Source organism: Lepus europaeus, chromosome 10 (genome assembly GCF_033115175.1).
Source record: "Lepus europaeus isolate LE1 chromosome 10, mLepTim1.pri, whole genome shotgun sequence".
Classification (NCBI taxonomy): Eukaryota; Metazoa; Chordata; class Mammalia; order Lagomorpha; family Leporidae; genus Lepus; species Lepus europaeus.
Genome location: NC_084836.1, coordinates 99,735,144 through 99,837,305, shown reverse-complemented (window position 1 = coordinate 99,837,305; position 102,162 = coordinate 99,735,144). Strand labels below are relative to the sequence as shown.

General features: G+C 56.9%; 4 protein-coding genes across 5 annotated transcripts; all 4 read right to left on the bottom strand.

The window, feature by feature from the left end:
• Positions 1-4,718: 4,718 nt before the first annotated feature.
• On the bottom strand, positions 4,719-11,997 carry LOC133767886 (cytochrome c oxidase subunit 4 isoform 2, mitochondrial). Its single transcript, XM_062202325.1, has 5 exons — positions 11,980-11,997; positions 11,007-11,088; positions 9,660-9,824; positions 7,269-7,400; positions 4,719-4,891 (listed from the first exon to the last, which is right to left on the bottom strand). The coding sequence occupies exons 2-5, from the start codon at positions 11,086-11,088 to the stop codon at positions 4,755-4,757; spliced, it is 516 nt and encodes a 171-aa protein (XP_062058309.1). The 5' UTR covers positions 11,980-11,997; the 3' UTR covers positions 4,719-4,754.
• Positions 11,998-25,459: 13,462 nt separating this feature from the next.
• ID1 (inhibitor of DNA binding 1) lies at positions 25,460-26,649 on the bottom strand. The gene is made up of 2 exons (XM_062202324.1): positions 26,100-26,649; positions 25,460-25,898 (listed from the first exon to the last, which is right to left on the bottom strand). The coding sequence occupies exons 1-2, from the start codon at positions 26,520-26,522 to the stop codon at positions 25,857-25,859; spliced, it is 465 nt and encodes a 154-aa protein (XP_062058308.1). The 5' UTR covers positions 26,523-26,649; the 3' UTR covers positions 25,460-25,856.
• Positions 26,650-50,458: 23,809 nt separating this feature from the next.
• HM13 (histocompatibility minor 13) lies at positions 50,459-92,699 on the bottom strand. 2 transcript variants are annotated; one of them, XM_062203989.1, is made up of 13 exons: positions 92,410-92,699; positions 81,749-81,847; positions 73,751-73,833; positions 68,223-68,311; positions 65,552-65,637; positions 65,339-65,464; positions 64,657-64,714; positions 61,809-61,892; positions 59,012-59,048; positions 57,419-57,521; positions 53,361-53,446; positions 51,657-51,803; positions 50,459-50,905 (listed from the first exon to the last, which is right to left on the bottom strand). In XM_062203989.1, exons 1-13 carry the CDS (start codon positions 92,590-92,592, stop codon positions 50,806-50,808), a joined length of 1,281 nt encoding a protein of 426 aa, XP_062059973.1. In that variant the 5' UTR covers positions 92,593-92,699; the 3' UTR covers positions 50,459-50,805. The 2 variants fall into 2 exon arrangements, with proteins under 2 accessions (XP_062059973.1, XP_062059972.1); XM_062203988.1 differs by lacking the exon at positions 51,657-51,803 and having other exon boundaries at positions 92,410-92,695.
• On the bottom strand, positions 65,644-67,200 carry MCTS2 (MCTS family member 2). Its single transcript, XM_062203990.1, has one exon. The coding sequence runs from the start codon at positions 67,067-67,069 to the stop codon at positions 66,524-66,526; it is 546 nt and encodes a 181-aa protein (XP_062059974.1). The 5' UTR covers positions 67,070-67,200; the 3' UTR covers positions 65,644-66,523.
• Positions 92,700-102,162: the final 9,463 nt, after the last annotated feature.

The following is a 102,162-nucleotide window of genomic DNA, read 5'->3' as shown; positions in this document are numbered from 1 at the left end:
ACCAGCAGATGGAAGACCTCTCTCTCTCTGCCTCTGCCTCTCTATAACTGCCTTCATATAAATAAATAAGTCTTTAAAAAAAAAAAAAAAAGGCGTAAAATGATTTAAAAAAAATCTTTTAGCAAGCCAAGAGTTAAATGTTAGCTTTCACTTGTTTAGTCTTCTGAATCCTGTAGAAGTTTAAGATAACGATTGTGTGCATTGCTTATGATTTTTTTTAAAATGAATAAGTCATGCAGAAAAAGCAGCAACTTCTGTCATGATCCGATGCATTACATAACATCCAGCTCTCCATTTTACTATCTCCATCATCGCAGGGTCTGCCCTGAAGCAAAAATAGCAGGAATTTTTTCTTCATTAATAGCAACAAACATGCATGACCTATATAAGTGTGTGTCTCCTTTGAGTTTCAGTAAATATCCGATGCACTACTGCTAGAATCCCAGACTTAGGGAGGATTAATTCCCTCCTACATGATTTAGGCCATCTCATTTCAGTAGGTTCACACATGAATAATTAACTTGAATAATTTCATTATAAAGAGACTTGGGAATTCTTGTAGAATGTTTGCATTGCCAGGGGTTCACGAGTCAATCTTAACATTTGAAGTCTTTTTTTAAAAAAAAAAAAAGTTTGTTATTTTTATTTATTTGAAAGGCAGAGTGACAGAGAGAGGGAGAGAGACTGAGAGAGCTTCCACCCACCAGTTCCCTCCCCAAATGGCCACCTGGAGCCAGGAGCTTCTTCTGAGTCTCTCAGGGGTGCAGGGGCCTGAGCACTTGGGCTGCATTCCCAGGTGCATCATCAGGGAGCTGGATCCGAAGCGGAGCAGCCGGGACTCAAACTGCTCATCGGGGATGCTGGTGTCGCCGGCGGTGGCTTAACCCTCTGCACCACAACACTGGCCCTGAGGAAGTCATTCTTAAGCTACTGAGGTGCCAGGAACATGGGCATAAAGTGAGAACAGGGGCTTCTAAAAGTAAGATAGAAAAAAGATCAGCCTAACCCTGTGGCCTCACCAGTGACGAGTTTGTAACTACGCTGCTGGCCAGAAGGGGATGAGCCCCCAGGCCAGGAAGTCCCCAGTCAGACTCCAATTGCACAGTGTGAAAACAGACAAACCTGGGGCTGCCCCAGTGATGCAAAGGGGTAGGCTGGCCCTTGCCATCCCATGCCGGAGTTCTGATAGAGTCCTGGCTGCTCAGCTTCTGATTCGGCGCCCCGCTAATGTGCCTGGGAAGGCAGCAGGAGGGTGGTCCAAGTACTTGGGCCTCTGCAGCTATGTGGGAGACCCAGATGGAGTTCCTGGATCCTGGCTTTGGCCTAGGCCAGCCCTGGCTGTTGTATCCATCTGGGGAGCGAACCAGCAGACAGAAAATCTCTCTGCTTCCCTCTCGCTCTCGCTCTCGCTCTTGCTCTCTGTCATTCTGCTTTTCAAATAAATAAATCTTACCGGTGCCGCGGCTCACTAGGCTAATCCTCCGCCTTGCGGCGCCAGCGCACCGGGTTCTAGTCCCAGTCAGGGCGCCGGATTCTGTCCTGGTTGCTCCTCTTCCAGGCCAGCTCTCTGCTATGGCCTGGGAGTGCAGTGGAGGATGGCCCAGGTGCTTGGGCCCTGCACCCCATGGGAGACCAGGAGAAGCACCTGGCTCCTGCCTTCAGATCAGCGCGGTGCACCAGCCACAGCGCCCATTGGAGGGTGAACCAACGGTAAAGGAGGACCTTTCTCTCTGTCTCTACCTCTCTCATTGTCTACTTTGCCTGTCAAAAAAAAAAAAAAAAAACAATCAAATAAATAAATCTTTTTAAAATTAAAAAAGTCTCGGCCAGCGCCGTGGCTTAACAGGCTAATCCTCCGCCTTGCGGCGCCAGCACACTGGGTTCTAGTCCCGGTTGGGGCGCCGGATTCTATCCCGGTTGCCCCTCTTCCAGGCCAGCTTTCTGCTGTGGCCCGGGAAGGCAGTGGAGGATGGCCCAAGTCCTTGGGCCCTGCACCCATGGGAGACCAGGAGAAGCACCTGGCTCCTGGCTTCGGATCAGCGCGATGAGCTGGCCGCAGCGGCCATTAGAGGGTGAACCAACGGCAAAAAGGAAGACCTTTCTCTCTGTCTCTCTCTCTCACTATCCACTCTGCCTGTCAAAAAAAAATTTTTTTTTTAAAAAGTCTCGGGGCTGGTGCTGTGGTATAATAGGTAAAGCCGCTGCCTGCAGTGCCGGCATCCTATATGGGTGCCAGTTCAAGACCTGGCTATTCCTCTTCTGATCCAGCTCTCTGCTATGGCCTGGGAAAACAGTGGGAGATGGTCCAAGTCCTTGGGCCCCTGCACCCATGTGGGCAACTGGGAAGAAGCTCCTGGCTCCTGGCTTTGGGTCTGCGCAGCTCCAGGCATTGTGGCCATTTGGAGAGTGAATCAGCGGATGGAAGACCTCGCTCACTCTCTCTCTGCCTCTCCGCTCTCTGTGTAACTCTGACTTTCAAATAAAAAATAAAATGAAATAAAATTAGGAGTCAGGTGCAAGTGCTTATGCAAAGCGGGGAGGGAGAGGGAGCCAACCCAGGCTGCAGCGACGAGTGAGCTGCCACTTTGGGCCTCAGGGCTTCTCCCCAGGGGATCCTTTGCAAGACCCACAGAGGGGCTGAGGGCCCCTCTGCAGGTGTGTCCTCTGCATCTTGTGCATCTGCCCACCCCAGGCTTCAATAAAACATCGACCTGTGGGCCGGCGCCGTGGCTTAACAGGCTAATCCTCCGCCTTGCGGCACCGGCTCACTGGGTTCTAGTCCTGGTCGGGGCGCCGGATTCTGTCCCGGTTGCCCCTCTTCCAGGCCAGCTCTCTGCTATGGCCCGGGAAGGCAGTGGAGGATGGCCCAAGTCCTTGGGCCCTGCACCCGCATGGGAGACCAGGAGAAGCACCTGGCTCCTGGCTTCGGATCAGCGAGATGCGCCGGCCGCAGCGGCCATTGGAGGGTGAACCAATGGCAAAAAGGAAGACCTTTCTCTCTGTCTCTCTCTCTCTCTCTCACTATCCACTCTGCCTGTCAAAAAAAAAAAAAAAAAAATCAACCTGTGGTGAAACAGACACAGACGCTGTGCCTGTGTAGGAGGACCGGCCACCAAGGCTGCACGGGACTCTGGAGGCATGCACGTGGCTGGGCTTCCCGCACGTCTGCCACTGCCCTGCCAGTCCGTGGCGACTAGGGGACACTGCATTCGGCAGTTCTCACCTTGGGCTCATCTGAACGGCCCACGGCAGACAACCTCGGGCCCCACAGGTGAGCTCCTCCAGGGGGCGTCGGGGCCCGAGGTGTGCGCCCTGTCCTCTGGTGGCTGCAGGGCTGGCTCCTGTCTCACGTCTGTTCTTGGTCCATCTGGGAGATGAAAGAATAGAACTTGAAATTCTCTTTCTTAAAACTCTAATTGAGGTTGGCATCTCGTCATGTATTTGAAAGCCATCTGTACTCCTAATAAGTTCATGAATCCACACAGCGACCAATGAACGCTGCAAACGACACGCAAAGAAAAGCAGGCGTCGGGTGCCTGCTGGCCGAACCATGTTCAGCATCCTCGTGAACAAGCAGGGGTCTGACCAATCCGTCAATGTGACCCCATTCATAGAACGTGCAGGGGGCGGGGATATGCAAGTCCCACACAGGAGTGCTCCCGCGAATGAATTGCAAGGGACCCAGGAGTAAGATGAAGCCCGGACTTCCACATCCAGGAAGACAAAGCGAAGACAAAGCAGACATACGGTTCCCTGTTTCTCCTGAACTAAAACGCTTTGACAATGGATATAAAACACACAGACGAAAACTGCAGGCTGGCGCTGTGGGATCGTGGGTAAAGCTGCCGCCTGTGAAGCCAGCATCCCCTGTGGGCGCTGGCTGCTCCACTTCCAATCCAGCTCCCTGCTCTGGCCTGGAAAAGCAGCAGAAAATGGCCCAAGTCCTTGGGCCCCTGCACCCATGTGGGAGACCTGATGAAACTCCTGGCTCCTGGCTTCAGGTTGGCCCAGCCCTGGCTGTTGCAGGCATCTGGGGAGTGAACCAGCGGATAGAAATGGAAGATCTCTCTGTCTCTGTCTCTCCGACTTTCAAATAAATGAACAAATCTAAAAAAAAAAAAAAAAATCCTCTGGGGCACTATGAAATCTGTGCTCCACGCTAAGTCCCGTGTCCCCGCTACACACAGCTGCCCCGTGGCCTTGGCGTTCCACAAACACCCCCGCGAGGTCCCCAGCCGGATCTCTGCACTTCCTGCTGTCTTTGATGCAAGCCTTGCTCCCTTCCGTCACCCAGGCCTTCCCGAAGCAAAGTGCCACCTCTTGCGCCCTCAGCCCGCCTTGGGTTCTTGATCTCACTGTTTCTTCTCTCCAGGGCCCTTACCAGCACATAACCCGCCATTTGTCACACTGACAACTCACTTCCCACTCTGCCCCGTGGACGCGTGTCCCCTCCTTGAGGCCGTCCTGTCTGGCACACAGTAGGTGCTTTATGAGCTAACTGAGGAAAGGCCCTTGCCTTGGCCCCCTGGGAGGAGTCCCTTCCCCTCCCAGCTGAGGCTCCGCCCCAGCCCCGCCCCTCCCAGCCGAGGCTCCGCCCCAGCCCCGCCCCTCCCAGCCGAGGCTCCGCCCCAGCCCCGCCCCTCCCAGCCGGGCCCTGAGAACACCCGGAGGTTGAAAGCAGACAGGACATCGAGCTTTATTGGGGTGGGGGCCTGGGGAAGCGGGGCCGGGGGAGCCGCTGACGGGGCTCGAGGTCACTTCTTCCACTGCTTCTTCTCGTAGTCCCAGCGGGCGGCCAGGCCCTGCACAGGGTTGCCCTTCATGTCCAGGACGCGCTGCAGCTGCCGAGCCTTCCACTCGTCGGTCAGCGTGATGGGCTTCTCCGGGAACACTGCAGGGGCGCAGGACGGGGCACCTGCCAGGCCCTCCCCGCGCCCGCCACCCTGGCCAGCCCCGCCAGACTCTCCTGACGTAGCGCCCGGGGACTTCGGGGCTCTGGCTGTTTTCTTTTAAAGATTTATTGAGGGGCTGGCGCTGTGGCTTAGCGGGTGAGGCTGCCAGCTGTGGCGCCAGTATCCCATATGGGCGCCAGTTCGAGTCCCGGCTGCTCCACTTCCCATCCAGCTCCCTGCTATGTCCTGGGAAAGCAGTAGAAGATGGCCCAAATGCTTGGACCCTCATGGGGGACCTGGAGGAAGCTTCTGGCTCCTGGCTTCAGATCTGCCCAGCTCCAGCCATTGTGGCCATTTTGGGAGTGAACTGGGGGTGGGAGATCTCTTTGTCTCTCCCTCCCTCTGTGACTCTGCCTTTCAAATGGCTAAATCTTTAGGGGGAAAAAATTATTGATTTATTTATTTGAAAGGTAGAGTGACAGAGGGGGAGAGAGAGAGATCTTTCATCTGCTGGCTCACTCCCCAAATGGCCACAAGACTGCAGCTGGGCCAGGCTGAAGCCAAATGACAGAAACTCCAACCGGGTCTCCTACATGGGTGTAGGGGCCCAAGCACCTGGGTCATCCTCCGCTGCTTTCCCAGGTGCATTAGCAGAGAGCTGGATCGGAGGTGGAGCAGCCGGGACTCCCATATGGATGCTGCTGTCCCAAGAGGCGACTTTACCTGTTGCACCATGGCACCGACCCCTGACCTCTGGGTTCTGCTCCCAGCATTACCCAGGACTCACGGCGGGAACTGGGCTTCCCCGCTCTGGGCCTCAGCCCCGTCACCTGCTTCTGCGGCCAGTTGTAACAGAAGCACTGGCTTGAAGCCAGGCTGGATCTCAATCCCATCTCCACTCCTCCCTGGCTGTGTGACCTCCCTCCTCTGAGCCTCCGTTAGGGTTGTGGGACCCGAGCAGACCAGCACTGTGACACTGCTAAGAGACACAAGGTGCCCACCGCGACCACAGGGATGGATTTGCCCTCGCTGGGAAGAGCCTAGGTGAGGGGTCCCTTTAGTCTCCTAGGGCATGGAGGAAAGGGGGTAGGCAGGGGGTGTGCACTTCACACTCGGGCCTGCATCATGGAACAGGGGACAGGCCGCTGCTTGCATGCCACGTCAACCACCCACACTGGAGCACAGGTTCGAGTCCTGGCCGCTCTGCTGGCCTCTGACCCAGCTCCCTGCTCGTGCACCTGGGAAGGCAGTGGCAGTGCAGGACGGCCCAAGTGCTTGGGCCCCTGCACCCATGTGGGAGACCCGGATGGAACTCCTGGTGCCTGGCTTCAGCCTGGCCCAGTCCTGGCTGTTTCAGGCATCTGGAAAATGAAGCAGCAGATGGATGCTCGCTCTCTCTCTCTCTCTTGCTCTCTCTGCCTTTCAAGTAAGTGAAAATAAATAACAAATACATTTTTAATCTGGGGAGGGCAATGCTTAGCCCAAAGGCCGATGTGCTGGTGGGGGCATTTTAAGTACCTTGATGTGAGCATCAGGAAAGGCCCTGGGCGCTCCCAGCACCACCTGGGACTTGCTCCCTGGCCACCTGCCACGGCCGTCTGTCTGCCTGGCCTCCGTTCCTGTGCTCTGCGTGGGCAGGAAGGGAAGGATCTTCACTGGCACCCGACCCTGCGCTCCCCAGGGAAGGGAGGGAGGCGTTTCCCCTCACTCTTTTGCGGAAACCACAGGAGGGCAGCAGAGTGACGTCGGCTGCACCAGATACAGCCGGCTCTTTCCCCACAAGCCCCAGAGCAGCGGAGGGCTGCCCCCAGGGTCTGTCCCAGGAACCCGGCAGCGTGGGGCCGAGAATCTGCGTCCCGGTGGCACTTTTCATCCCTGATGGCACTGGAGAAGCACTCTGGGTCAATAAAAGTTCGGTGGGGAGGCGGCAGGTCTTGGGGTCTTGGGACCGCACCACTCTGCATGGGAGTGCCTGCTTCCGGTCCTGGCTGCTCTGTGTCCCCCTCAGCTCCTTGCTAACGTGCCTGGGGAGGCAGCGGAGGACGGCCCAAGTGCCTGTGCCTCTGTCACCCATGTGGGAGACCTGCACGGAGCTCCTGGTTCCTGGCTTTGGCCTGGCTCAGCCCTGTCCAGCGGTGGTTACTGGGGAGAGAACCAGTAGATGAGACTCTGCGCTCAGCACCCCCATTTGTGACTGTGTACCAAGCACCGGCTCGCTCTCATTAAATGCTCACATGTTACTATTCCCATTCCACGGATCAGGAAACTGAGGCCCAGAGAGCTGGACTCCCTCCATGGGAGCCAAGCAGCCGCGCTCTGCCCTCGGTCCTACGCTCCTTGGGGAGGTCTGCAGCCAGGGGCGGTGTCGCCACTCACCGTAGACTCGCTGCCACCAAATCAGCAGGGCCGTGAATCCGAAGAAGAAGAAGACAGAGCCCATCACGGTCTTCCACTCGTTGGAGCGCCGGTTCATCTCGGCGAAGCTCTCCCGGTACTGCAGCCTGTACACTGGGGGCGGGGCGGGGGCGGGGCCTCAGGCGTGGCCCCGCCCCGGGCCGGCCTGCGCATGCGCAGGTTCAGCAGGTTCGGACTGAGCAGCCAGAGCCCAGCGAAAATTCCTGACCCGGTGGAGTTTTTTGTTTGCTTGCTTTTTGTTTTGTTTTTAATTAATTGATTTAAAAGGGAGAGAGACCTTCCATCTACTGGCCATAACAACTGGGGCTGGGAAAGGAGCCAGGAGCCAGAAACTCCCCCTGGGTCTCCCACCTGCACGGCAGGGGCTCCAGTATTTGAGGCGACCTCTGCTGCTTCCCAGGCGCATTAGAGGCGGGCTGGGTGGGAAGCGGAGCAGCCGGGACTTGAACTGGCGCTCCTATAGGGGAAGCGGGCATCCCAAGCAGCGGCTTAACCCGATGCAGCACAGCATCCACCCCTCTTGCAGAGCTGAGAGGAGGGGACAGACCGGCCAATGCCTCACACCGGCTGTGGGCAGGGCTACTTCAGTTAGGGTGGCCAGAGGAGCTGACGGAACTGAGGCTTGGAAAGTCAAAGGGAGAAAGTCGGGTGAAACTGGAAGGCAGTGCAAAGGCCCTGGGGCAGGAAGTGGGGGGGGTGACAGGAAGGCCGGGGTGACAGGAAGGCCAGGGTGGCAGGAGTGGAATGAGCAAAACAGAAAGTGTAGCCATGGGGGAGTCTGCAGGAGCCTGATCCACAGGCTGCCCCTGCCTCGGGGGGAGCACTGGGTTTCCTTCTAACTGAATTGCAGAGGCTGGATTTTAGGCCAGGAAGCAATAGGACTGTGCTTCTCTTTCATTCGAAGTTTCATCAGTTTCCTGCCTGGTCTCTGCTTCCCTCACACTAAGTAAATATTTTTATTCATCCATTTTTTAAAAATATTAATTTTTTTTCCTTGCAAAGCAGAGTGACAGAGGGAGACAGAGAGAAATTGCCCATCCACTGGTTCACTCCCTACTTGCCTGCAGCAGCCAGGGCTGGGCCAGGCTGAAGCCAGGAGCCAGGAGCCCCATCCAGGTCGCCCAGGGACGTGGCAGGCGCCCAAGCACGTGGGCCATGCTCCGCTGCCTCCCAGGATGCGTTAGCGGGATCAGAACAGAGGCGCTGAGACTCCAGCAGGTCCCCGTGCAGAATGTGGGTGTCGCAAGCAGCGCAGGGCAATCCCCCACTGAGCCACGAGGCCTGTCCCCTCTCAGCTGGTTTTTAAATGAACTGCTTATCTTTCTTACTCCAGGCATCGAAGCCTGGCACTCTGATAGGGTTGTGAGCATCTTAACTACTAGGCTCAATGCTCACCCGCGTGGTTTGAAACATGTTACCTGGAGCAGGTGTTTGGCCCATGGTTAAGATGCCCGTGTCCCGCATCCGGCTCCTGACCCCAGCTTCCGGCTAACGCACACCCTGGGGTTCAGGTCATCGGCTCCCTGCCACCCACGTGGGAGACCTGGGTTGAGCTCCTGGCTCCTGGCTCCTGGCTCCTGGCTCCAGCTCAGCCCAGCCCAGCCCTGGCCTCTGTGGGCATCTGAGGAGTGAAGCAACAGATGGGAGTCGTCTCTCTGCCTCTCAAACAAGAGCTTCACAGTGGAGGGCCTGGGTTTCAGCTCTGGCTCCTGGCTCCAGCTTCCTGCCGACGCAGACCCTGGGAGGTGGCAGAGAGAGGCTCCCGCCGCTCACGCTCACGGGGAAGAGCAGGGCGGCACTCCCAGCCCTCACTCTGGCTCCCAGCCCTGCGTGTGGAGGGCGTCTGGGGAGCGAACCAGCATCTGGGAGAAACCCCTCATGTTTAAGTAAATACTTCGGTGGTGAGGGATCCCCCACACTCGCTCTGACAGTCCTCCCCGCTCTGCTCCCAGGACCTGGGTGCGTCCTCTATGCCAGCTGGAAGGTGCCCTCCTCTGGGAGGCCCACCAGGATTCCACCTTCCCTTTGGGCCTTCATAGTCCCTTGAGCACAGCTCACCCTAGCCACATAGGCTGCATCACAGTTTTTGCTGGGGTCTGTGTGTGTTTCCCTTGCTGGACTGGGAACACACAAAGGGCAGGCACCTCCGGGGGTCCCCTTGGTATCCCTGGGCAACGCGTAGCATCAGGCTGTGCACACTGGGTTGGGTGGGTGAAAGAATGAATGAACACGGAAAGACGGTCCCCTGCCAGGGGTGCGTTCAGATGTCCGGGGGCTGCTGGCTCTCTCGGGGGCCTCCCTTGCCAGGTCTCCCCGGGCTATGCCCCCCAGTCAGCCCCGCCCCAGACCTACAGGCCACCTTCTCGGCAGGGCTCAGCTGGGTCCAGCTGCCCTTCTCCTTCTCCTTCAGGGCCCGCTGCTCGGCGGTGAGCTCCGTGCAGAACGGCTCGTCCGGCATGGGGTAGGAGCGCTGGGCATAGCAGTTGGTGTACGGCGGCATCCTCCCCTCGCTGCGGGCTGCGGGCACAAGGCGGGGAGCTGGACCACGCTGCCTGTAGGGTGTCCTGCGTCTGCCGTGGGTCAGTAAGAGGGCCGCCTCTGTGGAGTGCCCACTGTGTACCAGGGGCCAGGCCGAGGCCTGCAGCTCAGGCAGCTCCGTGGCTCGGAGCCAGGGGATGCTGCTACCTGCATGGTACAGACGAAGACCCGCGGTGGCCCCGCGATTTGCTGAAGTCATGGAGCAGGAGGGGCCTGGGCTGCCCTTCAGCCCCACATTCCCTGGGAAGGTGTGAGGTCAGCAGTTTGGCAGGCAGACAGCAGCTGGGCCATGGGGCAGCCCCCGAGAGGCCAGATGTGAAACGGCCCGAGAGCTGCCACACCCTCTGCGCGTGTCCTTGCCAGGGCTCCAGGGCCCGGCTCTGCAGTCGGCGGGGCCTAAACCCCGTTCTACCCCACCCACTTCCAACAAGCCCCTTTACCTTGCTGTGCCTCAGCGTTCCCATCTGGAAAGTGGGCATAACCAGAGCACCCACCTCGTACGCTAGTGGGGAGCTTGGCACGGACGTCTGGCACAGAGGGTTCCCGGTGTGTGTCCAGGGGGCTGAGAATCAAGCTGGGCGCCAAGGAGGGTCTCAACGAAGCTCCCCCACTCAGACACCAGAGCAGCCGATTAAGAGGGCTCCCTAGCACCTCGCGAAGACAGTGTTGCAACTGCCTTGGGCAAGGAGCCCCGCCTCTTCTGATAGCTAGACCCCTTCCCCAGGCCTCAGTTTGCCCACCTGAGAAGTGGAGCTAACACAGCAGCCACTTCACATGGTCGTTGTGAAGTCTAAATGTGTTCATGTAGGCGAAACGTTTATCACCGTGTGTGGGACACAGGGAATAGAATGTGTTCTCCTGGGGGCCAGGGAGGCCCTTCTGCTGTTTGGCCGAAGTCTCTTCTGCGTTTAGGCCTCTTCCTTCTGACTGCCCATGATAGCAGGTGCAAAAGGGAGAGGCAGGGTCCAGTTCTGCAGCCGTCTCCACCCCAGGGCACAAAGGTCTTAGGGACCTGAGGTTTGGGGGCTGGGGACGGCTCGCCCCGTGGGCTCGGTTTGGAGGGACTTGGCTCAAGGCCGAGGAGTGGGATCACAAGAGGCCCAGGGCAGCCTGGGAGGGCCAGCTCCGAGCTCGGGTGGGAAGGGAGGGTTCAGGTCTCACCTGCGTCTCCTGGGCTGTGTGTGCCTCGGGCTCCGAGCCCTCCTGTTCGCAGCACGAAGCTCCAGGCAGCTCTGGAGAGCATCTGGGGTGGAGGCGGGGAGTGGGGAGGGGTCAGTCTGCCGGCTCAGGCAGCTGGGGGCTGAGAAGCCCTCTTCTGCTGGAGCGAGGGCCGGGCATCGGGGGTGGGGGTCCCAGGGCTCCAACTCACTCTAGTGCCCCGGCCCCTCCCACTCAGTCTGACATCCCCAAGGGGGCACAGGGAGGCCCTAGACATTTGGAGCCCCCTCCTGGGACCTCAGTTCACCATCCAAGAAGTGGGAAGAGGCCCAACTCTTAGGGCAGGGTCAGAGCAGTTTGGGGCTGGGGGCCTTGGCTCTGGTCTCTCCCTGGTTCAGCCTGGCTAGGAGACTGGGTGGAGGGAGCAGGTCCGAGGCTGCCTTCCCCACAGGGCCATCTGTGCAGATGGTGGCCTCCCACCCCTTCCCCCCTAATTGGCTGCCTACGTGCAGGCAGAGCGGTTCTGTTTTCCTGGGGAGGGAGGTGGGCTGGGCCCAGCCCCCAGCCCCTCCGGGGAGACTCAGGACCCCCATTCCAAGCTGGTAGAGAATGGCTTTAGAAGATCAGGACCAAACTGGGTAACCGGGGCAGGGTGGGGAGTGGGGGTGGGGGGGACAGCATATCTGGGGAGAGAGAGATCCTCCCACCGGGGGACTGCAGAGTAGGAGGGGACACCCCATCTGTGACAAGTGGGAGGGACGCCCCTACATGTGGGAAGGAGGGGGTCATCGTCCCTGCTGAGGATGGAGAACCCCACAAGTGGGGAGAGGGAGGAGAGGTGATGGAGATTTTGGGGAAAGAGATGCCACCCCCGAAGCAGACATAGGAGCCCTCAGCTCCCATCTCTCAGCAACCCCCACCCCTCCTCCGCGGTGGGGGCCAGGGCGGGGGTCCAAGCCACCCGCCACCTACTCACCTCGGTGGCTGGTGGCAGCAGGAGCGTGACCCGGCTCTGCCCAGCGAGGATCACTGAGAAGCACCGGGAGCGCGGGCGCCCGCCTCCAGGCCCGCCCCCAGCCCTCCCCAAGGCCAAGGCCGCGTGGGAACGTCCTGCTCAGCCCAGCGTGGGAGCGCGCGTCCTGCGTCCCTGGGGGACTCCCTGGCGCGTCCGCCTCCATCTGCCCACCACCGGGTCCCTGCCCTTAGAGCTTGCTCACCCTCTGTGCGGGGAGTTCTCTGGGCTCCACACCTGTGCTCAGTGCGGTCCGTGGGACTGGAATGCGCACGGGGCCTTTGTAGATAGAAGCCTCCTCCTCCTGGAAGGCTTCAGCGTCCAGCACCTAGGAGCTGGCCTGTGCAGGACCCCTTGTCCACAGCACTGCACCCAGGGGAGGCGGTGACAAGGCTGCCTCTGGGTTTGCGTCCTGGCTGTGTGACTTTCAACAAATGCTCTCCCTCTCTGAGCTCCTGCTCCCTATGAAACTGAGCTGATGGTAGGTCCTACCTCCCGTGATGAAAACAGAAGAGCCTCAGGCAAACGGATGCGGGGAGGGGGTGGGTGCCGGCGGTGCACAGACATCCCCCGTGAGCACAGATTGGAGTCCTGGCTGCTCGGCTTCCCACCCAGCTCCCGCTAATGTGCTGCGAAGGCAGCGGAGGACGGCCCAAGTGCTTGCCCCACTGCTGCCCACACGGGAGGCCTGGAGGGAGTTCCTGGTACTGGGTTTCGGCCTGGCCCAGCCCTGGCTGTTTCGGCCATTTGGGGAGTGACCCAGCAAATGGAAGCTCCCTCTCTCTCTCTCTCTCCTTCTCAAATAAATAATAATAAATCTTTAAAACAAAAAGAATGATTTAAGACCTATTCCCACTGCCGTTACTGTGTGTCTTGTGTACCAGATTCAGTGCCGGAGGACGTGCGGCCAAACATGCCCAGATATGGCCCCTGCTCTGGCAGGGGGCTGAGTCCAGCTTCCGGCAGAGGGAAAGGCCTGTGCAAAGGCCCAGAGGTAGGGAAACCCAGGCTGAGGCCAAAGAACAGAAGGCAGACCATCTTGGCCAGAGCAGTGGGCAAGAGGGGGCCAAATGAGGGGGAGTAGGCTGGAGCCCCAAGCAGGACTTCACAAGCCCTAGCAAGGGTCTTGGATTTATCTGAACATGGGAGGCCACCAAGGTGAGAAGGGGGCAGCATGGTGACACGGAGCAGAGCACGAGCCCAGCAAACGTGGCCCGGGATTGTTCAGGTACTACTGATGGTGAGGACTGTGGGCTCCTCTGTGGCCTGACAACCACAGCTTTCCAGATCTCCCAGTTCTAGGCCCATGAGGTCTGCCCAGCCCCCAGCCACCAAGGTTCCCAATGAGGCCATAGAGAGCTGCTCTGGCCAGTTTCTGAAGAGAAGTGGCTTAGTCCTGGGGGGCAGACGAGCCTAGAGAGGCAGGCACTAGCTAGGGGGAGTTTTCAGTGGGCAGGGGGATCACCTCCATTCTAATCAAGACCCCCCAGACTCCAGGGCCTGCCATGCAGGGGCCAGCGCCCTCTGGTGGTCACTCCTGGGAGCCAACCCACCCCCTTCCCCAAACCAAGGCACAGGAATTCCAGAGTAAAGAGATCCAGAGGGGCCAGTGGAGCTACCACCTGCGACAACAGCATCTCATGTGTGCACCGGTTTAAATCCCAGCTGCTCCATTTCCGATCCAGCTTCCTGGTGATGTGCTGGGAAAGCAGCGGAAGATGGCCCAAGTCCTTGGGCCCCTGCACCCATGTGGGAGACCTGGAGGAAGCTCCTGGCTCCTGGCTTTGGTCTGGCCCAGCCCCAGCTGTTGCGGCCATTTGGGGAGTGAATCAGCAGATAGAAGACCTCTCTCTCTCTCTCTCTCTCTCTCTCGTTCACCTTCCCTCTCTCTTTCTCTATGGCTCTTTCAAATAAATAAATATTTTTTAAAAGAAAGAGACCCCAATGATGCTGTGGCCCTGGAGGCCTCTTGGATGCGGAGTGGGGTGTCGTGTAGCACAACCCTGTGGACAGGGCCAGAGGAAGACCCTCCTTCAGACATTCCAGAGAAGAGCCCACCCAGGATGGACAGATGGTGGCTGCACCTGCGAGCTGGCTCCATGGTGGCCGTGAGGCGGCTGAGCGGCACCATTTCTGGGCCTCGGTTTCCCCTTCTTTCGTGGACCTCCCAAGTGAAGGCATTCAGGGAACGCGGCCCTCTTCCCACCCTGCCCTTTCCTTCCCCCGTCCCTGCTCCCACCCCCGTGGGAACTCCAGGCTCCAGATGTGAGTGACGCTGTGATGAGGACCATCTGTGGGGACGCCTGCTCCAGGGCTGAGGGTGATGGCAGGCAGGCCCTGGGGCAGCTCGAGGTCCATATATGGCAGCACTGTCGCCTGCGGGGTGACCGTCCAGAGGCCCTGCACCTGAAAACAGGTGGCCTCTCCCATAAAGCAGGTGACTCAGGGACCCAGGAAGTGGGGAAGAGTCTTCCCCCAGAATCCTGGAGGGCACGAGAGCAGAGGGGACCCTGGCAAGGCCCCTACAGACCCAGCCCCCCAGGGAAGCCCCACAGAAACGGGTGGCTTGCACTCACTGCTTCAGCTCCAGGAAGCCCCAGAGTCAGCCCCCAAAAAAAGGCCTGAGCCACCGCCTGTCAACATGACCCCCGCCCAGGCTGGTGGTCCCCAGGGGATACTGAGGCCAGGGTGGTGAGAATAGGAAAAGGCATCACATATCGGGGTCAGCAGTCCTCAAAATGCTGCTTGGGTGCCCCTCCCTCGTGAGAGTCCCTGGGTTTGAATCCCTGCCCTGCTTCAAGCCAGCTGCCTTTTAATGAGCCCCCTGGGAGGCAGCAGGGGGTGGCTCAGAGCAGGGCTCCTGCCACCTACCTCGGAGACCTAGCCTGGGTTCTGGGTTCTTGCAGGCATTTGGGGAGTGCACCAGCCGAAGAACGATCGTCTGTCTTTATCTCTCTCTTGCAAACAAAATGAAAATAAATAATTTTTTTTTAATATGAAGAAAAAATAAACCATGTCGTGAACACAGGCCCCTGGTGCCTCGGGAGTCTTGGCAGGCCCTTGAGTTTAGGGAGGAGCTGGAGTTTAGAGGACAGAATCCAGGAACACAGGGAAGGCCAGGGCGAGGCTGAAGCCGGCAGAGGCGACCCCGAGGGGCGGGGACTGAACCGCAGGGGTGGGGCCGGGGGACCGCAGGGAGTGCCAGGGGGGCGGGGCCGACGGTCCGGAGCGGGCCGGGACTTGTCCCTCAGCAACTGGAACAGCTTTGGGATTCTGCAACGCTGAAACCTGCAGGTGCATGGCGCGGGACCAGGCGGGCCGGGTCAGCACCGACCCCAACCAGGACTGCTGCGGGCCAGCCAACGGGGAGAGGCCGGCGTCCTGGCCCAGGGCGGGTCCTCAGGGCGCCCAGGCACAGGTGGACACCCTGGGCCGGATTGCGCAGGCCGTGGGAAGGGCGGGGACGAGTGACCGCTTTCGGGCCAGTCTGAACTCTCGGTTCCTGGTTTCGAGTTGAATTCCGTTGTGATCCAAGAACATATCTTTTAACTTTAAACTTGTTATTGTTATTAAATTTAAAGAAAAATTATTTCAGAGAGAGAAGAGATAGAGCTCCCCTTCGCTGGTTCATTTCTCAAATGCCCTCAATGGCTGGGGGCTGGGAACTCAGCCTCCCACGTGGGTATCAGGAACCCAACTAACGGCTTAAACCATGTCACTAGCAGGACGCTGGAGTCAAGAGTGGAGGTGGGAATGGAACCCAGGCGCTCCCTTTGGAATGTGAGGGTCTCAACTGCTGGGCCAACCGGTGGCCCCACACATTTTTAAACATCTGTTACGTGTCAAAGGTCTAAAGTCAGCCTAGTGAATGTTCCCTGTGCACTGGTAGGCGGGGCTCTGTGTAAGCATCCACTGGGCAAGGTGGTTGCTCATGTTGTCCAGGTGTTTCTGATCCTTGCTGGTTTTCTGTTGTTTTAAGATTTTTAAAAAGATTTATTTATCTATTTATTTGAAAATCAGAATTACACACAGAGGGGAGAGGCAGAGAGAGAGAGAGAGAGAGAGGTCTTCCATCCGATGGTTCACTCCCCAGATGGCCGCAATGGCTGGAGCTGCGCCGATCCGAAGCCAGGAGCCAGGAGCTTCCTCCTGGTCTCCCATGTGGGTGCAGGGCCCAAGCACTTGGGCCATCCTCCACTGCTTTCCCAGGCCATCAGCAAGGAGCCAGATTAGAAGTGGAGCAGCTGGACAGGAACTGGTGGCCACATGGGGTGCGGCTTAACCTGCTGCGCCACCACGCTGGCCCTGGCTGTGGTTTTAACACCAGTTTCATTTTCACACCTCTGTTGTGCTGTGTGGATCTGCCTGGTCCCACTCGCACACCTTGCTGTTGAGCCAGGACTGGAGTTGACTCACACACAGAGTTGGGGCAGGCCCTGCACCCACTCTCTCCACTCTAGAATTGTCTCTCTGCTCTCTGGCCTCCGGGGTCCCCTGTTTCTGGTCTTCTTGCCTGAAATAGGGAGTTCTCCCCAGCACCGTTCACAGCTCCCATCAGTTGGACCTCTCTTCCACGTGCATTGCTCCGGGTGAAAGGGACCCGGGCCGCAGAGCACTCTGGGGCTGGGGTGCTGCTCGGGGGCTGCTCTCCCACGCCAGCCCCCTCCCCTGGTTCCCTCCCCCGGAGCTTCCCACTGTTCCCATGGTGAGACTGCAGCCGAGCTCAGCGGAGCCCACATCCTCCCTTCTCTCCTGCTTTTCATATTCCTTTTCCTTTGAGCTAATTTTAGTCACACAACAATTATAAAAATAGTACAGAGAATTCCTGTCCGCCTTCACTCAGCCTCCGCTTTGTTAACCTCTTACATAATGAGGGATCACTCAGAAATACCAAGCCAACCTTGGTATTTTTTTTTTTTTTGAAAGATTTATTTATTTATCTGAAAGCCAGAGTTACAGAGAGGGTGAGAGAGAGAGAGAGCGAGAGAGAGAGAGCGCTTCCATCTGCTGGTTCACTCCCCAGATGTCTGTAAGGTTTCCTTCCAATCAAATGCAGGTGGTGCCTAATCGGGGAAGTATCCCCTGAGCAGTGAGCTGCCGGGGCACCTGGGTCCATCGGCACCACGAGTGACGGTGACCTCCGTTACTCGTCCAAGGCAGGATTTGCTGGACTTCACTGGTCTACTCTTTGTGTTAAATATGCTAAGGGAGATGCTTTGTCTTTTTTTTAAGGGAGATACTTTGAAACTATGAAAATATCCTGCTACCCATTGAATTGAGCAGTTGTTAACAATGAATCGTTATCCTTATAATCACTTTTTTTTTTTTTTGACAGGCAGAGTGGACAGTGAGAGAGAGAGACAGAGAGAAAGGTCTTCCTTTTTTCCGTTGGTTCTTAGTAAGTCATAGTTATGGATTCAGTCACCACCTGGGATGCCGGCATCCCATATTAGAGCTTTGGTTCAAGTCCCGGCTGCTCCACTTCTGATCCAGCTCCCTGCTGATGCACCTGGGAAGGCAACAGAAGATGGTCCAAGTGCTTGGGTCCCTGTCACCCAGGTGGGAGACCTTGATGGAGTTCCTGGCTCCTGACTTCAGCCTGGCCCAGCCCCACCCATTGTGGCCATTTGGGGAATGAACCAGTGGATGGATGAGCTCCCTTGCGCTCTCTCTGCCTCTCTCCCTCTCCCTCTCCCTGTCACTGTGCATTTCAATTGAAAATAAAATAAATATTTGAAAAGCTGTAGTGCTGATAATGAACAATAGTGACTTGGATCCAGAACCCCAAGCCCAGAGCTAGTTCTCCTTGGAGCCTCAGGCCTCTCAGGGATAATTATAGACCTGACCACATTGAGTAGAGGTGTTGAAAGGAGATACTGGGAAGCAGGCACTCCGCCCAGCCCAGCCATTACGGCACCCACATCCCACAGCAGGGTGCCTGGGTTCCAGCTGCCTGCAGTGCAAACCCTGGGAGGCCATGATGGTGGCTCTAGTAATTGGGAGACCTGGACTGAGTATCCTGACCCAACTCTGGCTGTGGGGAGCATTCAGGAAGTGAACTGGCAGCAGCGAATGAACACACACACACACACACAGAGCCTCTCAAATAAATAAAAATAGCTTTAAAATATAAAAGGAAGTGAGATACTGGCAAGAAAACTGGCAGCACAGGCCTGACACAGCAGGTGTCCTGGGAGGGGCTGGCACTGCCAGGAGCCTGTGTGCAGGCTAGGAGGGGACCGGGGTAAGGCGTTGCTCTCTGGGCACTGGGTAGAAGCACCCTTAAAGGAATCCCTGCAGTTGTCTGTAATTAAGAAGCTGGAGGAGGGGCGGGCCTTGTGGCACAGTGGCCTTGTGCCACCCTTGGGACACCTGCCTTGTCGTATCAGAGTGCCTGGTTCACAGCCTGGCTGCTCCACACTTCGGATCCAACTTCTTGCTAATGTGCCTGGGAGGCAGCAGATGATGGCCCATTGGTTCATTCCCCCAAATGGCTACAACTGCTGGGGCTGAGCCAGGCCAAAGCCAGGTGCCTGGCACTCCATCCAGATCTCCCACATGGGTGGCAGGGGCCCAAGCACTTGGACCACTTCTGCTGCTTTCCCAGGTGCATCAGCAGGAAGCTGGGTCAGCAGCAGAGTAGCTGGGACTTGAACTTGTACTCTGATATGCGTGCTGGCATTGCAGGAGGTGGCTTAACCCACTGTGCCACAGTGCCACCGCCCCGTCCACACTCTGATTTATTCCAGGAGAAGTTACTGGGCACCCACTAGGTGCCAGGCTCTGTGCTAGACAGTGCACAAGGGAATAAGAGAACAAAGCAGGCTGTGGAGCACCCACCTGGAGACAGAAGCTGTGCCGCACCAGGAAACATGCCAGCAGGATTGTTCTGGCTGTATTTTGCACCATAACAAACTACCCCAAAACGTGGTGGCCTTAGCAACAATCTTTTTTTTTTTTTTTTGACAGGCAGAATGGACAGTGAGAGAGAGAGAGACAGAGAGAAAGGTGTTCCTTTTGCCGTTGGTTCACCCTCCAATGGCCGCGGCAGTTGGCGCGCTGCGGCCGGCGCACCGCGCTGATCTGATGGCGGGAGCCAGGTGCTTCTCCTGGTCTCCCATGGGGTGCAGGGCCCAAGCACTTGGGCCATCCTCCACTGCACTCCCTGGCCACAGCAGAGAGCTGGCCTGGAAGAGGGGCAACCGGGACAGAATCCGGCGCCCCGACCGGGACTAGAACCCGGTGTGCTGGCGCCGCAAGGCGGAGGATTAGCTTAGTGAGCCGCGGCGCCGGCGCAGCAATCATTTTATTACATCTCATGGATTCAGTGGGGCAAGCACTCAGGCAGGGCTTCACTGACTGCTTTTCTTGCTCCCTGTGGCTTCATCTGGGACTCAGCTGACGAAAGGGCCAGTCAGGAAGAGCCAGGGCAGCCTCCCTCAGACACGAGCGCCTGGAAGGCTGCAGGGACCATGTGGGTGGCTGCAGGGGGTCCTGCACACCAGGCAGCTGCTTCCGCCTGAGCCGAGCCTCACAGAAGCCAGGCGGAAGGCGTCTTTCACGCTGCGGCCTTGGAAGGCAGTGGCATCATTTTTGCTGAAACCTATTGGCTGCAGCAAGAGAAGGCCACCCGGGTTCATGGGAGGGGGACATCTGGTTTCCTGCTGCTTTAATTTATGTATCTAGGATGGGGAGGGAGTTCCCATTGGCTGGTTCACTCTTTAAATGCCTGCAGTGGCTCTGGGCTGGGCCAGGCCAAAGCCAGGAGCTGGGGACTCAACCCAAGTCTCCCATATGAATGGCAGGAACCTAATGACTTGAGCCATCAGCACTGCGTCCCAGAGCCTGCACTAGTAGGAGGCTGGAGTCAGAAACCGGGAATGACCGATCCAGCTCTTGGCTGTAGCCTGGGACAGCAGTGGGAGATGGCCCAAGTCCTTGAGTCCCTGCACCTGTGTGGGACACCTGGAAGAAGCTCCTGGCTCCTGGCTTTGGGTCGGCTCAGCTCCAGGCGTTGTGGCCATTTGGAGTGGCCATTTGGAGAGTGAACCAGTGGATGGAAGACCTTTCTCTCTCTCTGCCTCTCCTCTCTCTCTATGTAACTCTGAATTTCAAATAAATAAATCTTTCAAAAAAAAAAAAAAGAAATCTTAACTATCTCACAGTAAAAAAAAAAATCTTGATTTAAAAAAAAAAAAAGAAAAGAAAGAAACTGGGACTGGAACCCAAGTATTCCTGTGTGGGACACAGGTATCTTCACCTGCGTCTTAACCCCCAGGCTAAACACCTGCCGCTGACTGTATTTGTATAAAAGGCAAAACCAGGTAAAACTAAGCAGTAGACTGTTTAAGGCCACATGCTGGATGTATGTGATTAACACACAGCTGTGGACGGAGGCAGCAGCTCACAAGGGAGGGGCTCTGTCCCGAGGGGGCCGGGGAACTTTGGTCCTGAGGCAGAGCCACTGGTGTGTGTAACTATCGCCTTTGAACTGTGTGGAAGCTACTCTTCAGCAGGTGTAACGCGTTTCACAATTTAAAATGACTTTTTCACCTGTTTAGTCCAAGATCTCCTTTTATGGGTGGGGAACCGAGACTCAGAGGGGGTGGTGGCAAAGCAAGGAGGATGAAAGAGAATGGGTGAAAGGCCAGCTAATGGAGGCCCGAGAGAGCTGGGGCTGAGGTCTCTGGGGTCCCCGTCTGCTCCGAACCTGGACAAAGACGCACACGCAGACTCCAGACACAGACACACACGCACCCCTTGACGTCAGTTCCCGGCAAGTCCACTAGAGGCCGCCCAGGCACCAGCCTTCGCCTCCCGCAGGACCCGGGCCGCATTAGTTGCCCGCGCTGGTGCCACTTCGGCTCTGCCCGGGAGGCGGCGCCGGTAGCCCGAGGAAGGCCGGAGTGGGCCCAGTGCCTGCGTGTACCCGTGCCGGAGAGCGCCCAGCTGCTTTGCCCGCTCATTGACCCAGACAGCGCTCCCGGCCTGAAATCCCGGGGTCTCAGGCCCAAGAAATGGGCAACAGCCGCACACGACCTGCAGCCGGGCCCGCAAGCTTGGCCCCTGCTCCAAGCCCTCTATAGACAGGGGAGAGTCCAGCTTTTGTGGACCTCTAACTAGATAAATACATAGTTTGCAAATTTTACAAAAACACAAGAATCATACCAACACGTATGGCTAGGGCTCGTTCTGGGTAAGGAACCTTGGTGCTTAAGCTTCAATAAAGTCAGGAGAACTGCACCTCCTGGAGCAATGCATAGTCATTTACTGTCTGTCCACTAAGAACGCAGGCCCAAGAGGGCAGGTCCTGTTCCCAGCACTTCTGGTTGTTTTATAACCATCTGTTGAATGAGCCAGTTGGGGCTGGCCTGGGGCTTGGGGTGTGCATAGGTTTGGGGTGACATCATTGAAGCCTCAGAACAGTGCGTGTGACACCCATTTTAAAGCTGGGGCTGCTGAGGTTCTGGGAGGTGAAGCAAGCGCCCAATCAGAAGTGGCACCGGCTCTGCTTTCCCTCGCCCCTTCCTGGCCTGCAGCCCCCATCCTCCCCTCCACTGCCCCTTGCACAAGGCTCTGATGCAACCCGGCACCGGCCGGCCCGGGGCACCTCTCTTGGGGGCAGCGCCGGGAAGGAGGTTTTGCAAGAGCTGGGGCAGGCAGGAAGTGTGGCCAGCCAGGGCGGGGCAGGAGATAAGGGCGCCCTGCCCCCTCCCTGCAGTTCCTCCCAGCCCTCTGCCTTCCTCTTCCCGGCCCTTTCCCGGAAGGCAGCGCCCAGATCCTGGCCCCAGCCTCACCCGGCTCCTGGCCTGCCCCTGTGAGTCACCTCCTTTCCCTCTGGCACCCAGGCGGAGATGGATCGGAGGCCCCCCTGTGGCTGGGGAGCCCTGCTGTGCCACGCTGGGCAGTGGGGAGCAGGCTCTGGCTGGCCGTTCCCGGGCTTGCTGAGAACGGATGAAGAAAAGTGCTAGGCGGCAGCCCCCCTGCGGCCAACGCGGGGTCCACATGCGTCACCGGGCAGGTGGAAGGCTGCCATTCCTGTGGGAGCCATCCTTGGGCCCTGGGGGCAGGGCATGGGATGTGTCCAGATGTCAGGGCGGGCAGCGCCAGCGCAAGGCAGTCCTTTCCACGGCTTGGTTGGTGTCCACCTGGTGTCACACCTGTGCCAGGCTGCCTGCCTCCCAAGGACCCGGCCCAGGACCTCTGAGAGGTGAGCAGAGCCTGGGCCGGCTGCTTCCATCTTTTAAAATGGAGACGACCTTGGAGGCGGTGGCAGACCTTGAGCTTTGTAGGTGTGCCTTGCATTAGTCCAGGTCAGGGCTTTCAAACAAAACCGCGGAAAGACCAGATACCCTGGCTTTTGAGTGGAACCCAGATGGAACGGACATCCTGCACGGGAAGCCTGGCTGCTGGAACGGCCTCCAAGTCGGTGACCCCGCGTGGCCCACGGCGGGTCACCCCACCTTTCTGGTGTCTCCCTTTTCTCATCTAGGGCATGGGGGAGGAGGACATGGTGGGGCTGTTGAGATACTCCCTTGAGTAAGGCCCCAAAACATTTTATGTTCCCATGTACTGGGGCCGGTGCCGTGGCTCACTTGGTTAATCCTCTGCCTGCAGCGCCGGCATCCCATATGGGCGCCAGGTTCTAGTTCCGGTTGCTCCTCTTCCAGTCCAGCTCTCTGCTGTGGCCCGGGAGGGCAGTGGAGGATGGCCCAAGTGTTTGGGCCCATGCACCCGCATGAGAGACCAGGAGGAAGCACCTGGCTCCTGGCTTCAGATCGGCGCAGCACGGCCGTAGCAGCCATTTGGGGGGTGAACCAATGGAAGGCTTTTCTCTCTGCCTCTCTCACTATGACTCTACCTGTCAAAAAAATATATATATGTGTGTGTGTATATATATATATATATATATACTAAGTGTCTGCTCTGAGCCAGTCCTGGAGTTGAGAAAACTTTTATGTGCATTGGGGTCAGGGGACCCTGCAGGCCCGAGTGCTGAACCCATTTTCCAGATGAGAAAAGAGAGGCTCAGAGAGATGAGGTGATGAGCCTCAGGGCTCCTTCAGAGACTCTGTCCTACCTGCCTCCCTGCTAAAACGTGAGCCTTTTATGAGAACTTTTTAGGATGAACTTTTTAGGATGAACGTGTGGTCCCAATGGCCCCCCTCAAGGTTATGAAGATTAGAGGAACTGATTTTTGCAAGAGCTGAGTTTGGCGCCTGGCAGGTAACAAGCGCTCTCTAAGCTTGTTAACTAAAGAGACAAGGACTTCGGGAAAAGCAGAGTCCAGGGCCCAAGAAACTTGTCCCATGCAGGAGGGGTTAAGTCGTTAATGATTTCCCAAGGAGCAAGGTTTTGTGCGCTGCTCGCCCGCGCGCGCGCGCGCGCACACACACAGGCGCCGGCACACACAGCGGCGGCCTCGGCCCCCTCCCTCGCTCCCTCGCTCCCTCGCTCCCTCCCTCGGCGAGGCCCGGAGCCTCTTATGCAAGCCGCCGGCGCCCTCCGTTCCCAGGCCCGGCTGCAGCTGCGGGCGGAGGGGCAGGGCGGGGGCGGCGCGCTGTTTGTCTAGCGCGGCCGTGCCAAAGACCGCGGGCCCCAGACAGCCAGGCGCCTCCGTACACCTGGGGATGCTCAGGTTAAATAGCTCCGCATTCCTCGGGCCCAGCTGATGGAAACGCTCCCAGGCCGCCGCCGAGCCGGCCTCCAGATGGGCTGGGCCCGGGCCAAAGGGGAAAAGAGGGAAACGTGGAATCCAGAGTGCGACTGAGTGGCGGGGGAGGCGGCCCGGGCCCGCCGCAGCCCCTTCCTCGCCGGGAAGGCGGCCGTGCCCCGGAGGAGTGCGCGCGGGGAGCCCGGCCGCGGCCCCGTGGGTGGGCTTGCGGGCGGGGGGGGGGGGCCCACGTGGGAGGGAGTGGGTGCGCACGTGTGCCTCCGAGGACGCTCCAAGGACACGCAGGCTGCAATTAATAATGAGAATGTATAACTGTGTCACACTACGTGCCAGGCACTGCGCGGGGTGCGGCCCTGAATTTTTATTTCGTTGACCATTTTGTGAGGTTAGCCCTAGCAAGCAGCCGCCCGGCGCGGGGGGGGGGAGGGGAGGAGGCCGAGGGCATAATTTACCTACCTGTCTCGTGTTTGGTGCAATCTAGAACATGCTTGAGAGGGCTGGTGCCTGGCTTCGTGTTGATGGGGGCACTGACCATTAATCGTGACCATTAATTTGAGAGGGGGGAGTTCGTCTCTGAGCTCCTCTCCTGTTACAGAACCTGGGACCAGAATCCCCCTGTGGCCAAATCCTCGGGCTGCCGGCCCGGGGGCTGCTGCTTGTCTCCCCTTTGCCTCATTGAGCAGACACTTTCATAGCCCACTCCCCAGCCAGGGGACTCGGTTTCTCCACGTGTAATTCGTGGGCTTGGCGGGAAGGTGTGCCCAGGGCCTCCTTGCTGCTCCGGCAATTGCTCCTCCTCCCACCAGAGATCTGCAGAGGACCCCCGAGGGGGGCATTCACCTCCAGAAAAGTCACAGAACCCCCCACCCCCACCCCGCCACACAGATGCCCGCACTGCACTTAGGGCAGCACAAGCCCGAGCAGCTGGGAGGCACTTATCTGCAGGACACATGTGCCTGCTCACATTCACTCTCCCGCCTACAGCCCCCAGCCTGGACAGGAGCAGAAGACCCAGCCCGGTGGATGGGGAAGTGTCCAGTTCACTCCTGCCCCACATACAGGCCCCAGGAGCACAAGCACACGCGCAGGGCCAGGGCACCTTTCTCCTGCTCAGAAGCCAGGGCAGGACTCGCCCACTCCTCTTGGGGCCCACACAGGCGCCCCAGGGCAGAGGCGGTTCAGTGAGCTGCTGGCAGAGCCCGGCCAGGGTGAGGCGGCTGGGTGCAGACCCAAAGCAGGTGGCCCGGCAGCTGTGCCCAGCCGGGCCCTGCCAACTTGCTCACCCACTTGGACAAGCTGGGAGCCGCAGGGCAGCCTGCTGCGAGAGGAACCTTTCTGGGGAACTGGGGACAGAGAGGGCCCTGGGCCCCACCTGGTGGGGGGAGGCGGGAGGCCCCAACCTGGTTCTCCCACTTCAACAGCTTCACTGCTCCCCCACCCCAGAGGGGGCCCACAGCAGGTTCATCTGCATTTTAACAGCCTCCCCAGGTGATCCAGATGGCCCGGGACCACTCTGAGAGCAAGCCCAGCGTGTAGAGGATTTAATTTTATGACACTAGGGAGCAGGGAAATGGCCAAGGATGGGGGGAAAGAAAAGACTTTAAAGACACCGGAAACACTCATTCAGGTCGCCAAGAGCCACAGTCCAGATGTGGCCCTGCAGGCCCCCTCCCCCCAGCACCAGCTGCAGCAAGGGTCAGAGTTCAACCCCCGGCTCTGGCCCCTCCCCTCCCCGCCCCGCAAGGAGAAGTCACTGCAACTTCACCACCATCTAAAGTATTTGTTTAATAACAAAAAAGAAAACACCCCCCACAGAACTATTGTAAAACAATATTCTCAGCCGGTGATCATTGTAATATACAATACAAAGCAATTTCCTCAGAAATCTGAGAAGCACCAAACGTGACCATTTTTTAAAATGTCCGCTTTTCAAAAAATAGAAACACACGGGGGAATGCCCCCCAAAGTCTCTGGTGGCTGGTAGGCGTGGAGAGAGGGTCGGCCCCTCCACCGCGGGCCCCCAGCCCCGGGCCGGACTCGGCAGGGGCCCGAGGGCCGTAGATCTGTCTGGTTTCTCCCGGGTCTTGCGACACTGGGGGTACCCGGGAGCGCTGACTCGTGCTGCCCCCCGGAGCGCCGGGGTCCGCCAGCGCCTGGGGGTGGTGTTTCAGCGACACAAGATGCGATCATCCGCGGGAACACACGCCGCCTGTGAAAACGAGCCAGAGGTGAGACGGAGGGCTACACAGGGGGCAGGTGCAGCAGGCGCAGCCCACCCGCCGCCTCCCCAGGAGACACTTTCCCGGTGTCCTTGGGCATCCCTGCCCCGCCAGGTGCCCCAAAGCATGGAGCGGACGCGGTGCCAGCCCCCGCCCCCGCCCCGACGGTAGCCCAGGGCTCCGGTGCTCACCTCGGCCGTCAGGGCGCTGATCTCGCCGTTGAGGGTGCTTAGCGGAGCCCGCACGGGCAGCCCCCGGCCCCCTGGGGTTCCGACCTCAGCCTCGGAGTTCAGCTCCAACTGCAGGTCCCTGATGTAGTCGATCACGTGCTGCAGGATCTCCACCTTGCTCACCTTGCGGTTCTGGGGCAGGGTGGGCACGAGCTCCTTGAGGCGCGAGTAGCAGCCGTTCATGTCGTAGAGCAACACGTTCACCTGCTGCTCGTCCAGCAGGGCGGGCAGGCGCGTCCCGCCGCCGCCCGCGCAGCGCGAGATGGCCACGCTCTGCTCGGAGAGGCAGCGCACCACCTCGCCCGCGCCGCCCGCCGCCTTGCCGGCCTTCAGCGCGCAGCTGGGGCCCGCGGCGGCCGCGGCGCTGCCACTGGCGACCTTCATGGTTCTGGCGACCGGCTGGGAGAGAGTGCCGAAGGCGAAGAGGAGGCGAGCGCTGGGCTTGCGAGCGAGCCCGGAGCGCGCAGGAGACGGTTGTAGAATGCGAGAACGCCGCGCCACCCTCCCGCTTTTATAGAGACGCCGCGGGCCCCCCCGAGGGGCGGGGTCAGAACGTTCAAAAGCAGCCAATGGGGGTCCGGGGGCGTGGCCTCGGCCTCCTGGGTCCCTCCTCCTGCTCCCGGGGGCGCACCCGCCAGTGGGTGGAACGGCCGCCCAGGTCTCGGGAACAGCGAGGGCACCGGCCAGGGAGGCGTGTGGCGGTGGGCACTGCCTGCGGCTCCTCAGGAAGGAGGCGAGAGCGGTACTGCCGATGACTGAAACGCCTCAGGAGCCATTTTCCTATGTTCACGCTCTCACCTCTCGGTTCCATTCTACAGATGAGGTAAACTGAGGCCAGGACGGAGCCGCAGTGGCCTCTGGGTCTCCCAGAGAGCCCAGGGCTGGCCCCCGCGTTTCCGGCCTCTCTCGGACCTCCAGGAACCAGGGCCGAAACTGAAGGCGAGCTGACCTTTACACCCTGCTCCCGGGGCTGGTCGCCGGGGAACGCAGTTGTGGTTGCTCCTAGGACCCGGAGGGCCCACCCAGATCCCTGCAGGGTTAGGGGCTGGGTCTCTGCGCCCCGAACTACGCGGAAGGCGCACAGAAGACTCTACCCCGCGTGTGCAGCCCTGCCTGCAGGCATCTGCAGCAGCTAGTGACTTTTAGTTTTTCTCCCTTTTTTGGCTGGGTTCTTGCTCCCCTCGAAGACCTCGAGCGGGGTCTCCCTCCCACGGCGCGGCAGCTGCGGCGCTCCAGCCGCCCCCCTCTCTCCGGGGCTGGGCTGTGTCAGCGTCTGAACAAGCGGCTCAGACCGTTAGACGCCAGGCTCGTGACGTCACCCATTCATAAAACCGGGACGGGCTGTCAGGCTGGCGCCGCGCGGGCGGTAGCCATGGAGACGGCAAACCGGGCGGGAGCGTCCGCGCGCTCCCCCCGCCGTCACCTGCAGACCCCGGGCGGGAGGCCTGGGAATGCGGCGCTCGCGGGCGCGGGTGCCGGGCAGGGGTCGCCGTACCTCGCGGCCCCACACCTGCGAGGCCCCCTGCCCAGCCCCGCAGCTTGGGATGCCCCCCCCCCCCGCGCCCGCCCCAATCTCTTTAGGGGAAAGAGGCCCGAGTTCCACTTGCAGCTCTGTGAGTCGTGCCTGCTCCGAGAGCCCCGGGTGCTTCACGTCCTGGTATTTCGAGAGCGGGCAGCACCCCTGTTCTCGCCGCCCGACAGGCACGGTGGGAAGCCTTTGCCCTCGGTTTTCGGCGGTTCTCTCCGCACGTCCGGCGAGCGGAGCCGTGCGGAACCCAGGCTTAGAAAGTCTGCAGGAGTCGCAGCTGATGCGCGGGCTGCACCGAGACCACAAGGCTCGTTAGGGCAATGCAGGCCCTTCCTTCTGAGAGCCCCGGGCGTGCCAGCAGCGGGGACGCTGAGGCCTGAGCAGGGACACAGTGCTGCCTGCATAGGAGACTGGCATGATGGCTCCTCCGCTGCCTATGGCCAGGCTCTCTTGTTCCCGGAAGTTAGGGAGCGGGAACCCTAAGTGTGTCCACTACCTCCCCAAAAGGAAACCAGGCCCCGGGTGGGGGGGGAGGGGCCCGGCCTCGAAGTGCCGGCATCGCCCACGGGCCTGGGTTTCAGTCCCAGCTGCTCCACTTCCGATCCAGCTCTCTGCTGATGTTCCTGGGAAAGCAGGGGCAAAATGGCTGTGGTACTGGGGTCCCCTGCCACCCACGCAGGACACCCCGATGGGGTTCTAGGCTCCTGAATTCGCTGGGCTGTTGAGGCCATTTGTGGAATGAACCAACAGATGGAAGATCTCTATTTATATCTCTCCCTCTGTTTCCCTAACTCTGCCTTTCAAATAAACAAAAATAAAATAAATCTTAAAAAAGGAGAGCAGCCGCAAAGGACTGATAGACACATCAGTAATTAATTACCCATCCCCTTACCACACCCCCCCACCTCCATGTGCCCCAGACTCCCTGGGCCCTGTGTGCCAATCCTCCCATGATGGGAAAAGAAAAGAACTGTTGGAGAATGGATGGGACACGGTCAGTGGAGGACACGCGGGTATTAGTTCATTACTGAGTGTTTATGAGTGGACCCAGCAATTCTGCTCATGGCAAGTCAGCCCCAGAGATACCTACAGAGACAGGCGCGCGATGCCCATTGAGTGCTGGTTGTAAGAGTGGAAGCTGAGTCGGATCAGCGTGGTGCACTGGCCGCGGCAGCCATTGGAGGGTGAACCAACGGCAAAGGAAGACCTTTCTCTCTGTCTCTCTCTCTCTCACTGTCCACTCTGCCTGTCAAAAAAAAAGAAAAAAAAAAAAAGAGTGGAAGCTGACATGACCTAAATGTCTATCAAGAGTAGTGTTATATGAACCAGGACTGGCAATCAGTGCTGCGGACTGGCTCTGAGATATGGACATGTCATTCGGAGGGAAAGCAAGGGACAGACTGAGGGGGTCCTAGACCCAGTGTAGGTAAAGCAGCAGAGGCACTGCTCCTAAGGATGAGGGTCTGGAAACGGAATGAGAAGTAAGAGCGCAGAACTCAAACAGTCCGGTGTGGTTTCTCTGACACACAGCCCGAGAACAGGCACAGCTGATCTGCAGTGGAAGTTATCAGGATGGTGGTGGTCTCTGGGAATGGGGTGGGGAGAGGTGCCAGGGGCGGGGTGCAAGGGGACTTTCTGGAAGGAGGGAAATGTTCCCTGTCATGATGCAGTGTGTCTGCAGGTGGATGAGCTGGTCAGAACCTGGTCAGCGTGCCCTTCATTGTGTTTTTAAATTGCACCTCAAAGAAACACTGGCAAGCCGCGATGGGGAAGTGGGGAGAGAAAACATAAACGCCAACTTATTAATAGGGTTGCCGCTGTAGAGAGTGATGGAGGGCAGCAGGGAAAGCCACCGTGTATGAGAGCCGGTCCTAACCTCAGCTGCTCCACTTCCAATTCTGCTTCCTGCTAATGCACCCAGGGAGACAGCAGATGATTGAAGTGCTTGAGCCCCTGCCACCCACATGGGAGACCTCATGGAGTTCTGGGCCTCTGGCACATGGGGAGTGAACCAGCAGGTCAAAGATCTGTCAATTTCTGTGCTCTTGTTCTCTTTCTAGTGCTCTGCCTCTCAAGTAGGTGAAATGAATTAAAAAAAAAAAAAAAAGTGGGCAGGGGAAAGGAGCGATGTAAGGATGTAAGTAGGAATTCCACTTTTATCTTCACACAGGTATTTCATTCTTTAAGATTTATTTTTAGGGGCCAGCGCTGTGGTGCAGTGGGTTAAGGCCCTGGCCTGAAGCCCAGGCATCCCATATGGGCGCCGGTTCTAGTCCCAGCTGCTCTACTTCCTATCCAGCTCTCTGCTGTGGCCTGGGAAAGCAGTAGAGGATGGCCCAAGTCCTTGGGCCCTTGCACCTGTGTGGGTGACCCAGAAGAAGCTCCCTGGCTTCTGGCTTCAGATCAGCGCAGCTCCAGCCGTTGTGGCCATCTGGGGAGTGAACCAGCAGATGGAAGACTTCCCTCTCTGTCTCTACTCCTCTCTGTAACTCTTTCAAATAAATAAAATAAATCTTTAAAAAAAAGATTATTTATTTGAAATGCAAAGCAACAAAGAGAAAGAGGGAGGAGGGAGACTGAGAAAGATGGGTCAGTCCCTACATGCCTGCCCCAGGTGGGGTTGAGCAGAAGCCAGGAGCCCAGCATCCCACCCAGGTCTCACATGGTGACCATCACCTGCTGCTTCTTGGGCTAGACATCAGCAGGAAGTTGACCTGAAGCAGAGCTGGGGCTGCAACTGAGGCAGGAAATGGGAAGCAGGTACCCCAAGCAGGATCTTAACCCCTGCGCCAGATGCCTGCCCCTTAACAATTTTATTGACATGTAGGTGACAAGCAAAAACTACACAACTCTAAGATAAAAAACTTTAAAAAGATTTATTTGGGCCGGCGCTATGGCTCAACAGGCTAATCCTCCGCCTAGCGGCGCCGGCACACCGGGTTCTAGTCCCGGTCGGGGCGCCGGATTCTGTCCTGGTTGCCCCTCTTCCAGGCCAGCTCTCTGCTGTGGCCCGGGAAGGCAGTGGAGGATGGCCCAAGTGCTTGGGCCCTGCACCCCATGGGAGACCAGAATAAGCAACTGGCTCCTGCCTTCAGAACAGCGCGGTGCGCCGGCCGCGGCAGCCATTGGAGGGTGAACCAACGGCAAAAGGAAGACCTTTCTCTCTGTCTCTCTCTCTCTCACTGTCCACTCTGCCTGTAAAAAAGTAAAAAAAAAAAAAAAAAAGATTTATTTGGAAGGCAGAGAAAGCAAGCGAGACAGATGGAGGGAGAGAAAGAGAGCTTCTATCTGCTTCTCTCTCCATATAATCACAACAGGCAGAGCTGGGCCAGGCTGAAGCCAGAAGCCAGCAACTTCATTTTGGTCTCCCACACGGGTGGCAGGGGCCTAAGCACTTGGGTTGTCACCTGTTGCTTTCCCCAGCACATCAGCAGGAAGCTGGATCAAAAACAGAGCAGCTGGGACGTGAACCAGTGCTGTGATACGGCATACTGGAGATACGTGTGGTGGCCTAACCTGCTACATACCACCTGCCCCAGTAGGTACTGAACTTTTTTTTTTTTATGGCTATTTGAGTCAGCATCATTATTTCCAGATTCATTCTTGCTTATTCATTTTTATTGGTAAGTAGTATTCCATTGTGTGGCTATTCCACACATTGCTTCTCCATTCACCTATTGAGGCACATTTGGAGCCTTCGCAGCTTTAGGTTAGAACAAACGAAGCTGTCCAAGCATCCAGTGTGCAGGTGCTTCTGTGAGCCTGGGCTTGCATTGCTCTCAGATATTTATTAGTGGAGTAACCAGTCACATGGTAGGTATTTTTTTTTAAAAAAGACTTATTTGAAAGGCAGAGAGAGACTGATCTTTACCCACTGGTCCACTCTACAAATGGCCACAGCAGCAAGGTGTGGGCCAGGCTGAAGCCAGGAACCTGGAACTCTGTCTCAATCTCCCACGCAGGTGCAGGGGCCCAAACACTTGGGCCATCTTCCACTGCTTTCCCAGGCCATAGCAGAGAGCTGGACTGGAAGAGGAGCAGCTGGACTTCAAGCTGGCTTTGCTGCAAACAATGGCTTAGCCCACCGCACCCCAATGCTGGCCCTGGCCATTGTGGCCATTTGGGGTGTAAACCAGCAAATGGAAGATCGCCAGTCTGTCTGTGTCTCGTACTTTCAAATAAATCTAAAAGAAGCATAGAAGGAGAAGAAGTAATACAGAGGGCCAGCGCTGTGGTGCAGTGAGTTATGCTGTCCCTTGTCACGCCAGCATCCCACATCAGAGTGGGCTGCGCGGCTCCCTATCCAGCTTCCTGCTGATGTGCCTGGGGAGACAGCAAGTGATGGCCAAAGTGCTTCTGTCCCTGCCACTCATGCGGGAGATGGAGTTCCACGCTCCTGGCTCTAACCTGACCCAGGCCTGGTTGTTAGGGCCGTCTGGGGGCATGGACCAGCAGATGGAAGAGCTGTCTCTCCCTCTCTGTCACTTTGCCTTTCAAAAAAAGAATTAAAAAATCTCTTTTTAAAAAACGCAGATACTTCTGCCTGCCAAGGTTACCGTGAGGGGTCCCAGAGCTCAGCCTGGCATAGTAGGTGCTAGTAAACTGTGGGGGGGGGGGTCGCCTCTTCAGCACCAGGCGGGACCCCTGGCACCCCGTGGGCTGCAGCTGTGCCTCCAGGGGTTCACAGTGAGCCTGTGAGCCAGGCTTACAGACCCCATGAAAGGCCCCCTTCACTGAGCTCCCCTCAAACTCCAGGTCCTGCCCCGATCCATCCCTGGCCTGCGGGGAGACGCTGGCACTCCTTCAGTCCCACACATTGAATCCACGGCACTCCTGGCCCTGGCTTTTCTCTCTTGCATGTTGAAGGCCTGACAAGGAGTTTAAATAAAGACTTTCTGTTTATCTCCCTGCCACACAGATGGTTTTCCCCGCCCTCTCGCTGGTAGGGGGAGTCCAGCGTGCACTGTCCCCGGAGTCCTGCCTACCGAGGTCACCTGGGGAAAACAGGCCCCCTTCTGCTGGTGCCGCCAGGCCTGGGTTCCCGCTCAGGGTCTCCTAGAAGACCAGGGCCCAGAGGGGAAGAGGGCCCAGCCGTTGGCATTTCAAATCCTGGCCGTACCCACGGCAGGCTGCGCCTCAGTTTCCTTGCGTGTGAGCCAGAGCTCAGGTTGCGGGACTGTGAGCAGGAAATCACGGGTGTGGGAGCTGAGTGCAGCACCTGGTGAGGGGGCGGGGACGCCTTGTCACTGCGATTCCTGGTCGCCACTCCTCCCTTTCGGCTTTCCACGGCGTCTCCGGTCACTCAGCGCTCACTCAGCGGCAGACGCTGTGCCTAATGTCCGCTAAGCTCCGAGCGCAGGGATCACAGGAACCGGGTTCGGTGCCGGGATCCAGAGCCCGTCGCCCTGCCTGGCACCCGGGGTGGGGGGGGCCGCTCCGTGAGTATTCGCCTCATGACAAGCGGGCAGCCCGCGGACCACGCGCTGCCCTTTACAGCCGAGGCGAGCCCGAATGACTTGCTTCCCATCGCGCTGTGCGGAGGGTGGCACTGGACCCTGAACCCGGGCGGCCAGGACACCGAGGCGCTGCGCGAGGCGGGCGAGAGCTCGTGCGCATGCGTGTCCACACGGCCCAGCGCGTCCTTGGTGACGCGCGTCCACGGCCAGCGCGCTTCCCACTGGCCCTCAGGGGACTCTTGGCCTTCCAGCTGGGGGGCGGGCCTGCCCGGCGCCACGTGACCCGCGCTGGCCCTGGCCCGGCAGCTGCTCCCCAGATGTGCCCGCAGAGCAGTCTCCGCCGCCAGGCCGGCGCCTCTGGGCTGGGGCGGCCCGAGCTGCGGGGGAGAGACCTTTGGCTCCGGCCGTCCCCGCCCCCACCCCGAGACTGGAGACCGCAGGCCTCCCCGCTTCCAGAACCCTGAGTCCAGCCTGCTCTGGGGCTTTGCCCGTCACGCTGCGGGTACGCTCGGACGCGGCCCCCGGCCCGCCGCGCCGGCCCCTCCCGGGCCCGGCTCAGCCCTGCCTCAGGGCCCTTGCTCTTACTGGTCCCGCTGCGTAGACCCTCGCCCGCCGACCACACTTCCCACTCTCCAAGCCTCAGGTCAAGCGCTCCCGCCCAGAGGCCTTCTCAGCCCCCTGGCCTCTGTGCGTTCACCTTGCCCTGGTCTTGAGTATGCACCGGATGTGTTCCCGATGCAGGGCTCCCCCTCTGCCCCTCTTCACTCCGGGGCCCTGAGCTCTCAGGAGGGCAGAACCTCCTGAGAGGCTCCGTTGTTTGGTGCACTGGCGCCGGAGCCAGAGAAAGCAAGCAAGTTGCTCGAGGTCACACAGCATGGCCTTGGAATCGCGGAGTATTTAGAGATCTGGCCTCGTGGTCCTCGAAATGGGTGCAAAATTTGAAGTACTCTGTCCCCCACCCTCACCCTGCCCTGCCGCGAGTTCTGACTGTGCCTAGGACACAGACAGCACTGGGAACTGGGCACGGCGGAGTGGACGGCTCCGCGCCCCTGCAGGTTCTGTAGCTGGGCGCAGAAGGGGTGTCAGGGCTCCAGACTCTCTGCCAAGTCCCCTTCCCCCAGTCTGGGTCTCGCTTTCCCCGTCTGCAAAATGGGGCCTGTCGCTGGCCCTTCACCCCCGAGAATTCTGCGCTGGGCTCCAGGGTCATTATTTCAGGGAGTGGCAGAGTCCAGGCCTCCATCCACCTTTCGCCTCCCATCCTGTTTTGCAAAGAGGCCCAGAACAATGGACGGGAGGCTGGAGCCTGGCAGTCTGGGCCCCTCCCCGGGTCCCCTGCAGATGGAGGGGGTGGGGCCTTCCTGCGGACAAAGGGCCACTGCGGCCAGAGGGAGGGGCAGAGCCCAGCCCAGGGAGCCCCCATCTTCGGGCACTCGGCACGGGGCCAGACCTGCAGGGCTGCACATGCGCAGTGCTGCACTCTCCCACAGAGCCACCGTGGAGCGCACAGAACTGCACAGCAACATATCACACGCATGTACAGGCGCCACACCAGTCAACACACACAGCCAGCAGAGCAGCCTACCCAACTGCCCACCACAAAATCTACCCTCCTCTACACTGCAAACAGCAACTTCAACACACAAACCCAACGCTCAGCTGCACCACCGACACAGGTCCCCTTCCACAAAAACAGGCTGACGGGGCCACGCATCAGGACACCCGGCTGCCACACCTGAGAGAACTCCACTCAGCCCCCAACAACGGCTATGCATAGTTGCACACACCCTACACCGCAACACCACACACCCGTGCGCTCCCCCGACCGCAGCAGCCACACCAAGATGCTGCCGCCGCGTGCGCCCCCAGCCTTAGAAAAAGAACCCAAGGCCAAAGCATATAGCAGCTTCCTCCTGGCACCCACCCATCTGGCCTCCCACCACCCCTGAGGTCTTACTAGATGTAGACAAACCCCTTACCCTCAACACACAGACACACACACACACACACACACACGATTCAGAATCCTGCGTCAGCTCCACAGACACACAACCATGCCTACCCAGACCCCAGGTGTCTCACGCCCACGAATGCAGGCCTGGGCCCTGCCCAGGGTGGAGGTGTGAGAGCCGCTCTGACCCTGGCAGCCACAGAGGTTGGTGCTACCAGCCAGGCCTGCCCCAGGCTTGCCGGCCCCACCCCAGGCAAAGCCCAGTAGAGGCCACTGCCCCCAGTTGTAAGGCAAGAGCCAGATGACTGGGGGGGGGATGGGGGAGTGGGGGCCTCAGTGCTCCCCCTCCGGCGTTCGGCCTGGCCTTTCCTTGACTCACCTGCTCCCTGACACCTGGCTCTTCCTCATCCACGCCCCACGCTCCAGGGCCCAGAACGCAGGCGCCAGGTGAGACTGAATCTCCCAGGACCCCACCCAGCTCCCTGCCCACCCCGGGGAGCCTGGGGCAGTCCCCGCCCAGCCCGCCCTGCTCAGCCCCACCCCAGCACCAGAACCCCAGGGCTGGCACCTCCAGCTGCTCCCTGACTCAGGCCACCAGCAGAGCTAGCCTCCTCACCTACGGTGACTCAGGACAAGGTCTTCCTGAGTCGTCCTTTAAAAAAATATGACTAGGATGATTTTGCTGGGGGCAGAAAGCAATGATGCTGGCCGACAGGAAGTGAAGTGTGCATGGGAACCGAGCAGTGAGGGCTGTGGGAGACCAGAGCCCCGCTCCCCGCCCCTCCCCAGCCCTGACAGTGGGGGAGGGGAAGGAGCACCCATCCCTGCGTCGCTGTGGACCTTCAAGGCTGTCACTCAGAGCTTGGAGCAGGGCTGAGGGGGTCAGCACTCTAGATGCTGGTTACTGTTCAACACCGAGCGCTCTGCCTCTCCGGAGGTAACCCCGGTTCGGTGCTTGAGTCTCGGCCCCAAGTGATGGAGCTTTACCATCCTCAGGTGGCAGCCATGCCAAAGGCACTTGCTCTTGGCCAGAGTCACTATACGCGGAAATAAACGCCACCTGCTAGGAGGCTGGCTCCTGGCTGCTGTAGCCACACGCTGGGGACACAGAGGTGTTGTCCATAGGCGCTGCAGCCACCTCAAGGGGCCCTTACTCCAAGGACTATGTTCACAAGAGCATGCTTTGTAGCGTCTCTCTGCTCCTGACAGCCCATTGAGTGGCGCTGCACCTGTGGACCCTGTGAGGCGGCACTGGCCGGCCAATTTTTGAGTGCTCTGATGGGGAAGCTGTGGGAGGCATGTCCCAGGAGAGACTGCCTGTCAGCTAGGGGAGGTCAAGGAGGCCTTCCTGCAGGAGGAGGTCACTTCCCAGCAGAGACGGGAAACCGTGAGGAAGGGTGAGGCAGATACAGCTGAGGCCCAGTATTTGCACACCTGGGAGATCTGCAGGTGACAACCAACACATCACCTTGTAAACGACTAAAGTCTGATAATATAAAATGTCGGTGAGAATGTGGGAAAATACAAACCGGCACGCACCGCGGGTGGGTGTGCAAACTGGTCTGATCACCTGGGAACTCCATGTGGCAATGCCAACGCCGAGTACAAGCGAACATCTGAACACCCTGTGACCCAGCCGCTCCGCCCACGCACGCACGCAGCCGGCAGCCGGCGCTGGCAAGAATGCGCATGCGCAGCACCTGCTGCCCCCGGCACCCAATGCAAAGCCACCGCCGCGGAGATCAGAGGACCAGGGCCTAGTATGCAGCACTGAACAGGTAGGAGGCAGACCTGTGTGCCTTGTGCTGGCTACACCCACAGATGGGAGCATGCTCAGGGAAAATGCTAAGTGTCAAGAACACACCAGCAAGGCTGATCCATTTATGGACCTAAAAGTGTAGAGACCTGGCCGGGAAAAAAACCTGCCGGTCATGATGTTGATCAGGGAGGGGTGGGCAGATGGTCTTGGAGGGCAGGGAGGGGGTCTGGCTGGGACAGGAGCACTTCTGCACAGCGTCATTCTTAAAGGCGTAGGAGGGGAGCGAGCAGAGCGCACTGCACAGTGCGCAGCTGCGGCTGGAGGGAACAGGGTGCTAGTAACAGCAATACGGTGCTAGCAGTGCGATGATTTTTGCATCTTCCAGAAATAAGAGGGAGGCAAGCAGGGAGGCCCAGGGCATTCCAGGAAGAGGCGCGCGGGGGTCTGCGTTCGAGCTGAAGGGGGCACGCAGGGGAGCCCCCAGTGTTCAGCGTGGGAGGGAGCGGAGGGGTACGGGCGACTTGCAGGCTGGCACCCGGGACCTGCGGAGCCGAGGTGGGAAGGAGCGCCGGGCTTTGCCCGGACTTTGTTCCGGGCGCGCACCCGCCCGAAAGGCGTTCCTGGGCACGGAGGCCCGCCCCTGGGGACCGCCTGGCCGCAGCACCCGCCCGCCGCGCCGGACAACCGCCCGCGGCAGATGGGCGCGCTCGGCCCGTGGGAACGGGCTGGGCGGGCGCGGGCGGGGGCGCCGGGAACCGCCCCGGGGGAGCGGCGCGCAGATGGGGCGGGGGCCGGGGGCGGCGGCAGATGGGTGCGAGGCCGGCCCGGGGCCGCGCGACAAAGGAGGAAGGCAGATGTTCGCGGCCAGATGTTCGCTTTCCCGCCGCCCTCCTCCGCGGCTGCGCTGGGCGGGCCGCCCGGCGCCACTGGGAAGCCGGAAGCCGGGAGCCGCGGTCAGGTCCGAGGGCTTCTCAGGTGCGGGCGTTTTACCTCCAGCCGCCCCCACCGCACCAACCTTTCCCACCCTGTTGCTGGAAAGTACTAGAACACCTCTCAGGAATCCGGGCAGAGCGCTCCCTGGGACTGCCTGCCACACCCCCCGAGTGGCAGCTCCGTGTCTGCCGGTGGAGGGGCCTGGTCACACCCTGTGTGCAGCAGCAGTGCCGGCTGCCGCTGGTTAAGCACTTAGCCAAGGCTCTCAACCATTACCCGGCTCAGCTCTCACTGCCGCCCTGTGTACAGGTGCAGCTAAGGGACTGTGACCACAGAGCTCCTGAATGATACTTGTCCAAGGTCACAGCAAGTGCCAGCTGCTGGGGGTGCGGCATCTCAAAGCCGGCACCTCACTTCCTTTAGCTTCCCGTGTGCTCAGTGCTTTACAAACCTATTCTTTTTTTTTTTTTTTTTTGTTTTGTTTTCTGGAAAAAAAGTTATTTTGGGGCTGTTGCGGTGCAGCAAGTCCAGAAGCTGCCTTGATACAGGCATTCCATTTGAGCGCCTGTTAGAGTCCTGGCTGCCCCATGTCTGACCCAGCTCCCTGCTAATGTGCCTGGGAAAGCAGTGGAAGATGGCCCAAGTACTTCGGCCCCTGCCACCCTGGTGGTGACCAGGATTGAGTTCCTGGCTTCTGGCTTCAGCCTGGCCCAGCCCTGGTCGTTGGAGCTGTTTGGGGAGTGAAACAGCAGATGGGAGATCTCTTTCTCTCTCTCTTTCTAATTCCCTTTCAAATAAATAAGAGAGAAAAAGACACAGAGAATACTGTGGGTGTAGTCCCCAAATGGCTGTAACAGCCAGGGCTAGGCCAGGTCCAGGCCAGGAGCTGAGAACTCAGTCTGGGTCTCCCCTGTGAGTGGCAGGAACCTGACAACTTGCCAGGATGCTCATCAACAGGAAGCTGGAAATTGGACTTGAACTTGGGTGCTCCTCCTGATGTGTGATGGAGGCATCTCAACTGTTACGTCAAATGCTTACCCCTTTCCTTTTTTTATTTTTATTTTTTTATTTTTTATTTATTATTATTATTTTTTTATTTTTTTTATTTTTGACAGGCAGAGTGGACAGTGAGAGACAGAGACAGAGAGAAAGGTCTTCCTTTTTGCCGTTGGTTCACCCTCCAATGGCCGCCGCGGTAGCGTGCTGCGGCCAGCGCACCGCGCTGATCCGATGGCAGGAGCCAGGTGCTTATCCTGGTCTCCCATGGGGTGCAGGGCCCAAGCACTTGGGCCATCCTCCACTGCACTCCCGGGCCACAGCAGAGAGCTGGCCTGGAAGAGGGGCAACCGGGACAGGATCGGTGCCCCGACCGGGACTAGAACCCGGTGTGCCGGCGCCGCTAGGCGGAGGATTAGCCTATTGAGCCGCGGCGCCGGCCCCCTTTCCTTTTTTTAATTCACAAACATCTTGGAGCACCCACTGGGGTCTTATACTGAACAGACTGGACAGAAGTCTCGGTCCTGTGGAGTTTGTACTGGGTGGGGTGCGACAGGGTAAGTGTAATGTGTGTTATATCATCTGGGGACAAGTACGACAGAGAGAAATAAGTGGCGCAAGTCGGGGGATACTGGAGGCTGGGGTAATCTTACATGGGGGGGCGACCAGCAAAGGGCTCCCCGAGAAGGAATCTCAGTAAAGAACTTAGTCCAGGGCCACTGTTGTGGCGTACTGGGTTAAGTCGCAACCTGCAACATCAGCATTTCTTATGGGCGTCAGTTTGAGTCCCAGCTGCTCCACTTCCAATTCAGCTCCCTGCTAATGCACCTGGGAAAGCAGCAGAAGATGGTCCAGGTGCTTGGGCCCCTGCACCCACGTGGGAGACCCAGATAAAGCTTCTGGCCTAGCCCCAGCCCCACCCACGGGGGGTCATTTGAGGGGTGAACCAGAGGATGGAAGATCTCTCTATCTCTGCCTTTCAAATGAACACATCTTAAAACAAAATCAGAAACAAAAAAGAACTTAGTCCCTTGCTACCCTTGACTATTTAGGGGAAAACAAAGCAAAACAAAACACTGCAGGTGCAAGTCCCAGCCCGTGCCAAGACCAGAGGCAGAGGTGTGCCCAGCGTGGTGTGGTGACAAGGCCATTGTGACTAGCCGAGTGAGATGTGGGGGTAGGCAGGGGTGGCTCCTGTCCTGCAACCCCAGGTAGGTCCTGGGGAGGACTCTGGGGAAGACGTGAGCCCCCCCGGGGTGGGTGGAGTTGAGGACCGTGGCCGCTTGCATGGTGCAGAATCACCACAACCCTGTGCAGTGCGTGCGTGTGGCTGCTGCCCCTCGGGGCCTGGTGTTTCTCCATTTCAGGATGCCAGCAGTTGGTGCAGATCAGGGTTTCTAAAGGCTCCCGGGTGGGCCTCAGCACTGTGTGAATCTGATGTGCATTTCTGGGAAGGAGATGCAGTGCTTCTGACATTGCCAGAGGGGTCAGGAGGGCCGTCCCCAGGGCTCCCGCAGCTGTGCTCCTCGGAGCAACCGATTGGAAAGGACCTAACTGCCCGTTGGAAGGAGAATGGCTGAATAAACTGTGAAATACCATGTGGCCCTGGGAAATCATGAGACAGCACTTCCTCTTGCAGGAATTTATCCTAAGGATATTCTCAAATGTGTGAAATGATGTAGGTACAGGAAGAGCGGCCAGCTGGAAAAATCCCGCGCGTCCATCACCAGGGGACTGGCTGCACAAAGGGAGCAGGAGGCTCCTGCCATCCTTTTTGTCTTTTTCTTTTTTAACCAATTAATGACTTTGAAAGGCAAAGTGACAGAGAGGGACACACACACACACACATACGGGGAGAGGGAGGGAGGGAAGGTGGGAGGGAGGGAGAGGAGGGAGAGAGAGGGAGATTGTTTTATCCATTGGTTCGCTCCGCAAGCAGCCAGCAGTAGTCAGGGCTAGCCCAGGCTGATGCCAGGAACCTGGAACTTCATCAGGGTCTCCTGTGTGGGTGGCAGGGACCCAAGCGCTGAAGCCATCACCTGCTGCCTCCCAGGTGCATCAGCAGGAAGCCGGGCTGGAAGTGGAGTGGCTGGGCCTGGAACTCGCACTCCGCTTGGAGCTGCGAGCTGCAGCTGTGCTACAGAGCCCAAGCCTCCCTGTTACCGTGATCTGCCAAGATCTGCAAGGTGCGCTGTTAAAAAAGAAACCAATCGCAGAGTAGTCTGTCCAGACTGCCCTGACCATTCGTCATTTTAAAAGAAGCAAAGGGGGCAGATTTTGGCCTAGCAGTTCAGCCGCTACTTAAGATGCCCACACTCCACACCAGAGGCCTGGGTTCCAGGCTGTGGCTCCTGACTCAGTTTCCTGCTGCTACTCTGCAGGGCGGCAGTGATGGCTCAAGTGTTGGGGCTCCTGCTCCCACGTGGGAGATCTGCAGTGAGTTCTTAGCTCCTGGCTTTGGTCTAGGCCCGGCTCCAGCCACTGTCGGCATTTGGGGAGTGAACTAGTAGGTAGAACTTCTGTCTCTGCTGGTCTGTCTCTCCCTATCTGCTTCTTAAATACATACAGAAAACAAAGAGAAGAAACTGGAAAGAGTGCATGTGTATTTGCTTGTCTTGCTAGGAAACAGCCTCCAAGGAGGACAAAGGGACCTGCTCTGATGCTTCGTGACTGTTGTGCTGTGAGCAGGTCCTGCCTCTTCAAAATGGAATTAAATGCAAATGGAAGGAGGGGTGGTATGGACCCTACAGACTTCTCCCACTCTGAGACTGTGTGGTGTGAAAGCCATCTGTGAACAAGCGGGCGACACTCGGCTGGTGCGTGAGCCCCGCCTGGCGGGCAGGATCCACCTGGAGGTGGCTGGGGCCGGGGTGCACAGGGAGCGCCTGCCACTCAGGGACAGAAGTGTTTCTAGAACTGCCGCTCCCTGAGCTCGCGACTTGCCTGTTGGAAGTGGACCCCTCAGGATTTTTAGTTCAGAGTTGTTTTAGTTCAGAGTTGTGACTCTAGCCTCCACGCCACGGCAGGACGCTGTGGCCCCCACGCCCCTGTACCTATAGAAGTTAACTTGTAGTGCTGGCGCTGTGGCGTAGTGGGTTAAAACCCTGACCTGCATCTCATATGGGCACGGGTTCGAGTCCCAGCTGCTCTACTTCTGATCCAGCTCCCTGCTAATGTGCCTGGGAAAGCAGTAGAAGATGGCCCAAGTGTTTGGGCCCCTGCACCCGCATGGGAGACCTAAAGGAAGCTCCTGGCTCCTGGTTTCGGATAGGTGCAGCTCCAGCCATTGTGGCCATCTGGGGAGTGAACCAACAGATGGAAGACCTCTTTCTCTGTCTCTACTTCTCCCTGTAACTCTGTCTTTCAAATAAATAAAAATATATCTTAAAAAAAGTTAACTCATTTACCCACCCCACCCCCATTTCCTTTTTGTCTCTATGGATGTGCCCATTCTGGGTATTTCCTTTGGGCCTTTTGTGATTGGCGCATTCACAGAGCTTGAGGTTTTGAGTCCTTCCAGAATGTTCTTCTTACACAGAACCCAGACAGGTAGTGGTATTCTCTGGAGTTGAGCTCTGGGATCACCTGAGATACTCAGATTTAAGGTGGACAGTCCCCTTTTTGTTGGATGGATTTTTGTATCCTTGTCTTTTCTTTATTTTTAAAAATGTTTTCATCTATCCGAAAAGCAGAACGACACACAGATTTTCCATGTTCCCACCGACTGGTTCACTCCCCAGATGCCACACTTAAGCCGAGAGCCGAGAGCCAGGAGCTCCATCCGCATTCCCACACGGGTGCCGGGGCCCAAGCACTTGGGCCATCACCCACTGCCTTGCAGGTGTGCGGAGCTGGGTGGCAGGCGTGGTGGCTGGGACTTGAACGTTTGACTGGAGAAACCCCCCCCCCCCCCCCCCCCCGCACAAGGCTGACACGGCCTGGGAGCTGAGGACCTGTGCCGCCGCTACCGCCCCGCGGGCCCGAGCTGTGGCGGAGGGGTTGGGGACTGGGAGGAGGGGGCCCTTCTCCACCCCTTCCTCCCTTCCCTGGGAAAATCCAACAGGTGGTGAGGCTGAGCGCCCGGGCTTTTGTGCCGGACCGGCGGGCCGGAGGGCGCAGTGTGTGTCTGGGGAAGATGGATGCCTTCATTACCATGTGAATCCTGGGAACGGCCGCGGCCCGGAGGTGGGTGGGCGTGGGCTGTGGGGCCGGGGCTGGACGTTCTCAGGCCCAGACCACACAGCGCCTGGGAAGGGGGTCCCGTGGAATCCTGAGAGACCCATTGAAAAAAAAAAAAACAAAAAACCACGACACAACAGATCCTGGGATTTCCCCTCTTGTTCGATTTCTCTTAGGCCATTTCCATCCTGTGGGGCTTCCAGAGACACAGACGGACAACAAAACAAAAAATGCTAAGGAAGAAAAACTCTTTTTTTCCCCCTTCCTCACTGCGGCTTGCTTTCCCACCGACAGTGCGGCGCGGCGCGCTGGGGCATGAACACAGCGGCTGCGGCCCGCCTGCGGCCCTGGCTGGCTCCCCCGTGCCCGTGGGCTGTGTCCTTGGCAAACCCAGAGCCATCAGCGGGTATTGCTGAGCAAACTGGGAGCAGGGTTGAGTCCTAAAGAAATGAGAAGTGGCGTTCACTTGGCCAGAGGAGAAAGGCCTGGCTGGCGTTTGGGAAGGAGGCAGGTAGGGGACAGAGAAGGCTCTCTCCCAGTTAGTGTGCCCCCATTTCACAGATGAGGAAACTGGGCAGTCAGAATGGCAAACCTTGGGGCAGAGGACACCAGTATCCCGTATTGGAGTGCCTGCTTCTGATCCAGCTTCCTGCTAATGTGCCTGGGGGGCAGCTCAAGTACACGGGTTCCTGTTACCCACTTGAGAGACCAGGATGGAGTTCCTGGCTCCTGGCTTTGGCCTGGCCAAAGTGAACCAGCAGATGGAAGCGCTCTCTCTCTCTCTCTCTCTAATTCTGCTTTTCAAATAAATAAATAATTAGATTTTAGATTTTCAAAGCTGGTCTTAGTCTTACTGCACAGTCTGCGAGCTTCTCTGGAGTTTCTGCATGTGGACACAGGGAGGCTGGTGGGGACAGGCACAGGCTGGGTGGGGAGTGATCTGGGCAGAGGGTAGCATGGATCAGAAATACAAGATACACACACACACACACACACACGGGCAGGAAGGTGCAATGGCGCCCATTCACTAACTTGCATATGCAGAATCTTTGCAAAAACCCTTTTGTTAACCCACACATGCCTAGTCACACAGGATCTCTCATCTGTTTTTAAAAAGACATATTTATTGGGGCCAGCACTGTGGTGCAGTGGGTTAAAGCCCTGGCCTGAAGTGCCAGCATCTCATATGGGCGCCGGTTCTAGTCTTGGCTGCTCCTTCTCCAATCCAGCTCTCTGCTATGGCCTGGGAAAGCAGTAGAAGGTGGCCCAAGTCCTTGGGCCCCTGCACCCATATGGGAGCCCCGGCTTTGGATGGGTGCAGCTCGGGCTTTTGTGGCCATCTGGGAAGTGAACCAGCGGATGGAAGACCTCTCCGTCTCTACCTCTCTGTGTAATTCTGACTTTCAAATAAATAAAATAAAGCTTTTTTTTAAAGATGTATTTATTTGAAAGGCAGAGTGGGTATGCAGTGGGGGAGGTAGGAGACCCAGAGGGAGGTATTCCCTACTCTGGTTCCTTCCCCAAATGGATACAACAACCTGGGGCTGGGCCAGCTCGAAGTCAGGAGTCTGGAACTCCATCCTGGTCTCCTATGTGAGTGCAGGGGCCCAAGCACTTGCGTCATCTTCAGCTGTTTCCCAGGTGCTTTAGCAGGGAGCTGGATTGAAAGCAGAGCAGCTGAGACATGAATTGGTGCCCATATGGGATATCGCAGTTGCACACGGTGGTTTAACCCACTGCACCGCAACACCAGCTCTAGGATCTCTCTCATGCATGCGTGCGTGCACACACACACACCCCAATGTAGTTACTGCTTCACATGTTCTCACACACGCTTCTCAACACACCAGGGTAGACACCAATGTGTACGTTTGCATTCTGTTCAGTGAAAGTCCTAGCAAGCCCTTGGCTGGGCCTGAGCTCCTGCTGTGGCCAACAGACCAAACCCAAAAGGCGTTCTCCACGGCACCTCCACAGAGCTGTGCACCTGCCTTCCCAGGGAGTCCCGGGAGAGGGGAAAGTAGCCAGCCCACCAGAGGCTGGTGCAGGCAGCAGGAGCAAGTGCCTGCGGGCAGTCAGTCAGTGCGGCCATTTGTCTCTCGGCTGAGCTCCTCGCAGCGCTGCCTGTACTGCCTGGCGCTGGGCTCGCAGACAGAGCCAGCTGAGATCTGTAAATTTGTCGTTTGCAGCCAGCGTTGTGGCACACCTGCACGCTGGTTCTGTCCTGGCTGCTCCACTTCCTGTCTTGCTCCCTGCTAATGCAGCTGGGAAGAGCAGGATGGGGTCCCTGGCTCCTGGCTTCAGCCTGGCCCAGCCCTGGCTGTTGCAGCCACTTGGGGAATGAACGCATGGTGGAAGATCTTTCTCTCTCTGTCACTTGGCCTTTCAAATAAATAAATAAATCATTTTTAAAAATGTGCTGTAATTTTGTCTTTTGACAATTCACAGACCCAACCATGTAGAAACACGCGTGTCCCGCGCATAAGGTTTCAACTCCTGCACCCTTACAGGCCTGAACAGGCCAGATGTGCACGGATTCTCCCAAGAACACACACTCTGCCACACAGACACGGACACACGCGCTCACAGCTGCGTGGGAACCTGTCACGAAGAAAGGGGCTCAGCCCCGTCCCTGATTCCCCACCTCGGCGGCGGCTGTCCAGTCTCAGCCCTGGGTTTTTCTACTGCCCAGCCCCTCCCCCACCTTGACACCTATGCTTCCTGGGCCTCTACCTCCCTCCCGCTCCAGCTGGCCCTGGGACAGCCAGAGAGGGGCAGGCACCCAGCTCCTGGTGCCGGAGATGGCCCGCTCCTGGAGGCCTTGAATGCAGGACCAGGGTGCTGAGCCTCAGCGGGTCCTTCCCCTCCCCCGAGGGCTGATCCCAGGGCCACAGGGCCAGCCCACTGGGCAGCTTTGGGGATGGCAGGAGGTCCTAATACAGACACCCCCCACCCCGGCCTCATCTCCTGGGCAGGGGTCTGCCCTACATGCAGGTAACTGCTCTGTTTCCCTTGTCTGGCGTCAAAGCGACAGAGGCTGAGTATTAGATAGGAGGAGGTCAGAAACGGGTGTCAAAATAATATGCGCTGTCAATCAATTTGGGTTAAAAATACTTACTAAGCTGGGCCAGCGCTGTGGCGCAGTGGGTTGGGTTCAGCCACTGCTGACGATGCCAGCAGCCCCTATCCAAGCGCCGGTTTGAGTCCCGAATGCTCCACTTCCAATTGAGCTCCCTGCTCACGTGCCTGGGAAGGCACCGGGTGATGGCTCAAGTCCTTGGGCCCCTGCCACCCACATGGGAAACACAACAGCCAAGGCTGGCCATGCTGAAGCCAGGAACCTGGAACTCAACTCCATCTGGGTCTCCCATGTGGGCGGCAGGGACCCAAGTCCTTGAGCCATCACCTGCTGCCTCCCAGGGGGTGCCTCGGCAGGAAGCTGGATCAGCAGCTGCCAAGCCTGCCCAGAACCCAGGTGCTCCCGTGTGGGATGCGGGTGTCCTAACTGCTACCTGCTGTGCCAAACACTTGCTCTGGGAATGCTGCGTTTTTTTTTTTTTTTTAATTTATTTATCTGAAAGGCAGAGTCTCTCTCTCTGTGTGTCTCTCCCTCACACAGAGACATCTTTCATCCACTGGTTCAGTCCCCAAATGGGTGCAATGACCTGGAACTCTGGGTCTCCTGTATGGATATCAGGGGCCCAAGCACCTGGACCATCTTCCTGCGTTCCCAGGTGCATTAGCAGGGAACTGGATCGGAAGTGGAGCAGCCAGGACTGGAACTGGCGCCCCTGTGGGATGCTGGCGCTGCAGGCGGCGGCTTTACCTAGGCGGCACTGGTTTCATCTCAGTTCTCTGTCGCCAGCATTGGGCTCTCCTGATTCCCTTCAGCTCTGAGCTGCTGGGAATATAGACCTCTCTGGGACCTGAGCAGAGCCAGGGACATTTTTAAGGACAGGAGTGGAGTGAGTTCAACAGTCCCCAAGGAGAGGGAATCGGAGTGGAGTCAGGAGCCCGGCGTCGGTGGCCCCGCCAGGCTTCGGAGGGGCACAGGGGTGATGGCCCTGAGTCCTGTCTCTCAGCTCCCCACTTGGTCATCGCCGGCTCCCAGGCCTCCTCCACTGCCAAGCACCCTTGCTCTGAGCCCTTCTTTGGCTCTCTGGCCTCATGGGCTCTGCCCAGCTGCCCACATCCCCTCTGCCCCCCCCCCCCCGGAAGAGCAGGTGAGGGCAGTGAGCTGCTTCCTCACGTCTCACCTTTGCCGCTCTGTCCGGCCCTCTGGGACCTTGGTCAGGTTTCAGATCCTCCTTGGATTTTAAATGCTGCCGGCACCAGATGTAGCTAAGAGTTCATTTCTTTTTTTTTTTCCTCCTAAGGCTAGATTTCTTTTTGTGTTTTATTGATTTATTTTTATTTATTTGAAAGTCAGAGTCAGAGAGAGAGAATCTTTCTTCCACTGGTTCACTCCCCACAGGGTCCCAATGGCTAGGGCTGGGCCAGGGTGAAGCCAGGAGCCAGGAGCCATCCAGGGCTTCCGCGTGGGTGGGAGGGGCTCTACTTGAGCCATTTTCTGCTGCCTTCCAGCCGCATTAGCAGGCAGCTGGATCAGAATCGGAGCAGCCAGGATTCGAACCAACACCCCCCACTGTACTGGTTTTTGAAAAGTCATGTTCACTTGACCCAAACTTTTAAAAATACAAAAGATGGCAAAGTTTTCATATTCAGCAAAAATTTCTTCCCAAGCAACCCAGCGGCCGGCCTTCAGATGTACCCGGATCTCTCTTCTCACATCTCGGAGGCCCTTCCAGAAATGTCACCTACTGGGACGCACATCACGTGCGCCCTCCGTGTGCACTGTCCCACTTCCCACACGACCCGTGTGCCAGGTGAGCAGCATGGAGCTTGAGGAAGAGCTCTTGTTCGTGGGCATAGACTCCGGGCCCCGGCAAGGTCCTCAGGAGGAAAACCAAGGCTCGGCCTCCGCGGGCTTACGACCCGGGGCCACCCGCGCAGGGGGACGTGCACGCCGAGGAACCGAAGGGAAGGAGACGCCGAGTTCACGCAGCCCCGCGTCGGAGGCCGCGGACCTGAGAGGCCGGGAAGCCAGGCGGCCGCCCCCGCGGGGAGACCCCTGCCCGCGACGCAGCCGCAGCGCCGGGACGCGAGGCGCCCACGCTCGCCGGCGGCGGCCCCTCCCCGGGGGCGTGGCCGCGGCCCCGCCCCCGCGCGCACATTCCTGGCAGCCGCGGCCGGCCGTTTCCTGCCTGCGTCGCTGGGCGGGCGGCCGGCCCATCTGGCGGCCCCCACGGGGCGGCGCGGGGAGGCGGCCCAGACTCGCTGGAGCCAGGCGCCGGCCGGGTTCCCCGCTGCCCGCCTGGAGAGCCCAGGTGTGGCCGCGGCGGGGGTGGGGGTGGCGCTTCCCTTCCCGCCCGCTTGGCCTTTCCTGACGCACCCGGGCAGGATGCAGCTTCCGCCCCCTGCGACCCGGCCTGCGCCCACCGGGGGAATCTGAGCAGGGGGGTGCGGCCGCCCCGGCCCCGGGCCGGCTGAACTCTGACCTCCTGGGCCGCAAGGCTCTTGCCTCGCCCCTCAGGAACCCCCGGCAGGACGGTGCCTTCTCTCGGTCTTGACCTGTGTTCCCTGCGGTGCCCCAGGTACTGAGGCCGGACAAACGTGCTCCCCCCAAAGTTAAAGCAGCGCCCTGGGAGGGAGGCGCTAGCGACGGGGCAGTCAGGTGGGGAGGTGGGAGCCGGCCGGGCTTTCACACAGAGACCGCCCACCCCCTATCCTCAGCCAGGTCGACGTCACAGTGGCCACCTCCTCACCCTGTGCACTTGCTAAAGGCCTCTCTGCCTCAGTTTCCCCGCCCGTTAAATGACTGCATAGCCCCAGTCCCGTGTGAAACTGACACGTTAAACACAAGGGGTATGCATTAGGGCTCTCAGTGGGGCTGGTTTTCCCTTGGAGTCTCCTCTCACCTACTGTAGTCAGGGGAGACTGAGGCAGAGAGACACCAACAACTCAGCACTGGGGCACTGTTTTCCGACTCCACACCCACCCGAGGGGGAGGCCGGCCCCAGGCCCAGCACCCAGCCCTGACTCCAGCGCGCAGGCCCCGTCCGTGGCCGGCCTGGTGCCATTTTTCCATGGGACTCCGGCGGTGGCAGTTCACATCTGGAGTCTAGACTCCAAGGCTCTGCCGGCCGGGCCTACCGCCCGGGCTGGGCCACCGCTGCCCGCTGTTTGCTCAGCTGAAGCTGGTTAATTGGAATTGGAGTGGCCTCTGCGGTGCCGGCTGGCCGGGCGGGCCCTGCTCGGCGCTGCCGAGGTCTGTGGAACATCTGGCCCGGCCAGGACGGTCATTAGGTGGCAGGCGCCCGGCGCCACTGCCACCTCAGCCTCCGCCGGGGGCCGGCGGTGACTCAATGAGGCCTTTGTGGGCCCCGGGCCGCAGAGCCAACCGCGCTGTGTGCCTGGGCCGCTTGCCCCATCTGCCGCCCTCACAGGGGCTTTGTTCCAGGACCACACGGCCTCCCCCTGGAGGCGGCTGGAGTTGGCGGAGATCCGAGAAGCCCCTGAAAGGGACCCTCCTGGCTGGGAGAAGCCTTCGATTCCTCCTCTTTCTTTCCATAGAACCCTGGGCCCAGGGAAGCTGGGTGCTGGCTCAGAGGGGCCCAGCCCACCAGCCACGTGACCGAGTCCCAGGGCTCCGGAGAGGGCCTGTACAGTCCTCAGGAGCTTGGAATCCACTTCTGATCGCTTGAGGTCCACCTGATGTCCACTGCAAGCGCCTCTGTGCTCTCAGCTGTAAGGGGCTAACAGCAGCTCCCAGAACCCAAGGCTGTGAGAACTGAAACTGGCACACGTCCGTCCCAGCAAGGTTTTCACAGGCACTGAGTCTCTGGTCACGCTTGTCCTTTGAATGTGAAGTCGAACGAGGGAGAGTCCTGGCTAGATCTCAGGCCAACGGCCACCCCATCCTGTCTCAATGTCCCCACACCAGGCTGGTGGGTGAGGGCTGTGCCCACTCCTCCCCATCCACGGGGGCCTCTCCCACAGGCAGGGCTGAGGGAACCCTGGCTCAGGGGTCTGTGGCTCTCGGGCACAGGCGGCCTGTCCAGGGTTCCCGGCCCTGGCCCTGCAGCAGTCACTCTGGGAAGAGTCCTGGGAATGGGCACAATGGAAGAGATGGGACCTTTGTCTCCTAGGCAACCCAGAGTCCAGGCCCTCTGCAGCTGAAGCCAGCGGCCATGGGGACCGTGGGGACCAGGGAGGCGCGCCAGCATCAGCTTTGGCACCCCCCTCACAGCTTGCCCGGGCCGGGGAGGGGGGCAAGCCCAGCACTCGCCTGACCCTCACTGTTGGGGGGAAAATGATGGCTGGGAGGAGGGCTCATGGGCCCCCTCTGCTGGCCGGCCCGCTGGCAGCGCACCGGGGGTAGGGAGGCTCTCAGGAAGCTTTTGGGTGGGCAGTGAGACGCCTAACGCCAGTGTAGGACGCCAGCAGCACCGCAGGGAGCCCTTCCAGGAGCACAGTGGCCCGCCCCAGCCATGGGATGAGTTTTTAATGTGAGGCAAAGTCAGTCCACAATACAAAAATCTAAAAATCACACCCTTTTTCCCACTTGGCTTCTGGGAAGGGAGGAAGCTGGGGGATTCCTTTGCCTGCAGGGGAGAGGGAGGAGCCGAGGGAGGCCAGAGGAGGAGGAGAGGGAAGCTGAGGCCACAGGGGCGTGGCTGGAGGGATCTGCTGCCCTCTCCCTGGTCCTGGAGCTGCCCTCAGCCTCCTGCGTCCTCTGCCCGTGCACGCCTGTGTGGGTCCTTCCCCCGCCAGTCAGGTCTGGCCCCAGAGGGTCAGCCCCAGGGGAGTCACTTCTCCTTCTTCTCCAGCCCCTTCGATGCAGATGCCTCTGTTGCCTCTTTGGATTCTGTCACTGCTGTTGGATCCTTGGGACTCGACTCCTCATAACTGAGCAAAAACCAAACGGAGATAGGTCAGAGCGGGCAGAGCGTGGGACCTTCGGCGCCCCCTCTCCCTCCGATCCAAGAAAGCCCCCCAGGCATTTGTGGGCGTCAGGCCTGCAGCCCCTGCCCAGCATCCTCCAGTCCTCGGGCTGCTCAGCATGCTCTGTGCCCAGTGGGGCCAAGAGGCAGCAGGGGCAAGTGGGGCAGAGGTTGTGCCTGGGCTTGTGTGGACCAACTGGCTTCTTGAATCTTCTGCAGGCGAATGAACAAAGGGGTAGCCAGGAAGAGACTAGGGGGCCCGGCTGCCTCCCAGGGCACAGGACAGGAGCCAAAGAGCTCGGCCCCAGGGGTGCAGAGCAGGGCTGGCTCGACTGGCGAGGGGCAAGGTGCCGCCTCTGCAGACACCCTGGCTCAGTTCTCTCACTGTGGGCTTCCCTTATTGAGTAACTGAGTTCATGCCAAGGCCAAACACATATTTGCTCGCCAGATCAACCCAGTGAGGCAGGGACGAGACAGAGATGAAGAAAGGCTCTGAAGGAGAAAGTGACTTCTCCTGGGTTCCACCTACACAGTGAGCAGCAACCAGTCTCTCATCCACTCAGGGGGCCCCCACCCCTGGTGGGGATACTGGGTTTTGGGCACCCCTGCCTCCTAGCCCCTGGCTCGCCTTGTACACTGAAGCTGGGGTATCTGCCCTACCTTGGGCCCCGGGGTAGTGGGGGGAAGCGGGCAGGTGGGCACCCGCTAGGCATTACATGGCGCTGGGATTCTGCGGGCGCCGGCGGCGAGGGCCAGCTAGCTTCTGCTGCATGGAGTCGGCCAGGCTGGCTGGGGAGCCCGAGACCGTGGGGAAGTGGGTGAGCCTCGGGGTATGAGGCAGGATTTCCGCTGAGGACTCGTAGCTGTGTGAGAGACAGAGACAGAGACAGGAAAAAGAGATGGAGAGGGAAAGACTGACGGAGGACAGAGACTCCCTTCTGAAGGGGCGAGGGCAGCATGGTCTCCTCTCTCTCTGCCTCCGGAGACTTTGCAGGCGCACCACGCGGCTGTGTGAGGCAAGGGTGCTCTAGATGCATTGACTGCTGTGCCCATCTCGGAGACCCTGGGGCGCCACATGGTGGGGCTGGGGCACGAGGGGCCTGCAATCTGCAGTCGTGCCAACGTGTTCCCTATTCAAAACAAAGCAGTGAATGAAAGCCGAGTGCCAGGGGAAGAAAGGAAACCAAAGGGTGGAAGCAGGGGAGACAGGGACAGAGCCGGGACCCCCTGCTTTTCCAACTAAGAAACTTCTGGGCAGGGGGGAGAGGACGACAGGTGGGCATCGTGCCGAGGGCAGAACACCTACGGAAACCCGGTGCCAGGCAAATGAAGTGGGGGCACCCTCTGCCCTGGCCGGGGCGTTCAGAGCTCAGCGATGAGGATGAAACAGGACCGGACAGGACGAGGGAGGCAGGGGGCAGGTGGGCCTGAGGCTGGGCGACAGCCGGGGAGGGGGAGGGGAAAGTGCTGAGCTCAGGGATCAGGGCCATTCCTGCTCCAAAATCTCCAAATCTGTCCCCAAGTTCACCCCCCGCCCCTCCCTCTCTCATCTCAGCCACCGCAGGCCTCTGCCAGGCCACAAGATACGGGCAGGCAGCTGGGAGCTGGGAGCTGGGATTCCAGGCAGGACAGGGAGGGCAGAGGCAGGTAGGGGGGGGAAGGGTGAGTCACTGGCTGCCTGCAGGGCAGCCAGGTGCACAGGAGGCCCTGGCAGGCGCTCGAGGGACAACTCGGAGGCCAGGCAGGTGGAGCTGGGTGGAAGGCCCCCGAGTGGGCAGCTTTAATCACAGCTGGCAGCTATTTCTAGGTGCCCGGCAGGCGGGGCTGGAGGCACAGGGGAGCAGACACCTGCCAGAGTCACGCAGGCCTTGGGGTGTGGGTGGGGCTGTGCACAAGGTGTGGCAGGTGTGGACGTGGCCATGGGGAGGGGTATGTGTGTGAGGAGACACAAATTACAAACTGAGGTGGAGAGAAAGCAATGAGCTGGGGTTATAGCCACAGAGGCGGCTCCCCAGGAACTGACACATAACCTTGAACTTGGGGCACTTCCCACCACACAGCCCTGTTCGTTCTATTACTCACAGGTGAAAACTGAGGCCAAGGGAGGGGAAAGACATGCCTGAGGCCAGCCCCAGGCGGAGCCAGGGTGGGAGTCCAGGGCCCCTGAGAGTGGAGCAGCCTGGAGAGAAGTCGTTGCCAGCGGCGTTCGCTGTGAGGGCTGCCTGGAGAGCCTCGGGAAAGGTTCCCACCGGTGCCCACAGCCCGGCTCCCACGTGCTGGTGGTGAGGGCGAGGGGCGGGGCAGGCGGGAAGGACGTCCCCCTAGAGATGTGTACAGACGCCCCCAGCAGGCTCCACGGGAGGCCTGCAGCTGCACCTGTGCCCGTGAGCGCGCCCGCACCTGCCCCTGCCCCGTCTCACCTGAACATCTCTGTCACTTCTCCCTTGGCCAGCGCCACCAGGACGGGAAAGCCGATGCAGGCAGGGACCAGGTACAGGAGCGCAGGCTGTGAGGGGACACAGGCAGTGAGGCAGTGTTGGGCAGGGTACCCACTCAAGGCCACGCCCAGCACCCCAACTCTCCTGGATGTGACCAGGGACCAATGACTGGTCCAGGTTCACAGAGCAAGTCAGCAGCTGGGCCCAAACCCGGGGCCCCAGGAAGGAACTCAAGAAACACAAAGCGAGTCCAGCAGGCTCCCGGGAGTCCGGCTGCAGCATCCCAATCACGTGGGCATCAGGGCCAAACGCAACCGCCCAGGTGAGCGCTACTCGCAGAGACCCTGCTTCCCTAGGCCTGGGACATGCTGCTATGACGACAATGACCCAGGTGACCCAGCTGGACATGGGCTCCCCTGGGATCACGCTAGGACATCTGGCCCCAGGCCTGTGTGGGGACTTCCGGCACAGCTGTGTCGGGAGACGAGGAGATGGGATAAGCTTTCGTGCACAGCCGTGTCCACGCAGGCAGGCTCCGAGTGTGGCTGCCCTGGCGGCCCTGCCACTGCTGCTTGTGCAGGAGGAGGTGAATGGAAGACTGGAGCCCAGGCCGCGGACTCCAAAGCCCTTCCGCCCCCTGAGCATCTGCATGTTGGACTCCACTCGACTGCTTGGCCTCCCAAGTCCCCAGTGCTCCCGTGGCCCGGAGGCTCCGGGAGGTGGGGTCCCTGCTTCCCTCTCCCGCCTCGCCTGACCCCCCACTCTAGCCATGGGGCCTTTGCACGTGCAGCTTCTGCTGCCTGGGCTGCTTCTTGGGGAGAAGCCGGTACTCGCTGGAGCCAGGGCCTCTGGCCTCTTGCTCTCCGACCCTGGTGGGGTACCCCCCACAGCACACCTCCGTGGGGTGCAGTGCAGCGTGCCTCAGCTGGTGCAGACTGAGCCCCCGCCCATCCGCCTGCCCGCCAGTCTTGCAGGCGGTGAGGCCAATGCCCACAGCCACCTCGCCTAGTGCTCTACGCCCTGCGCGGCACTCGGAAGAAGGCCTGGTGGATACTAAGTGAGTGGCTCCCTCTTGGGCGCTCACAAAGTTAAAAGCGTGTCTCAGAGATGAGTGGGGTGAGGGTAAGAGACATCATTCTTCACATAGAGCCAGCCCTTGGCCAGAAAACAAAGGAAGCCTATCCCCGTGTCCCCGAGCCCGACCTTCAGACAATTCCTTGGCACTTTCCATGGGTGGGCTGTGAACCGTATCACTTTTTATAACCTGTAGTGAATTTATTAGAGAACAGGAAAGTCTTGAAATAAAAAACTCAAGTTTCCAAACCAAGAAGTTAGAAAGAGGGGCAGGTGCTGTGGTGCAGCAGGTTAAGCTGCCAGAGACAAGGACATCTCACATCAGAGCATCAGTTTGAGTCCCGGCTGCTGTTCCGATCTGGTTCCTGCTCACACACCTGGGAAGGCGGCAGGTGGCCCAAGTGCCTGAATTACTGCCACCCATGTGGGAGACCCAGATGGAGTTCTTGGCTCCTGGCTTTGTCTGGCCCAGCCCTGGCTGTTGTGGCCATTTGGGGAGTGAACCAACAGATGGAAGATCTATCACTCTGCCTTTCAAATAATAAATGTTAAAAAAAAAAAAAAAAATCACAGAGTGGGTAGGATTCACACCCAGGTTCCTCTGCCTCTAAGCCCAAAGCAAAGTCTTCAGCAAAGCCTGAGAGAGAAAAGTGGGGCATCCGGGGAAGTGGGGGCACCTCACCTGACAGCTGCAGCCACTGTCATCAGAGGAATGCAGTCTTGGATTATCCTTTTTCCCCTAAAGCACCAGGGAACTTGTCCAAAGAGCTCAGCGTGGAGAAGGTGGGACACACAGCTCAGAGCTGGGAGCTGGGGGTCAGGACTCCTGGTTTTCCACTGTGACCAGGCCTGAAAACTATTTCCCACTTGCTCTGCACAACGAGGACACTGAAGCCCATCACCTCTGAGGGCTTCCCGGAGGCAGCCACTGGCTCCTTGGCTTGGGGTGGGCTTCTGAACGAGCTGCCCTCCCCAAGGCGAGGCTGGCACCAGGGGTGCATCTAGGAGAGGGTGGGGGACCCCCATGAAACAGGGTCCCTTGATGTCCAGATCCCCTTCCCAAGAAGGAATTTTAGGAAGATGCTAAGTTGGATGACTTTGGAAAAGGGCTGGGCTGTTACCACCGGGCAGTGGCCCTGGCCTGGGATCAGGGGTCAGGAGTCCAGGGCTCCAGTCAGGGCCCAGATTGACATCTGGGAGTCTCCTTTTCTTTCAGAGCTGCAGCAACCCCATAAAGGAGAGAGGACCACACCCTGAAGGTAACTGAATGGGAGTCCCCAGTCCAACCAGGCAGAGGGCAAGCCTGCCACCTGGTGGTTGCTGGGGGCACAGCTCTCAGATTTTATTTTATTTTATTTTTTAAATTTTTACTGACAGGGACATGGAAGTGAGGGAGAAAGAGAGATCTCCCATCTGTTGGTTCAGCTCTCCGAGCAGCTGCAACAGCCAGGGCTGGGCCAGGCCAAAGTCAGGAGATTGGAATTCCATCTAGGTTTTCCAGGTGGTGTGGCAGGGCCCTAAGCACCTGGGCCATTATCTGCTGCCTTCCCAGGTGCATTAGCTGGAAGCTGGATCAGAAGCGGAAGTCAAGGCCTTGAACCAGTGCTCAGATATGGTAAGTTAGTGGTGGCTTAATCGGCAGTGCCACAAAGCCGGCTGCTGGGCTTAGAATCTTGACCTGAAACTGGTGGAGAGCCAGAGCAGAGACCTCCAAACTAAACCAGTCCCCAGTCCAGACTCAGTCTGGGAAGCCCTCGCCAGCTCTACACCCCTCCCAGCTAGCACTGCCCTGGAGGCTGTTCCAGGCAGACTGAGCAGGCTTCCCTCAGGGCTCTGGGCTAGGGGCCCTGGGGCCGTCTGTGCATACCTGTAGCCCCTCCCTCGGGCCCACGGTGAGGTCTACGTGCATTAACGAACAAACAGCATGCAGGAACCAACAAACAGCTCTTGTGATTCATTCCGAGGCAGCTCCTCTGAGGATAGGCCATGGGCAGTGGGGGCAAGGAGGAGAGCCCCTTATCTGTGGAGGCTGCAGGTGTGTGGGACAGGTGGGCCACGTTCCTCATCCTACTGCTTGGGACAGCACCCACCTGACTACTCGTGAACTGCTTCTTTCCAGAACTTTCCACCTCACATTTATGTGCCACAGGTCACTGAGACCATGGAAGGTGAAACCTCGTGTGGGAGGAGACCACTGTTAGTGACAGCTACTGCTAACTGGACCAGAAATGGCTCTGCGCAGTTATGTTAATTCATTCCATCCTCAAATGACTCCAAGGTGGCTGCTCTTTATCTCCATTTTCGGTAAAGCAAGCAGAGGCAGCACCCCGCCCGGCGGCCCACGCAGCAGCTAGCCTCCAAATTCCCAGGGGGGCTGGGGCTTCTCAGCCTGGGCCTGGCGTTCATGCTGACCCAGGCATGGCTCCCAGCTCTAGCACTGCCTGTGTGGCCCCTGTTCACAGGGACCCTCAGGGGCAGAGTCCGGCCCATGGGAGGTCCTGTCCGCTCCCCTTCCCTCCAGGTTCTCACCCTGCACCAGGTCACCTGAGCTCTGTACCCACCCTGGTGGCAGAAGGCAAAGCCCTGGTCCACCCAGGGACCTCAACACCCTATCGCTCACCTGGGGAGTGAGTGCGTCACTGTGACACACCCAACACCCATCCCAATCCTGTTCTCTGTTCGCCCCTACAGAGGCGCCAAGTTCTTTCCTGGAGTCTCGTGAGGCCAGGGAGGCCACGTGGCACCGAGCTGGCTCATGAAACACAGATGAACACCTGCTAAGAGGCTTCTGGGCAAGTTCCTCCTTCCTGACGAAGGCGGCAGGCAGGCCTAATGGGTGTGTGCTGGAGCAGCGGCAGCCTCCCTGCAACCCCAGGAGCAAGGCCACGTGAAGCGGCCAGCCCTGCTGCGGCAGCAGTGGGCCCCAGGAGCCCCGTGGCTGTGCTGGAGGGGGCGGGCCCGCTCACCTGGGCGTGCTTGAAGACGTGCATGATGCAGATGGTGAGGCCCAGGCCAAAGATGTAGGCCGCAAAGCTGGTGTAGAAGTAGGTGTGCGTGTTCTTCTTTAGGCTGTGGGGAAAGCGCAGGGGTCAGCCGAGGGCACTGCCGCAGCAACAAAGCTTCAGAGGACGGAGCTGGGGGGAGCCGGGAGCCCTGGGCTGGACGTGTATCCGTCACTGCCCTCAGCTATGTCCCTTGTGACGAGTCACCTTCTTTTTCTCAGCCTCAGTTTACTCATCTGCAGAATGGGAAAACCACAAGCCCATCCCCCTGGGGTTTGTGAATACGAATGCTGTATCTAGAGCCTAGAACGTTGGCGCTAAGACGCCAGCCAGCGTGACAATCTGGAAAGCTTAGAAACAAACAAAAAATACAGGTTCTAGGTCCAGGTCCAGACCCGATCTAGCAGGTCTGGGGTGAGGCCCAGGAAATCACTATCTGAAAAACGGAGGGAATCTGATACGGGGCCGCACTTTGAGCAACCGCAGGCAGTCATCACCCGCAAGTGCAGCGGGTGCAGCTTGGTGGCGCACTGTGTCGACTGCGCGGGTCCGACATGGGCGGCGCCATGACTGCCGTGTGCCCCCGGTGATGCCACACAAGCTGGCCCTGGCTGCTTCGGGGGCTCCAGCTGCGAGCGCCCTGGGAGCTGTGCACTCCCCCTGGGAAGGCTGCAGGTGCTGCCATCAGCCTGGAAGGCCTGGGAGCCTATGCTAGGAACGAGATTTGGCCTCTGCGGGTGCCGGCAGTGGCACCTCCAGCCAAGGGCCAGGGGACTCCTGTGCGTCCCTTCTGTGTTGGCTCTGCTTAGCCAGGAGCACACGTGGCTGGCCCTCATGCGCCTCTCCTTACAGGCCAGCCAGCTCCTCCTCCCAAGGCCTGTTGTCTGTAAGCCCCATGTCCCTGCATTCCAAATGGGCACTGTACAAACAACCCAGATGTCTGTGAGTCGGAGAGGTTGTCTGGGTGAAAACTGGAGCTCAGCGACCCAGCACTGAGTCTCACCCCTGCCCCCACTGCTGCAGCTTTAGCAATGATCAGCCAAGCCCTGGCTGGCGCCACCTGCTGGTGGCAGGGCCAGTGGTTCAGGCACTAACTCAGATAGGACCTGGAGTGTGCAAGGGCGGCCTCCCCTCCCTTGCGCCCTTTCCTCTAACAGGCAGCCTAGGAGTCTAAGCAAGGAGCCAGTAGGGAACAGCCGTACCGTGCTGACCGAGCCCAGGATGCTACCAGCGAAGCCATTGGCTGCGGCTCGATCCCCCCGGGTGCCCCCAGCCTTTCCTGGTGACCCCGCAGCAGGAATCGTCTCCGTGGACCTAAGGATGAGGGGCTGGGGCTTGGAAAGGCTGGGCAGGCAGCATCAAGAGACCTTCTGTGCTGAAGTCTCCTGGCCTGAGGTTCTCAACTTTGATCACAGGTTTTTCAAATACTTCGAATTTCAAAACAGACACAATGAGACGTGCTCTGGGTGGTGTGGCGTGGAGATCTGGTCCCCTGGGGCCCTCCCCCGGGCTCCTGAAAGCGGCTGGGGAGTGACTGGAAGACCCTCACTTGCTTACCTGATGTCAAAACGCAGCAGCAAGGCAATGAAGATGCCTGCAGGGAGAAAGCCAGGGTTAGAAGGCGGCAGGAAACCGACAGCTGCCTGGGTTCTGGCCCCAGTCATGGGGCAGTCGCCAGCTCTGAAGATGTGGTCCACAGGGCAGGTGCTGGCGGAAACCCTGTTTCTCCCCCCAGGAGAGGGTCCCAGGATTTGGTGTTGGCCAGACTACAGCACCCTCACAGTGCCATACTGTGTCACACCGGGCGCCTGCTAGCACCGGGCACCACAGGAAATGCCAGGTAGACAAAGTCACTGCTCTAGAGAGCTGGGCCAGGAGTTCCTGCTGCACGGGCAGTCTGCCTGCTCGGGGGAGGGAGGGGAATGAAGGAGAGGGCCTTTGAAGCGACACTGCCAGGGAAGGGGGTGCAAAGGTTCCAAGGCAAAGGGGCCGGGGGGTGTGGTCGGCACGGAGGGTCAGTGAGACTGCGGCCAGTACAAGAGACACATGGGGAAGGGGACACACTGCAAGAGCTGGAAGCAGGAGAACCTCCTCAAGAGGTGTTGGAAAAGCCGCCGGTGGTTGCCGCACGGCTGCAGGGAGATTGTCAGAGGGCTCTGCAGCCGCTCCGGAGGCGCCGGCGAGCTGCCCACCCACTGCCCGCCCAGCCCTTTACCCCAGCCGTGCAAACGCGCCTGGGATCCAGCCAGCCGCCGTGTGCTGTACACAGCACGTCCGGCTGACTTCTGCCTTCCTCACTGGTCTTTGGGCAGAGGCCAAGCCACATTTAGTCGAGGGCAGGATCTCAAGAACTGAAATATGCAGGCCAGTGTTGTGGCGCAGCAAGGTAAGCCACCACCTGCAGCGCCAGCATCCCATGTGAGCGCAAGTTCAAGTCTCAGCTGCTCCACTCCCGTTTCAGCTCTCAGCGAATGGGCCTGGGAAAGCAGTACAAAATGGCCCAAGTGCTTGGGCCCCCGCACCAGCGTGGGAGATCCAGATGGAGTTCCAGGCTTCTGGCTTCAGCCTAGCCCAATCCCAGCATTTGTGAGCATTTGGGGAGCAAATCAGCTGATGGAAGATCTTTGTCTCTCTTAAAAAAAATCTGAAATATTTGGTGCTGCTGAAGCAGCAGCTGGCAACATATGAGGGTAACGAGCTGGTTTTCAGTGAAGGTTCCGGGAGTAGGGAGAGCACACTAGCGCTGCCCCAGAAACAAAGCTGAACACTCAGCTCCCCCTGGTGGCCAAATTCTCCAACTACCCTACGGGTCAGGGCTTGGCCAGCATTCAGTCCTGGTTCACCTGCACCTCAAGACCACGCTCCACCCTGGCTCCTGGAGGGTGCAACCAACTTAAGCTTCCTGTGATTCTGCAAAGGTCTGGGGGCACATACAAGGAGGTTTCAAAAAGCTCATGGATTCCAAACTTTTTCTGGTGCCAAAATAAACTTCAAATTCCAGTTTCCGTGACTGTTTTGAGAACACAGAGGTGAGCTCAGCCGTGCAGGGATGTCCTGTGCATGCCCCATGCCCAGACCGCGAGGAGGTGCATGTGGTGCCCGTGGCGCAGCAGCCTCGTCTACAGCGAGCCAAGGGCTGCCCGGGACCTGATCTCTTCTGTCGGATGGAGCCGCCTTCTCCGGGGGAAGCAAGGGTCCCTGCCGCACGGCACAAGTGACGGAAGCGCTGGGGCGCAAGCCCCTGCCTCCAGGCCCTTGTGGGCTCGGGCAGGTAGAGCCATCTCTGAGGCCCACACCTTTTACATCAGCAACAGTGTATGCCATGCACGGAGCGCTGCCAAGTGACCGCTGTGCTGAGGGATGGTCTGAGCAGCAGCCATTCCTGGCTCGAGTCTGGGCCCGAGTGCTCACTGGGGGAATTTTATCACTTTAGTTTCCAGCTTGATGTCCATTTGTGTCACAAGATCAAAATCGCACAAATCAAAGTGCCAGTGTCACCCTGGATTATTAGAATTGCCAGTAGTCCCTGCACTGGACAGCAAGCTGGCTTTTCCCTTGCTCCAAACTTCCCTCTCCCACACATGTCCAGCCTCTGCCTCTGCGCCCCTGGGCCTAGGGGAACACAGGTGCCTTCTGGCCCACTGCTGGGCCCAGGTCTGCAGCCCGGCATCCAAGCCTCGGGCGCTGCAGCTGCTGTGCGTGTGGCAGTAGCGCTCTGCCCTGAGGCTCCTGCCTGGGAATCTGGCTGCTGGTGTCAAGGCGAGGCCAAGTCCTGGCTACGTGAGATGGATGCCCGCCCTTGGGACTGGGGACTGTGCCCACATACACAGCACTGACTGGCAGGCACATGCAGATGCAGGGTCTCAAAGGCCAGCTTGGGAAGCTAAGTAGGTGTGTGTACTATGTTCCTCTGCCAAGAACACGGACGCGGGACACGCGTGTTCTCCCGGGACCAGCTTGGCACACGCAGGGCAGCCAGGGCACAGTGGCACACTCGGCAACATGGGGCTGTGAGAGGTGCCAGCTCCTTCTAGGCTGCCACCCGACGTGCTTCCCAGGGTGTAACCTGGTCTGGCATGACACATTCACTTCCGGGCTGGAGCGTGGGCACCCTGGCACCCAGACTAGACGCTCTGTGACGACAGCTCCCTGCGGGCTGTCTGGGCCCAGCTCACACATGTGCAGAGCTGGGGTCCTTCAGTCAAGGCGGCCTGGCCCACAGTCAGTGTAGGAACGGCCCAGGCTAACCGCGTCTCTTCCCCTGCCCCACAGCTAAGGCTGGCCGCTCTGGGTCCCGCCTCTTGCTCCAGAAACACCTCCCCCCAGCGCCCCGGGGCCCGGCCCCAGCAGTCACCTGGAATGACGATGTCTCCTAGGCCCAGCATGGCAAAGTTGTCCGCTTCGAGGCCCTTCTCCAGCAGATCTTGGGGAAACACCACTGCAGGGGAGGCAGGAGTGCGAGCAGTCAGCCCAGCGCGCAGCAAACACACACACTTGCTTCTGGCTGCGGGGGTGGGGGTGGGGAGGCGAGAGGACACCGACAGGCCAAGGACCATGGCTCTACCTGGAATTACGGCTGGTCAGGGTGGTGAGTGGGGGGTGGGGGGCTGGGGTGGTCCAGGCTGAGGGCTTAATGCCTCTGCAGTGACAACTCAAACAACACACAATTTCAAAGCCTGCACAGCTACGGGACCCTTTTGGCAAATGAGACTGACCCTACAGCCTGATCTGTAAGAGAGAAGAGACACCGAGCACTGACATTGAGAAGGTTCTCTGCGTGGCGGCATGGCAGCATGGTGGCCTGCCCACAGGCCCTTCTGTTTGTGGAGGGAGAAGAGGCCACACACCAGCAAATGCCTCGCTTTCAGGTCCTCCCTTGGCAAGCCACTAGAAATATAGCCTAAGGAGAAAGGTGCCTCCCCCGGGGCCTGGTCACAGCAGGAGGCACCTGGGGCTGGCGTTCACCCACAGGGCCTTGTGAGGACAAAGCAGTTACAAGTGGGCATTGGGTCTGACTCCTGGCTCTGCTGTGTGCTTGGCAAAGGTGACCCCTCAGCCTCAGCTTCTTCAACTGTGAAATGGACACAGCAATAGAAATGACCCCAGAGGGCTGCAGTGAGGACTAGATGGGCACACATTGTTGGCTGCTACCCTATGCTGCCTGCTGTATGAATCCAGTGTCAGTTCTGAATGGGACAGCCCTCCCAGGTGATTGGTCAAGTGTGATGTGAGGCTACGCCAACCAGCACAATCCCGCTCCCTGAATTCCCAGCTCCCCTTGCAGCTAGGAGTGGCCATATGACTCAGCTCTGGCCAACACTATGTACACAGGGGCGCCACGGGGCTTCTGGGTAAGTTGTGCCTCTCCTATTAACGTGTCGATGCCCTCACCCTGCTTGCTTCTTCCTGGCTTGAACGTGCAGTGCACAATGTATAGATTTTCTTATCTGACCCTCTCAGTCCTGGTACCATTCGCTTCTGAACAGCAGACTACTGCGTCCACTCTAGATACGAAAAGCAGGGCTCAGAGAGTTTAGGTTTCCTCCCTAAGGCCACACAGTAAAAGGCGGGGCTGGGATCCGAGCCGCAGCCTCCGGGAACTTGGCTGTTCTGGTTTCCTGCCTCTGAGATCCAGGCCTAGCACCAGGCACCAAATATGACCGCTGGTACCACTTTCTGCTCAGAGCCTCCCGAGGGCCCGTCCTCGCCGTCTGGGCAGTGCCCAAGCTCCCTGGCATGGCATCCTTGGGCTTCCTCCAATCTGGCCTCTGCACACCTCTTCCCAGCCTCATCCCTGCTACTCCCTGGAACTCAGCCACACTCCTGCCCTGGTGTTGGGCTCCCAGGGCGCTCTGTCCTTTGCCAACGCTGTCTGCTCTTTCAAACACCCATCCTGTCCCCGTGGGCTTGATGACGTGTGATCCCCACCACTTAGCTGGGTCCTCCAGGCTCCTCCATCAAAGCCCACGGGAGGTAAGGGCTCTGCTCCGGCTGTGCCTGTTCTACTCTGGAGAACACCCCTCCCCTGCACGCTCGCTTCCGGGAGCCGCCAGCAGCGGACGGGGCGGTGAGAGACCTAGGCCTGTCCACCGTGCTCCTCTGTCTCCCCAATGAGACGAGCCAGGCCGGGCCCTGGAGGTGTACTGAGGCTAGAGCTAGGAGAAGCTTGTTTCCCTTTGGGGTCCCTGGGCGGGAAGCACAACATTTAGGAGCATGGTGTGGCCCGGAACTGCCCTGCAGCTCCTAGAGAAAGGCTGCCCGCGATGGCTGAGAAAGAGGCTGTTTCTGGCTTCCTGGACTTTGCCACGGGCAAAGCCGCCCCGGCACTCACTGCTGACCGCCCTCCCAACAGCACCCTCTTCTTCCTTCCTGATGTGGCGTTTCAGTCTGTCCCCTCTGAGCCGTGTGACCCGTGAGGGGGTTCCTGGTTAGTCTGAGGCTTAGATTCGCAGCAAACCACACCTTTCCCAGCCCCCTGGCTGATGCATGGTTTGCACTTTAACCCTCGGGCCCAGTTTTGGCCAATGAAACATGAGAGAGGCTGCAGCAGGGACTTGGGGAGCAATATCCCTCTCTGATGAGAAACAATGGCTTCTCCTTGCAGTCTCTGCACCTGGCGGTGTGAGGACTGAGTCAGTGCCAGGGACCGGGCAGCCACCTTGGGACCAAGAAGGAACGAGCTGACAGGCAGGTGGATGTGCTGAGAAGGGTGGTGACTCCATTGAGTCATTAACCCAACCCTGAGCCATTCCACCCCTGGGCTTGCTGTAGCGTAAGATAACAGAATTTCTCCCTCATTCAAAGATGGCTACAGAAGCGGTGGAGACCGTGAATAACAAAGTCTAGGGCCAGCCAGCACGTGATCTTCAGGTGCCGCGGGGATACCAGCGAGTGATCTGTAAGGTCTCGGCCTGGAGGTCCCTTCTGGAAAAGCCCTGCTCCCCCCACCATGGGCTGGTGTTGGATACCTGCTCTCTGTACTTGTACTCATTCCAGCTCATCTCACACCACACTGCAACCTGCCAAGAGCTGGGGTCAGGCTGGGGCACAAGAGTGGCTCATGGACACGGCCAGATGAGCTAGGCAGAGAAGGCAACCAGGCTGGGGAGGCAGAGCTTGGAGGCACTGACCAGCAAGGGGACCATGAGGGCAGGGGGCAGCTGGGTGGGGAGCGGTGCCCTGTGGTAGGGGTGGTCACTTACGTTTTATTGGTGCTTCAAAGGACTTGGCCACTGTCACCATCACGTTGGTGCCAAACACCTAGAAGAAGAGAGGAGCCTGGAGCACAGTGGGGAAGAATGGCAGTCCCTGGGCTTCTAGATGTGCTGCTGACATCTGGGGCAGGGGACAGGAGCCACCAGGGGCTCTAGACCAATCTGCGCTTGAGGTGACGTTGCCACTGGCACTGGGCGCTGGGAACAAAGGCCAGGCAGCCCCGCCAGCACCGCCCACTCAAGGGGAGAAGAGGCTGCCTGGGGCCAAAGGATGCGTGCCTGCCAGGCTGACCTCGCTCCCTCAGGGGGCCTTGTGGACACGCGTGACAGGTCCCTCAGCCCAGGGCTGGTGTGCAGCCAGGGCTCGGCCAGCCCCTTTCCAGCTGTGGGCCCCTTCGTCAGCACTTTTACCATCGTCTGAACTTCTCTGACTCCTAGCCCACTAAGGAGATGTGTGACGACGGCACAGGCCTGCTTGGGCCACCGTGAGGAGGATGTGGGAGTGGCTGGGACGCGCCTGGTGCTGAGTGGGTTCTGAGACGCGATCCGTGGCACAGACCGGCCTAGGGAGGAGCTGCTCTGGGGGCCCACTTCCAGCGGGAGGCGGCGGCGGGGGAGTGGGGGGGGGGCAGCAGGAAGATGAGGGCCCCGGGCGTCTCTGCCGACTCACCCAGAAGACGTCGTAGATGAAGAGTCCGCCCAGCAGGATGCAGCCAGTGCTCACGTTGTTCAGGTGCAGCAGCTCCACTCCGTTAAGGGAGAAGGCCAGGCCAAACAGGTTGTTGGCGATCCAGTGCTGGGGAAGCGAAGGGAGTGAGGCAAGCTTGCCACGGCCACCCTGAGCTGTCCCCTGCTTTCCACCGCGCCCAGGCCCACTACTTACCTTCCTCAGCAAGTACCAGACGCCAACAATGCTGCTCAGGCCCAGGCACACCAGGTCCTTAGTGTCAAACTCATAATTGATGATTTCTGGGCAGAGAGACCAGGTAAGTCCACTCCCCGGGCTGGGGCTACCCTCCCACCTGTCAGCCCCTGGATGGAGCATGGGGGCCCTGTCAGAAGCCCATGAGCTAAGGGGATCAGCATTGGCTGCCCCAGGCTGGTGCAAGTTCCAGGACAGGGGGAGCTCACTGGAGACATCGCCAACCCCTCCAATTTCCCAGAGGAGGGAACAGAGGCCTAGAGAGAATTCAGGCCTGGTACGGGGTCAAAGGGAGGTGGCCCTTGGGGTTGGGGGCATCGGCTCTGCCACCAGCAGCTGGGTGACCCTGGGGGAGGCATCTCCCTCTCTGGCATGTTTCCTCATCTGAACACTGGGTAACAGCACCTCCCTCATAGGCCTGCTGTGGGGAACAACGCATTCAGCGGTGCCTGGCAGCTGGCAGGTGTTCAATCCATGCCAGCGGACACCGGGCTTGGGCCTCCAGCAAGGTCCTGGTTCCTCTGGAGTCTTCCTACTTTGCCCCCAAAGGAATCAAGCAGGTTGCTGGCAGCCCCGGGTCACCAGCAGAGGAGGAGGAAGGTGAGGGATGGAGGTAGGAGGAGGGGTTCCCGTGCTGCCTTCTGGGGAGTGCTCTGGTAGACGTGGCCTCTCAAAGCCATACCCGACTGCTTCCAGGGTTCCCAGAGAGGGAGCCCAGGGGCCCGCGGGGGCCCGCGGGGGCTCCCAGAGCACAGCCGACTGCTGCTTGTCCCTCAATCTCTGTTCTTTCCTCTATGACAACAGAACCCTGATTTACAAAAAAAAAGAGCATCGGCTGAATTTATTTGGCACCACCAGGAGCAGTGTCTTCATGCTGTCGCACAGACACACACAGCACAGCGCCACGCTGAGCCCAGGCGGTCCTTCTGAGGCTCACTTGTACGTCTTCATGTGCCACAGCCCGTCATTCAGGTAGTGGATGTTTTCGATGCCGATCCCTTTGTTGACTTTGCCGACGTCCTCCGCAGACATCTGCATGACCCCGACGCACAGAGCGTGCTGCTTCCCTTCCGCCATGACCGCGACGATGGTGTCCGCGGCCGCAGGGCAGAGCCTGGCTCCAGGCGAAGTGAGTCCCGGACACATAATGTTTGCTCCGCTGAGCACGAACTTGATGGCTCCTTTATCAACCTGCTGGTGTGGCAGGATGAAAGGATATTTGTGAAGTAATCTCAAGGTTGGATAAAAAGGCCCCTTTCTTTGTCGGAAGAACAGCAGCTCTCCGTTCACAGAAAGGATTTCCGTGTGTTCGTGGCACCGGACCATTCTAACAGGATCTTTCCTGGGCACGATCTGATGAAGCCACGGCTCAATACCTGGAAACTGCTCTATCAGCTGGTTCTTAATCCCCTTAATGACCGACGTTTTCAACTGGATACAGTTGGACACATTCTCCTTCTCATCAAATTTCTTGAACATGTTCCAAGGTGGACGTGGCGGCGGCAGCGAAGGGCCGGGAACGGGAAGGAAATCGTATGGGCAAGGGGCCGGCAGATGCCCTTACCCGCAGGCGGACGGCACCAGCGGCCGGTCGCAGCCGTTGTCGCTAACCGGAAGGCGACACAGACAGCCGCGCTTTACGGCTCCGCGAAACGTGACCACTTCCGCTCCTCCTACCGAGTCGGCGCGTTGCGTGTTCCTCGGATCACCGACTCCGCCTCAGTGGCGGTGGCGGAAAGGGCGGGACTTGCGCAGGAAGAAGTGATCGCGCGGTCCTTTCCAGCTGGAGAACGCGGGGCGGACCCGGAGGATTTCTGACTGGACACAGGCCGACTGGCTTCCGGACACATTTTTCACTTCCCTTGTAGCTACACAGGCCCTTGATGCGGATGCTTTTTTCCCCATCTGGCTGGTCTGAAGGGTGACGGTCGGCATCCCGGACTGGGGACCAGCCCTAAATATGGCGGAACACGAGACAGACGGGGCCCGGGAACCTTCAGACTCTAATCGTGCAATTTAACCTTTTTAAAAGACCGGGCACAGATGCACTTAGGGATGCAAAAAGGAGTCGCATCAAGCTGCTGCTCTCTAGGGACAAGGCGGAAGGTACGAGACCCGAGTAGAGACTGGCACATTTCATGAGCTTAGACTGTGACACGACCAAGCGTCTTCTGATTATCTTGCTACTGCAGTCGAACCCGTACCCTAAGTAACCTGCAAACCCCAGGATCCTCTCAGTTCCCTACAACTTTCACTAACAAAGCTGTGGCACCCTTTTCTTCCAATCTTCGGTGGGACAGTAATGGTACTAAAAGGAGACCCGACAGACTGGAGCGCGAGCACCGTTCGCTGTGATCAGACACGCAGTGTGCTGACGGCTCTCCTTTTATCTTCTGCCCACAGTCCCAACAACGTGCCTGTGAAGGAGGTACTGGATCACCAATTTCATTTCACAGATGAAAAAAACCCCAAACCCAGTGCTCAGAGAGGCAGGCGCCATCCACCCAGAGTCCCGTGTCGAGGTAATACCTCTTCCATCACTAGCTCTCCAGGAGAAGCCAACACCAAAGGACCAAAGGGGAACTGCGGTGGAGACACCCAGGCAGACCACAGGGAAGTGGGCGGCACTGACCTTCCTTGTTCTCCCCAGAGCCCTGTGTGAAGAGCAGCTGGTACTGTCGATTTGGAAAGTTGGCTGGAAAAAACTTATTCATGAAGGGGCTGGAAGGAAAGACAAAGCAGGTCGGCAAACAGAGCCCCCACGGCCGGTCCCAGCCCTCGCCCTCCTCTCCCACTGGCAGCTGTTCCTGCCTGGCACCCTCACAGCTGCCCTGATGGGACAGTGCTGCGCTCCCACTCTACAGAGGCCTCCGAGATGAGCCGACTCGCCCAGGGCCACTCAGGGAGCCGGCATCCCAGCTCAGGGTCCAAGTCTCTGGACTCCTAGTGATTGATGTGGTGCCACCAAAGAAATGCAAAGCAGTGGCAGACAGCCTTTCACATAAGGCAGTTTTAGGGAGAGTGACAGATTGGGAACACGGGCTGCTTGTACTCCTGTCCCTTGTCAAGAAGCAGAGTCCTGGACCGTCCCCTCCATGCCACATCACTTTGTTCTCAAGTGACAGGCCCGAGATTTTATGAATCACAGCCCCCAGGGCAGGGACACCCTCTTTCACTCCTTCCACCAGGCCGCTGCTCAGGACTGGCTTGCCCCTGCTTCTAGAAGCAGTCTCTCTGAGCCCCTCCAGGCCCCACTTCCTGGCCAGGCAGGGAATGGAGATTTTTTTCTTTCCTGGAGTATCTTCAAAGCAACACTAGCAAATCAAGGCCCCTCAGCCTAGTCTGGTCCTAGGGGGTGGCAGTAGGCTCCTTGTGGCCCAGCCCTGCTCTGCCACACACCAGCCATGTGGCTTTGGGAGAGAACACTTCAGTGACTCAGTGTCTTCACCCGTTTATTAGGATAATAATACCACCCATCTCAAAGCATTGCTTCGAAGACAGGAGGCAGGGCAGGTGAGATGGCTAGCTCAGCCCAGGGCCTGCAGCAGGGAGGCAGGAGCTGTGAGCTCCCGTCATCATGGTGTACTCCTCGAGTCTCAGTCCAAAAGCATTCGACATCAGAGCAGACTGGTGCTGACTGAAGAGACAGGCAAATCCAAGGACAGCCATTTCAACAAACAGGAAACGGAGGCAGGCCAGAAGGTCCCCAGGCCCCAGTGGTACAGGAAGGGAGAGGCTTGGAGAAAGACGTGGATTCAGCAATCATCTCTGGGTCTGTTGGGAAGCAGCCGATTCCTCCCAGGTGGCAAGGCCGTGCTGTGCATGACGCGAGGCCTTCTGAAGAGAGATGGTGGCACAAGGCGGACTCAGGAGAGGGCTTCCACAGCAGGGCTCCAGGGAGGCAGGAGGCAGCTACACGGCTAGAAGATGCTGGAAGCTACTTTGAGCTCTGTTTTCTGAATGATTTCTGGGGGAGTCTGAAGCCAGCGAATGTGTGCAGGTATGGGAAGAGGCCCAGAGGTGGCTGGGGAACTGAGAAAACCCTCACTAGCAAGGTTTGATGGGTAACAATGTGCACTCTGGAGCCAGATTTCCTGGCTCTGCCACTTAGTAGAGGTGTGACCTTGGGAAAGTTAGTTAACTGCTCTGTGCTATGCTTTCTTTTTTTTTTTTTTCCCTTTGGACAGGCAGAGTGGATAGTGAGACAGACAGAGAGAAAGGTCTTCCTTTTTGCCGTTGGTTCACCCTCCAATGGCCGCTGCGGCCAGCGCATCTCGCTGATCCGAAGCCAGGAGCCAGGTGCTTCTCCTGGTCTCCCATGTGGGTGCAGGGCCCAAGCACTTGGGCCATCCTCCACTGCCTTCCCAGGCCATAGCAGAGAGCTGGCCTGGAAGAGGGGTAACCGGGACAGAATCCGGCGCCCTAACCGGGACTAGAACCCGGGGTGCCGGCGCCGCAAGGTGGAGGATTAGCCTGTTAAGCCAGGGCGCTGGCTGCTATGCTTTCTTCATTAGGAACACGACAACAGAGCTTTTTCTAGAGGGTTATCAAGAGGGTAGGTGGGTGACTGGCTCCCTGTGAGCTTAACTGTGGCTTCAACTTCAAATAGGAAGTTTCTGGACCAATGTCTTTGTTCCTCTGAGAAGAAGAGCTGTATGACACAGGGGAAGATTCCAGTGAGCTGGCCTCTATCTGTGAGCTTGAGGGTGGTGGCCCTGTGTCACCATCTTTATCCAACCCACAGGCCTGGTGCCTGGGAGGTAACACCGCTGGAGGCACTTGCATAGCAGGTAGAATCTTCCTGGTTCCTGGGACTCACAGCAAACCTAAGGGTCATGGTGTCCCGTTGAGAACCACATCCTGGTGCCCTGCTCCCCTGGGAAGGAAGGTCGGGTCAGTGGAACTGGTGATGCGGCTTCCTCCTCCTGTGGTGGCAGATTTGGGCCTTCTGGTCCTCTAAGTCAGCTGGGTGGGTCCCCATGGCAGGGACGTCTGGGATTTGGACTGCACGCGGTGAGGGCAGACTGCAGCTCTTGCCCTTCCTAACACCCCATGCTGTGGTTTGTTCCTGAAGAGGCTTGAGGTGGGCTGGGGATGGCTGGGGAGTTCACAGGGATCCCAAGAGAACCTCAGCCTGGGCTGAGCTGGCTCGGGGCACAGCTTGTCATGGCTTTTTGGCAGGCCTCTCCTCTGCCAATTTTTGGGAGCCGGCAGCCAGCCTTGCACTCCCTGAGCTCTTCTTTTCCATTCATTTAGGGCCAAACTGGAAAGAATACAGGCTTTGGGCTCAAAATCTGATTCCACCTCTAGCAGCTGTATTAGGTATTAGGCCTTTGGACTTTGTTGTTTGGATACAGAGGATGGTGTGGATGCAAACAGTTTATCGAAATTTGAGCAACACTGTAGACTTACTTTGAGAAAAGTATTGGAGAAAACTCAATTTAAATGAATAAAAGTCAATTTAATTCTTGGACCAACACTCCAAAAAAAAAAAAAAAAAGAAAGATTAAATTATACCCACCCCGTTTACTGAAATTATTTTCAATGGATTCAGTTGTTTTCCATGTAAACTATACATGAACAACTTCACTCATCTGACAGTCTTCTGTTCTGATCAAATTTTCGGGTCAACCTCTCTGACCTCGTATGCTGAGTGTCCCTTCTGCCCATGGCCATCCATTATTTTTATAATGTCCAGTTTTTCCAGGTCAAATTTTGTTGCTCTAAATTTTATTAAGAAAGTGATTCTTCTATCAGTTTCAAGTCATTAATAGATTGTACCATATACAATTTTAGCTGCTGTTGGTTTTATTTTCTGTTGATAATATCTATAATGAAAAACCTGAATTGGTTAAGACAGGAAGACGACTGTTTCTTGGCTAATCTGTAATAAATCTGGGACGGTGTCTCTCAGTTCTTATTTTAAATGGAAAGGACAATGTCTTTGGCATCAAAATGACAGAGGTTCAAAGCCCACTGCCTGTGCAGCTGGATAGGGAGATGTCTGCCGCAGTGCTGCTCAGGTGAAGTGAAATGACCAGGCCCCCAGCCCACAGCCTACAGTGGTTTCTGTCACTACGAGGTGGAGGCTGGGCTGTGGGGGGAAGAGGAGGTCCCAATCCTCTCAGAGATGCTGGGGTAGGGAGGGCTAGCGTTGGCGGGAGGGGACCCTATGGCTAGAAGCGACTATCCCTCTGCTCCTGGGTCAGTCATAAAAGAAGTCCATCTTGCCAGCAAGGACGCCTGGGCCAGCACCACATGAATGGTTCAAGTCACTTGAGGTTTGCTGGCTCTTTTTACCAAATTTTCAATTAACATGTAATGCATGTACGTTTCTACGAGGTACAGTGCCTACTTCATATCAGCATTTCCATCTGCTTATCCCTCCTTCACGCCTGGCTGCCCGGCACCTATCACACACTTGTACCCTGCAGCGGGCCCACTGTGCTGGGAACTCCGCAACGGCTTCCTTCTCTCTCTGTCTTGGAACTGTTACCCAACCTCCCCTTCTCCTCCCTCCACTCTCCCAGGTCTTCATTTTTCAGGATGGGGGACTACAGCCATAATTCTCTGAAAGTGGCCAGAAGATCCTACGGGTAAGGGGTCAGTTCAGGTCAAGATGACACTAGGCTTGGCTGAAACACCAGAGTTGAAGTCCCCACAGTGTAACCGCGGGCCAGCCACTCAGCTGGCTGCACTCTGGCCCTGTGCTCCAGGTGCACTGTGGACAGCGGCTCAGTCGATGCTGCCTCTACCCTGTAGCCTCTCCATTTCAGACACGGCCAAACTGGTGCTCCGAGAGCCTGGTAACTTATACTTAACTTGGTCCCAGGCTGTCTGTGTCTCGAGCTCATGGTCTGACTATGTCTGGCTGTGCCACAGTGCCTAGAGATGAAGCCACACCAACCTTGGCCTTTCCTGAGTAGATCCTGTGCTTTCTCTTTAGTTTTTTCTTTGAATGCTCGGGGAAGATCCTGACTGTACCTCAGTGCTCACACACCTTCCAGCTCCTGGCCTGGCCTGGCCTGTCCCTCTTCCAGGCTTCCTACTCTTCAAAGCCCTGTTCCAGCCATTTCTTTACTCCGGGTAGCTGCTCTGCTCTTGGTCTATCAGCGGCTCTGAGCCTGAGGCTCTACTACCTCAACAGGCAGACAGAAACATGCTGGGCACCTCTGTGCGACGCCATGAACTCGAAGGGCTTGGGGCTACACTGCAGGTGACGAGGCCAGGCCACCAGATGTCTGTAGTGCATGGGGCAGTCCTGCACAGTGCAGAGCCAGCTTGTCCAAACTGCCAAAGACAGCCCCGCAGCACTATGGCCTGGGTCACCCCTATCCTTTGAATGAGCACCCTGCAGTCTGAGCAGGTTGCAGTGGGAGGAGACAGGCTCCGGGGCTACAGACTTCGGTGTGAACCCTGGCCCTATTACTCACCAGCTGGGTGATCCCAGCCAATTTCTCAGCCTCTCTGAGCTTCAATTTTCCTGAGTGTAACAATGGACCAAATGCAAAGGTTGACCACCTAAGGCTGTCCGGCAAGTTAACAAAGATAAACAGTTAATAATTATTGACCATATTAAGTGCCATATTAAGTGCTAGAAGTTTTCCAATGACCCCATGAGGAAGGGACTATTACTTCCCCCATTCATGAGGAAACTGAGGCCAGAGAGATGAAGTAACTTGCCCAAGGTCACAGGATAATTAAGTGGCAGAGTCTGGACTCATAGCTGGTAGTCAGATTCCAGAGTTCTTTACTCCTCACGAGCCTGCCTCTCCCTCATCAGGACACAAGACACAGTGTGAGGGCCTCGCCTAGTGCTTGGTGCACAGCAGGCTGCAGCACCTGGCAGGTGGCCCTAGTACTGCTCATCTCAGTACCGTGACAACAGGACACCACAGCTCACAGATAACTGTCCTGACCACCATGGTGGTGGGCGACATCCACTGGACACTCTCCCCTGTCCCTGCAAAGAAACTGAGGCCTCAAGAGGTTACAGTTCTTGTCCTAGGTCACCTCAGTGCGACACAGGTAAAGATTCCCTTGGGTTTTACAGCCAGGGTTCAAACCTGGCTTTCAGTGACACCAGGGTCATGCTGTCATCCAAGACCCTGTCTTGACTCCCGAGAAAGTGGCTTCAAATGGTGCAGAGATCCTTCTGACCTGATGGTGTGGGACAGGGCCAGGATTCCCAGCACGAAGAAATACATGGACAGCAAGAGGTTGATGTACTCCTGGGAAAATATCTGAGGCGGAAATACAAAGAAAAACAGGAAGTCAGGCTTGCCAGTGGCTGGGAGGTAACCAGAGTCCTACTTTTCCTTGGTGTGGCCTCAGCCCTCTGGATGCAGGGGACTGTGAGGGACAATCTCAGACACACCAGGGCACTCTCGTTCCTGCAGCTCTGCAGATAAAAGGGGGGGAGGGGCAGAGGAGTCTCTAGGTTTACGCTGCGGCACCACTGTTGGAGTCAGGCAGCTGTTAGGCTCGAGCCCACCGCCGGCACGGGGTCTGAAGTCCAGGCCCCAAGGCAGCTGTCTCGGATTTCCTCCTCCCTGCTCACAACTCCAGGAAGCCCCCATGGATGACTACCGGGGCCTCAGCATGCTTGTCACCAGACACCTGTGTGGCCCCGTGCCCTCCTGAGGGCAGTCGGGAACTGGGCCAGCAGCCCTGACAGCCGCTTCTCGGTCTTACTGTGCGGCACTGAGAAGCACTCGGTCACAGCACTCCAAAGCCAGCTGTCACGTGTTGTTCACTTTGGACTTTGCCAAGGCAATGCCCGTCCCCCCAGCTGCACTGGCTGCTGGCTACCTGGGAGGGAGTGAAGAGCTGCGTGTCGGACAGAGGGCTGCTGTGGGGGTGTCTCAGCATCTGCCTGACCCTGATGCTCCCCTGCCTAAAGTCTCACCACAGTTCCCTCTGCCTTCCACGACGAGGGCTCACATCCCCCGCCGGCCCCCGTTCCCACCCACAGGCAGCCTCGGTCTTCTCTCTTCCTCACTCAGTCCTGGACGCTGACTTGGTCCCCGGTCCAGACACGCTCGCAGGGCATCTCCTTGACCCGCCTCCCCCCCCCCCCCCCCTCAGCACATACACAGAGCAAGGAATACGGCCAAGGTCCCGTCTTCACAGAGCTCAGGTGCCGGAGAGGGAGGACTGCTTTATACACACACTTACACACACACTTACACACACAGTCCCACCGTGATGGGCGTAAAGAAACATGGAGCAGAGCAAAGAGAGAGACTGAAGGAGCAGAGCCACTACCTTGGAGCAGTGGCTGGGGAAGGCCAGGATGACGGGATTGAAAACGAAGGAAAGTAAGGGAGTGGGGATATATGGGGGATGTGCGTGGGAGGCCAAGGAAGAGCAGATGCCGAGGTCTGCAGGTGGGTCATGTGTAAGTGTGCAGGAAGCAGGGAGGGCCTGTGGGCCTAGAGCTGAGGGAGCAAAACGAGTGCCCAGGGATGAGGGTAGGAGGTGAGAGGGACCCAGACCCTACAGCGCCAGGAAAGACTTCAGATCCGTGTGGGTGAATCCGGTCGGAACTGGAGCACCGAGGGCTCGCCGGGACAGAATGGGATGGCCTGGGAGCATCCTTCCGTCACCGTGCGGAAGATGCCGCAGCCCGAGGGCGGAGCAGGCAGCCCGTGAGGAGGGCCCTGTGTCATCCAGCAGAGGGCGCGGGAGCCCTGGCCTGGGGCACGCGGGAGCGCCAGGCAGCAGAAAGGCTGCAGTGTGTGGAGGGGCTGCCACGGAGCGGGGTGGACCCAAGGGCCAGGGTCTGAGCCCGTGCCTCATGTGGGTGCAGCGCGTCACCCTGGGCTGGTTCTGGCCTGCTTGCCAGCCCTGCGGGCACAGCCTCCACTGCCCTTCTCAGAGCTGAAGCGTCACACTCATGCATGGCACGGATGGCAGCTGCTTCTCTCACGGCAGCGTCCTGAGCACGCAGCGCTCAGAAATGCAGAAGGACTGCACGGAGCAAATCTATGGCCTCCAATGAGCACGCGGCAGGACAAGACCTAGGAACGCACTTCGCGGGCGTATGGATGGTGTTTGATTCGGGAGGACGAGGAGTGCCTCACCCGTCAGTGTGGGCCCCTCGGGATGAACCTCTCTGGGGCCGCGTGGACTGTGTGAATCGAGCACCACATCTTACTTTCCTTTGTGCTCTGGGTGCAAACCAGTCAGAGCCACACCTATGGCCCCCTTCCTGCAGGCGTCCACGGTGCAGGGTTTCAGAGCACAGCTTCTGGATAAGGCCCTAACCAAAGCTTACTGTAGGTGATTTCATTTAATTTTTCTCCTTCACCTCAGTTTCTTGTTTTTCATATACCTTTCAATTTAATTTTTATAAGCTGCCTCAAAGCAACCTTTTATTTTTTTAAGTTTTTATTTATTTATCTGAGAAGTAGAGTTACAGATAGTGAGAGGGAGAGAAAGAGAGAAAGGTCCTCCCTCCACTGGTTCACCCTCCAAACAGCCACAATGGCCAGAGCCACGCTGATCTGAAGCCAGGAGCCAGGTGCCTCCTCCAGGTCTCCCACATGGATGCAGGGGCCCAAGGATTTGGGCCATTTTCCATTGCCCTCCCAGGCTACAGCAGAGAGTTGGATCAGAAGAGGAGCAGCCAGGACTCGAACTGGCGCCCATAGGGGATGCTGGCACCACAGGCAAAGGATTAACCTACTGTGCCATGGCACCGGCCCCAAGCAATCTGTTTTAAACAGAGTAAGATAAAGGCAAGGCTAGGCTGATGAGAAATGTTACCGTACTGTAAATTTTAAAAACTTCTTATTTTCCTCTGCCTCCACGTCTCCACAAACAAGTCATGTGCACCCTACCAGCTGAGCAGATGCATCAGAAGGCAGTCCCTGCCAGAGCTCCCCTTCTCGCCTGCCCCAGCTGTGACCCAGTGGCATCCAGACACACTACGAGCTCTCCCTATGTTTGCTTACTCCACCTGAAGCCCAGGTGAAGCCCAGCAAGGGCACTCGCCCTGCCCTGCCACCTGCTTGGCTGAGCTCACACCCTAGGAGCTCCCCCGTGTGGCCCCCATGTGGCATGCCATGACTCCCTCTCCAGGGCCTGTGGGTAGAGTAAGTGCCCTGATTTCATATGCTTCTCTGACTGTGTGGGAGTGATCCTTACAGACCCCATCAAGGGGACTTCCTCTCCCATTTACCAGCGCAGCTGGCGATGCGGCTGGGATCACCATAAGCTCAGACGGGAAGTCTGTCAGAGATGCACGTGAAATGAAATGATGTATTCCACTCTCAGGTCCCCCAGAAGGAGCCGTGCAGCCAGATGCCTTCACTGGGCCCAGGACAGAACACACGAACTAATGACAGGACAGCGTTTCACTGATGTGTTTGAATGCCACTGGTTCATAGTCACGGCACAGCAAGAAGGGAAACTTAAGGTGGGATCAGCTTATTGCAGTGCTGCCCCTGGCCCTCGGACAGGGTGTTACAGCCTATCTGTGGGACTGCTGAAGCCTCAGGAAAACATACAGCTATAAAAATGTAAAATGCAGGGGCTGGTGTTACAACACAGTGGGTTAAGCCGCTGCCTGCAATGCTGGCATGCCACATGGGCACCAGTTAGAGTCCTGGCTGTTCCACTTCCCATCCAGCTCTCTGTTGATGGCCTAGGAAAGCAGTGGAAGATGGCCCAAGTGCTTGGGCCCCTGCACCCATGTGGGAGTCCCAGAAGAAGCTCTTGGCTTTGGGCTGGTACAGCCCCAGGTGTTGTAGCCATTTGGGGAATGAACCAGCAGATGGAATCTCTATTTCTTCCTCTCCCTCTAACTTTGCCTTTCAAATAAATAAAATAAAACCTTAAAAAATGTAAAATGCAGTTACAAACTTAGTTCCCTAAGCAGGAGGAGGGGAGAGAGAGGTTGAGCGAGACCTGCTGTGGTGGCCCTTTTCCTGTGAACACAGCCAAGAAGGTGTTGGGCTGGAGTTCAGGTGCAGCCTGGAGGCTGCAACGTCCATGCAGCCGCAGAACCGTAGAGGCCTGGGGAAGAGGTATGCTCTTGCTCCTGGCACCGGGCAGGTGGGCTCACCTGCCTGGAGGGGAGGACTGGCTCGGCAACATGGAGCCAGAGACTTGGAAAGCAAGTTCACACTCTGTGCGGCCAGAACTCCTTTTGGGCATCTGCCCTAAAGAAAGAGTCCTACCTAGTTCGGCACTGCGGCTCACAAGGCTAATCCTCCGCCTGCGGCACCAGCACCCCAAGTTCTAGTCCTGGTTAGGGTGCCGGATTCTGTCCCAGTTGCTCCTCTTCCAGTCCAGCTCTCTGCTGTGGCCCGGGAGTGCAGTAGAGGATGGCCCAAGTCCTTGGGCCCCGCACCCGCATGGGAGACCAGGAGGAAGCACCTGGCTCCTGGCTTTGGATTTGCGCAGTGCGCTGCCATAGCAGCCATTTGGGGAGGTGAACCAATGGAAGGAAGACCTTTCTCTCTGTCTCTCTCTCTCACTAACTCTGCCTGTCCAAGAAAAAAAACAAAAAGAAAGAGTCCTATATATTTAACATGTTAGAGGGTCTGGAAGCAAGGGCCTGGGTGTGTGTTCCTGCCCTCAGCACAGCAGTGACTTGAGAAACACCTGCCAAAAGCAAAGTCAGAAGCAGTGGGCTGAGGCACGCAGAGCTACAGAGACCCACCAAGTACAGGGGGAGGAAAAGGCAAGGGAGGACGCACAGAACCAATTACGGAAACACGAGTCTCCCCCACATGCCGACACACCACACTGTACCCCATATAAGGACAGAAACCAAACAGGCAGCAGGTACCTCTGGCAGAAAGGGACATGGAGGCGGGAAATGAGGTGGGAACCAGGGGTGAAGGGAATGGAAAACAGTAAGGGGAACCTGGCATGGACTGAGGATGGTATGCTATGAATCAAGGCATTCGATCAAAATTGAGTTCTTCACCGAGGGCCAGGAAAAAAAAGGAAAAAAAAAATGGGTGAGTGAATATTGTTTGATGCATCCTTATTTTTAAAAGAAAAAAAAAATCAGAATATTTTCTCTTTAAAGTGAAGGCGCTGCTCTGGTCATCTGTGATGTATCTGCTTGTGGGGTTATTCTGACACCACGACATACAGTATTTCTGATCTGACAATGAGGGACTCATGAACAGGAAACAGGTACTGAAAATTGTGCTCCTGAGCACAGACTGGTGAAAGCTAGAAATTTTGGTGCTAGGAAATGCACATGAGAATGAGGAGGCCAGAACTCCGGAGAGGAGGAATGTAAGATCCTCTTTCTGGAAGGCTGCTTGGCACTCTGTCCAATTACAAAAGGAGACACTGTGTGACCTGGTCATCCTGCTGCAGGGACACCTGAAGAAAGGACGGGCAGGAAGGTGTTCCTGGCAGAGCTGCTGTGATATCCCCACCGTGGGCACCCTGCAGAGCAGAGCCAGGAGCAGCGGTCAGCAGAACGAGGCAGATCTGACGGTGTCAATACAAAAACACCTCCACACTAAGAGCTGTATGTGTGATGCACATACTGAAAACTTTGAACATTAACATAGACCTATATCTAATAGAATCTTAAGACATAGGGGCTAGCGCCGTGGCTCACTTGGTTAATCCTTCACCTGCAGCGCCAGCATCCCATATGGGCGCCGGGTTCTAGTCCTGGTTGCTCTTCTTCCAGTCCAGCTCTCTGCTGTGGCCTGGGAGGGCAGTGGAGGATGGCCCATGCACCCGCATGGGAGACCAGGAGGAAGCACCTGGCTCCTGGCTTTGGATCGACATAGCCATAGCAGCCATTTGGGGGGTGAACCAATGGAAGGAAGACCTTTCTCTCTGTTTCTCTCTCAAACTCTGTCAAAAAAAAAAAAAAAAAAAGAAAGAAAGAAAAAAGAAAAGACATAGTTGGGAGAGGCTGATAGCTCATGTACAATGTACCTTTTGGTAGACTGAAAAAATTTAAATAATGTACATGTTTTTAAGAATAATTTCTATTTATTTATTTATTTATTTTTTTGACAGGCAGAGTGGACAGTGAGAGAGAGAGACAGAGAGAAAGGTCTTCCTTTGCCGTTGGTTCACCCTCCAATGGCCGCCGCGGTAGGCGCGCTGCGGCCGGCGCACTGCGCTGATCCGATGGCAGGAGCCAGGTGCTTCTCCTGGTCTCCCATGGGGTGCAGGGCCCAAGGACCTGGGCCATCCTCCACTGCACTCCCGGGCCACAGCAGAGAGCTGGCCTGGAAGAGGGGCAACTGGGATAGAATCCGGAGCCCCGACCGGGACTAGAACCTGGTGTGCCAGCGCCGCAAGTCGGAGGATTAGCCTGTTGAGCCAGGGCGCCGGCTATTTTATTTATTTTAAAGGCTGATAGAAAAAGAGAGGTGCCTTCCATCTGCTGGCTCATCCCACAAATGCCTGCAATAGCAGGGGCAGTGCAGGCTGAAGCCAGGAGGTGAAATTCAATCTGCACCTCCCAGTGGGTGGCAGGGACCCCGTACTTGCAGCATTATCTGCTGCCTTCCAGGGTGAGCAACAGCAGGAAGCTGGACTGGAAGTGGAGCAGGGACTTGTGCCGAGGCACTCTGACATGGGATGTGGGTGTTCCCAGTGGTGTCTTAACCACTATGCCACGGGCTCGCCCTGTATCATGGACACATACTTTTGAAATGTGAATTAAAAGGTTATCATTGAGGAATTAACAATGATCAGGGAAAAAGTGCCTCTGATGTACTATTAAAAAAAAAAATGGGTGAGTGTTGTGGTGTAGTAGGTCAAGCTGCCACTTTGGACACTGGCATCCCATGTCAGAATGCTTCGGAACAAGACCTGCCTTCATTTTGGATCCAGGTTCCTGCTACTGCACCTTAGAGGCAGCAGGTAATGGCCCAAGCACTTGGGTTCCTGTCACGTACACAGCAGACCCAGATGGAGTTCCTGGCTAATGACTTTGGCCTGATTTAGCCCCAGCTTTTGTGGGTATTTAGGGAGTGAACCATTGGATGGGAGATTGTCTCTCCTTCTCTGTCAATCTGCCTTCAAAATAAATACACAGATAGATAAATCTTAAAAAGACAAAAACCAAAAATGCTCCCCAAACTCCAGAAAACAAGAAGAGGGAGGGCATTTGGCCTTGTGGTTGGCATCTGTGTCCCACACTGGCAGTTCGATTCCCAGTGCCAGCTCCCGACTCCAGCTTTCTGCCAATGTGGACCCTGGGAGGCAGCAGGTGATGGCTCAAGCAACTGAGTTCATTGTGGTTCCAGTCTTAGCCCACCCTGGCTGTTGCGGGTACCTGCGAAATGAATCAGCAAAAGGAAGTGTGCTCCACCTCCAAAATCAAAAACAAAAACAAAAACCAAAAAGAATCCTAGAAACCCAACAACAAAAATGAAACTCCAAAAATTAAAATATTACAGTTATAATTATGCTAACAAACATGCTACTAAAAACCTGAAGAGATATGTCAGAACGTTAACAGTGACTACTTCTGCATTGTGTGGATTTGCTTTTCTCTCACTTGACATTGTTTTCTCTATGTATGACTTGTATAATCAGAAAATAGTAGTTATCTTTTTTAAAAAGTCAGAAGGAGAGTTCGCAGTAACATGAGAAAATGCTCATGATGTCATTAATGTGGAGTGAAAAAAGCAGCTACGCACTGAACACACCGCGGGGCCCGGCTGTGGGGACCATGCACGGGGAGAAACAGTGGAAGGACACACCTCCAGAGGGAAACTGGGGCTGTCTCTGGTGGGGTTTTGGATGACTGCTGTTTCCCCCTTTTTACTTTTCTGAGTTTTCCAGCTTTTCAACACTGAGCCTGTGTAACTTTTATTGGGAAAATAAACCTCGATAAATTAAAAAAAAAAAGGCAATTAGTATGGCAGAGGTATGTCTGAGACACATCCCCACCCCAACATCAACAGTACAGTGAAACCAAACTGAGATCACGAAAACAAACCAAAAAGTACATGGAGAAAACAAAGACTGGAGGGAGAGGGTTCTGGACACTAATGGTACTTGACCCTGGCATCCGATCTATGCGTCAATCAATTATTTTCCCCTGCTTTTTATTTTCTACAAATGAACATGCATGGCTTTTGTGATGGGAAAAATAAAACAAAGTAAAATAAAGTTATTTAAACCAAATGACACAAGAGGTCAAGGACTTACCTTGAAAAAGAGGTAGAGCCCCAAGAGGGTGCAGCTGGCAATGATGGGGAAGCGGGCAGCGTCTCGGCTGGTGATGGTTTCAGGCATGTCCGAGGCGTTCTAGGAGAGAAGAGAGACCTGGCTGAGCTGGGGCTCAGTTCTGGCTCACAGAGACCCTCACTCATCTTAGACCCCACTCCCCAGCAGCCTGGTCGTCAGGTGCCCAGGACTTCTCACGTTTTCCTGCTTCAAGGCTTCTGCGGGTGCTGTTTCTTCTGCCGGCAACGCTGCCTACCCATCTGCCCCAGGGACAAGATACTTGGATCCTGCCGTTCTGCCACTTCGAAGACTGGACGCTGATGGAGACAGCCCAGAGAACAAAGGGCGTGTACATCTGGGCAGAAGGGTTATGGCAGGGGCAGTCCTAACATGTAATAACCAGAACAAACAAAACAAAACAAAACAACTCCGGAAACTAGTGACACAGGGGCAGGCCCAGCCCTTATGAGAACTGTTCCCAATTTTCTTATAGATCATGTAAGAGCGAAATACGATTAATCTTTTATCCAATATGTAGTGAATTTTATGAACTGGCACAAACAAACGACTGTGGCTGAAATGGCACTTGAGAAGTCACCAAATGCAAGGAGAGAAAATCTTGACAAAACTGAAATCTGACTGGGAGAGACCTGAACATGGTAAGAATAAAAGCTATGGGGCCAGCGCTGTGGCATAGCGGGTTAAAGCCCTGGCCTGCAGCGCCGGCATCCCATATGGGCACTGGTTCGAGACCCGGCTGGCTCCTCTTCTGATCCAGCTCTCTGCTATGGGCTGGGAGGGCAGAAGATGGCCCAAGTGCTTGGACCCCTGCACCCACATGGGAGATCCAGAGGAAGCCTCTGGCTCTGGATCGGTGCAGCTCCGGCCATTGCGGCCATCTGGGGAGTGACCCAGCAGATGGAAGAACTCTCTCTCTTTTTTTTTTTTTTTTTAAAGATTTTACTTATTTATTTGAGAGGTAGAGTTATAGACAATGAGAGGGAGAGACAGAGAGAAAGTCTTCCTTCTGTTAGTTCACTCCCCAGAAGGCCACAACAGCCAGAGCTGCGCTGATTTGAAGCCAGGAGCCAGGTACTTCTTCTTGGTCTTCCATGTGGGTGCAGGGGCCCAAGGACTTGGGCCATCTTCTACTGCTTTCCTAGGCCATAGCAGAGAGCTGGATTGGAAGAGGGGCAGCTGGGACTAGAACCGGTGCCCATATGGGATACCGGTGCCATGGAGCCAGCCCCAGACCTCTCTGTCTCTACCTCTCTCTGTAACTCTTTCAAATAAATAAATCTTTAAAAAAAAAAAATAAAAGCCACAATCAAGTTTACAATGGCAGATGCTACAGTTGGCAAGAATCCGATGTGAGGAAAGAGCTGACAAAGGATAAATGTTTACCAAAAAAATTAAATGAAATCAAAATAATGGAAAAGAACTGAAAATGGAGTAATAGTGCAACATGGGAATTATATCTGCTTCCTGTCATAAGACTTTTAAAATTGTTTATTTTTTATTTATTTGAAAAGCAGAGAGAGAGACAGACCTCCCACTGCTGGTTCACTCCTCCCCAAATGCCTGCAACAGCCAGGGCGGGATTAGGCTGAAGCCGGGAGCCAGAAGCTCCACCAGGTGAGGCACGAGTACTTGAGTCATCATCGGCTGCCTCCCAGGTGCATCAGCAGGAGCTGGGCAGAAGTAGAGCTGTTGAGACCTGGATCAGGCACTGTAAAATGGGACGCAGACATGCCACGTGGTGACTTAATCTGCTGTGCCACAATGCCTGCCCCACACGTAAGGCTTTCTGAGGAGCACTCATTGATGGTCATGTAAGCCTGGTTTAGATTTCTATCTGCATTAGCAAGAAACTGGAGTCAGGGATTGAACCTGGGTCCTCCAACATGGAATGCAGGCATCATAAACGCTAGGCTGAAGTCTACCCCTGTAATCCTGATTTAAGTTTGTAGTCAAAAGCTTCCAGGCTCAGAACGCCCTCCTCACACTCTCCGTCCTCAGGGGCCCAGCAAATGTCCTCGCCATGAAGTCCTTCCAGGATCCCCAGCTAGGACAAGCCTATTCCCCAACTATTTTATATCATAGCCACCAAAAGTACCAGCAATGCCTGATTAGACTTCCGCTCATGCCTCAGTGAATTCTCTCCACAACAGCCACAGGCTCATCACAGTGCCAGGATTCCACTGTCACCATGTCTACTCTGTGGATAAGGCACCAGTGTCCCTGGGAGAAGGAATCACACACAGGTGTGGCATCTACCACAGTCTGGCTAATAAATGACACTTAAAAACCAACAGGAAAAACACGCTAAGAGGGGAGCCACCTGGAGAGGGCAGATTTTGGCAGAATGAGGCCCTGAAGCCCCAGGGTGGAAGGCTGCAAGAGGGGAAGAGACGGGGGCTCAGAGCAGCAAGCCTACACAATGATGCCCAGGAGAGGCAGCTAGGGGTTGGGGGTGTGTACCTCTGGATCAAGTACAAGCCTGTCCAGCCTTTCTGAGGGGACAATTCAGCAGGATGTGTCAAATCAGAATTTGCACACACCCCCAGGAAACAAAGAGAAGATTCACAGAACAGGGATTATAGATAGCTCAACCATAGGGGGAAAACGTTCACTCTCACTCTTAATAAGGAAAGCTCAAATTAGAGTCCACCATGCATTTGGTCACACATTGAGGTGGTGAGGCTGTGGGGAAGAGGAGTCTCTGACACTGATGACGGGCACCAATCAGCAGTCTGGCAAGAAGTGTCAACACCACAACATGCATACTCTTTGGCCAAGCAATTCCACTTCTGGGGATTTTTCCTACAGATACAATTGACACATAAGCAAAACTGATGCATAGGAAGACAACCTAGGCGCTCACTGCCTTGTTCATGGCTTGCTAACAGGCAAGTCATTTGCTCACAGAGGCTTCACATGAAAACCTCTGCCTTTACTTACCTGGAAAAAGGGCCAAGGGGCTTGAACCAAATGACATAAGGGACCTGGAAGAGCCCGACACGCTGTAAGGCTCTGTGAGCACAGCGGGGTGATTGTCAGAGAGAGGCACGGGAGGTGGTGGGTAACCAGATCCCCAGGTCCTCATGTACACAGGGCCGGCAAGACGGCCCAGGCCAGCGCTGGAAGGCAGAGCCTCCCCTCTGGAGGGAGCTCCGGGTGAGTCACTCTCTGGCAGCTGGGCCAGGAGGCGGGGGTGGGGCAGGTGAGCAATACCGACACCAACGGGCCCAGTTTCCTTCCTTCCCGCTTCTCTGCCAGCCCTTGGTTTCTGCTTTTGGCAGCAGTGTGCTGTGGGACTTGGACAAGCTCCTCACCCCCTCTGTGCACCTCCAAAATTTCAGTACTTTTCTTGGGTAGCAGTAGTGTGGGTACAAAAATAAACGAGACAGCTCCTGCCTGACCTTCAAGAGTGCACAGGCTAAGATCCTGTGTAAACAACACTGCAGCACAGTGACACGTGGCGCAGCGGCTAGGTACACCTGCGTGATGCCCGGGATGACACCCGGACGTAAGAGAGCGTTCTGAGGTCAGCAAGCCCCGGCTGACTCCCAGCTCAGCTTCCTCCAAGCCATGGGACCTTGGGAAAGTCATTTGCTCTCTCAGCACCTAGATTTTCTCAGTTGTAAAATGAACTGTGGGGATTCTAATGTCCATGTTGGAAGCACTTGGCCCTGTGCCTTCACCTAAGCTGCGTGCACTTTTGCAGGTACAGGTACAGCAGGTCAGGGGCAGCTGGAGCAGACGCCATGCCACGCTGGCCAGGCTGGCAGAGCCCACACACAGGGTCTAGTGTGCAGGACGAGCCTGCTTAGGGTACAAGAAGTGGAGTGCTTCTCAGGCAAAAGGACCTGCCCATCCGAGGCTTAGTGTCCTTACAATCCATATAGAACTTTGTGGATGGGGCCAGGGCTGTGGTACAGCGGGTTAAAGCCCTGGCCTGAAGCACCGGCATCCCATGTGGGCGAAGGTTCTACTCTTAGCTACTCCACTTCCAACCCAGCACTCTGCTATGGCCTGGGAAAGCAATGCAAGATGGCCCAAGTGCTTGGGCCTCTGCACCCAAGTGGGAGACCCAGAGGAAGCTCCTGGCTCCTGGCTTCGGATCAGCTCAGCTCTTGGCTGTTGCAGCCATCTGCGGAATGAACCAGTGGATAGAAGACCTCTTTCTCTGTCTCTACCTCTGTCTGTAACTCTTTCAAATAAATAAAACTTTAAAAAAAAAATTTTTTTTTTTTGACAGGAAGATTTAGACAGTGAGAGAGACAGAGAGAAAGGTCTTCCTTCTGCTGGTTCATTCCCCAAATGGCTGCAACAGCTGGAGCTGTGCTGATCCAAAGCCAGGAGCCAGAAGCTTCTTTCTGGTCTCCCATGAAGGTGCAGGGGCCCAAGCACTTGGGCCATCCTCCACTGCCTTCCCGGGCCACAGCAGAGAGCTGGACTGGAAGAGGAGCAACAGGGACAGAACCAGCGCCCCAACCGGACTAGAACCGGAGTGCCGGCACCGCAGGTGGAGGATTAGCCTAGTGAGCCACGGTGCTGGCCCTAAAATAAATCTTTAAAAAAACAAAAACAAAAACACTGGGGCTGGCGCCAAGGTGCAGTAGGTTAATCCTCTGCCTGTGGTGCCGGCATCTCATATGGGTGCAGGTTTGAGTCCTGGCTGCTCCTCTTCCAATCCAGCTCTCTGCTATGGCCTGGGAAAGCAGTGGAGGATGGCCCAAGTCCTTGGGCCCTGCACCCACATGGGAGACCAGGAAAAAGCTCCTGGCTCCTGGCTTCAGATCGGTGCAGCTCCAGCTGTTGCAGCCATTTGGGGAGTGAACCAACAGAAGGAAGACTTTCTCTCTGTCTCTCTCTCTCTCTCACTGTCTGTAACTCTACCTCTCAAATAAATAAAATCTTGGGGAAAAAAAAAAAAACTTTGTGGCTTCACTTTCTTTTCTTTTTCTTTTTTTAAGGATTTATTTTATTTATTTGAAAGAGTTACAGAGAAAGGTAGAGAGAGAAGTCTTCTACCCGCTGGTTAACTCCCCAGATGGCCGCAATGGCCAGAGCTGCGCCGATCCGAAGCCAGGAGCTTCTTCCGGGCCTCCCACGTGGGTGCAGAGGCCCAAGGACTTCGGCCATCTTCTACTGCTTTCCTAGGTCATAGCAGAGAGCTGGATTGGAAGAGGAACAGCCAGGACTAGAACCTGTGCCCATAAGGGATGCTGGCCCTTCAGGCCAGGGCTTTAACCCGCTGTGCCAGAGCGCCAGCCCCAGGGGCTTCCCTTTCCAGCCAGTGCTACAGCTCACTTCCACACACTCCATTCAGGTCAGCCCTGTAGCTAGAGCAGGAAGAGGCTTAGTATGATTCAGTGACAAACGAAGGTTGGACGGAAGCTCCAGTGAGCAGAGGACTCGGCCTCCTCTGTGGGTGGGTGACGGTCAGAAGTATCCCTGGCTGTCTCGTTGAGTCGAAGCAGATCTGAAATCTGACCGACAGTAATAGCGGCGAGGGCAACACTGACGGCAACTGAGGCACCTGGCTGTGTCTAGGCGCTTTATGTGCTCTCAGCCTCACAAAACCCCACGACACAGGTACTTTCAATAGCTCCATCGTACAGATGAGGACACTGAGGCTTAGAGTTTGAGTTAACTTGTTGAGTGGCACACAGCTGAGCGGCAGAGCCAGGCTCTAAATTGAGGCAGTCTAGTTTCAGAGTCTAGATGCTTGGCTACTGTTTCCTAAGAACTCTTTCTTACTGGGAAATTTCTGGAAAAGTGTGACAAGATGCTTAGGGGGCCTCTGACCTTTCTGAGGAACAAAATCCTGAAAGTAATGGAAGAGCTGATCTTTGCAACTACAAAAATACTAAAAGCTGTTGGGGTTCTCTACAAATACGACTTGGATTTTTTAACCAGATGCATCTATGCAGATGCAATAGCTCTTGGAACACAAAGAGTAGAGAAAAAAGCTGACACACACAGCAGAAACAAATTCAGTTTCCAGTGACATTTGAGATACCCGAGTTATCAGGGCAGAAGCAAAGGCAGGAAGGGGAGACAGATGCCCAGCTCCCAGCCATTGGCACGAGGGCTCGGAGCACCGCTTCCAGGCCATGCCCTAGATACCACCTGGAACTCCTGGAGCACTCTTACTCAGCCATCCCCGCTGGGGACCCCGGGGGCCCTGTCCTCACCACCACACCTCTCGCCTCACAAAGATTCTACTTCCTGAACATTTCCTGAGCTCACCGCTTACCCCAGTCGCCACCACCACACCCTCCTCCTCCTACCACCTATGGTGCCACGGGCCCTTTCGACAGCCCACACCTGACTGCACCACAAGCCTGCCCAAAGCTGCCCTGGAGAACGGACCAGAATGCAGCCATTAAGCATGAAACCAGGGCCACTGCTGGTGGCAGGATGAGCAGATACAGCCTCGACGATGGATCAACTGTAAAATCTATCTAAATAAAAAGCACACAGCTTTTGACCTAGCAAATCAACTGTGAGAAACATATTAAATACACAAATGGAAAGTAGCAAAATGGATACGAACATTAATTTCAGCAAGGTTTGTGGCAGCCAAAGACTCGGGCAACCTAAATGACTAGTGGAGGCCTCTAAATCTGCTGTTTTCACACTCGGGCGTGGGTCAGGAGGGCTTGTTAAAACATGTACAGCTGGCTGCCGGCGCCATGGCTCAACAGGTTAATCCTCCGCCTTGCGGCGCCGGCACACCGGGTTCTAGTCCTGGTTGGGGCGCCAGATTCTGTCCCGGTTGCTCCTCTTCCAGACCAGCTCTCTGCTATGGCCCGGGAGTGCAGTGGAGGATGGCCCAAGTCCTTGGGCCCTGCACCCCATGGGAGACCAGGAGAAGCACCTGGCTCCTGCCTTCGGATCAGCGAGATGCGCCGGCCGCAGCGGCCATTGGAGGGTGAACCAACGGCAAACAAAGACCTTTCTCTCTGTCTCTCTCTCTCTCACTGTCCACTCTGCCTGTCAAAACAAACAAACAAACAAAAAACAACAACAAAAAAAACATGTACAGCTGGGCCCCCCCTCCAGTTTCTGGTTCCCAATCTGTGTTTCTAGTATGCTCCCCAGGGATGCGGATGCTGATGCCACCCTGCGGGGACCACACTTTGAGAACCTGCACTTTAAACTGGGGGGTGCAGGCAGGCCCCCACCTCCTTTGCTGAAGAAGTACTATGCAGACTGGCCTGGTCTGACCTCCAACACAGGGATATATGGTGAAAAGGGCCATGGTGCAAAACACAGAGTCTACAGAACAAAAACGGAGCTAAAGCCCATACTTGTTTATGTGTAAAGGACAAAACCTCTGGATGACGACCTAAGGCAGGTGACAGGGGCTGCCTGTGCGGAGGGCAGCTGCGGTGGGAGGGAGACTGCGCTCCTGAGCATCTTCTGAATCCTGAACCATGGACATGTATTCCCTTATCTCCCACTCTCCTGCCATGAAAAGATGTGGCAGGGGCTGGCCTTGTGGCACAGTGGGTTAATACTCTGACCTGAAGCGCCGGCATCCTATAAGGGCACTGGTTCGAGTCCCATCTGCTCCACTTCCCATCCAACTCTCTGCTATGGCCTGGGAAAGCAGTAGAAGATGGCCCAAGTCCTTGGGCCCCTGCACCCACATGGGAGACCCGGAAGAAGCTCCTGGCTTCAGATCGGCACAGCTCCAGCCGTTGTGGTCAAATGGGGAGTGAACCATCGGATGGAAGACCTCTCTCTTCTCTCTCTGCCTCTCCTCTCTCTGTATAATTCTGACTTTCGAATAAATAAATAAATCTTTTTTTTTTTTTTTTTTTAAAGAAAAGATGTGGCAGAGCTACAAGTATTAACACAGGAAAAGGACCAGGACACATTGTAAAAGGACAACAAAATCAAGATACAGAGCAGTAAGTACCGCACTGTTTCATCTTGACAAAACAAATGCACCCATCTACATATACACGGCACATACAACACGTCTGTCCGTCCACAAAAAACATCCTGGGATGTCACACACTGAACAGCTAACTGGGTTTTCCAAGGGATAGGACCGAGGGGTGCTGCCTTTCTGCTTCTGTGCTGAATTCCTACGGGGGTGCGGAGTTGCTGTAACTACAAGCGGTTGCCCAGCCCCCAGGATTCCACGGGCTCCCCAGCATCTTCCTGTCATGACATCCACAGCCCTCTCCTGCCCTCCCTCTCTGCGGTGCCTGCTCAGACCTCACCCATTCATACACACTCCACTGCTGCTGCCTCCAGGAGCTGCATCAGACTCCACGTAGCTGGCGGCTGGGCACACCTTTGTTTCTCTTTGGCAAGGCACAGAGCAGGCCCTCGTAGTCTTTTGGTGCAGGGGCTCCTCTGTGCTCAGGTCAAGGGTCACGGCACCAACCCTGTGTGGCCACACTCACTCCCTTCCAGGGGGAGGTGTCTGAGGGGCTGGGCACCAGGCGCCTGCTTCCTCCTGCCCCGTTCCCGCACGCTCACCTCCTCACCCCCAAGCTCCCACCTGAGCTCTGCTGTCGCGGACACTCCTACCCCTGGGAGAGTCCTACCCTCACACGCCCTCTTCTCGGCTGGCTTCGGGGTCTAACTCAGCGGGCAGCCCAGATCCCTGGGTCCCCACACCGACTTTTCTGTCTCCTTGCCAAATGAGCGAGCTTGGAACGAGCTCACGGTAGGGAAGGACATCTCTGGCCTGCCCTTCTCCTAGGCCAAAGTGCTGCTCTTAGGGGTCTTCAGAGGCGCCGACGCTGAGCACGCCGTGCAGCAGCACCAGGCACACCCGGTCCTGCCGCCTTCGCAGTCAGTCCTTGGCCTTCAGTTTCTTTTCCTGCACAATGAGGACAATGAAACGGGCTGCCTGCCACACTCAGGTGCCCTGAGCACCGGCTGCTAAAGGCCAGGTGCTGGCTGTGATCTCCTAGTTTCCCAGGCCGCCGCTCGGCAGGACATGCTCTGGGAGGCACTTCAGTACTAACGCTCTCTTCTGTCCACGCCTCCTGCTCCATCCACACCAGACCTCCACCGCTTCCTGAACTGCCTGGCGCCTTCCTGCTTACCCCGCTCTCTGTGTCCCTGCTGCACACAAGCTCAACCCCTCTCCCTAAATCCTGCAGCACCACTCGCGTTGCAAGCACAGACCAGGTCATTCTGCCCCCAGCCAGGGCTCTGACCTCGTCAGCCCTCGCAGGGTTCTCCACTCTAGCAAAGAGCGACAGTCCGGAACTAGCGCTGCCCGGAAGGTGTGCTCTGAAGAGATGGGTGATCCCTGTGCAGCACGTGCCAAGGAGAACTCAGACGGGGGCAGCCTCTCGGGGGAGCTGCCCAAACTTAGGTCATGCTGCCTCCCCTTCGCCTCCTCTGTCCTGGTCTATTCAGAAGGCCTTTCTGCATGGCAAGTGTGCCTCACAGGCACGGCAGAGACTTAAGGTCGCCTGAAGGGGGTCACAGCTTCTCAGCCTAAGCCCTGCCTGACCACGGACAGCCAGGCGGCAGTGGCGCTCTCTGCTCCTGGGGAAGGAAGGAGTGGGCCCCAGCTGCAGCTCAAGCTTGGTATTGCTACGAGAACCTCAACTTGAGCAGTTTCAAAAGTGACAGCTGCTCTGTGGGCCTGCCCTGTTGGGTAAGCCAGCTTCCTCTTAGGTCCAACTTGAGGTCTGAGAAGCCACAGGAGGGCAGGTGGTGGTGGGGAGTGCCAGGAGATGAGAAGTGACTGGGGGGGGGGGGGCGATGGGCCACAGACGGTGGAAGGTGTTGGACTCCTGTCAAGTATCCAATGTGACAGAGACCAAGGCAGGCCATGGATGGGGGCTGGCCCAGTCTTGCAAGAGAGGCCAGTGGGGGCTCAGTTCAGTGGGCAAGCCTAGGCTGGAGGGGGGATGGTAGTAGGGGAAGGGGAGAGAGGCTCCTCTGAGGCAGAGGCAGGGGCTGGAGTGGGAAGGGGTCAGGAACGGGATCTGGCCTCTGGCTGGGATAGGTTCAAAGCTGATCAGCGGTCAGGAAGCAGAAACCAACAAAGTAAGGGGTTTATGCCGGGTTCAAGAGTACAGGCATCCAGCTGCCAGTTTCTGAGGACCCAGCTAACTGGAATCAATTTCAGAACACAAAGGAAAAAAAAAAAAAGGCGGGGTTTGGGCTGAGGCTGTCTTCCTGGGGGGTCACTGCTGTGGCGAGCCTGGGACGGGGGTTTAGGTGAGCACGATTCCAGCGAGACGGGATTGGACCTGGATGCTAGAACTGGCCGTGGCGTGGAGGGAGGCAGGACTCCTGATGGAGGCCCCACAAGAGCCCTGCGATCAGATGGGGGCGGACCCGGAGTCTGGGATGGGGTGCCTGTCCCAGGTGGGATGTCCCAGAGGGAGGGTGGGGCCGGCTCGCCTGGGCCCCGCCAGTGCGAGGGTCGGCCCCCAGCGCCCCTAACCGCGGCGGGACGCACCGGGAGGCCTGTGTCAGCGTCGGGGTGGAAACCAGCTCCTGTTTGAGGAAGGTGTCAGGATGCGGGCGCGGGTGGAGGGAACGGTGGTGACCACTGCTGTCCGTCCCGCCTGGCAAAGGACCGGTCCGGGGCGGGCGTGTCTGGGACAGGAGCGGAGAGCGCCCGGTTTCGCCGCCGACCCTACCTTGCCGCGGGCGCAGCGCACCGAGCGCAGGGCGCCGAAGAAGATGGGCAGCAGCGCCATGAGCAGGAGGCTGCCGTAGGCCAGCGCGATGCCCTCGGGCGTGGAAGGCGGCCGCGTCGTGCCGTTGGCTGGGCTGCCAGTCTCGGCGCTGCCGTTATGCGGGTCGCTGAGGGCCGAGTCCATGGCGAGGCTGCGCTGGGGATCCGACTCCAGCTCCAGCCGCTGCAGCACCGACGCAGAGGGAGACACGGGCGCTGCGGGGAAAGCCACGTTCTCCTAAAGAAACAGGAAGTGACGTGCCTTCCTCGCCGCCGCGCGCCGCGCACGCGCGCGCCCACGCACGCACGCACACGCGCGCGCTCACGTGTCCCCGCCCGCTCGCCCTCTAGCGGTGGCGGAGGGCAGGGCGGCGGGTTGCTAAGCAACTTGGCACTGGTCGGGAAAGGAGCCCTGGTCACTGCGTGTGTCCGAGGGTGCCCTGAGGACTCCATTCCTCGGCCCCAGTCGCCTCTGCCGTCGCAGGCTGTCCACTCCCCACAACGCCTCATCCTCCTGATGAGAATTTGCTTTTTTCACGCGTGCCTTCATTCAGTGTTGTTGTTCAGTCGCTCTTTTCATTGAGTGTCCCTATATGTCAGACATGGCCCTAAGCTCCAGGGACACAACACAGACAGAAATTCGTCCCCGTCCTCACGGAGTTTGCATTTTTGTGAGGTGAGTGGGAGGGGGTTGGAAGATAATCAGATGAACAAAATAAAATATAAACCTGTGAGACGTTAGTGTATAGCTGTGTGCCACATGGCAAGTTAATACAGATAAGTAGAGGAAAAGTGAAGCGGAAGACGGCAGGGGAGCTTGGGGTTTCCAAACATTCTGAGAGTTGACTATGAATCTGTCAATAATAGCTTATCACGTGGACAGTTTATAAATTTTGTGGGTCTTATCACAATTGGAAGAAACTCCCTCTATGTGTAATGCTTATTTTTAATATTTATTTTTTGAAAGTTTTATGCACGGGGTAAAAATCCAACAACAACAAAAAATAAGCAACAGGTTCTTGGCCTACCTTCTTGAAGGCAATCACCATGAATATTTTCTTTTCTGTATTTATTTTCAAAGATTTATTTTTTATTTGAAAGGCAGAGTTAAAGAGAGATTGGGCGGGGGGGAGGTGTAGGAAAGAGAGAGAGTCTTCCATCTGCTGGTTCACTCTCCAAATGGCTGCAACAGCCAAAGCTGGGCCTATCTGAAGCCAGGAGCCAGGAGCTTCCTCCAGGTCCTCCACATGGGTGCAGGGGCCCAAGGACTTGGGCCATCTTCCACTGCTTTCCCAGGTCATAGCAGAGCTGGGTCAGAAGTGGAGCAGCTGGGACTTGAACTGGCACTCATAGGGGATGCTGACACTGCAGGTGGTGGCTTTACCCAATATGCCACAGTGCTGGCCCCTGAATATTTTCTTGTCTACAATTCATCTACTGCATCTCCATGCATTTGTAAACATATATATCCATTCAGTGAATTGTTATTGGATACCTAGGACATAAGAGGTGCTAGGCTAGGCTCTAGGAATCTAAGTACTATAAATGAGACAAATGTGGGTCTAGGCAGTGAATTAAAAAGAGGAAACTATGCTGGGAAGGAAACTACCTTGGGTGGGTGCCCAAAGGAAGCCTGACAACTAAAGGGTAAGAGAGGAGCCAGCCAATGGAAAACAGTTCCAGGTAGGGGTATGGACAAAGGGCCCAGTGAGCTGGAGGAACCAGAGATGATAGGGGTGTTCAGAGGGGAATAAAAAGAGAGCTGATGGTGCAAAAATGGGGTCAGGTTGGCTGGCATGAGTCATCTCACAGTAACACGAAGATGGTCAAGGGTGTTATGCAAGAAGCTGATATATCCTACATTTCTGGGTTATTATTCATGTAATACATGTCTTCTCTGTTGGAGTATATGTTCCATGAAGGCAGAAGCCAGATCTGTGCTATTTCACTGCTGAATTTTAAGTCCCTGGCACAGTGTCTGGCACATGGTATGTGCTCAGTGAGCACTGAGTGAATGCACATCTCATTTGATTTTCAGGATAAGTCTTTGGCATAGGTAGGCCACCCCTTAGCCTCATTTTGTAGATGAGGAAACTAACACCCGAGGGCTTACACAGCCTGCCAGCAGCAGAGTCAGGACTCAGTTCTCTTGATTCCAAGTCAGAGGGTTATTTCCTGCACCCACACCTGCCTTTATCACACTTCTCACTATTCCTGCCCTCTGCAGCTGGGCCATCACTGAAACTCCCCCTTCTGCCTGCCAGCAGCTTTTCCCCTCGAGCCTGTCCTTCAGGGTTCCCTGCCTCTACCCATTCCCCTTTGTATTATCAGTGGAACTGGGAAATGCATGAGACACTCATGCAGGTGGTACAGAAAGGAATTCTCCTGTGGGAGCCACAGATTCGGCCTGGGTAGCTTGATTTGGCAACTTGAACTTGAATCTCCTCCACTGAGTTAGGCCACATGTATTTGAAATAGTAGGGAGGACAGGACCTGGCGTACAGAGGTGCTTAGCCCGTGGTATACAAGAAAACGCAAGAATGAGTGATGTGAGCCTTGGGCCTCTGTTTGTCCTTTTCCAGCGGTGCAGCCTGGGCCAAGTCATTTCACTCCCCAGGCCCCAGTCTCTTCTTCTGTTAGGCAGGGTCTGTCAAAAGACAGGAGTGGGAAACTTGGAAGACGCAGCAAATGCTAGATACTGTACATTTTTCATTTCCCTCTTCGCACTGGGAAGTCAGTGGCAACGCTGCATCTCCCCCTTAGCAGTGAGCTATTTTCTGTAATCTGCCAACCTCGCCCTGATTCGTCTTACCTCTACCTGTACCTTTCTGCTTTTTTCAACTTTCTTGTCTATTTAAAAAAATCGTGTTGTGCGTGACTGTTTTCCTATAGCATATTTAGATAGCTTTTCAGAAAGCAGGAAAATGCACTATTTAGTCCGTGACTATTCTGTACAGGGAAATATTGGATTCATCCTTGTGAGGGAAACATACGGGAAGAAAACCCAGTTTCTGCTCTCCAAAAAGATGTGCGTATGGCAGGGGGAAGAAAGGTAGAAGACAAACTCATGCATGTAAACCGTGACCAGCGAGGCAGGTGTGCAGTCAGGCGGGGGTGAAGAGCAGGTGTGAATGACAGCCTGGGGAGCTGCCAGCTTGGGAGATGTGTTTGACAGTCTGAAAGACAAGATGCACTTGTTTGGGGGGGGTTATTCGTTCCTTTAAGAGGTGGGCCAGATTAAAATGGAAAGGATTCAAGCCCACCTTGAAGGAATGGATGGAGAGCAAATTAGTGACTGGCCAGGGTTTGGGAAGCCGAGGAGTAGCTGTGAGTACAGAGGGGCAGTCAAAGGATGCACGAGTAACTTTGTGCTTTTTCCAACCCAGGAACACCAGTAGCAGCGCTTGGTCCTATTTTGCAGAAGAGAAAAATGAACCACAAGAATCTGGACCAGAGAGAGTAGCTTCTGGGCCAAGAGGGGTTGTTTGAGGCTCTGCTTTTCTATAAACTGGACACAGCCCAAAGGGATGTGATGAATTCAGCCATCAATAATTCAGGCCACAGCATCTGCCTGGCAACCAGGCCCCGCGCCTCCGAGTCTCCTTGTCTGAGAGCACAGGAAAGGAAATTGGAGACAAGGCAGCTTCCAGGTGGGCTGAGCACTTGCGGGAGTTTGGCCTGAGGAGATCCAGCCATCTCCTCTTACACTCCCGAGAGGAGAGAACTGAGGGGCTAAGCCAAGTTCAGAAAACTCCCATCAAGTCTCTGTCTGGAAGGTTGGTTCCTGCCTTGGAGCCGACCTGTCCTGATGCTCCCAGGAGGCTGAGGATGGGTGCCCCGAAGCCTCCTCTGAGGAGGTCTCCAGTGTGGGTCACTTCTCCGCAGGAGACCTGAACCCAGCCTGCTTAGAGGCTGGGCGAATGGAATTGCCAAATATTTGTTGCAGGGAAAGAGGCAGCCCCCTCCCTTTGCATTTACTGTGTTCAGTCACTGTGAATGGATTTCAGACTTTCCAGTTTTCTCTCATATACTCGTGTGTCCACACACACACTCACACACACACACTTGCATGCAGTATTAAATGTCTAAACAGTTCCTAGAGTAGCAAGCTTGCAGCATCAGTGGGTGCCAGCCCATTAGGGGGAAGGTGGTTGAGCAGGATCGTCACACAGCCTTAAGGTGTTACCCGCTGACCACTCACTAATGACAAAGGAAAGAACCTCCTTACAGCGAAGGGCCCTGGAGGATGCTCCCTTAACCGAGTGATCAAACTCGCATCACCAGCAATGAGTCAAAAAGGCAAAAGGCAAGCAGTGGAGGGGGACACATCACCTGTGCTGTGCCCAACACGCCCAACATGTGTCACACACATCTGCTTGGGGGGACATCAGGAAGGTCCAGATGCTGGCATTTTCTATACCGTGAACTTTAAAAAATAGTAGTGCCATGAAAGACAAAACTCAAACCAAAGCCAAACAAAGCAACAACACGCAAACAAAAACAACAGTTCTAGACAAATCCTACATTAAAAGGAGACTGAAGAGAAATGAAAACCAAATGCAATGTTTCAGCTTTGATTGGATCCTGGATCAAACCATTTTTTTACAAAAAGATATATTTGTTTATTTGAAAGAGTTACAGAGAGAGAGAGACAGACAGACAGACACACACACACACAGAGCTTCCATCTGCTGGTTCATTCCCCAAATGGCTACAATGCCCAGGGCTGGGCAAGGCCAAAGCCAGGAGCCAGAAACTTCTTTTGGGTCTCTCATGTGGGTGCAGGGGCCCAAACAGTTGGGCCATCTTCCTCTGCTTTCCCAGGCACATTAGCAGGGAGCTGGACTGGAAGTGCAGGACCCAGGACTTGAACCAGGCACTTCCATTTGGGATACAGGCATGCCAAGCAGTGGCTTTAACTTGCTGTGCCATATCCTGGCCCTGGGCCTGTGTTCTTGACCCATGTGAGAGAAAGTAGAAGAGCAGTAAAACTCTATGACTGCTCTTGTTATTTGCTGCAGCCACAGGACCCTTAAATATGTTTGTACTCAATGAATATGAGTGGATGGGTATATTGTTCCATCCACCTAACTTTTTCCTTCACCCCACAACGCTGACTGCCTCCATTTCTAGCAGGAAAGAGCTCCACCAAGTACCACAGGGATTTTACCGATAGAAGAAACAGGGAGAAACAATTTCTCTGCCCCTGTAACTCCTAGCATCAGGGCTGGAATCCCCACGAGAGAAAACGTGTTTGGAGGCCAAAACTGTATGCATGGAGCTGTCCCTAACAAATTGTTTTTAGCTCCATCCACGATTCTACAGAAATTCTCTAGAATTTCTTCCAAGTCTTTCAGGGGATACATATAGGCTTTCCCTGCAATGTTGTGTGTGTGTGTGTGTGTGCGCGCGCACATGCACAGCAGTGGGAAGTGAGAGTTGTGAGTCCCTGGGGGACCGGACAGATAGCGTGTGCTGCATGCTCCCTCTGGGATACGAGACAGTAAGACGAAGCCGTATCCAACAGTGCGTGCTCAGTTGGGGGATGCTGCGTCCTGGTTTGGGCCTGTGTCATGGCCTAATTATTGATAGAACCCCTTGCAGTAGCACGTTTTCATGCTCCTGTCACCAGAATGGCTGAGCTGCTACAAGCACCTGACGCTCTCTCAGGCCGTCTTTCCGGTTTTCAGTCCGCTTCCGGGGAGAGATGTAGTCCCCGGCCACCCTGGCAGGGTCTGGACGCCACTACAGGAGCAGCGCCTGTGGAGATGGGGCAGAAAGGACCCAAAGGCCGCCTCTGCTTCACTTTCATACTAGCATCGCCCCATTACTGTAACATACAGCCTCTGTTGGACGTGTTTCTGAACTTGACCCACCCCTACTTGTGATAACAAAAGCTGCCCCTCTTCCGTATTCACTTTCCCTGAAAAGGAAAGATACCTGTTTCCCTTGCTTGTGAAGTCACAGCTTCAGAAATGATTCCGCGTGGTCTCCTTATTGGCTGCAAATGAACCGCTGTGCAGGGCAGCCCCCTCTGGTGCAGTCCTTAAACCTTGCCGGGAAGCAGGCCCACGAGTCGGGGTGGGTAGTGAGTCACTAGGTCATGTTCTCTAGAAGCAGAGACAGTGGTGGGGGTTCTTATTTGACTTTTGGTGGGAGCCCTGTATCTGTCAGTCATCGGCCATGGTCTGGGGGCCGGCTGGGGGGTCATCTCCTCACTGACCAATGACACCCTGCAGAGGAGAAGGGTCCCTGTGAGTGGTTTTCAGCCAGTACAACAGCCAGGGGAGGCCACCATAATTTGGTGAAGGGGATCTCAGCAGGGCTCCAGCAGCATCCTCACGATCTCCTTAGCTCTTAGCAACACGTATAGGTCTTTAAATCGTAGAACTGGGGACAGGCTTTGTGGCACAGCAGGCTAAGCCATTGCTTAGGATGCCCGTATCCCATATGGAAATGCCTGATCAGAATCCGTGCTGCTCTGCTTCCAATCCAGCTCCCTGCTAATGTGCCTGGGAAGCAGCGGATGATGGCTCAAGTGCTTGGGCCATTGCCTCCCACGTGGGAGACCTGGATGGAGTTCCTGGCTCCTGGCTTCAGTCTGGCCCTGTTCTGGCTGCTGTGGCCGTTTGGGGAGTGAACTAGTATGTGGAATATCTATCTCTGACTCTATCTGTGTCACTCTTTACAATAAACAAATCTTTTTTTTTTTTTAAAGCATAGAGCTGAGCATTAGGAAAAGGAAAATATTCAGCATGTTTTATAGAATCTGAGAGTATACACATGGCTGCATGGCCAGTCTAAGAAGGAAATTTACATTTTAGAGAATATGTGTCAAGCACTTCCCTATGGAGGGAAGGAACAAGAGTGGGAGCTGGGGATTAAAACAAACAAACAAAAAAATATCAGGGCCAGCACTGTGGCTCAGCAGGTGGCACCACTGTCCACAACGCCACATCCCATATGGGTGCCAGCTCAAGTCCTGGCTGCTCCACTTCTGATTTGATCCAGCTCCCTGCTAATAGCCTAGGAAAAGCAGCAGCAGATGGCCCAGGTGTTTGGGTCCCTGCCACCCTCGTGGGAAACCTGGTTGAAGCTCCTGGTTCCTGGCTTCAGCATGGCTCATGCCTGGCCATTGCAGCCATCTTGGATGTGAATCAGTGGATAGAAGATCTCTCTCCATCTTTTCCTCTCTTTAACTCTGACTTTAAAATAAATAAATAAATCTTCAAGACAAAACAGAGAGAACATAAAACAGAGGCCTTGGGGCCAGCACTGTGGCGCAGTGGGTAAGGTCACTGTCTACAGTGCTGGCATCCCATATGGGCACCGGTTCGAGTCCCGGCTGCTCCACTTCCTATTCAGCTCTCTGCTATGGCCTGGGAAAGCAGTGGAAAATGGCCCAGGTCCTTGGGCCCCTGCACCCATGTGGGAGACCTGGAAGAAGCTCCTGCTCCTGGCTTCAGATCAGCGCATTTCTGGCCGTTGCGTCCATTTGGGGAGAGAACTAGCAGATGGAAGATCTCTCTCTCTCTCTCTCTGTAACCCTACCTTTTAAATAAATAAATCTTAAAAACAAAACAAAACAAAACAAACAAACAAACAAAAAACAAACAAAAAAACCCAGAGGCTTTGTGGAAAATGCAGATGACAGTTTACTGTAAAGGATGAATATAATCTTAAGTACGTATTTATTTAAGAGGTGGGGTTGGGGAGAGTGTGTGTTTCTGTCCAGTAGTCATTCTCCAAACTGGCAACATTGGGGCTGCGCCAGGCTGAAGCCAGAAGCCGGGAACCCAGTCTGGGTCGTGCATGTGGGTGGCAGGGACCCAAGTACCTGAGCCATCACCTGCTGCCTCCCACGCTGTGCGTTAGCCGGAAGCGGGACTCGAACCCTCAGTGAGTCTGATTACCTCCTTCTGCCGCTGACGTTCACAAAGGACAACAGAAGATCCTTGAAGGCTTTAAGACAAAGGCGTCGATCCTGGGTCCCCTTGGTTGTTTGTTGGCTTGGGAACGGAGGCCGCATTTGCAGAGGGTGGCCAGAGCCCCTTCCACGGGCGCAAGCCTGGCTGGGAGCGGCTGCTAACCCCCCACCCAGCCCGGAAGGGGTGACTAACCTAGGCCTGGCCGGGACAGGCTGGGACGGAGCTGCCCGCGACCCCGCCCAGCCTCCCCGCTGTCTTGATTTGCGCGCTGTGTCCGCACTGGACGGCGGCCCCGGCAGCCGAGGGGGCACCTCACGCTTCGCCTCAGGGACCCGCAACTGCCAGGCTCCTGCGCGGCCTGGGCCCAGGAGCTGCGGGGCGCCCCGGGGGTGGCGTGCGTGGGGCTCGCATCGGGCGGGAACGGTGGCGGGATGCTGGCCGGGCCGTGAGTCCGGGTGAGAGAGCGGCCGCCCGGGCGTGGGTGAGGCGACGCCTGGACCGTCGGCGCCCTGGCGGCCACGCGGCCTTGCGTTGCAAGTGCACAGGAGTTCGTGGGAAGGGGCAGACAGGAACGAGCGGGAGGGTGACGGCGGGCCAGGAGCCAGTGCGGGGGCGCGGGGCTGAGACCCCACGGGGGCACGGGGGCGGCCGCCGGGCCCGCCATGCGCCCCCGGGACGCCGCGCCTTAGGTCAACCCGGGACGGTGCGAGGAGCCGTCGGCCGAGGAGAACGGGCTCCCACGGGCACTCTGGCTGCAAACGGATTGGGGCCGGGACAAGAATCCAGGGGGATAAATCCGTGAAAGGAGAAACGGAGGCCAGGGTGGGGCTAGTGGAGACGGAAGTGGGAGTGAGGGAGCAGGAGGTGCGAGGACCGAGCCCCGGGCTCCGGAGCGACCCGCTGGGTGGAAGATGAGATTGGCCGAGGTGCGGAGGACGGCCGGGGCGAAGCTTCCTTCCCCAGCGGGTCGGTTCTGTTTCCTTTGGGATGGGCCGCTCCCTCTGCTGTAGTGCCCTCTCCTGCCAGCAGAGGCCAGCCGAGGCCAGTGAGCGCACCGGGCCGTGGGGCTAGGGCCGAGGCGGGCCCGAGGATGTCTGGCTTAGGCAGAAGCAGCAGGCCTGCCCCTGAGGCTTGGATCCAGCCTTCGACTTTGACGTCAGACAAGTCTGATGCTGTCCCTGTCCTAAGCGGCTGGCCAATCCAAGCCGCATCAACTCTCCTGGGCTATTTCAACCGCTTCCTAATTTGTCTATTGGAGTCCCCTCCGTACACTCTTGGCTTCAAACCCTTAAGCAACTCCCCTTTGCCCTCAAGATAATTCCATGTTCCTCATCATGGCGCTACCCTGCCTAACCGCCCAGCTCATTCGTGATAGCTCTTCTATTTTGCATCAGGCTCTTTTCTGCTCCACGCCCTTTGCCTAGGTGCCCTGGCTGATCTCTCTTCCTGCTTTTTTGTTAAGGTACCGGCATCTCATGGATCTAATCTTAAACAACATCTTCTCTGACTACTTGTTCTATTGTTTGTCCCAGCTACTTAAAAAAAAAAAAAAAAAAAAAGAATTCCCAGTACACATAGTATTTACGTACCAGGGTAATTTGATGCATTAATTTGTGTTTTTCTTGCTCTATTTTTCTCCTCTCTTTCTGTGACCTCTTGCTGAGGGAGATTTGCTCATAGAATCCACAGTGGAAGCTGCCTCCGAGATGCCTTCCTTCCTGGCTTCTATTTTCCGAAAGCTTAAGCACTGCACAGGAGGCGTTGCAGGCCTCAGCCTCGACAGGCCC

What these genes read in the sequence shown, in the direction of transcription:
- LOC133767886 (XM_062202325.1), bottom strand. Translation starts at nt 11,088, where the DNA reads ATGCTCTCCAGAGCTGCCTGGAGCTTCGTGCTGCGAACAGGAGGGCTC. An exon ending in ACACAGCCCAGGAGACGCAG is followed by an intron (nt 9,825 to 11,006) that starts GTGAGACCTGAA and finishes TTGTGCCCGCAG; the next exon opens with CCCGCAGCGAGGGGAGGATG. An exon ending in TTGGTGGCAGCGAGTCTACG is followed by an intron (nt 4,892 to 7,268) that starts GTGAGTGGCGAC and finishes GCGCCCCTGCAG; the next exon opens with TGTTCCCGGAGAAGCCCATC.
- ID1 (XM_062202324.1), bottom strand. Translation starts at nt 26,522, where the DNA reads ATGAAGGTCGCCAGTGGCAGCGCCGCGGCCGCCGCGGGCCCCAGCTGC. An exon ending in TCAGCGCCCTGACGGCCGAG is followed by an intron (nt 25,899 to 26,099) that starts GTGAGCACCGGA and finishes TCGTTTTCACAG; the next exon opens with GCGGCGTGTGTTCCCGCGGA.
- MCTS2 (XM_062203990.1), bottom strand. Translation starts at nt 67,069, where the DNA reads ATGTTCAAGAAATTTGATGAGAAGGAGAATGTGTCCAACTGTATCCAG.
- HM13 (XM_062203989.1), bottom strand. Translation starts at nt 92,592, where the DNA reads ATGGACTCGGCCCTCAGCGACCCGCATAACGGCAGCGCCGAGACTGGC. An exon ending in CTCTGGGGAGAACAAGGAAG is followed by an intron (nt 65,638 to 68,222) that starts GTCAGTGCCGCC and finishes CTCTCTGCCCAG; the next exon opens with AAATCATCAATTATGAGTTT. An exon ending in TCTGGTACTTGCTGAGGAAG is followed by an intron (nt 65,465 to 65,551) that starts GTAAGTAGTGGG and finishes TCGCTTCCCCAG; the next exon opens with CACTGGATCGCCAACAACCT.